A 127,340-nucleotide genomic window follows, 5' to 3' on the forward strand; every position below is an offset into this window, starting at 1 on the left:
CCAATAAAAATGATGAAACAAACAAAAAAAGTTATAGTAAGTTAAGGTTAATTATTGAAGAAAAATGTGTTGAAAATAAATTTAGTGCAGCCTAATGTACAGTGTTTATAAAGTCTACAGTAGTGTAGTCTTCATGAGACGAACTATAATGTCCTAGGCCTTCATATTCACTCACTACTCATTCACTGATACCTAGAGCAACTTCCAGTCCTATAAGTTCTATTCACAGGAAGTGCCCCATATATGTGTGCCATTTTAAAATGTTTTATACTGAATTTTTACTATACCTTTTCTATGTTTAGATATATTATGATACACAAATATTTACCATTGTATTACAATTGCCTCTAGTATTCAGTACAGTAACGTGATGTACAGGTTTGTAGCCTAGAAGAAATAGACTATGCCATATAGTCTAGGTGTGTAGTTGGCTATACCATATAGGTTTGTGAAAGTATACTCTATGATGTTACAAGGACAAAATTACCTAATGATGCACTTTTCAGAACATACTGCTTTCATTAAGTGACATGACTGTAATTTAATTCACCACATTATGGGAAGAGGAAATTAAAATATACAGATGTTGAATGACTTACACAGGGACCAGGATTTTACTCCAGTTCTGCCGACTCCAGTACTGGATCTCTTAAGCTGGATCCTAGCAGATCTGAGAAAGAAAGGGAACTGTGTAAGGAAAGTCAGAGAGGTGGGAAAATGTTCTCAGTTTAAGTAGGTGAACTGACTTGCTTATGGCAGAGGGTTCGTTGAAAAGAAATTGGTGATTTGGAATTTCATAGCTACATGATGGCAGCCTTTAGTATTAGGTTGCATTTGGATTTCATCTTTTAAGCAATAAAGGAATTATGGGAGGTTCTGTTTTTTAGACAGAGCCTTTCTCTGTCACCCAGGCTGGAGTGCAGTGGTGCGATCTCAGCTCACTGCAACCTCCCCTTCCCGGGTTCAAGTGATTCTCCCTCCTCAGCTTCCTGAGCAGCTGAGACCACAGGTGTGCACCACCACGCCCGGCTAATTTTTGTATTTTTAGTAGAGACAGGGTTTCAGCATGTTGCCCAGGCTGGTCTCAAACTCCTGACCTCAGGTGATCCACCTGCCTCGGCCTCCCAAATTGTCGGGATTACAGGCATGAGCCACTGCCCCCAGCTATGGGAGGTTTTTGATCATGGTAGTTAAGTCTGGCTTGAGGGTGAAGATTAATCTGGTAGAAGAGACTGTATGGTTCAGAAATGAGAGATGGTAGGCAGAAACTAGGTGGGAAGCTGGGGTTCTTAAAACAGCAGTATTGGGAAACAGAAGTGGACAGATGAGGAAACTGGTGTCTTTGTGCTACTACAACAAAAACTTGTGTGGAGTAATTTATAAAGAAATTTTTTTTCTCACAGTTCTGGGGGCTAGAAGTCCAATGTCAAGGCACCAGACCGGTTGGTATTTGGAGAGGGCTTCTGTATGCTTTCAAGATGGTGCCTTGTTGTACAACCTCCAGAGGGGACAAATGCTATATGGCCTCACACAGGGGAAGTGACGGAAGGGCAAAAGAGGCTTAAAACTCCAGGCCTTTTATGAGGCACTAACCATTCATGAGGAATGAGTTCTCATGATTTAATCACTTCCCAAAGACCCCACCTCCTACACCACCACAATGGGGATTAAGTTTCAATATACGAATTTTGGGGACTTTCCGAAAGCAAACAGAAAAAGAAAGATCCAGTGAAACTGGTGACTAGATACGGGCAAGGGACCAGTGGCTACATTCCTTAAAGTGGTATTGTTACTTAACTTACATGTAAGCTATTAGGGTGTGCAGAAGGGGATTTCTGACATATACTCAGCAGTGATGAACACAAAGCATAATGTAGGTTGAATGTCTGATGAAAATAGCCTACATCTTTAATACAAAGTCAATAAGTAGAACCAGAAACTTTGGGGTTTGCAGTGAGGAAGTCCAGATAGAAGGCCCGAGGGTAAGAGTGATCCAGAGAAGTCAGACCTATTTTGAGAAGAAATTAAGGGTCTTTTAATGTGGCCCGAATTACTGTGACTTGGCTCTCACATTTAAGTAGAACATCTTCAAAATAATCCTATTTTACAAGGAGCCTATATCTAGGTGCTTGGCATGGGCCCTTACTTTTCTGCCAGCCAGCAGGTGGAGGAAGAGAAAGGCCCCTGTGGAGGCCAGCCGCCCTCCCTCCTCACTTGCCCAGGGCCCCTAGCCCATCCCTTGGTGGGAATCCCAGTAGGTGAGGAGGGGCATGACAGCTAATACTGCGGGGTGGATGAGGAGCCTCTGGGCACTACTCTCTGGACGTGCTCCTGGCCCGTCACGCCCCCAGTAGGCTGGCTGGGACCACCGCAACATGGTGGCTGTGGGCACTCCTAGAAGATGAGGGCCGGCAACTGCCACAAACTCCATTTGACAGCTTTTGGGTGGAGCCGTGGGTGTTGGGTGGGGCGGTATTTGAAATAAGATCAGCCAAGAGCAAGAAGAGCTTGGTGTCCTGGAACTGGCCAGCATCTCCTAGGAAATATAGTCTGCAGGGTTGCACGCTCAGGGCCACACGGTTCCACAGTTGGTAGGAGTTGCCCCAGGCCACCATCAGCGAGGTGAAGCAAATGCTCAGAGCAGAGAGCTGGGCCGGTTGGGTCAGCACGCCTCCTACTGTCAGGAGCAGTGTAGGGTTAGAGACAACCAGGTCCATGCATGTGTGTCTTTCCACAATGTCAGGTTTTTACTAATGCTATTCCAGTCACAAAAGTCATGAGCTACATGCAGTTCCCAAGGTGGCAATTCTCCTTAGTACTTCCCCTTCACTCTGTAGTCAGAGCTATGGGCACACAGGCATAAGCCACTCCATAAGTCAGTCAATATTGTAAATATTGACGAAAAGAGTCAAACTCTAAAATATTTGAAGAGATTTATCCTAAACCAAATATGAGTGACCATGGCCTGTGACACAGCCCTAGGACATCCTAAGAACATGTGCCCATAGCTTGGCTTTATACGTTTTAGAAAGACATAAGACATCAATCAATACATGAAAGATGTACATTGGTTTGGTTGGGAAAGGCAGGGGCTTCCAGGTCATACGTGGTGAGAGAATCACTTGAGCCCAGAAGTTTGAGGCTTCAGTGAGCTATGATTATGCCACTGTACTCCAGTCTGAGTGACAGAGCAAGACCCTGTCTCTGAAAATAAATAAATAAAAATTATATGGCAAAGGATATGAAGGAGATAGAAAGTATAATCATAGGATAATAAGATTTAAGAGGCTAGGCGTGGTGGCTCATGCCTGTAATCCCAGCACTTTGGGAGGCCGAGGCGGGCAGATCACCTGAAGTTGGGAGTTCGAGACCATCCTGACCAACATGGAGAAGCCCTGTCTCTACTAAAAATACAAAATTAGCCAGGCGTGGTGGCACATGCCTGTAATCCCAGCTACTCAGGAGGCTGAGGCAGGAGAATCACTTGAACCTGGGAGGTGGAGGTTGTGGTGAGCCAGAGATCGTGCCATTGCACTCCAGCCTGGGCAACAAGAGTGAAACTCCATCTCAAAGAAAGAAAGAAAAAAAAAGAGATTTAAGAAGATGAGTTTGAGGGAACTCAAGACAGTTAAATCCATACCTTTTATGGTTTGGGGAAAAGCTTTAATTTTTATCTCAGATTATAAAACCAGTCAAATTCATTTTAATATTCTCTCAGAAATATTTAAATTGATAAAACATAATGTTCACTCATTTTTAATTATGACAAATTTAAAACATACACAAAATTAGAGAGACTAGTAAAATGGACTCCTCTATGCTCATTGTTCAGGTTTAACAGCTATCAAAATTTTGCCACATTTGTTTTATTTGTCCCTTTTTTCTTCATTTTATTCTTTTGATATTTTAAATAAAACTGAGACATCATGTAGTTTCATTCCTACGTATTTCATTATGCATGTCTAAAAACCATGGACAATTTCTTACCTAACCAAAATGCTACTATCATACTTAACAAAATTAACAGTAATTCCTGGTATACCCTTCATTTTGTAAATAAAACATAACTTGACTTACATCTTCTGTTTGGGAAATTTGGAAGAAACAAAGGTAGCCCTGGGTCTGGATGTGGATCCATGCTAAGTTTAGGGTTTGAAACTGGACCTTTCTTCCATTTGACTCTCACCTTTTCTATTCAGATCCTGGAATAGAACTACATTAGCTGAACTCAATGGATCCTTCAGAGCATTGGCTTCCTGCTGGGGAGCTGGAGATTTGAGATCTCAAGAACCACTTTCTAATATTCTTGTTCACTATGCATCTTCTCTGATAAGCCTGGTGCCATCATTGATAATTTCCTCACAACTTCATAGTCTAAAATTACTCATTGAACAATGAACATGTGGAAACCAAAATTAAAAATATCTAAACCATCAGCAAATCCTGTTGGCTTTACTTCAAAATTGTTCTAGAATCAAACCATTTGCCACCATTTTCACCCTGAACTAAGCTGCCACTATATCTCTGCTAGACTATTGCCTAACTTATCTCTTTGTTTTCATCCTTGTCCCTTTTAACCACCCCCATTGCTCATACAGCCTATTTTCAACACAGTAGCCAGAAGAATCCTTTTTAATTGTTTGTTAAATCATGCTGCTCCTACTCAGAATCTTCCAGTAGCTTTTCCTCTCACTCATAGTAAAAGCCAAAGTCCTTACAGTGACCTACAAGGCCCCACATAGTGTGGTCCTTCATGACCTCTTGAGTCTAATCTCCTATTGCTCTATTCTCTTTCACTTTACTCTAGCCACACTGGCCTCTTTGTTATTCTTAAACATACCAGGCCACTCTTGCCACAGAACTTTCACATACGCTATTCCTTCTGCTTGCAGGGCTTTTGCTCAGATATCCGGATGGCTCTTTCTTTCTCTCACCTTCTATGACACCTTTTTAATAAGCTGTTTCTTGTTACCCTATTTAAAATTATGATACATATCCCATTGGTGTTTTGTATCCTATCTTGCTTTATTTTTCTTCATAGTATATACTCTATACTTTTTAAAGATTTTATTATCTCCCCCTTCAGTGAGACACAAGTGAGAGTTCCCCATAAGCAGGAAGGGAGGTTGGCAAACAATAGTGTTATCTAAATGCAACTTTAAATGATCTCTCCTGGCCTTTACCCTTTGGAAGTGAGTAAGGTATAGGAAAATTACCTAAAACACCCATGGGCTCATGCCTCATGATAGTATGTGACCCTGGGCAAATCATTTAATCTCTTTGAGGCTGTTTCCTAAAATGCAAAATGTTGTTAAAAGTATCTTCCCTTCCTACCTCACAGGGATATTTTGAGAGGAATATGAAATGACAGGAAAAGTCTGCAATGAGCAGTAACCATCTGTAATGAGTATACAATGGGCTGGTTGTAATCTCAGGCTATTGATGAGCTGGCTATAACTCAGTGGGGGCTGTTGGTGGGCTGAGCTACTCTACAGTTGGTTCGGGAAGCCCAAAGAGAAAAGGACTCTTACATAAGTCCTGAGTCAGACATCAACTTTATGCTTCTAATGAGTAATTGTTGCTTAGAAAGGTTATATGATACTCTATTTTTCTCTATCTTGGTTTTCAGCTAGCCACATTTTAGTAAAAAAAAAAATTATCAAAGAAAAATTTTAATGTAGAAAACCTTCTGTAATTATATTTCTGTTACTGGAAAAGACTGACACTGTTGGAACTTTCAAGAAAAAAATGCTTTTCTCTAACTTTAGGAACTTCAGTGTTCTAAGGACATGAGTTTGAGAATTATTGGTATAAGAGTTTAGTATATGAGGAGAGGAGGTTTTTCTTGGATGCAATAAGGAATTAAAGAGACTGACAGTAACATGGAGTTAGTCTCAGGTTGCCAAGGTCTACCATGTACTTTATGTTTTGGAACATTTCTTACCTCAGAAATCCCATTACTTCCTTTGAAATACAGGGACTAAAAAGCTGTTCCAGGCTTCTCTTATCATGTAAAATGAGTCAAGACATTATAGTGGTTGAAAAAGTGGGCTCTGAAGTTGGAATCCTGGTTCTGTCATATATTGGCAGTGTGACCTCAGGCAAGTTATTTAATCTTTCTGTGTCTGTACTAGTTTGCTAGGGCTGCCATAATAAAGTACCACAAACTGGGTGGCTTAAACAACAGAAATGTATTGTCTCACAGTTCTGGAAACTAGAAGTCCCTAATGAAGGTGCCATTAGGGATGCTTCCTGCTGATGGCTCTGAGGGAGAATCTGTTCCAGACCTCTCTCCTAGTTTCTGGTAGTATCAGTCATTATTTTGCTTGTAGATGGCATTCTCCCCGTATCTTCACATTATCTTGCCTCTTTACTTGTCTCTCTCTCTGTGTCCAAATTTTCCCTTTTAAAGGATGAGTCATACTGGATTAGGGCCCATCCTAATGACCTCATCTTAACCTGATTATCTGCAAAGTCTATTTTCACCATCTTTTGGGGAGGACACAATAAAACATATAACAGTGTCTTAGTTTCCTTGTCTATAAAATGAGAATGGTGATGGCTGCCTGATAGGACTTTCGTGAGAGAATTTTGAGTTAAGAGATGGCATATGTTTAGAATAATTTCTAGTCTATAACAATTACCCAAAAGGACAGAGGGTAAGGTTTACTTATGTAGACTTGGGAAAATGAATAAACCTAAATTGAAAGGCAGATCATCTAGCATGGATATCTGTTACCAGGGCAGATTTGGCTCATCATGCTTCCTAGTCCTTTCTCCCTATCTTCTGTGGAACAAGCCTAATGCCCGCTTCTCTGGTATCATGACAATATCCTAACAACCATGAGAAGGACTTGCCTTTAGTTTCGGGTATGAGGATAAGTATACGTCTCTGTTTGAATCTCTCCTCCCCCTATTTTTCCCAATCATGGGACAATATTGAAAAGGCATCAGGTCCTTCAAATATCACTGGGTATTTTAGGAAAGCTGAGTGTCAGCCTTTGCCAGTCATTCCCAGGGTGACCCTAGACAACTCTTTCTCTTATTTGGATCTCACTGACCCCTGCTATAAGAGTTTCATTATTCACATTTACATAGCACTTTGGAATTTTTAAAGTAATTTTGTTATGAATTTGTCTTATTTAAGCCTCACAGCATCCTATTGCAGTAGGGTTATTATCATTCCATTTTATAATAATATTGAGGTTTAGAGAGATGATTTAGTTGAACAAGATGACACAGATAGAAAAATCCCAAATTATCAAAATCTAGTCCCTTGACTCTTGAGTACAGTGCTTTCTGCATTATCCTGCTGTGTCTGAGGGTTACTTTGTCTTCTCATTTGCCTAAGACTGAACTAGTGGAACATCCCCTTGTTAGAATGGGAAGACCAATCCCCCAGGCATTTAGTCCATGCCTATCCCAATTCTGGGGGTCATGAAAGAGTTAAGGCAGTATAGCAAAAATAAAAAAACACTTCCAAAATGCTTTGAAAAATAAGTATTTTCTAGTTTCAAAGTGACTCTAAGAGGAAATTACTGCACATTGCAAAGCAAAAATGTCAAAAAATATATTTTTTCACACCTCTTTCTGATTTTGATCCCCATTTTTCCTATCTCCTTCCTAAACTCTTTATCAAAACCCTATTTCAGCCTAATTTTTCATTTGCTTGCTCATTCCCTTTCTCTCTAGACAATTCTGGGTTTTTTTTTCCTCAATCCTTTCAGGGTTCCAGGGATGTTGGACTTTTATCCCCCATTTTCTGAATTCCCATGTCTCATGAGACTGCCTCCCAAACTGGTGTTGGACAGAGGAGGGAGACTGGCTTTCCACTTCTTTTTCTGACCTTGGCTCAGAACTTTGAGAAATCCTGGAGAAGAGTCCAGGACAGCCTCTGCTTGCCAAACTCTACATAATCATGCACACATCCTTTCTTTTCTGGTCCTCAATTTGCCCATGTGTAAATAAAGAGATTGGATGGACTTCATTGCTTGAGGCCGATTCTGATTCTGAGAGTCTTAGCAGGACAACTTCCTCCAGACAAGCAGGGCTTTAATGGTGAAGTGAGAAAATGCTCATAAGAATATTGTTAAATAGAAAACCTGAACACTAAACTACGTATGTAGTATAATTTCAGCTATGTAAAACAAAATAATTTACTAATTCAACTTATATGTACTGAGCACTCCACAATCTACAACCTTTTCATTTTGCTTCATGTTGACACTATAGGAGATGCCTCACTAGTGTCATGTGGACAGGGGCTGACCAACTAAACCAAGTTTCGTGGGCTGTGAACCTCAGCCCCATAGGTCCAGAAACTGGGTATTTTTCAGGGCACTGATGTTACAGAGTCTCTTGGGGACAACTCACAATAGCAAACCTCACAAAAGACAGTTCCTAAATATATTTTGCTGAATGCTAATGGAGGCTCTATCTTTGCAGTGAAATAATTCATGGGTTCCATGTTTTAAGGTGTCAGAGAGAAGACTGCTTGTTGATCCTTGAGTCAGAGGCCAGGGAAAAGGTAGTCATGAGGGAGAGCCTATTCAGGCCACAAGGGCATGTTTATATGTCCCCGTGCCATAACACAGTACACGTTGCTAGTGACTAATATGCTCCTGGGTGGACTCCACATCTCTCCAGCCCTGGATAGGACCTGGCAGATCCCAGTCCTTGAGTTCCAGGGTTTTTGGCTCCATGATGACCATCTCCATTTGTTTAATATATTTTGTCCTGAGATTGGCACATTCAACTTTTCATTTTTATTTCAATTCATTGATTAGGTAAATTTGTATTCGACTTACAGTATGTATTTGTGCCTGTTTTCCTCCATACTTGTTCACATTTGATATTGACAATAATGTTAATTTTTTCTGCCTAATAGGGAAAATGGTATTTCATTGTAATTTTAACTTGCATTTTTCTGACCCTAGGGAGTTGCACATCATGGTATAAATTTACTGCAGATTTTTTTCTTTTCTGATTTTTAATTTATATTTTGTATTCTTTTTGCTATTTGGTTATGTGCCTTTTTAAAATTGATTTATAAACATTACTTATATAGTCTGGGTATTATGCCTTTATTTGTTCCACATTCTCTTCACAGTCTGTAATATATGCTTTAATTTGGCTTCTGTCATTTTAAATACAAAGGTGCTAAATTTTAATGTAGTCATAAGTGTTTTCAACTTTTAATTCATGAGTATTTTTATTTTTTTTTGGTCTCATGGTGTCTTCCCTACCCCAAAAATGTAAATCTAGTGTCCTATATTTTAAAATATATTTTAAGTTTGTTTCTTCACACTTAGAACCTTTAATCCATCTGATATTTATCTTGTTAATTGAGTAAGGCGATGAGCTTTTTTTTCTATATTCATAGCTAATTTTTCCAACCACTTTTTAAATTTAAATTTTAGTATTTATTTATTTATTTTGAGACAGTCTCACTCTGCTCTGTTGCCCAGGCTGTAGTGCAGTGGCACAATCTCGGCTCACTGCAACCTCTGCCTCCCAGAGGTTCACGCTATTCTCCTGTCTCAGCCTCCCAATTAGCTGGGATTACAGGCCTGCACTACCACCTTGGCGAATTTCTTTCTATTTTTCAGTAGAGACAGGGTTTCGCCATATTGGCCAGGCTGGTTTCAAACTCCTGACCTCAAGTGATCCACCCACCTTGGACTCCCAAAGTGCTGGGATTACAGGCGTGAGCCACCACACCCAGTTGCCTACCACTTTTTTAGAGATATTCATTATCTTCCTAAGATTTGAAGATCCTAATTCAGACCTTGTTTTGTGATTCTGTATACTTTCCCTGCAGGGTACATATCTATTTTCAATATTCAAATAGATAGATAGATAGATAGATAGATAGATAGATAGATAGATTCATAGATACATAGATAGATGATGTCTAAAGCTTTCTTAAGCCCAGGATAGCATCTCCATACCTTCAACAGTGAAACCCAAAATCCTTGATTTATCAGTGACTCATCTCTTCTCATGCTCCACAACAATCTTACAGCAAATCCACTAAAATATATGTAAAATCTGACCACTTCTCACCACTTCCACTGTGACTACCTCTGTCTGGGCCACTGTTATCTCTCACCTGGATTCCTGCACTGCATTTCTCCCAGCTTTCTCACTTCCTCTCGTGCCCCTCCACAGTCTCATCTCAGCTAGCAGCCAGAAAAATCCTGCTAAAACTGAGTCCGATTGTGTCACTTCTTTGTCCCAAAGCCTGCACTGGCTCCACATCTCACTTGGCTATGCTCACTCCTTGGGTCCCGAAGCCACTATTCCCTTTGTCTGGAATCCTTTTCCCTTTCACATGTGCATGGCCAAATGCTTTATTGCCTGTCAATCTTTGCTCAAATAGCATTTTCTTGAGAAGCCTACACTGCAATTGCAACCCTGGTTACTCTCCACAACCAATCTTGATACTCTACATATTTTCCATAGCATTTATTGCCCTCTAAATTACTAAGTATCCGATAAATATTTCTATGGATTATAATATTCCCAGGTACCCAACAAACATTTGTTTAATGAATGAAGGAACCACCTACTAAATACTTCCTTTTGTCTCTCAGGCATTTCACATTCAGCCTGTTCAAAATTCATTAGTTTTTCCCCAAAACTGTCTATTCCTCTATGCTAGGTGGCTAAGAGTCAGTTTCTTTCAACTCCCCCTTACTCTCACCATGACAGTCTTCTCTGGCCACAACTGTGCAGTCTGTGAGCACCAAGCCCTGCTCCTTAATCCCTCCTCTCCCTACTGTCTCTCCATGCCCAATGTTAGCTACCCTGGTTGAAAAGCACATCATTAATAGTTGCTGGTGTCTGTGAAGAATGTCCCGCCACACCATATGTCCTCAGGGGAATATAAATTAAAATAATAATGAGATACCATCATACATCTATGAGAATGGCCCAAATCCTGAACACTGACATCACCAAATGCTGATGAAGGATGTGGACAAATAGGAGCTGTCATTCATTGCCGGTAGAGATGCAACATGGTACAGCCACTGTGGAAGACAGTTCGGTGGTTTCTTATAAAACTAAACATACTATACAATTCAGCAATCGCACTCATTGGCATCAATACAAAGGAGCAGCTTTATTCACAATTACAAAAACATGGAAGTAACCAGTATTTCCTTCAGTAGGTGAATGTATAAACAGCAGTACATCCAGACAATGGAAGATTATTCAGTGCTAAAAAGAAATGAGCTATCAAACAATGAAAAAACATGGAGACAACTTAAATGCATATAAATATATGAAAGAAGCTAATCTGAAAAGACTGCATACTGTATGGTTCTAACTATATGACATTCTAGAAAAGGCAAAAGCAGACAGTAAAAAGATCAGTGGTTACTAGGAGTTAATGAGGAGGGAGGGATTAACTGGTGAAGCACAGAGGATTTTTAAGTCAGTGAAACTACTCTGTCCATACTCCAATGGTGGATACATGCCACTATACATTTGTTCAAATCTGCAGAATGTACATCAAAAATAAATCCTAATCTCAACTATGGACTGTGAGTAGTAATATGTGTCAATATAAGTTCATGAATTGTAACAAATGTACCATTGAAGGAAGTTGATAATGGGAGAGGCTATGCCTTTCTGGGAGCAGCTGGTATATGGAACATATCTATACCTTCCACAGTTTTGTCATGAACCTAAAACTGCTATAAAAAATAAAGTCTATATTTATCCAATCTTAGGACCAAAAATAAAAAAGAGATGAATTAATTAATCAAGGCAATGATCATCAAGGGCTGACAGCATAACCATTACATACCTCCCAATATTAGTATATGACACCACCTATGAAGTATCTGTCCACGTACATATATATGACGCTAATCAAGCCCCTTGAATTTATTAATTTATAGGAAACATGAACAAAGATATATGTTAAATGACATTGGAGGAATATAACTAACAAAATACAGTACAACTATGGGAAACTATATGACAACCCAGCTAATTCAACAAAAAACTGAAAGATGGAGTTTGGTGATTGCGTGGTCCCCTTGAACCATCTGAGGCAACTATGCATTTTCTCTAGAAATTCAGAGAGCAGGCCTGGTGTGGTAGCTCACGCCTATAAATCCTGGCACTTTGGAAGGCTGAGCGGGAAGTGATCGCTTGAGCCCAGGAATTTGAGACCAGCATGGGCAACACAGGGAGACCCTGTCTCTACAAAATATTTACAAACTTAGCCAGGCTTGGTGGCACATGCCTGTGGTCCCAGCTACTCAGGAAGCTGAGGTGGGAGGATCGATTGAGCCCAGGAACTTGGTGGCACATGCCTGTGGTCCCAGCTACTGGGAAAGTTGAGGTGGGAGGATCGCTTGAGCCTAGGAGGTCGAGGCTGCAGTGAGCCATGGCTGTGGCACTACACCCCAGCCTGGGCAACAGGACGAGGCCGTACCTCAAAAAAAAAAAAAAAAAGGAAGAAAGAAAGAAAAGAAAAGAAATTCAGAGACCACTCTGGCACATACAGCAGAGTCTAACGACAAATGGTCTGGACGACCTGATGTTGGGGGTGACTGTATAGATTCCACACATTCCACTAATACCCCAGCCTGAAGCAACAGAGATGTTCCTTTTCGATGCTCTTTTTAAGGATTCTGAGATGTCTCTTTTTCGCTTTTTTGCCTTTTGAAGATTGATTTCTTCTTCCCTTTAACCTTATCTTTCTGTAATCCATATCCTTCTGTGAGGCTTGGAAACAAAACGACAAAAAAAAAAAAATCTACCACTCACCACCTCTTTGATAATTATGGAGGATTTTGCCGTTTTACCTTAATCCTAATCTTCCCTGGTAAAGCAATCAGAAATGGCTTCAATACCAGCAGTTTTTGGATATGTCCCTCATGTGATTCTCCTGTTTCCCAAAATCTCAAGCTGGAAAAGCTCTAGGTCAGGTCTGTTTTTCCTGGAAAAGATTCCTGTTTCCCAGAGGCAAATCAGCACTATGAACGCCATACAGTTACTATCTGTTCCCCGCAGTATCGCCCAAACCCGATACACTGAGCTGCACTTTTCCCCATTGTCAAACAAGGGCTCCAAACCTAGTCTCAGAGTCTGACACACAGGAACTTTCGTATACCAGGAATTTCTTTTCGTATACAGCACCCGGTTATACACAGCTTTCTCCCTCGTCCGCCGGATTCAGTGTCTGCCGTTATTGGGTTCATAATCGAGATCCTAGGTCCCGCATCCCCTTTAATAGCAGGCAAGGGCGCGCAGAGACTTAGGTCCCTTCTCCCAAAGTAGAAATGGCCTTGAAAAGAGGCTGAACTTCGGAAGTGGCCTCGGAGGGAGGCCTAGCAACCGCGTCCTCCTCTTTGCGCTGCCTCTTGGATGCTAGTCGGGTACGCGGCCTCAGTCTGCGAACTACAATTCCCAGAAATCTCCGAGCTGCTTATCGTCACAGTACCTTAGACTCCATTCCCCAGAAGTCTTAGGATTTCCACGCGCCTCAGAAACCCCGTGTGAGGTCATCGGCTTTCACCCTAAGAATCTAAAGGCTAGCTGGGTGGGTAAAGTGCTGTCTCTGTAGTGGGTCTCGTTTTGCGGGGATTGTCCAACAGGAATCACTTCTTTTCATTTCTTTTTCTAACAAAGTGATAATTCAGAATGCTACCTTTGTCCTTTTTTTGTTAGATTTTATTCACATGTATTTTCCAAGCCTATTACATTCGTCTACATCTCTGATTTGTGGGCTGTGAGATTGAAGAAAGATGAGCCACTAGATAAAGGTTTTCACTATCATTATAATAATTCAGCCCATCAAAGGCGGCTTGATCCTTCCCCCAACATTTTCCTTGCTAACCCCTCCCCTTCTCTGTTCTCAGCAATACGCACAAATACACACCCTGAAAAGCATAAAGGGATGAAAAGCCAAAAAAAAAAAAAAAAAAAAAAACACCGCTCAGATCATCCCTGGGCATGTTAGTATATACTTTCAGCCCTTTTATAATTTATTTATATATCTATATACAATATATACAGAGAAAGGTTATGTGTATTAGGTTTATGGTTTATGCTTAACAAAAATGTTATAATTTATACTTAACAAAATGTTCACATATTCATTTTAAACTTTTTCCGATGTTAATATTCTTTTACAATGTAATTTTCAACTCTTATACCACGTATCAGCATTTCTTTGCAGGCTTTCTGTTTATTTGGAATCTCTAACAAATGCTTGAGGCTGCTCTTGTTGAAACATTGTAAAATTATTTTATTGGTTGTTGTGTCCGGAAATGGTGGGTTCTTGGTCTCATTGGCTTCAAGAATGAAGCCACGAACCCTCACGGTGAGCGTTACAACTCTTAAGGCGGCACGCCTGGAGTTTGTTCCTTCTGATGTTTAGATGTGTTCAGGTTTTCCTTCTGGTGGGTTCGTGATCTCCCTGGCTCAGAAGTGAAGCTGCAGACCTTTGCGGTTAAGTGTTACAGCTCTTAAGACACTGCGTCCGGAGTTGTTCGTTCTTCTCGGTGAGGTCTCTTGTTTCAGGAATGATGCTGCAGACTTTTGTGATGAGTTTTACAGCTCATAAAAGTAGTGTGAACACAAAGAGTAAGCAGCAGCAAGATTTATTGCCGAGAATGAAAGAACAAAGCTTCCACAGAGTGCAAGGAAACCCAAGCGAGTTGCCACTGCTGGCCCCGCAGCCTGCTTTTATTCTCTTATCTGGCCCCACCCACATCCTGCTGATTGGTAGAGCCGAGTGGTCTGTTTTGACAGGGCGCTGATTGGTGCGTTTATAATCCCTGAGCTAGACACAAAGGTTCTCCACCTCCCCACCAGATTAGTTAGATACAGAGTATGGACACAAAGGTTCTCCAAGGCCCCACCTGAGTAGCTAGATACAGAGTGTCGATTGGTGCATTCACAAACCCCGAGCTAGACACAGGGTGCTGATTGGTGTGTTTACAAACCTTGAGCCAGATACAGAGTGCCGATTGGTGTATTTACAATCCCTGAGCTAGACATAAATGTTCTCCACGTCCCCACCAGATTCAGGAGCCTCGCTGGCTTCACCCAGTGGACCCCGCACTGGGGCTGCAGGTGGAGCTGCCTGCCAGTCCCGCGCCGTGCGCCTACACTCCTCAGCCCTTGGGTGGTCGATGGGACTGGGCGCCGTGGAACAGGGGGTGGCGCTCGTCGGGGAGGCTCGGGCGGCACAGGAGCCTATGGAGGGGGTGGGAGGCTCAGGCATGGCAGGCTGCAGGTCCCGAGCCCTGCCCCGCGGGAAGGCAGCTAAGGCCTGGTCAGAAATCGAGCGCAGCGCCGGTGGGCTAGCATTGCTGGGGGACCCAGTACACCCTCCGCAGCCGCTGGCCCGGGTGCCAAGCCCCTCATTGCCCGGGGCCGCCAGGGCCGGCCGTCTGCTCCGAGCGCGGGGCCCGCCAAGCCCACGCCCTCCCGGAACTCCAGCTGGCCCGCAAGCGCCGCGCGCAGCCCCGGTTCCCGCTCGCGCCTCTCCCTCCACACCTCCCTGCAAGCTGAGGGAGCCGGCTCTGGCCTTTGCCAGCCCAGAAAGGGGCTCCCACAGTGCAGCGGTGGGCTGAAGGGCTCCCCAAGTGCCGCCAAAGTGGGAGCCCAGGCAGAGGAGGCGCCGAGAGCGAACGAGGGCTGTGAGGACTGCCAGCACGCTGTCACCTCTCATTGTGACAATGACCTCATGGTTATGTTTAAAGGAAGAAAAAATCCTTACATGCTAACAAGTCAAATAGTAAAATGACTGGAACTTTAAAATACTTCAGGAATAAATGAAAGTGGGAAGTAGGGGCAGGGATTGCTGAACAAGATTGGCAAAGTATTGATCATTGTTGATGTTAGTGAAGGATACACAGGAGTTCACCATACTGTTCTATTTTGTGTCTATTTGAAATTTTCTGCAATAAACTTAAAAAAAAATGTATACCAGCATTCCTCTTAGAACAAGTGAAATCAGCTAATTCTTTCCTGCCTCACGTTCAGGTCGTTCTTGGTCACTGCTCAAATGAATTTTCACCTCCGCTGTCATCTTCTTACTTCTCAGTGATTCTTTTCCCTGGGACCCATCCTCTTCCTAGTGTTTCCACAGTACCTCTGAAACTAAATAAATCTTAACTCTTCCCAGAACACCGTTTCTATCTTCGGGCTGTCTCCCAGATCTCACTCTCTTCAGATACTGCTTCCTTATCAAGATCAGAGTTCTTATTCTCCTGAGTCCAAAGATTGTGGTGGTATCCCATAGATTGCCTCTACCAATTTCAAGCACACTGGTGTATTTCTACTACAGGTTTCTAAAACCACGTCTCCTTTGAGGTACAAGGCACAATAAGGAACAAACCATCTGGCTTTTGTACCCCTTATCTCCCCTTGTCACCATCACCTATACAACTCCTAATCCCTCATACATACATCTAGCATACCTCTGTCATCTGGCTTATAGCCTTCCACTCTATCTCATGTCTCAGTTAATCCTGAGTGACATCAATGTGCCTGACAGAGCAGATGCCCAGTAAATATTGAATCAATCAATATCCACGTGTATGAATCATCCAGCAAACATTCGCTTTTTATTTGCATCCCTGGGATCTGGCAGGCAGGAATCCCCACGCCTGTGAGTGATGCAGCATCTGCGGCCTGTGCTTTTCTCCTCCCACTGGTGAATCTAATCCTTCTCTTTTTAATTCTTGTTCCAAAAGTCCTCCTCCTCCTCTGCCTTTAGAAGGTGCCTGCCATCTGCTCCCCACCCACAACCTTCTGTCCTTCACTGTGTTCACACCCACCACTTAGCTCCTATCCATCCCAACTGCCAGAGATACCATTTCTTTCTGCCTCCTGTGTGACTTTGCCCTCAAACTCTACAATTTTCAATCTCTCCTTTTCTGGTGACTTATTTCATTATCATTTTAAGCAGGTCTAGATAAGTCTCTACTATTTAAAAACATCTTCATTAAACCCACATGCTATTAGTCAGCAAGCTAATTCCTTTTAATATAGTCAGATTTCAGTTCCTTTGGACTATTACTATTTCCTTCATTCTCTTCCTTGCCTTCCACTTATTCCATAGCCTCTTAAATTCGACCTATCTCTCTGAAACTCAATTATGTCCTATGTTAGGGAAAGGAAAATTAAAACTACACTGATAACATTTCACCAATCAGATAGGCAAAGATTCCTGAATATGACAACATAGTCTTTGTCAAGACTGTGGAGAAAGAATCAATTTCATGTGTTGATGGTAGGGGTAATAACCCCATGAATATCTGGCAAACTTACAAATTTCTCTACAGAAACCTAAATGGCAAACAGCTAATGAAAAAGAATGAAGCAACTCTCTATATGAAAAGATTTCTAGAACGTATTATTGAGTGAAAAAGAGCCAGGTATATAACACTCTATGTAAAAAAAAAAGAAACAAACAAACAAAAAAACAATTAAAACAAGAAAGTGTATTTATATTTGCTTATGTCTTTACCAAAGCTCTGGAAGGATGAACAAAATAATTAAAGTGGTTACTTGGGGTTCTTAGACAGATGGAGAACGGGGTAGGAGTGACAAGTTTTTCGTTTTTGTACTTTATGATTTTTGAACCACATGACTGTTCATATTTATTCAAAAACTTAACTTTTCTGAGAACTCCACTAATGCCTAGTTGGTAAAGCTATTCTTCCTGGTACAAATTCTAACTCAGTAGCATGCTATACCACCAATCCTTCCTTGGAATTTCCTCATCTAGCTTTTGAGGGCTTTACCCTCCTACTTCTCTGACTGACCTTACTTCTCATTCTTTGACTCTTCTGTTTCTTGAGTGCAGACATTTTCCAAAGTTCTGTCTTTAGCATCTTTCATCTGTCTCTCTCTAGTCTCTTTCTGCTGCAACTTAAACCATTACCTCTGTGTACTAGGTCTACATCTCTGCACAGGGCCTTCCTCCTGAGCTCAAGACCCACATTTCCAGTGACTTCCTAGTTGTCTCCAGATCCATATCAGCATTCTGTTGGCACCACAAACTAATCTGTCCAAAAAGGAGCTAATCATCTTCAATCCAGCTTTTTCTATTGGCTACCACGTTTGGTGGTGTCACCTAGCCAAAAGAGGGCATTCTGGTGGTCACAATAGCTGGGAGTGCCACTCAAATTTAGTGGGCAGAAGTCAATGATGATAAACATCCTAAAAGGTTTGGTAAATGCCAATAGGGTAATTACCTCACCATCTATACCAACCTCTTGGTTCAAAATCTGATGTCATTTACAACTCTTCTCTTTTTCTTACCCACATATTTAGTTGGTCATCAAGTCCGATAGATTCTATCTCTGAAATATCTCCTCCCCTTTGCTCCTGTCACTGACTTAATTCAAATATGAGCTCTCAGCTACAACTTTGTCAAAGCTTTCTAAACTGGCCTCTGTCTTGAATCTTCCTTTTCCTACTTTCACATTGCTGTCAGAGTTCTCCTCCCCCAAAACATCTGATCATGACCCTCTTCAATAAACAATATAACCCAAGCTCTAGCATGAAAGCCCAGTTTTTCATCTTTCTCTCCACTTCTAATCTGTGTGGGCAAAGCAGTTATTTCCACTGCCTCTTTACTCTCTTCTGGAAAGGGATGAAGTCATGAGAAATAACTGGTCCTACTCAGGATTTACTAGGATTCCCATGTAAAAAATCACCATGCACACGTTTATTGGAATCTCCCTTTCTTCCCTGCAAAGATCAAGGTTCACCTCCTTCTGGGACTTAAAGATGGACCAAGGACATAGCATCCAGTGTCAATGAATAAAGGTCAAGTCTGGGACACAAGACGTGTCTGCTGAATCTCTGTATCTATTCCCATCCGACCTAAACTCCACTGGTAAATGGAAGACACTCTTTCCTAAAACCTCCCTGACTCAAGAGACATTTGAGGAAACCAAATGCTAAGTAACTTACTAATTAGGTATGTGAAAGTAAAATATTAGTTTCACCAACTGGCATGGTCTGGGAAAAGGCCGCAGGCTCAGGAAACCCATGTTTCTAGTTTCTGTGGTACTACTAACCAGTTATAACTAGTGATATGATATTACATAATGAGACCTGACCAGTTATAACTAGTGATATGATATTACATAATGAGACCTGAGCCTCAGTTTTTCTCATCGGCAGAATTGGAGATAATACTCCAAGTCTTCCTGTGGGAATATGAGAAAATGAATAAAGTTATGATATACTGATAAGGCAAACACTCCCCCAACTTTCATTTAAGTCATAAAATCTGGCTAAGTGTTGGTGAGTGAGCAGGCTGTGTACTCCTTCCCGCCTCAGCAGCAGACACAAAGGGTCTCTTCTTCTCAAATTTCAGGAACTTCCTCACATAAGGGAGAACTTGCCGGGAAAGGCTGGACTGGATACTGGAAGAATAATATTAGCTAAATTAGCTTATACAGGTAGTGTTTACTATGAACCTGGCACTGTTCTAAGTTTTGTCTTATCTAATCCTCACAACAGGTAGGTACAGTAGTGGTTTGGAAGATGTTTACAAATTCTCTGATACTTTCTTCAAATGGTGGAGCTTAACTTCCCTTCCCTGGAGTGTGAGCTGGACTTAGTGATCCCTTTCTAATGCATAGAGAAAAGTGGATGTGGCAGGGTGTGACCTCAGAAGCTAAGTCATAAAAGGTGTTGTGGTTTCCTCCTTGCTTTCTTTCTTGGGTCACTTACACAGAATACCTCCATCCATTGATTATTGTGGTTATGAATGCACACACTTATGTACATGAACCTACAGAAGTAATAGGGTTAGGACCTCTGTCTCCACAATTACACATTAGAGGTCACATTCTTTGCCTCTCTTCCTTTTGCGACAAACTTGCTTCTACTTTGTTGTATTCATCATATTGGCAAGAGCCTGGCAGTCATTAGAGAAGCAGCCTGGTCTAAAGCATTCTTTCTCAGCTTCACTGCAAGTTCTTCCCCTCTTTTCTGCACTCAGCAACGTTAACCTATGTCCCTCTCTGGATGCTTATTATCCTCTATCTTTTGGTGCCCTGTGTTTGTGCTTATCGTTTTCAGATTATGTTGTTAGCTTCTTGTGGGCTGAGCTCTCATCAGTCAGTGGTGCTCTGGTGCCTGGTGCCCCCAACCTGAAGGTTTAATAAATATTGTTAAGTAAATGAGTGAATGGTTGATGGATGATTGCGTCCTGACACTCCCACTGTGCCTCATTTCCTTACATACCCAGTTACAGCTTTGCACTATTCTCTTCTGTTTGCCCCTCCATGTGCATTCTTTACTCTCCTCTGAGCCCCAGCAAAAGGCTGATCTCTATGGACTCTGTGGGCAGGGGGGCAAACTTTTACCTCTATCCTCTTAGTGTACTTGTTTGTTTGTTTGGCTCGGCCTAAGAATTAAATTGACATAAGTCAGATCAATGGAGAAAAACATACCAGCTTATTTAATACAAGTTTTTTTGTGGCACAGAGCCTTCATAAGGAAATAAAGACCCAAAGAAACAGTTAAAGTTGAAAACTTATATACTGAATTGGGCAAAGAGTAGTAACTTGTGAAAATGTGACAAGGCAAAGGGGGTTGGGCTAGAGAAGTTAATTGGGTGGAGAAGTGACTAGGAAGATAAGAGTTAATTTAACAGGGTTTGTTTGTACAGATTTCCCTCAGCCTCAACTTCTCATTCTTGATGACAAGAATTAAATTTTCCTTCCTGTATAGGGAGGACATCTTTCACATGGGGATTTTATCTTCTGCATTTAAGGTCAGAGTGATCTTATGCACCTGCTGTATTTCAAGTGCCTTTAACTCAAAATAGTCAATATCCCAGAGTAGCATATTTTAGGATGGTATGTTCTGAACTGTTTTAACTGCATAGGTGGGACAAGAGACAAGTCACGGTATTATTCCCCACCCACCCCCCTGGGTCTGCTTACACTAACCCCTGGAACCCGTGAATATTATTTGTCAAAAAAAGGACTTTACAGGCATGATTAAGTCAAGGATCTTGAGATAAGGAGGTTATCCTGGTTAGCAGCGTGGACTCTAAAAGCAAGCACATGTATTCTTGTAAGAGGGAAGGCAGAGAGAGATTTGCTGACAGACACAGAAGAGGAGGGTACAATGGAGGCAGAGATTGGAGTGATGCAGCCACAAGCCATGGAATCCTGGCAACTACTACAAGCTGGAAGAGGCAAGGAGTAGTCTTCCCTGGAACTTTCCAACACCTTAATTCTGGCCCAGTGAAACTTAATTCAGACTTCTGGATTCCAGAACTAATGAGAATAAATCTCTGTTGTTTTAACCAAGCATATTTGTGGCAATTTATTGCAGTGTTCATAGGAAACAAATATACTCTTCTTTTGCCCTTGCTCTTTCAGGGTCAGGAGTGTTCATGTTTTACTACAATTGCTAAAAGTTCGCGTCCCACTGACCTTTGTTTATACTTTCTTCAATTAATGTAGTACCACTTTCTTGCTGGGACTCTGCCAAGAGATGCAGTGAAGAAAATAAAGGCACAAACAACAAGAGGTCCCTGAAAACACCTTATTTCACCAATAGACCCATCCGTTAATTTTCATTCTTGGGCAGTGCTGGGGCCATCAGCTCCTCAGAACTGTTGTTCCAGATTTCCCTTGGCCCTGTATATTCTCCTCAGAACTACATTTCTCAGAGGCCACAATCAAGATGAATCCCCTCACCTCTATTCAGGGATGGGTTCATCCATGGCCTGGAGGGGCCTATCTGAGGCAAAGGATGTGTTCAAGACAGGATCTAGATACAAGTCCCATCCCACTGTGAGGTCATTCATGTCGGTCCCCCATTCCCTCCCCTCACCACATTATCTTCACAGCAACAAATCCAGAGATAGATACATGTCTCTGACCTTTCTCTTGTATCAAACTATTTTTCCTGGGAACAACTCTCTACCATCAGTTGGACAGAAATAAAAATTTAATAATTATAGTTGACAGGAGGAAATGTTAATGGATTGATTTTTTTCTCAGCATTAACTTATTCTGTGATATTTATTAAACCTTTAGCAACTGCCAACACTCTCTAGTACTGATAGACCACAGAATAAAAGAACAGGAAGCATAAGTAACAGTATGTCTTGTTCCAATCCAGCAAGTAGGCATGGTTTTAATTTTACACTGTGCTTTCATAGTAGAGCCAGAATTTCTATAGGGAAACAACTTGATTCCTAACATCTGTGTGTGAAGATTTCCAGTTGAAATCATGAGCTGTGCTTAATCAAGGACTCACATTGGGGTGGTGGGATGGCACCCCACAAAGGCAGGATGGATGCCCCACAACCACCCCAAATTTGGTTTAGATGTCAAGACTGATGACTCCACACACACTAAAGGAGTAAGAAGGTTTATTATTCACACAATGAGACTCACAGGTAAAGTATGGCAGGCTCCCAAACTAGTCCGAAAATGTATTGAAAGAAAGCAGGGAGAGGTTTCTAGCTTGGAGTTTTATGGTGGTTAGGGGATGGGACTGGGATAAGGGTTTCCCATGCAAGGTAGGGCTTACATAGTTTGAACAACTCCCACCCCCACCTTGCTAGGACACCAAGGGAGAGAGCATCCAAACTTTCTTATCAGCTGTCCAGATGTGGTACAGAAAGGAAGAAGGGTTGGCTTGAAAGCTGTCAGCAGTCAACTATCATAAAAGGAAACAGACAATTACAGGTAGTTTCTGCATGATGGGCCAATAACTTGTAGAAAAGACTGACAGTGGATTTGTAGCAAGTGTGAAGGACAGAGGGCCAGTAGCTGAAGTAAAGCATGATTTTGAATATCCAGATCCTGTTTGATATTTATACAATCCTCTTTCTCAGCTGCCTGAACTGCAGAAAGAAGGAACAGTAATAAAGACTAAGGAAAATTTCTTAATTAAAGAGCTGCTTCTTAAAAAAAATTTCTATTAGCCCTTTAAGGCAAAGGGAACATACCTGCTTTGTAGCACAAGTAACAAAAGATCTCAAGAGATGATGACAGGCCTTTTCTGAGATAGGAGAGGCTGCAGGGAGAGGGGTCTTTTTTGTGCCTTCTTCTTGGAACGCTCTTTCTCCCAGATCTTTCTGTGGTTGCCTCTTCTCATCCTTCAGGACTGTGGGAGATTCTACTTTCCAAAAATGGCCACAGCAATATTTGCAGTCCCAAATGTTCTTCCAGAACCTTGCTAGTCTCTGGTAAGAAGTGAAGGCTATTCTCCCATTCTACCTCCCAACCTGGGTGGGATATTTTTACTGCATCCATGAATAGTATTTGACAGAAGTGCCAGTGAGTGACTTCCCTGGCTAGGTTATAACAAGTGAGATGTCATCTGATACCTGACTCTCTCTCAGGATGCTCACCTTTGGAACCCAGCCACCATAACGTGAGAAAGCCCAGGCCATCTGGAGAGACAACCTGTGGATGTTTTGGCCTATGGCAAAACTAGGGACTCAGCAGATAGCCAGTGTCAACTGCCAGATATGTAATTGAGTGAGCCTATAGATGACTTCAACCCCAGCCTTCAAGTCTTCCAACTGAGCACCAGACAGACATCATGGGACAGAGACAAACTATGCCCTCTGTGCCCTGTCCAAATTCCTGACCCACAAATCCATGACCATAATAACTGATTGTTTTAAGCCACTATGTTTTGGGATAATTTGTTATACAGCTGTAGTAAGTGAAACTCAGTTAAGATGTCACCTCAGAGGCTTTCTTGACATTGCTCACCAAAATCACATGCACCAGTCATTCTCCATCACATTACCCTATTTCCTTTATATCTTTTACTGTGGTAAAATATACATAACATAAACTTTCCTATTTTAACCATTCTCAAGTGTACAATTCAGTGGCATTAAGTACATTCACAATGCTGAGCAATCACCACTGTTCATCATTCCAAACAGAAATTTTCTGTCTATTAAATAATAACTCCCCATTCCCCTCTCCTCCTAACTGCTGGAAACTGTAATCTACTTTATGTCTCTGTAAGTTTGCTTATTCTAGATACCTCACCTAAGTGGAATCATACCATATTTGCCCTTTTGTGTCTGGCTTATTTCACTTAGCATAATGTTTTCAAGGTTCATTCATGTTGTAACATGTATCAGAATTTCCTTCCTTTTTCAGCTTGAATAATATTCTATTGTATGTGTATACCACATTTTGTTACCCATTCAATTCTTAATGGACAATTGGGTTGCTTCTACCTTTTAGCTATCATAAATAATGCTGTTATGAATACGGATGCACAAATATCTCTTCAAGATCTTGCTTTCAATTTTTTTCCTTCCTTCCTTCCTTCTTTCCTCTTTCTTCCTTCCTTCCCCTTCCTTCCTTCCTTTCTCTTTTTCTTTCTTTCTTCTTTCTTTCTTTCTTTTTCTTTCTCTTTCTTTCTTTCTTTCTTTCTTTCTTTCTTTCTTTCTTTTTTCTCCTTCCTTCCTTCTTTCCTTCCTTCTTCTCCCTCCCTTCCTTCCTTCCTCTCCCTCCCTTTCTTCCTTCCTTCCTTCCTCTCTTTTCTTTCTTCCTCTCTTTTCTTTCTTTCCTCTTTGTTTGAGACAGGGTCTTGCTTTGTCACCCAGGCTGCAGTGCAGTGGTGCAACCATAGCTCACTGCAGCCTCAGTCTCCTGGGCTCAAGTGATCCTCCCGCCTCAGCCTCCTGAGTAGCTAGGACTACATTTGCTTTCAATTCTTTTGGGTATATACCAAGACATAGAGTTGCTGGATCATGTGGTAATCCTGTTTAACTTTTTTGAGGAACTACTGAATGGTTTTCCACATAATCTGCACCATTTTACATTCCCACCAACAAAGCATGGGTTGCAATTTGTCTGCATACTAGCGAACACTTGCTATTTTCCTTTGCTTTAATAGTAACCATCCTAATGGGTGTAAAGTGGTACCTCGCTGTGGTTTTTATTTGCATTTTCCTAATGGCTACTTATATTGAGCATTTTATTATGTGTTTATACAGTATATCTTCTTTGGAAAATTTTCTATTCAAATATTTTGCCCATTTTCGAATTGGGTTTTTGTTATTGAGTTGTAGGTGTTCTTTATATATTCTGAATATTAATCCCTTATCAGATATATGATTTGCAAATATGTTCTCCCTTTCTGTGGGTTGCCTTTTCACCTTCTTAATAGTGTCCATTGATGCACAAAAATTAGAAACTTTGATGAAGTCCAATTTATCTATTTTTTGTTTCCTATGCTTTCAGTATCATATTCAAGAAATCACTGCCAAATCCAATGTCATGAAGATTTTCTTGTAGGGGTTATGTTTTCTTCTAATGGTTGTATATTTTTACATTTAGGTCTTTGATCCATTTTGAGTGAATTTTTTAGTGTGGTGTAGGTAAGGGTTCATCTTCATTCTTTTGCATATGAACATGCAGTTTTCCCAGAGCCATTTGTTGAATAGACTGTCCTCTGCCCAGTGAATGGTCTTGGTGCTTGCTCTTGTTGAATATCAATTGGCCATACCTGTGAGGGTTTATTTCTTTGCTGTCTAGTCTCTTCCATTGGTCTATATATCTGTTTTTATGTCAGTATCACATTCTTCTGATTACTGTAAATTTGTAGTAAGTTTTAAAATCAGAAAGTATTACAACTTTGTCTATTTATTTATTTGCTATTTGGGGTCCTTTGAGATACCATGTGAATTTTAGGATGAGTTTTTCTTATTATCTAGAAAAAAAACACTATTAGGATTCTTACAGGGATTACATTGAATCTGTTGGTTGCTTCGGATGACGTTATTCTGTTAGCAATATTAAGTCTTCCAATCCAATGCAATGTCTTACCATTCATTTATATCTTAATTTCTTTTGGTAGTGTTTTGTAGTTTTTAGTGTACAAATCTTCACCTCCTTGGTTAAATTTATTTTTAAGTATTTTATTTTTATGCAATTGTTAAGTACAATTGTTTTCTTAATTTCCCTTTTGGATTGTTCATTGTTAGTGTGTAGCAATGCAACTAATTTTTGTGTATTGATTTTGTATTCTGCAACTTTGCTGAATTCCTTTATTAGCTCTAGGTTTTTTTGTGGAATCTTTAGAGTTTTCTGCACATAAAATCAAGCCATCTTCAAACAGAGATAATTTTACTTCTTCCTTTTCAATTTGTGTAACTTATCTTTCTTTTTCTTAACTAATTACTCTGGCTAGAACTTCCAATAATGTGTTGTAAATTCTGATGATTTTATGTTGCATGACCTCGGAACTCTTACCTGCTTGTTTAAAACCCATCAGTTAAAACTCCCTGAGAGAAATCTGTTTCGATAATGCTGTAGACCCAGTAAAGGTATTGGCCCAAGGGTCCCTCTTTCTCTCCCGCTACCTGCATTCCCTGACCTTCATATGCCTTCAGTCATATGGTATGGCCTTCAGTCATGCCATGTACCTGTCAGGACCTGCAAGAGATAAAATCTTTATTTCCATCTTGTGTCTCTCTTAATCATTGAAGGGGGTGCTCTCCAGCTTAATGATCCTAAATTAAAGAATATGTTAAATAGATAGTGGGCCCAAGTAAGCATCCTTATCTTATTCCTGTTCTTAAGGGAAAGGGTTTTGGTCTTTCACCATTGAGTATGACGTTAGCTGTGTGTTTTTTATATATGGTTTTTATCATGTTAAGGGAGTTTTCATTGATTCCTAGTCTATGAGTGTGTGTGTGTTTTTTTTGTTGTTGTTTTTTTTCTGAGACTGAGTCTCACTCTGTCACCCAGGTGGCACGATCTCAGCTCACTGCAACCTCCCCCTCCCAGGTTCAAGCAATTCTTGTGCGTCAGCCTCCCGAGTAGCTGGGACTACAGGCACATGCCACCACCCCCACCTAATTTTTGTATTTTTAGTAGAGAAGGGGTTTCATCATATTGGCCAGGCCAGTCTCGAACTCCTGACCACAGGTGATCTGCCTGCCTTGGCCTCCCAAACTGCTGGGATTACAGGCATGAGCCACTGTGCCCGGCCTTATGAGTTTATTTTATTGTGAAAGTACATTGAATTTTTCAACTGCTTTTTCCTGTATTAAGGAAGGTGATCATGTAATTTTTTTCCTGCATTCTATTAATGTGGTGTATCGCATTAACTTTCAGTTGTTAAACCATTCATACATTCCAGGAATAAATTTCACTCATTCATGGTGTATAATTCTTTTAATATGTTGCTGAATTTGGTTTGCTAATTTAGTATTTTGTTGATCTTCATAATTTTTCTCAGTATTTGCATTATCTTACTTATATATGTATGTGTCACTTGAGAATGTAAGCTCCTTGGAGAAAAGGAACACTGCTTTGTTTATTACAACTAGGATCGTGACCAGCTCAGTACCTTTTTCTTGACTGCCAAGAAATGGCAATTTGGCAATGAAACATCTGAAAAAGGAGGACATGAAAAAGGCATTTGTGCGTACCTTTGGAGGCACAAATAAAATTCTCCCTAAGGAATCTCAGAGGTAGGAGGAATTTGAGAAGATCATAGTTTTCACAAAGTAGGTAGAGACAGGACTATATAAACATTCTGTGTTAACCTTCAGGTTTTTGTGGCCTAATAAAATATATTATACAAGTGTATGTCAATACTCATAGTCAACTATTGTGGTAGGAAGAATTGTCAGATGATTCCCATGGACCCTTCCGTTTCTAGTATTACTTACATAATTATGCTAGGTTACATGGCAAAATAAATTTTGTAGATGTAATTAAGATTACTCATCAGTTGACTTTAAAATAGATTATCCTGCTGGGCCTAACCTGGTCAAATGAGACTTTTAAAAGCAGAGAGCTTTCTCCAGCTGGTAGCATTAGAAGGATCTGACTGTGGTTCATAGTTTTGAAGATGAGGAGGACTCCGTGGAAAGGACCTGATAGGGGCCTTTAGAGCTGAGACCAACCTCTAGTCAATAGCCAGCAAGAAAATGGGGATCTCAGTCCTTCAATTACAAGGAAGTGTATCCTGTCAATGATCTGAATAAGCTTGGAAGCAGATTCTTCTACAGATCCTTTAGATGAGAATGCAGCTTGATCAACACCTTGATTTAAGCCTTGTAAGACCCTACAAAGAGAAACCAATTGAACCTACCCAGACTTCTGACCTACAGAACTGTGAACTGTAAATTTGTGTTGTTTTAAGCCACAAAGTTTGTAGGAATTTGTTATGCAGCAATAGAAAGCTATTACAGCTGTCATCTGAACTGTCTTGACTTACATTATTTCTAGCTTTGGTGTCTTTGCAACTAAATCAGCTTTTTTAACCTCTTAAAAAATATGAAGCAATCTTCAAGGCTGAGAGAAATGAGAATCAGAGGCTATGTCTTGCAGTGGCCTTGGGCTTCTACTTATCCTGGACATTTTGAACAAGGAGATCAAAAGAGTAATTTTTATTCTCTGTAGGAATAATTATCTGCTGGTATCAATGTCCATTTTATTCCTAGGTAGTTAGGTCAAATCCACTTACACAACATCATCTTCTATCACTCTATGCCATGTATCCCACACAACAGCAATTATAAGACTACAAACTCTTTGCGAATTCACCATAAACCTTCAAACCTTTTATCATGTTGATTTATATTCCCAGAATGCACTTCCTTCCTTTCTTTGCTTGAATAGTTTCATCAGGGCCCATATTAAAATGTTACCTTTACTGGGAAGTTTACCATGGAGTAAAATGGCTTGCCGTTTCTTAGCCAAGTACATCACTTTGTTTACATCTTTAGTACAGGTGACATTTCATTATATAATTTTAATTGTTCCATCTATATGCATGAATAGATTGTGAAGTCTTGAGAACTAATTATATTATATTTGTATCTGTAATTCATAAGAAATATGAGTGTTCAATAAACATTTGTTAAATAAATAAGAAAAACTACAGGAAAAGGAAATACTGGATTTGTTCTCTGAGGAGGAAGTGATAAATTCCACTGTAGGAGTACTTAATTGGACATGCCAGTGGAGCATTGGACATGCTTTTTTTTAATTGGACATGCCATCTGAGTAGAAATGTCCAGTAGGCAGCTAGGAGTACAGGATGGCAGCTCACAAATGAGGCAGTACAGATCATACTGTCCTTTAAAGTAATCTCTTCTAGGCATCATGACTTTGTTTATACTGCTTTCAGTAATTTTATTCTTCCATGTCAGATCTTTCTGCAAACCAAGTAACTTGAAATATCCCAATATTAGCAAATTAAAATGAAAATTATAGAGCTTTATAATTAAGAATTTGGGGGCCATTTCTTTTCTGTTTTAGATGCTTCTAAATATCACCTTTTAAATATAATGTTAGTCATTTTTAGTACTTATTCAATTCCTCAAATTTTGTATTTCTAGCAGCCAAAATTATAAATTTTAGCATTCTATGTGTGATGGGATTTCTTTGGCCACTTTTGAGTTTTTTTACAAAGTTATTTTTCATTTTGCCAATCTCTAAAAGCTTCACTATTATTTTATCAATGTCTTAAATGGCACATTCACTTTAATTTTTTATTTCTCAAAATTCATAGCCAAAACTTCATTATTTCATATTGAAGAAGTCACTGTAGTAACTAGTATTTTAGAGTGTAGTATGCAGATCAGCAGCATCACCAAGAGCCTATTAGAAATGCTGAATCCTAGACCTCTTTCCAGACCTCCTAAACAAGACCCTGAATGATTCATAAGTACTTTAAATTTTGAGAAGCAACACCCTAGAACGTTTCTTGGCAAATTTATGGTCCATGTCTACCAGATTTGTACAGTAGCCCCTGCACTATCTGTAGTTTCCCTTTCCAAGGTTTCAGTTACCTGATGTCAAATACTGTTCGAAAATATTAAAAGGAAAATTCCAGAAATAAACAATTTGTAAATTTAAAATTGTGCTTCATTATGAGTAGCATGACAAAATCTCATGCCATCTGGTTTCATCCCCCCAGGACATGAATGTCTTTGTCCAGCACATCCACGACATTGTCTGCTCCTGACATCCAACCATGGACATTGCCATGGCTTCATGATCCAGGATCACCTGAAGCAGATGAAACTCCTTCTGAGGTATTGTCAAAAGGTCAAGAGTAGCCTAGCACTGTGTCACAATACCTACATCATTCACCTCAGTTCATCTCATCACATAGGTATCTTATCATCTTGCATCATCACAAGAAGTATGAGCACAATACAGTAAGATATTTTGAGAGACCACACAAAACTTTTACTACAGTATACTATTATAGTTGTTTTATTATTGTTGTTAATCTCTTTCTGTGCCTAGTTTATAACAATTAGACTTTATCATAGGTATGTATGTGTAGGGAAAAGCAGTACAGTATGTATAGGGTTCAGTATAATCCACAGTTTTAGACATCCACTGAGGGTCTTGGAATGTATCCTCTGTGAATAAGAAGGGACAACTGTAATACTAATCTTGTATGAAAATTTTTTTGTTACTGAGTACAATTTTACTTTTTGCATTATTTATTAGGAGATGAAACTGACTTCTTATCCTTAACTTTCTCCAAGTTGAACATTTCTTTATATGCTAAAAAAAAATTGGGCAGCTGAAATTTTAAAGAAATGTTTAAAACTATCAAAACTCATGTATCCAATATTTTCACTCTTATCATTGCCTATTTTCTCCTTTTGCCCATACTTTCCAGTTAAAGAAACATGTTTTTGGTAAATCGATAAAGTGGATGAACTGATTTTTAGCTAATTGTTCATTCGTTGATTTTTGTCTAATTGATTTATGGATTTTACTGATTCCACAAAAGCGAAGCTCTATTGAGAGGTAGTGTAAAGTTGCTCAAGCACCCAAGAGAGTCAGTTTTGGAGAGTCTAACAATATTCATTTTATAATTCTGTAGCTCTCTGATGTACAGAGAAGTTAAAAACCTAAAGTTTCACTTATGGTAAGCGGTAGTCCTGAGATTTGATCCTGGATGTAAACAGCAATGGTACTCTGTTCATTTCATCATGATCACTACATTACAGACACTCATTAAATAAGCAGTGATCATTTGCTTTTTTAAATTAATTGAGGGTACACTGGCAATCCTCTGGTATACTGACACAATGAAGAAATTTTACCTTGATCATGATAATGTGATCTGTTTAGATTTGTAAAAGTGTTGACAAGGAACTTCACCAAAGTTATGATTTTCTTAAGAAAACGACACATTGGGTTTGGGGGGAGCTTTGTAACAAGGGAAGTTCAGTGAGGATAGAACACTGGGTGTATAAAAGAGAAGGTGCAGGCCGGGCGCAGTGGCTCACGCCTGTAATCCCAGCACTTTGCGAGGCCGAGGCGGGCGGATCACGAGGTCAGGAGATCCAGACCATCCTGGCTAACACGGTGAAACCCCGTCTCTAATAAAAAATACAGAAAAATTAGCCGGGCGTGGTGGCGGGCACCTGTAGTCCCAGCTACTCGGGAGGCTGAGGCAGAAGAACGGCATGAACCCGGGAGGCGGAGCTTGCAGTGAGCCGAGATCGCGCCACTGCACTCCAGCCTGGGCGACAGAGCAAGACTCTGTCTCAAAAAAATAAATAAATAAAATAAATAAAATGAAAAAGAGAAGGTGCAAACTATCATGGAGTTTAAAAGAGGCACTTGGCTATGTATCCTTGTTACTAAAAGAAACCCAGTTGGCTGACCACTCAGGATATAGCATTACCTTTGGTGATTTACTGATAGGCATTGTGATGAGGTGGAAAAGCATGAACTCTGAAGCAAGTCAGAACAGAATGTGGTTTTTCTGTTTGTTTGTTTTTCTTTTCAGACAGGATCTTGCTCTGGAGCTGGAGTGAATGACACAATCTCAGCTGACTGCAACCTCCACCTCCCAGGTTCAAGCAATCTGCCCGCCTCAGCCTCCCGAGTATCTGGGACTACAGCCCTATCACCACGCCTGGCTAATTATCTGTAATTTTTCTAGAAACAGGGTTTCATTATGTTGCCCAGGCTGGTCTCAAACTCCTGGGCCCAAGCAATCCATCTGCCTTGGCCTCCCAAAGTGCTGGGATTACAGACAAGAGCCACTGTACCTGGCCAGAACAGAATCTGAATGCTGACTCTACCACTTTCTATATGATTGACCTTAGGAAAGTTACTTACCATTTTAATTTCAACTTTGTCACTTATAAGAATAGGTATGGTGACACAAATCTCCTAGGATTCTTATTTTAAAAATGAGATAAAGCATGTTAAGCTTACTGACATGTTGTTATTTAATAAATGGTAATTGTTATTGCTATAGTCATAATCCAGGGCCTTGAAACTAGATGTTGTCAGAAAATAATTGATAGGCTGATTCACATTAACCAAACTCACTTGAAACTGATGTATAAAACAATGCTAATTTATTAACAATGAGAACTGCAACTATTATGAAGACTGAAATACTTAGTGAACACAAACATTGCATTCTATTTTCGTAGTCATACCTATAGGGTAAACCAACTTGTTATCAGAAAAGAAGGGTGTATAGGAGAAAATCAGCCTAAAAAATGTGAAATTAGTGCAAGGGACGTTAGATGTGTGATTCAAATTATTTTGATCATGCTAAAATAACCTGATAGAGATCACACCAACATTGTCATATGTGCCTCTAATTCTTTTTTTTTTTTTTGAGACGGAGTCTCGCTCTGTCGCCCAGGCTGGAGTGCAGTGGCGCCATCTCAGCTCACTGCAAGCTCAGCCTCCCGGCTTCACGCCATTCTCCTGCCTCAGCCTCCCGAGTAGCTGGCACTACAGGCGCCTGCCACCACGCCCGGCTAATTTTTTGTATTTTTTGTAGAGGCAGGGTTTCACTGTGTTAGCCAGGATGGTCTCGATCTCCTGACCTCATGATCTGCCCGCCTCTGCCTCCCAAAGTGCTGGGATTACAGGCGTGAGCCACCGCGCCCGGCCTGTGCCTCTAATTCTTTAAGCCTCCTAATTAATCTAGGCACTATTCCTTCATGGGCCCTGTGCCCTTCTATTTTCTCAGGCTCTTCTTGGTTTCATTTCCTATTCTCTACAGCCTGGATTCTGTATATTACCTAGGGACTTGGGCCGTGATTACTTTCTCCTAAAACAATAGGATCATTATGATGAAAACTGAAGTCGTTTCCCCCAATAATGTATTTGCCGTACTTACCTTTCAACCAGTTATGCAATTTTAAATAATAATGGGGGTCAGCCAAACATGGTGACTCATGCCTGTAATCCCAGTATTTTGGGAGGCCAAGGCGGGAGGATTACCTGAAGCCAGGAGTTCCAGACCAGCCTGGGAAACAAAGTGAGACCCTGTCTCTACAAAAAATAAAAAAAATTAGCCAGGCATGGTGGCACACACCTGTAGTCTCTGCTAGTCAGGAGGCTGAGGTGGAAGGATTGCTTGAGCCCAGGAGTTCGAGGCTGCACTCCAGCCTGGGCAACAGAGCCAGACCCTGTTGAAAGCAAGAAAGCAAGTAAGCTAGCAAGAAAGCAAGTACACTAGGAAGCAAGCAAGAAAGAAAGCAAGCAAGAAAGAGAGAGAAAGAAAGAGAGAGAGAAACAGAGAGAGAGAAAGAAGGACAGAGGGAAAGAAGGAGGGAGGGAGGGAGGGAAGGAAGGAAGGAAGAAGGAAGGAAGGGAAGAAAGAAAGGAAGAGGAAGAAAGGAAGAGGAAGAAAGAAAGAAAGAGAAAGAAAGAAAGAAAAAAAGAAAGAAAGAAAGAAAGAAAAAAGAAAGAAAGAAAGAAAGAAAAAAAAAGAAAAGAAAAGAGCCCATCATTATGAGGTAGTGGGTCCAGGGGCTTGGCCCTCTTCCACTGCCTTTCTTCTGCCTTTTTACTGTAACATTTCAGAGCCCAGACTCTGTGCTCACTATTTTTGATTCAAAATGTTCCCAAATTATCAAAGCCACTTTCTCATTTGCATTTGTCACAATGATGGAATTCACAAGAAAATATATTACAGACTCTGAAAACAATTCTCCAAATAATTTTGGCACCTCTTCTGGAACATTTCCTTCACCTTCGGGTTCTTCTTCTCTTGCATCTCTCTTATGTAAGCAGTGGCTGCTTTGTATTCCACACCTGACTTAACTGGGCCTGGAGGGTGAGGTAGGTGCCCTTTTTGCTCCTCGTTGCCATATTCAGGCCATTGTTTCTCTCCCTAGAGCCCCCTAGCTCCTCTAAGACACCTGCTATCAAACTAAACCACTTACTACCCCTTGCTGAAGTAATCTACTAATTCCTGGTCACTTCTTCATTTGTGGGAGATGATAGCACCTTCCTCACACTTCCCATGACTGCTCAGACCATTATACTTGGTGATTTCGATATGTATGTAATCAATCCATTCAATATCTCAGGCTCTCAGGCCTTTGCCTTCCTCTCTTCCAATGATCTTGTTTTCCCTTCCACCTCAGACATCCACACCAATAGTCAACAACCTAGACCTCGTGGCATTACCAATAAGCACACTCCTCAAAACCTCAGTTTCAAGCATTCCACTTCCAAACTACCAGGCCCTATCTTTTCAACTTACTCTCCTCCCTTTAATACTTCAACTATAATTTTTTCAGCCCCAACAAAACCTAAAATAATAAAATTATGGATTTATTTTTGCTTTTCTAACTCCCTTCCCACCTCCCTCCACCCCCACTTTAGCTCTTACTTTCACTTCTTCTCACTTTGAATTCCACAGGACATCACTATAATTTATTTCTCATAAGCACCCTTGCTCTCTTACCCTTCTCTCTTGGGTCACACTCTTCTGGAAAAATTCTAGCTAAATCCAATTTTCAGCTTACTCTACTCCTGCTCTCATGTACCTGAACATAGCTAAAGAAAACTCAGTGATGATGATTTGTCTCATTTTGAACTCACGACCCAATTATCTGAAAGGAGATACCCTTTGAGATAATTTGGTACTACCCTCCAATCCTACATTTCTTTAGTCAATTCACTTTCTCATTCTACAGGAGGTGACCTGATCTCCTCTTCTTAAACTTCTAACATCCGTTTATACCTACTTCTCATTCTCAGGTTATGATCTAATTTCTATGAAAAAAATAGAAGCAATCAGGACAGAACTTCCACATCCATCCTCCACCAACCCATTGCAACCATAGCCAAATACTCTTTGTTCCCTCCTATTTTAACCACCATATTATTTATGCTCCTATTTTCAGGCCAACCCTTCTGCTTGTGGCCTGAAGCTCATCTTATCTTGCTTCCTCAGAAACTCCAACCTATTTATCCCTTCTCCTTTCTGAATTATCAGTTTTTTTCTCTCTATTCATTCAATCCCAATAGGATTCAAACATACTATAACATTGAATATTTAAAAAATCCTCAACTCCATGTCCTCTTCTAGCAACTACCCCAATTTTCTTTTCCCATTATGGAAAACTCAAGTATTCAAATTTGTGTTCTCCAGTGTCTTATTTCCTATTCTCATATTAAGCCCTCCCATCAGGTTTTAGTTCCACCACTCTACCAAAACTGCTCCTAAGATCACCACTGACCTTCTCACTGCCAAATCCAATGTCAATTCTCTCTTCATCTTATTAAACCTCTCAGAAGTGTTTTACCTGAATCACTTTTTTCATTCAGCTTCTGGGGTACCACACTCTGCTGATTATCTTACTAGCTCACATGCTGCCTACCTCACACATGGATCTCATCTTTCTGATTTCTTTTGTTTTAGACCTCTTCCACATACCCCAGACTTGCATATCCAACAGTCTTGATATCTCAGCTTGAAGGTCTAATAGGCATCTAAAACACTTCGCTTAGATAGCTAAATCACAATGAAAACGTTGGCAAAGATCTGGAGCAATGGAAACTCTCAAACATGGGTGGTGGGAGTGTAAATTGGTGCAATTCTTTGACAAAACATTTGTCAATGTCAACTAAAGCTGAACATATGTACACCCCTGTGACAAAATAATTTTACTCCTAGGTTTATACCCAACAGAAATGAGTGCACATTACATCAAAAGACATGTATAAGAATGTTCTCAATGGCATTATTCATAATTGCCTCCAACTGGAAACAATCCGAATGCCTGTCTGCAGCAAAGTGGGTAAATAGTGAAACATTCATATAATGGAATATTACAACACCCACAAAAATAAATGAACCACAGCTATTTGCAATAACATGAATAAATCTCACAAACAGTAGGTAAAAAATGCTAGACACAAATGTATAGGGTATGATTGCTGTGATTTGAATGTCTCCTCCAAAACTCATGTTAAAATTTAATTGCCATTGTGACGGTAATAAGAGATGGGACCTTTACAGGGTGATTAGGTTATTAGGGATCTGCCCTCATGAATGGATTAATGCCATTATTGAGAAAGTGGGTTAGTTAGCATTGGAGTTCTACCCACTTTTTCTGTCTCAAGTGCTCTTGCCCTCCCTTGCCACATGATGCCTTCTGCCACGGGATGATGCAATATGAAGGCCCTCACCATTTGTTGGTGCCATGCACTTTGACTTCTCAGCCTCCAGGACCATGAGCCAAATAAACTTCTATTCTTTATAAATTATGTAGTCTGTGGTATTCTGTTATAGCAAAAAAAAAAAAAAAAAAAAAAAGACTAAAACAGAAAATTGGTAAAGTCTATTTTAATGAGGTCCTAGATGGAAATGAGGAGCAAGGTATTGGAAACTAGAGTAAAGGCCATCCTTGTATACAGTTGCAAAGAACTTGGGGGATTGTGTCTGCGTTCTAGGGCCTTATAAAGTGCAGAACTTAACAGTGACGAACTGGGATATCTGGTGGAAGAAATATCTAAGCAGCAAAGCATTCAGACTGCTGTGTGGCTGTTTTTAACTGCATACAATGAGATGTGAGAGGAAAGAAATAAAGATGGAATTTATAATTAAAAGAGAATCAGGGTAGAAATATTTGGAAAATGTATAGCCTGGCCATATAAATAATAGAAAAGTATGTTCAGGAGAGAAAACTAAGTGTGTGGCTAAGTGACTTTTTACTAAGGAGATAAACATGGATAAAAGGAAGGTGCTATTCATTAAGACAATGGGAGACAGACCATAAAGCATTTCAAAGATCTTCAAGTCTGCCGCTACAATCACAGGCCCAGAACTCTAAAAGGGTAAAATGATTTAGGGGAAAGGCCCAAGGCACCCTCCATGGACTCAGCTCAGAGCTGCCTCAGGTCTGCTCCTGGGGTTCCAGAGCAGCACTCTGTGGCCACCCTAGCCATGGCTCAGGTAGGCCCAGGTATGGCTTGATCCAGAAAGCGCAAGCTGTAGAGCTTGGCAGTGTCCATGTGGTGCTGATGCAGCAGGCATGCACAATGCAATAGATGTGAAGACCTGGCTTCCTCCACCTAGATTTCAAAGGATGTTGCTGACAGTCTGGGGGCCCAGACAGAGAATTGTGCAGGGACAGAGCCACTGCAGAGAGCCCCTACGACAATGACAAGTGGAAATGCGGGGTCAGAGCTGACACAGAGTCTCCACTAGGGCTGCCTAGTAGAGCATGGAAGTAGGGCCACTCTTAGGACTCCAGAATTGTGGAGGTAACAGCATGCAACACCAGCCTGGGAGAACTACAGATACGAGACTCCAACCCATGACAGCTACTGCATGGACTGATCCATTGGAGCAGGGCTGCCTGAGGCCTTGGCTGCCCAACCCCAACCCCTAGATGTAGGACAAAGAGTCAAAGGAGATTATTCTCCCACTTTAGGACTTAATGTTGGCCAGGCACAGTGGCTCATGCCTGTAATCCCAGCATTTTGGGAGGCTGAAGTGGGTGGATCATTTGAGGTCAGGAGTTCGAGACCAGCCTGGCCAACCTGGTGAAACCCTGTCTCTACTAAAAATACAAAAATTAGCTGGGCGTGGTGGCAAGTGCCTGTAATCCCAGCTACTCAGAAGGCTGAGGCAGGAGATTGTGCCACTGCAATAAAAAAAAAAAAAAAAAAGTCTTAATGTTTTCCCTGTTGGGTTTTGGAAAATAGGTAACTTGTTTGATTTCACAGGCTCATGAATGCAGAGAATTTGCCTCAGGATAAATCATACCTTGACTACAACCCACATCTGATTCAGATGAGACTCTGGACTTTGGAGTTGGTGCTGGAATGAGTTAAGAATTTTGGGGCTACTCGGATGGAATGAATGTATTTTCTATGTGAGAAGAACATGAGTTTTGAGGGTCAGGGGCAAAATTCTATGGTTTGAATGTCTCCTCCAAAATTCATGTTGAAATTTAATTGCCATTGTGATGGTTTCAAGAGGCGGGACCTTTAAAAGGTGATTAGGTCGGCCGGGCACAGTGACTCATGCCTGTAATCCTGGCACTTTGGGAGGCCGAGGCAGGCAGATCACCTGAGGTCAGGAGTTCAAGACCAGCCTGGCCAACATGGTGAAACCCTGTCTCTACTATAAATACAAAAATTAGCTGGGCATGGTGGCAGGCGCCCGTAATCCCAGCTACTCAGAAGGCTGAGGCAGGAGAATCGTTTGAACCCAGGAAGCAGAGGCTGCAGTGAGCCAAGATCACGCCATTGCACTCCAGCCTGGGTGACAAGAGTGAAACTCTGTCTCAAAAAAACAAACAAAAAAACAAATAAAAGCTGATTAAGTCATAAGGGCTTTGTCCTCATAAAGGGATTAATACCATTATCACAGGAGTGACTTAGTTATCATGGGTGTCTGGCCCTTTTTTCTGTCTCACACACTTTCACCCTTTCTCACCATGTGATGCCTTCTGCCATCAGATGATGTAGCACAAAGGCCCTCACCATATCTAATTTTTGGAATTAATACTCAGGATAATAGTCACCTTTGGGGAAGAAGAAAAAGGCTGTGATTTGAGGGGTGAAATAGCATTACTGGAATGCCAGTAGTGTTCCATTTCTTGACCTAGATGATAAGTTTACAGATACATTCACTTTGCACATTTATATTTTGTGTTCTTTTGTTTTTTATTAAGTTAAAAAGTTCCCAAACTGAATTCTGATTCCTCATCCCCTCTGTGAACCTACTGCGTACTTGGTATTCTCTATCTCAGTACATGGCAAATCCTTTCAAGTTGCTAAGGCTGAAGTCCTTAAAGCCACCCTAACTTCTCTCTCACTTTTATAGCTAACCCATAGGCAAACCTTACCTGCTGTACATTCAAAATACAGCCTCAGTCCAACTACTTCCCATCGTTTTGTCAACAATATCTTTGTTTAAGCCACCATTCGATCTTACCTGGACTACTAGCATTCCAACTAAATTCCTGCCTGTACTCTTAACCCTTTATAATTTATTCCCTACATTACAGCAAGTGACCCTTTTTAAACAATTCAAATCTGTGCCCGACACTCTCCAATGACTTGCCATCTCATTCTGAATAGAATGCTAAATCCTTACCATAGCCAAGAAAGTCCTGAGGAACTACACCCCCAGCTCTCTCTCTGACCTCATCTCCTACCCTCACTTATTACAATCCAGCCAGTGTTTCTGAAACTGCCAAATGCTCCTATCTCAGGATACTTGTGGCTCCTAGTACCTCTGCCTGGAATGTTATCCTCTCAGATATCTACCCAGTTCATTCCTTCACCACCTCCAAGTGTGTGCTCCAATGACAAGTCATTAGAAATGCATTTCCTTTTTTTTTCCCCCACATCAAGCATGTGAACCCAAGAAAGACATTTCCTAACCATTCTGTCTACAATAGCACCACCACAACCCATGATGGAAGTCTTGCCCAAGCCCTTCACCCTGCTTTATTATCTATGTTTACCACCCTTGGCATTTTACAACTTTCTTTATAATAGGATGTGAGCTCTGCAACAGAATATTTGGCTTTGTCTATTTCTGAACCCCTGCAAATATAATTAATTCAGCCACCTCATAAGCATTGGCTGTGGTTGAATGATTTTTAATGAAGACTTAAATGTTTAAGGATGAATGACTAAGTTATGTGACATTTTCTCTCTTTTCTGCTTCCCTCACAGTCATTTAGCAAAAACTACTCAAGTGGTTTAATATCTATAATCTGGCAGACATGGAAAGTGCCAATCTAGGACCTAGAGGAAAATGCTTAGTCTCTATATGCCCAATCTTGGACATTGAAACATCCAAATAAATTACACATGAAGGTATTAGAACTTTTTGTTAATAGTAGACAATTCCTTGCCTCATAAACAACTGGCTGGCTTTACTGATAACTTCCAAGGTCTTTTTATTTCTGGTCAGTTTGTTAGCAAATGTTAAACCTGTAAGGGAATCCCTCTGTTATTTTTCTGGATTCATTACAACTTCAAGGAAAAACTTATAACTTCTGCCAATTCTCCCCTTTCGATTTTAATTTGGGGCCAAGGGTGGTGACTACACCTGTAATCCCAACACTTTGGGAGGTCAAGGCAGGAGGACTGCCTGAGGCCAGGAGTTGGAGACCAGCCTGGGCAACATAGCCAGACCCCATCTCTACAGAAATTTAAAACAATTAGCCAGGCATGGTGGCATGCACCTATAGTTCCAGCTACTTGGGAGGCTGAGGCAGGAGCATCCTTTAAGCCCAGTTTGAGGCTGCAGTAAGTTATAATCATGCTACTGCACTCCACCCTGGGTGACAGAGCAAGACCCTGTCTCTTAAAGAAAAAAAAAAAAAGATTTTAACTTTGCTCTACTCTCTCAGTATGGTAAATATTAAGAAACTAATGTTGGTATTATGTTAGATGTTTATGGCATATATGACTTGTATATTACAATCAAGAAAAAAAGACCAAGAAATGGTTTAAAATAACTTCCTCCCTCTGCTCTTAAAATAGAGGTAAGGAGAAAAAATGGTAAATATGTGACTTAGTTCACCAAAGTGTAGTTAGATAGACATGTCTGAGCAAAAGGAGCAATTGTAAATCCACCTGCTTTGGGAAACAGGAATGTGGTCTGGAATAGCTAGTAGAGATGTTTTTGAGAAACACAAAAAGGAGATACAAAAACCAGGATCATGTGAACCTCTGTAATCTCACTGACTGTCAAAACAAATACAAGCCAATTTTTCTTTCCAGTGTACACATTAGGAATTTAAGAAAAAACACTTATGCCTGGGTCCTATCTCCTAAGGCAATTAGTCTCTGGAGTTGTAGGGCCTTGGCAAGATAATTTTATAGAGTTCTCCAGGTGTTATGGACTTAATATGTTCTCTCCAAATTTCTATGTTGAAAGCCTAATCTGCAATGTGATGGTATTAGGAGGGGGGCCTTTGGGAGGTGATTAGGTCATAAGGGTAGAGCCCTCACCAATGGGATTAGTAGTCTTATAAAGAGATATGAGAGGTTGCTCTGTCTCTGCTTAGCACCATGTAGGAACACAAGAAGAAGAGAGGTGTCTGCAAACGGAAATGGGCCTTCATCTGACACTGGATCTGCTAGTACCTTGATCTTGGACTTCCTAGCCTCTTCCAGCTTTAAACAAATTTCTATTGTTTAAGATACCTAGTCTATTGTAATTTAACATAACAGCACAAATTAAGACACCAGGTGACTCCAATATGCAACCAGGGTAAAATAACACCAGTTTAAGTTGTAGAATTGGAATTCTATAGTTGTGGTAAACTCCTAGAATATTAAAAACAGACTAGAAGAATAATAATAGTAAGTTTTAATATTCTTACTGAGTTAGGCTATTATATGCAATTGAATTGTTAATTTGAGGGTATTTTATAATTCTTTTTATTAGGAACCAGTTACCTAAACAATGTAAATGCATTAGACCAGGAGCATACTAGGTCCCCGATCTAGTTACTGAAGCACAAATTCTATTGGCAAAACATGCATAAACATACACATTCTAGATGCAACACAGCAAAATGCTGATGTATAGTAAACCCATTCAAGAAAATATTGTAAATATACAAAACTGATTATAAAACTCCAAACTACCTTTGAAATAATCTATTCCAAATCCTTCATTCCATAAAGGAAACTAAAGCTTAAAACAGTAGAGTTTTCTAATGTCACAGAGTGGCTTAATAACAATTGGATTAGTTCAGCCCAATGTACTTTCCATTCCATAACATGATAGTGAAAATTTAAAAGATTTCAAGGCAGTTTCTAAATCCACTCTGATTCTTCAGTACTTAACAAAAGGACAAACTAAAGTAAATATCTCCCCTAAATTTATGATGTTCCTAGAATTGTCATATGCCAGGATGCAGTCTCTGATGTTTGTTGAGAGCAGAGCGATATCTGAAGGATTTTCCACAATCATTACATCCAAAAGGCTTCTCTCCTGAATGAATTCTCTGGTGCTGAATGAGATATGTGCTCTGGCTAAAAGTCTTTCTGCATTCATTACAGTTATAAGGTTTCTCTCCAGTATGAGTATTCTGATGTTCAGTCAGATGAGTGCTCCGGCTAAAGGCTTTGTCACATTCATTGCACTTATAGGGCTTCTCCCCAGTGTGAATTCGTTGATGCTGAGTTAGATGGGAGCTCTGGCTAAAGGTCTTTTCACATTTATTACACTGGTAGGGTTTTTCTTCTGTGTGAGTTTTTTGATGTTGAGCAAGAGATGAACAATGTCGAAAGGCTTTGCCACACTCAGCACACTCATAAGGCTTGGCTCCTGTATGAATTCTCTTATGCTGTGTAAGGTGTATGTTCTGGTTGAATGCTCTCCCACACTCATTACACTTGTAAGGTCGTTCTCCAGTATGGATCTTCCTATGCTGAATAAGGGATGAACCATAACTGAAGGTTTTCCCACATTCATGACACTGATAGGGTTTCTCTCCAGTATGAATTCTTTCATGCTTAGCAAGAGATGAACTCCGAATAAAAGCTTTCCCACATTCTTTACATTCATAAGCTTTCTCTTGAGTATGAGTTTTCTGATGCTGATTAAGGTTTGAGAGATAACTGAAAGCCTTTCCACATTCACTGCATTCAAAGGGCTTTTCTCTCGTGTGAATTCTCCGATGTTGAGTAAGGGATGAGCAGTAACTGAAGGCCTTTCCACATTCATTGCATTTGTAAGGTTTTTCTCCAGTATGAATTTTCAGGTGTTGAGCAAGGGATGACCAGTAACTAAAAGATTTTCCACATTCTGCACAATCATAGGGTTTCTCCCCAGTATGAGTTTTTTGATGCTGAGTGAGGTTTGAGTGCTGGCTGAAGGCTTTCCCACATTCATTGCATTCGTACGGTTTTTCACCAGTATGAATCATATGATGACGGATAAAAGTTGAGGGCCCGTTGAAGGCCTTTCCACATTCATTACATTTATAGGTTTTTTCTCCAGTATGAATTTTTTGATGTTGAGTAAGGTGTGTGCTCCTGGTGAAGGTTTTATCACATTCATCACATTTAAAAGGTTTTTCTCCTGTATGAATTTTCTGATGTTCCATAAAGTGGCCTCTCTGGCTAAAGGCTTTTCCACACTCATTACAAGTGTATGGCTTCTCGCCAGTATGAATTCTCTGATGCTGAACAAGATGGGTCCTCTGACTAAAGGCTTTCCCACATTCATCACATTTATATGGTTTTTCTCCAGTATGAATTCTTTGATGTTGAGTAAGAGATGGACCCTCAATGAAGCCTTTTCCACACTGATCACATTTATATGGTTTATCTCCAGTATGAATTCTTTGATGGTTTATAAGGTTTTCACTCCGGCTGAAGGCTTTTTCACATTCATTACATTTGTAGGGTTTTTCTCCAGTATGTGTTCTCTGATGGCGAATAAGAGCTGAACAATAACTAAAGGCTTTCCCACATTCATTGCACTTACAAGATTTCTCTTTTTTAACTGGGTTTGAATTCTGTTTGATGCTTCTTTTAGTAGAGGTCTCTTCTGGAGATGGTTCTTGTGTTACAAGGTTTGAACTCACATTGACGCTTTTCCCAAATTCATTATTTACAGGGCCTTTTTCCCAACTGGGTGTTGTCTTTTCGGTTACCTTTATTTCCTTTGGCAGTGTCTGTTGGTTTGCCTGCTGTCTCTCTAAACTGCCTTCATATTCCCAACTTTCTAGCAAGTTGGAACTCCAAGAATCATCTCTTTTGTGTTTTTCCACTATTACCTCTGGAGATAGCTCTTCTTCAGAAATGTCAGGCTCTGGGGCTGACACACTATTTTCAAGTCTTGTCTCCCAGTCTAAAAGAAAAAGAAAATTCCAGTGTTCTCTGAATAGAGAAAAAATAAACTGCTATTGTGGGAATAATATAATGATACTAAAAAATAAATCCCTCAGAAAATTCTAATGGTTTTCAAATATATAGCCATATTATTTGGGGAGAAAGTTGGAAGGAGCTAAGGAGAATTATAAATAAAATACGAAAGTGGCAAAAGAATGTCTAATTCAATTTCATAGATAATCTTCAAGAACCAGTAAGGAAATACATTTAAGGTAATAGTTGATTAAAAAGGTGACAACAGAGATGGCTAAGAGTAGACAGAGATGAACTGAATCTGAAGGGGGCAGTTTGAATTGGGATTCCTTGCTAATAAACAACAAAACAAAAAATCCAAGAACCATGATTTAAAGACAGAACAAACAGGAAAGATGTATTAGCTAAGACCCCATGTGTTTCAGCCTGGAACACTGAAGAAATAATCACATCATTGCTAGATATGGGAAGAGTTGTAAATAGTAGAGAAATAATTTAGCAGGGAGAAACTAACAAGTTCAAGTCTAGGCATTTTGAGAATTAAGAAAAGAAATGGAGAGCTGGACTATAGTAGCGTTTGTGGAAGTGAAAGATGCCAACATCAGAATAACAAGGATGTTCAAATGTAGGATGGAAAGTATCAGCTCAAAAAAGGAAGGACAAGAATAGCTAAAGCCTTAGAAATATATGTGAAAAAGAGCAGAGGCAGAGGGAAGATCCTTGAGAATAGTCAGGGTAACAGAATTAATAAAATATACCAATGAAAGAAAGCAGTTTATCAGCAAACACATAAAACAACAGAAGAAACATAACCAGGAAAGTACATAATCAGGAAGTAAACTGTTGCCCAAAACAAAAGAGATGACAACTAAAAGAAGCAGGGTAGTCAATGCTGGCAATATTCTTAAAGAACAGATTCAATGGTATCAGGAGTTTACAGCAGACCCCAGAGGATCCTGAATCTTTCCCATATTGCAAGCCCAGTCACTATCACTACCACTACCACTATCACTGCAAGCATGAGCAGTGCGGCAGACCTCAGAGCTGCCTAGCATCCCCTCCACACCTGGCACTACAGGTAACAGCACAGCACGTATTAGTGTAGGCAGCCTCGCAGCAGTAGAATTTCTACAGGAGGGACGAGATCAATACAATACAGGGTTTGGAAACAGCCGATTGTTCAAGAAATAAATATGTTTTCATCAACAGAAATGACACCAAGGAAGGTATGTTTGCAAAGCAGGTAGCCATAAAGAATACCTCTGGAAGTACTTCACAATGAAAGATATGGAGACCATGGAGTCTGATGCTGTTAAAGAACAGTGCATGGAAGTGGCAGATCTCCAACTCTGGTTGGAGTTCCACTCAAAGGCAACATGAAACAGGCCATGGCCAATGTTATCTATATCGTCATGTCCTCTACTCAATAACCAACAGAATTACTAGAATATAAGGGGCAGGGCAAAAAATGAAGGGATGGAGAAAGTTCCCAAAGACCAGATTGAAAAATACCATCCCTATTGCAGAAGCAATTCTCTCTTTACTACAAACAAAGTCTACAGACATTGACTATACTATTCTGATGTCCCATGTGTGGAGAAGTAATCGAGGGTATTGACAACCAGGGGACAAGAAAACAAGATAGACCAGTGAGACACATACATATCAGGGTTATAGATCATGATCCTGAGGGTCAAGATCATCAAGACAGCTCCGAGAAGATGGCAATAAAGAGGATGAGGGAAATTATGTAGACTAGGCCCAGGGCTAGTGGCCAAACTCAACATACGTACTGTCACAATATCACTAGCTGTAAAGATATCTACAAAACTATACGACATTTTTATAAAGACAAAAGCAGCCAACTCACCAGCTAAGAATAAATCTATTCTAGATGCTGATAAAGATAGACTTGAGGGCTGATTTACCAAGACTATCATCATCAGGTCAAATTCCAGCAATAAAAAGTAACCAAAAGAATGGAGCTAAATATCTCAAGTGCTTGCCTTCTGTTCACTGACCAGGTAAGTGGAACTATAAAAATTATCTATGCAACATGGGGGTGGGGGTTATTATTTTTGCCTAAATAAATCTTTCTGGTAAAAAGTAGTTTTTGAAAAGCCTAAGTTTTTCAATATACATTTTAATGGTTTAAAATGGTTTTCTATCTGGTCAAGTAAAACTTCATTTTTAATTTGTAATAAAACTTGACAACTTGCTTTTTCCATAAGCCCCAGTTATTAAAGTTCTTCTTCTTTTTTTTTAATTAAGCTTTCTAAAGTATGTTCCATGAAACCATTCTAAGAGAAAGATTTTACAGATGTGATATGAAAAAAAAGTATTCATTGTTGGAGGCAGGGCGGGGGTTGGGGGATGTTACATTCTATGCATCCTGTTGAGCATTCATAACACCTAACTGCCTATTTAAAAAAAAAATCTCTGAGTGGTACTCCAGTTAGAAACTTGCTAAAGTTTGAACATGGCATACATTTTTCCCCCATAAAGAAGAACCTCACCTACATCCCATTAACTCTAGAGACGTATCCCTTAACTAGAATGACTAGGTTTGTTTGTTTTTCCAGGGTCAGATCCTTAGGTTACTTCATGCAGTTTGGAAACTGATGATTTAGATGAAAGTTATTCATAATTTCAAAAACTGTATGATGAAGTGATAAAATCAGAAGCTAGCTAGGTGCAGTGGCTCACACCTGTAATTGCAGCACTTTGAGATGCTGAGGCGGGTAGATCACTTGAGCCCAGGAGTTCAAGACCAGCCTGGGCAACATGGCGAAACCGTGTCTCCACTAAAAATACAAAAATTAGCCAGGCATGGTGGCGTGCACCTGTAGTTCCAGCTACTCGGGAGACTGACGTGGGAGGATTACTCGAGCCTGGGAGGCAGAAGCTGCAGTGAACCAAGATTACGCCACTGCACTACAGCCTGGGCAACAGAATGAGACTTTGTTTCAAAAAAAGAAAAAAAAAAAAAATCAGAAGCTATACATGTTACTAGGTAAGAATTGGGTGATAAAGAAACGAAGCCTGCAGTTATGGAATTCATTTTTGTTGAGTTTGCTTGGGAAAGAAAAGAGAAACTGAATGGTGGCCATAAAGATTCATATTGTGGAGTAAATCTATTTGGAAATATAGGTTATGTATTTCTATTTAAAAGTACTGGGAATGGAGCCCGTAGATCCAAAATAAAAAATTGTAAGGACTGAAAAGTACGGTGATAATTATGAGATCACGGTCCTAAAGGAAGTAGAAAGAGATGTAATTCAGAGTCCAGTTCGAGAGGTGGATTTCATAAAAAGGTAGGAAGGACATCTCCTCAAAAAGGGGCATAACATAGAATATATATTGCAACAATTAGTGACATAACAAAGCATAAGAAAGTCCAGAAAACAGATGTTTTCCCATTTCTCCACAGGAAATACTTTAAAGGGAAGAAAGTACATCTACACTTCAGACATAAAATCCTCTCTTATCAGGCTGACAGTCGGAGTTAATGATATTCATCTGCTGGCATCCATGACTTACCTGCACAGGTACCTACTGGAATGCTTGGCTCCATGATCCATGGCTCTGTCCCTTGCTCTAACTGGGAAATCACATCAGGTTTAGAAACTTGGAGTCCTGTTCATTAGGGAAAAAAAGAAAGAAACCTGCAGTAAGGGGAAAGTACCATATCAGAATTCAATCACCACTTTGTCTTTAGAAGAAATGATATGTAGTAAAAACCTGATGGGAGTGGATAGCATATCAAGCTTTAGTGTTACCAGTTCCCAGACATGGTGGGAGTATAATTTGGGAACTGATCGGGGTTCAGGAAAATTATTATTTTGTCCCTCTGCTTGCTAGGATGGTAGAAACCTTTTCAAAAACTAGAAATTTAGAAATTGTTGGTTACTAAACTTAAAGGCAAACTCCCCTGAGCACAAGAGAGAACCCTCCTCCTGCACACCCCTTGATATTAACTCAGAGAAATTATCCTTACCTATAGAGACCAGGTGTGTATAATTTTCCAATGTTACATCCCTGAACAAATCTCTCTGGCCAGGGTCCAGCTGTTTCCATTCTTCCTGGGTAAAGTCCACTATCACATCCTTGAAAGTCACCGATTCCTGAAATACCAAACATATTTCTGCTTAGCCGTAAGCATTTACTTAGGAAAGGGGTAAAGTTAGCAATACTGACAGAAGTAAGGCAGTCTATAGGATGTCTGCAAAATAATCTTGACATTTTCTCCTTTATGAAATAAATGTAAAAACAGTGCCTCATCCATTGGGTTATTGTAAGAATTAAATAAAACATTCCATGTGAAATGCTTAATTTAACGTCTGGCATATAATAAGTGCTCAGTCAATATGGCCATTGTTGTTGTCCTTCATCATCATCATTACCATCATCATCTCTGTGTTCCAAGGTCTGCTAAGTATTAATGGTTTAACTATTATCATCAATATTTTTTACTACCTACAATGTGCAAAAGCACCCAAAGGTTTTTTGAAAAAGAGAGGTGGAAAGACTTGCCCTAATACATTTCAAAAGATAAAGTAATTTAAAAATGGCCTAGTCTGGAATAAAACAAAATGAAATAAAATAGAAAATCCAGAAACAGATTCATATTTATAAGAGTTAAAAGGCATTAAGCAGCTTTCAAATTGGTTAAAAGTTAGTTAAATTAAAAGTAAGTTAAAAGTGAAATTAGTTAAGATGGATTAGTCACTAAATCATGCCATAACAAACGACTGTCTGTGAAAAAAAAATTAAGGTGAGATCCTTACTTCACAACACACACAAAAATTCCTGCCAACCTAAAGATGAAATTGTAAAGAAAAAGTCAAAATAAAATAGAATAAAAAACAGGAAAATATTTGTATAAGCTTGAAATCTGGAAGGCAAAATTTACATGATGGAGAGAGAGATCGATAGATATAACCACATAACAATGTAAAACATCTATAAGACATCATAAACAAAAGGCAATTTAACTAAAAAGCTTCTGCACAGTAAAAAAAAAACAAAAAACAATCTACAGAGTTCAAGACAACCTGCAGAAGGGGCAAAAATATTTGCAAACTATTCATCTCACAGGGGACTAATATCCAGAATATACTCAAATCAACAGCAAAAAAATAAATAATACCATTAAAAAGTGAGTGAAGTATCTGAATAGGCATTTCTCAAAAGAAGACATATAAACACCCAAATATATGAAAAAATGCTCAATATCACTAAATGCAAATCAAAACCATAATAAGATATCATCTCACCCCAGTTAGTCAAAAAGACAAAAAAAAAATAACAAATGCTGGCAAGGATACACCACTGGTGGGAATGTAAATTAGTACAACCATTATGGAAAACAGTTTGGCACTGTCTCAAAAAAACTAAATATGGAACTACCATATGATCCAGCAATCCCACTAATGGGTATTTATCCAAAGTGAAGGAAATCAGTATACCAAAGAGACACATGCATCCCCATGTTTGCTATGGCTTTACTGACAACAGCTAAGATATAGAATCAACCTAAATGTCCATCAACAGACGAATGGATAAAGAAAATGTGGTATATATACACAATGGAATACCATTCAGCCATTTTAAAAAAGAATAAAATCTTGTCATTAGTGGTAACATGGATGTACCTGCAGGACATTATGTTAAGTGAAATATGCCAGGCACAGAAAGATAAATATCGCATGTTCTCATTCACATGTAGAAGCAAACAAAAACAAAACGAGCTCATAGAGAGTAGAATTGTGCTTACTAGAGGCTGGGAAGGGTAGAGGAGGGAAGGCTAGGGAAAGACTGGCTAACAGTTACAAAGTTACAGGTAGATGGAAGGAATAAGTTCCAGTGTCTATAGCACTATAGCGTGAATATGGTTAACAATAATTTAGTGTATAATTACAAGAAAGTAGAAGAGAGGATTCGGAATATTCACAACACAAAGAAGTGATAAATGTTCAAGGTGATGGATATGCTAATTATCCTGATTTTATCATTACACATTGTATTCACGTACCAAAATATCACTCTGTATCCCATGGATATGTACAATTATTACATGTCAACTAAAAATTAAGGGGGAAAAAAAAAAGATCAACTACCCACAACAATAGCAACAATAAAGGCCAACAACCCAAATAGGCAAGTCACCGAGGAAAACGTGAAACCATGAAAAGATGCTCCCCTCCCCTGAAAATATAGTTAAACAGTAAAATATCAGACTGGGTAACACTGCTAAAGTGCTCATGTGTACTATGGTGGAAACAGAACCCAAATGCAATCTATCTGGGGGGCAATCTGACAAGATCTATCAAAACTTTAATGGATACACCATTTGATCTGGTCTTCCTACTTCTAGGAATTTATTATTCAGAAACACTTCTAGGTACAAAGACATATGTACAATTGCCATTTCAACATCATTTGTGTGGAAGGAAAAAAAATCAAACTTACATGTCCATTAATAGGATAGTGGTTAAAAAATATATAGTACACCCATACTAAAACACTTTATATAGATAGTTATCAAATGATGTATATCTATACGTACTTATTAGAAAATATGTACACAAGAGGACAGGCATGGTGGCTCACACCTGCAATCTCAACACTGTGGGAGGCCGAGGTGGGAGGACTGCTTGAGCCCAAGAGTTCAAGACCAGCCTGCGCAACACAGTGAGACCTCATCGGCACTAAAGATAAAAATAGAAATAAGCTGGGCGTGGTGGCACGCACCTGTAGTCCCAGCTCCTCAGGAAGCTGAGGTGGGAGGATTGCTTCCACCCAGAAGTTCGAGGTTGCAGTGACCTATGATCATACCACTGAACTCTAGGGTATAATCCTACTTTTCTTTTTATGAATAGGAAGAACGTTTATATGTAAATGAACAGAAAAAAATCTAAAAGAATACTCAACCAAATACTATTGGTGGGACTGGGTAGTGGGACCTACAGGCAATGCAGGCAACTTCCTCCTTTTTTTATTGCTATGTATTTAAAACTAAGTGAGAGAGCAATAACTTTGTTTAAAAACTATAAATATATTAAATCATTAGGACTTTTCCCTCTAAACATGACAAAGCAACTGGACTAGCTCTTCCAATATAAATAAAACTGAACAATATATCTGAAACAAGTGTTTTCATATTTTGAACAGCAGGCAGGACAGAAGTGATACAGAGAGAAGGGAAACACTAACATGAGCCCCAGAATCCTCTTAACTTTTTGCCGGAGGCACTGTCCAGACTGCAGAGCAGGGAGGCAGAGCTCTACCAAAGCAGTGGTCTTACTGAGCTGAGGAGACAAAGTTGAAAGTTCAGAACTACTGAGGCAGGGAATTTGCAGGATAGATACTGGAGAGGAGGGAGCTGCAGAGAAAAGGAATACCACAAATCTGGTGTAAATACAATCTCCATGGGCAATGCAAAGTTACCAACATGACATAACTGAATAGAGTTGAGAAGTTATGTGCACAGTCGGCTCCCACAAACAGTTCCAGGACACTTTAGGAGCAGGGCAAGTCTAGACTGTGAGGAAAGAATATAAGCAGCAGGTCTGGTTGGCTCATTCCTTGCTAAATTCCAGGGATGCCTAGATCCTTGGTTCTGATCCTTGAACAAGCTCTGAAAACTAAACCTTTGAACATTTCCATGGTCACTAATTATCGACATAATTCTGTGTGCCTAGTCACTGATTAATGACGTTATTCTGTGTGCCCAGTGCACTGGGACAAGATGTACCAAACTGTCAACATCGTTTAAAGAAACACGGAAATTTATGAGTGTACCAGGTGCCGAGTGTGGGGTCTATACTATAGCTGGTCATATGGCAGGTAAAGGCCAATGTGATCAGCAACCTTTATGAATTCGGACTCCAAGACTCAAGCAGGATTCCCTGGGTAGACATTTTTCATGTTTCTGTGGCTCACAGTAACAGAGAAAGTGTATCTGTACAATCATCACAGAGGGAGGACTCAGAAGCCTGTACCTGATTTCTCTGGACTCTGATTATGAATACCCTTTTCCTTCTGATCCTCTTTTGTATGCTTTGCTGTAATATTTGTTAGCCATGATTTATGCTACTGAGTCATATGAATCATTCCAACAAATCACTGAACTAAAGCGTGGTCATGGGTCCCTGAAACACAGCCCTAGAGTAAGGCTACACTAGATCAGCCCTAACAATGCTTACAGTTTAAAATACAAATGTCAATAGAATCAAGCTGTGGCCAAGATGGAATTAACAATAATTGGATTTACTCTCCTACATGAAATAAACAATACATTCCAGACAAAATGAAACAAAAGTCTCCATCACACTGAACCTCAGGTAGCAAAGAAAAGTGATCCCTGAGAATCAGGAAACAAATGAGGTGAGCCCTACAATTGCTCTAGCTTACTGCCTTGAGAGTTTCCAAACACTGGTGTAGGGAGGTGGAACCTAGGAGGAGCCCAGCAGATTTCTGGAACTCAAGAGATAGAGCTGAGAGTTTGGGAAAATCAAGGTGACTAGAGTTCACAAGACACAATACTGGAGCAGAGAGAGCTACACAAAGAGAGAAGCAAGGAAAACTGCAGAGGTTCCCTCTTGAGTATTCAGAAAAGTACCAATCTGTGCATGGGTGTGATAAGACTATCTGAGGCCAGTGAAAGAATCACCTAAAGGAGTCAAGGGACCAGAACCAGCACTCAAAAAGGGTTAGAAATACATTAGCCAAAATGGAAAACTTCATAATTCATGAGGCATTGGGTAGAATACTCAATGGTCCTGCCTCTATGGTCAGGAATAAATAGGCTGAGACTAAATGCTGTTCTGGGCCCACTTAAGAAATCTTAAAAGGCCTGAAAGGAACACACTGTTTCCAGTAACTTAACTGCATCCCAGAATAAGGTTCAAGAATTTTTTTTTTTTTTTTTTGAGATGGAGTTTCTCTCTGTTGCCCAGGCTGGAGTGCAGTGGCATGATCTCGGCTCACTGCAAGCTCTACCTCCCAGGTTCACGCCATTGTGCTGCCTCAGCCTCCCAAGTATCTGGGACCGCAGGTGCCCGCCGCCACACCCGGCTAATTTTTTTGTATTTTTAGTAGAGACGGGGTTTCACTGTGTTAGCCAGAATGATCTCGATCTGCTGACCTCGTGATCCACCCGCCTTGGCCTCCCAAAGTGCTGGGATTACGGGTGTGAGCCACCGCGCCTGGCCAAGAATATTTTATATGAATATAAAAATATTCAGAACCCAATAAGGTAAAATTCAGTGTGTGGCATCCAATCAAAGACTATCAGGCAGCTGGGCACGGTGGCTCACACCTGTAATCCCAGCACTTTGGGAGGCCGAGGCAGGCAGATCATGAGGTCAGGAGTTTGAGACCAGCCTGACCAACATGGCAAAACGCTGTCTCTACTAAAAGTACAAAAAAATTAGCCAGGCATGGTGGTGCGTGCCTGTAATCCCAGCTACTCAGGAGGCTGAGGCAGGAGAACCGCTTGAACCCAGGAGGCAGAGGTTGCAGTGAGCTGAGATTGTGCCACTGCACTCCAGCCTGGGCGACAGAGTGAGACTCTGTCTCAAAAAAAAAAAAAAAAAAAATTATCAGGCAATGCAGAGAAGCAGGAAAATATAACCCATAATAAAGAGAAAAGTCAATCAACTGAAACCAACCCAGAAGAGATGTTAGAGTTAACAGACAAGAACATCAAAAGATTTTATGACTGTATTCCATATGTTCAAAATGTTCAAAACGTTAGGCAGAGATATGAAAGACATTTAAAAAAAAAAAAAGAGAACACATGGACACAGGAAGGGGAACATCACACTCCGGGGACTGTTGTGGGGTGGGGGGAGGGGGGAGGGGGGAGGGGGGAGGGATAGCATTAGGGGATATACCTAATGCTAAATGACGAGTTAATGGGTGCAGCACACCAACATGGCACATGTATACATATGTAACAAACCTGCACATTGTGCACATGTACCCTAAAACTTAAAGTATAATAATAATAAAGAAAAAAAAAAACTAAATGGAACTTCTTAGAGCTGAAAATGAGAATGTTTTGAGATTTAAAAAAATTCACCAGTTAGTATTAACAGAAGAGTAAGCTTTGAAGAAGAGAGATTAGTAACTTCAAAGACACAGAAATCAAAGCTATTCAAAATAAAAGAAAAAAATAATTTTAAAAAAAGAGCCTTGGGGAGCTCTAGGAGAACTTTAAGTTGCCTGCTTTATGTGTGATTGGAGTACCGGGGCGGGAGGCGAAAGATGAGAGGGGACCAGAAATCATTTGTGAGGAAATAACAGCTGATTATTTTCCAAACTTGATTTTAACCACAAAAAAATTGCACCAAAATACATCATAATCAAATAGTTTAAACTCAGTGATAGAAAAAAATCTTACAAGTAATCTGAGGAAAAAAGACACACAAATATAAAAAAACAAAGATAAAAACAACAGTAACTTTTTCGTTAGAAACAATGGACACTGGAGCAATATCAAATACTGAAAAGAAGAAATCTGTCACACTAGAATTAATAAACAAAGGCAAAATAAAGACTTCTTTAGACATAGAAACCTGAAAGTATTATTCACAGCAGACCTACACTACAAGAAATGTTAAAGGAAGTCCTTCGACCAGATTAAAAAAAAAAAAAAAACAGATGAAAATATGGTTCGACACCAGGGTTTCTCAACCTTGGCACTATTGATATTTTGGACCAGATGATTCTCTTAGAAAAGTGTGGGGGCCTGTCCTGTGTATGGAGACATCACTGGTCTCAACCCACTGGATGCTAATAGCACTCCCTACCAAGTCATGACAATCAAAAAAGTTCCCTAACACTCTCAAATGTTGCTCCTTGGGGAGCAAAATCACTCACGATTGTGAACTACTGATTTATAAAAATGAATAAAGAATACCGAAAATGATCATTACACAATGAGCATTGTAATAATTATACACAATTATTTTCTTATTACTTAAATCTCTTTCAAAGATAATTGGCTGCTTAAAGAAAATAACAACAAAGTATTATGGGATTTATAACATATGTAACAAGTAAAATATATGGCAACAATAGCATAAAAACTGTGGTGGGGGGGGAATGGAAATACACTATTCTAAGTAAAATGGAATATCACTTGAAAGTAAATGGTGATTAAAACAAATATGAATCCCTAAAGCAACAAGTAAAATAGCAAAGAGTTATGGCTAATAAGCTAATGAAGGAGATAAAATAGAATCATAAGCATATTCAATCCAAAAGAAGGTAAGAATAGAAGGAAAAAAAGAAAAAAGACAACACAAATAGAAAACAAACAGCAAGGTAAAAGACTTATCCATATCAAAAGTCACATTATATTTAAATGTAACACATTACATGTAAGATCATACTGAATACAAATGGTCTAAACACCCCAAGAAGCAGAGATTTCCAGATTGGATAAAAAAAGCAAAACCCGGCCGGGCACAGTGGTTCATGCCTGTAATCCCAGCACTTTGGGAGGCCAAGGTGGGCGGATCACGAGGTCAGGAGATCGAGACCATCCTGGCTAACATGGTGAAACCCCGTCTCTACTAAAAATACAAAAAAATTAGCTGGGCTTGGTGGCGAGCGCCAGTAGTCCTAGCTACTGGGGAGGCTGAGGCAGGATAATGGCGTGAACCCAGGAGGCGGAGCTTGCAGTGAGCCGAGATCGCCCCACTGCACTCCAGGCTGGGCGACAGAGCAAGACTCTGTCTCAAAAAAAAAAAAAAAAAAAAAAAAAAAAAAAAAAAAAAAAGAGCTTCTATCATGTGAGGACATGAGGAGAAGGCACCATCTACGAACCAGACACAGAATCTACAGGCACTTTGATCTTGAACTTCTCAGCTTACAAAACTGTGAGAAATAAAGTTCTGTTATTTAAAAAAAAAAAGAAAAGAAAAGAAAAGAAAAGAAAAATCCGGCAGTGCGCGGTGGCTCATGCCTGTAATCCCAGCACTTCGGGAGGGCGAGGCGGGTGGATCACGAAGTCAGGAGATCGAGACCATCCTGGCTAACACAGTGAAACCCTGTCTTGACTAAAAATACAAAAAAATTAGCCAGGCATGGTGGCAGGTGCCTGTAGTCCTAGCTACTCGGGAGGCTGAGGCAGGAGAATGGCATGAACCTGGGAGGCCGAGCTTGCAGTGAGCTGAGATCGCGCCACTGCACTCCAGGCTGGGCAACAGAAAGAGACTCCATCTCAAAAAAAAAAAAAAAAAAGCAAAACCCAACTACATGTTGCTTGTAAGTAACTCACTTTAAATATAAAGATACAAATAAGTTAAAAGCAAAAATATATAAAAATATATACCATATGTCAAAGTAAATTTCAAGGCAAAAGATATTACCAGGCATTAAAAACACTGTTTCTCAACGATAAAGGAGTCAACTGATTAAGAGAACATAACAATCCTAAATATTTATGCACCTAATAACAGTGCTTCAAAATATATTTGCGAAAACTGGTAAAACAGCAAGGAGAAACAGACCAACCCACAACAGTCTGAGATTTCAATACCCCTTTCACAATAACTGATAAAACAAGCAGACAGGAAATCAGTAAGGATATAAAAGACTTGAACAACACTATCAACCAAGTTGACCAAACTGATATCTGTGGTATACAGAACAAAGCCCTCCCAAAGATGTCCATGTCCCAACCCCTGAAACCTGTGAATTTGTTACCTAACATGGCAAAAGAGACTTTACAAATGTGATCAGATTAAGGGCCTTGAGTGGGGAAATTATTCTGTATTACATAGGTGAGCCTAGAGTAATCACAAGGGTCTTTATAAGAGGGAGGTAAGCATATCAGAGTAGGAGACAGAAAGACAGAAGACAAGTCAGAGTCAGAGGGAGAGAGAGAGAGAGAGATAAATTTGAAGATGCCACAGTACTAGCTTTGAAGATAGAATAAGTAGACAAAGAACACAGCAGCCTCTAGAAGCTGGAAAAGGCAAGGAATAGATTCTTCCCCTAGAACCTTCAGAAGAATGCTGTCCTGACAACCTATTTTGGACTTTTGACTTCTAACACTGTGAGTAAATTGTGTTATTTTACGCCATCTAAGCTTATGGCAATTAATTATAGCAGCAATAGAAAACTAATACATCTATAGAACATTCTATAAAACAATAGCAAAATATACATTCTTTTCAAGTGCTCACTGATAGTTTACCAAGATGTACCACACTCTGGGCAAAAAAACAAGTCTCCATAAATTTGAAAGGATTCAAGTCACACAAGGTATGTTCTCTGATTATGGATATTTTCACTCTCTTGCTTGTGGTAATGGTTTCATGAATGTATATATGACAACACTTATCAAATTATATATTTTAAAATATGTGCAGTTTACTGTCACAATATACCCCCCAATTAAAAAAAAATACCAAAAGTACTTGGGCTGAAAGTGGGAAGAACTGGTACCATTTCTTTGTTAAGAAAATTCAGTTATGGGACACGAATTAAGCAGGGGGGAAATTTTAAGAAGGAGGAGGGCTTGAGGTTGATTATGGCTGGTGAGCAATTGTTACCTTTTTTGTCTAAGTTCTCCATCAGTCCAGGTCACTTTTCTTCCATTAAAAATCATTAATGGTTCATAAATGGCCTACACAATAAAGCCTTCAACTTCTCATCCAGGTATTCAAGGCTTTCATATTCTGACTTCATTCAATCATTTGTGTACCACTTGCCATAAACCATCTCTTCCAAATTTTTCTGAATCCTGTGTAACATCTGTTAATCCTTACTTATGAACTTCTGCTTATAATCTTCTCTATACCTAGAATCCACACCTCCAGCCCCACCACCTTACTTGTTCAAATATCCAAATGTCACCTATTGTTTTAGAGGCATCCCAAGTCCCCCATCCTCCATGAAACTCTCCTAATCCCTCCAGACCACATACATTTTTCCATTCTCTAATATCCACATTACTCATTTCACCTTTCTTACATTTACCTGTTTTATTTTCTAGCAGTCATTTTGGCCTATTAAAGGATCAAGTTTTGGGGCCTGGCGTGGTGGCTCACACCTGCAATCCCAGCACTTTGGGAGGCCAAAGTGGATGGATCATGAGGTCAGGAGTTTGAGACCAGCATCACCATCATGATGAAACCCCGTCTCTACTAAAAATACAAAAAATTAGCCAGGCGTGGTAGTGTGGGCCTGTAGTCCCAGCTACTCGGGACGCTGAGGCAGGAGAATTGCTTGAACCCGGCAGGCGGAGGTTGCAGTGAGCGGAGATCACCACCATTGCACTCCAGCCTGGGCGACAGAGGGAGACTCAATCTCAAAAAAAAGGATCCAGTTTTGTACTTCTTTTGCTCTCCCATCCCTGGAGCATAGCAAGATACTAAGCAAGTGGTAAGTGGTGAATGTATTAGTTAAAGCTGGAGAGGCACAGCTAGGAATGCGGTTACTAGACAGATGAGAGCCCAGAATGAACTGCCAACATTGATTTTTGGATAAATAGAAAAAACGAAACAAAACAAAAAAACCACAATCACCCTCTAAAGAATAAAATGGCATTTCAAGAAACCACATCTTACCTGAAAACTGGCTGATGAGAGTAGATTATGTCCCCCTTGGAGAAGGGTGGAGTCTGGAGAGGACAGATCTAGGGGAAGAAGCAGGAGCCATATGACTTCTGTTCAATTTAGCTATTCCCAGCAATCCATAAATTCCATTTACTCTTCTATTTGAAAATAACAGAAACTATGCCATTTCCTTTATATTTTAGAATGCAAAAAAAGTTACAAGATAACTGGGGCCCTGGTACCCTCCTCAGTAGGCTCAGGAGGTAAAGCATTGCTTTATGATTCAGTTTTGTACCTAGACACTTAGAAGTCATATGTATTATATGACTCAATCTATGTTCCTCATTAAATGAGGCAAACTATTTCTGCTGGCCTTTCTCTGCTACATAAAAAATATGAAGAAGTAATCCGATTACTTTCCAAAAGCCTTCATAGGCCCTTTGAAAACTTTGCTAGTAATGCAAATTAAATATCATAATGACATATGCTACTTACTCTACCCACCCAACAGAATGTCTTAAATTAAACAGACATGGTCAATACTAATTGCTGGCAAGAATATAAAGCAATTAGAACTTTTTAGATTGGTATATGGTATAAATTTATCAACCACTTATGAAAACTGGTAGTTTATACTAAGCTAAACATATGACTATCCTATGACTCAGCAATTCCACTCCTGTCCTTACATCCATAGAAATGCTTATATCCACCAAAGACTTCTACAAGGATCTTCACTGCAGATTTATTCATAATATCTCAGAACTAGAAACAACCCAAATGCCTTTCAACAGAACACAGCATAAACAACCATGGTATTTTCACACAATGGATTATTCCAAAATATAAGAAAGAGCTACTAACATAATTAACAACATGGATGCATCTCTTAAACATAATGTTGAGCAAAACAAGCAAAACAAAATAATGCATACTGTATGACTATATTTATATTAACTTTAAAAACCAACCAAACTGATCTACAGTAATGAAAGTTAGAATAGTACTTCTGGAGGGATAACTGACTGGGCAGAGGCACAAGATACTTCTGGGGCATTAGAAACATTCCATATCTTGGTTATACTAGTTTATACATACATGAAAATTTGAAAAGCTATATACTGTACAGTATTTGTGCACTTTACTGTATACAACTTATACCTTAATAAACAAAACAAAAAAAAGCTTTGCTCTTGGGGGAATCCACTTAGAGTACTGGTTGACAGGAAAGCCTGATTCTCAAAATGACTCGTCTGGTAATTAATTATGTATAATTATGCAAGTCCCTTGTCTTCTTTAGGCTTCAATTTCCTCATCTTTAAAAGACTAGAGGCGAATGTCTGACAAACATACCTTTCAAAATCCTCTTGAAGAGGAGATAGCGGTGAGGAAAACCAAACTAGGTACACCTGTTTCCACAAGTAAGACAAGAAGAATTTTCTCCTCTTAGAAATTTAATGTATGCAGAAAGACTAGTGAGGGAAGATGTCTCTGGATACAAAATTTGAATGAGACTGGCTGGGCAGAGTGGCTCATGCCTGTAATCCCAGCACTTTGGGAGGCTGAGGCGGGCGGATCACAAGGTCAGGAGTTCGAGACCAGCCTGACCAACATGGTGAAACCCCCATCTCTACTAAAAATACAAAAATTAACCAGGCGTGGTGGCGCGTGCTTGTAATCCCAGCTACTCAGAAGGCTGAGGCAGGAGAACTGCTTGAACCCGGGAGAGGGAGGTTGCAGTGAGCCGAAATTACGCCACTGCACTCCAGCCTGGGCGACAGAGCAAGACAGCGTTTCAAAAACAAAAAAAAAAATTTGAATGAGACATGAGGTATGAAATAGACTAGCAATGCTGTAAGAGATGCTTGGTAAAAACTAAGAAAAAACAATCAAACAGGTAAGGGTCAAGATGGATATTTATGACCACACATAGATGCGTGAGATAGTGGCAATAAGCCAAGTGAATGTACACCTGAAAAAAAGAAAGGAAACTCAATATTTTAGGCATTAACCAAGGCTTGTTGGGTTGGAAGACATAAGACCTTAAAACTATAAAAGAAATCAACTAAGGGACTAAATATAAAGACAGTGGGGAACATGAAGAATAAAAAGAAAAGCTAAACAATCAAATGGACAGAACCCAAGTAATTTCAGGGAATCTAAATTGCACCACTAAGGTGCAAGGGCAATCTCTTTGGGATACCACCATTAGGGTAGGTCAGTGCCATCTAATTTTAGTTCCAAGATTCAAATTCCAGAGACAGCTAACTGGCCTAGTGTGGGTTTTATGACCAAGCCTTGTTTAAAAGAGAGCTGGGTAAAATTTACGCAAAATGATCTGATATAAACAGACAGACTAAGAGATGGATTATTGTATGTGATGCAATAATCCTGAGTGTGAAACCTGATGGAAATTGTAGATAAATCGAAAGAAAGAAAGAAAAAAAAACAAAAGTAGCACCATGCTGGCAACAGTGTGCCATAGACAGCTTAGGCAGGTGGGGGTGATGAATAATATGGAGAAAAGCAGTTTCAACTGTTTGGCTAAGTATGTAAGTTTCATTTTGTAAAAAATGTATTAATCAAGAAATTCTTAATTTATATTAATGGTGTCATGCCTCAGAAAGTAGAGGAAGCAATAAAGGGAACTATTATGCTCAACTTGATCTTGACCAGTAAAGAAAAACTGTTTTGTAACAGAAGTCTTAAGAAAAAAATGAAGATATTATCTTGGAAGCTCTTAACAGTGAAAGAAAATGTTCTAAATGCACAGACAGGTACCTAAGACTTTAGGAAAACAGAATCAAGAGAAATGTCTCAGGTAAGATGCTTTTTATTCCAAATAACAGCAACCAACAGAACCAAAAACAGCAACAGTTACAGAAACCAACTGTGTGCTTGGCACATAGTAAATGCTCAGTATGTGCTACAAAAGTTATGATTACAAGGAACAGAGGCTCAGTAAAGTTAATCCTAATGATAAAATTGTGAGAAATCCACAAAATAAAGAAAAAACAAAGGCTTTTAATGAAACTACTTTGGCTGATTTAATTCTGAGAAACTTAGTATATATATATAAAAAAACCACTGTAAAAAAGACTTGAAGTACAAAAAATTGAAGAGAAGTATGGACCAAACCTACATTATTCACATGACTAATATGAATAATGTTAAGACTTCTAATGATATTATCTTTAACAAAGGCAAAAAAAGGACTCCATGATAATAGTTAGGTTAAACCAAACTTGATTGCACAGCCATACCTAAAGAATGTAAAGACAACACCAATGCAGAGAGAACTCTATAGGGACACGTCATAAGCCTCTGTCCTTACCCTGACCTGTTCAATGACAGGTAGGAAGAAATAGAAGGAATATTCATCAAATCCGCTAGTGGCATTAAGTTAGAAAGGACAGTTAAGGCACTGAATAACTAAATTAGGATTCATAATCATTCTGAAAGCCTAAAACATGTGACCAAAAAATTGAACAGTCATAAATATAAGTCATGACATTAAGGATAATAATAATTCCATTACACAAAAATGGTGTAAATCTAGATCACTGCAGTTTATGTAAAAAAGATCTAAAGTTTACAGTACATCACTGATAGTTTTTAAAGCAAATGTGATCTAATGCCAAACAGCGGAAGTATAATCCGAGTCAAAGGAAGTAGTACATTATTCTCTCAGGTACTTTTCAAAGCACATCCAAAGAACTATGTTTACCATTAGGCACTGCATTTTAACAAAAATGCTGACAAGCAGGAGAGTTTTCAGAGAAAGGTCTAGATACATCACACAGACCAATCAAAAGAAGTGAGGCTATATTGCTTAGAAAAGAATTTATGAGGAGGAGTTGTAACAGCTGAATTCACATATCTTAAGGGCAGCAGTGTGAAAGAAAGAACAGACAGTTTCCTTTTCTTTGGAGGACTAAGAACTAAGATCAACACAAAAGTTACAGGGACAAGTACATCTGTTTAATATAAGAAACTAAAAAAGAAAGCCAACAAGGGAATAGTCTGCACCCAAAATGGCGAGTTTAATGCCACACTAGTTCGGGCATAGGGTTGACAGACAGCCGTCTGCCAAGGAGATTTCAAAACTGACTCTTTCATTGAAGGGATAATTGCCAAGATGTCTTCTGACTTCAAGATTATAATTTTAATATTTAATATTCAGAAGTCATGTGGGGATCACAGATATTCTGAATGATTATGTCTTTTCATTCCCCAATGGAATGAAAGAAAAAAATAAACTCCTCTCCCAAGTATCTCTCTATAAAACAGAATCTCTCCCTACAATGTAATTCGGTTTCTTTGCTAATCCCTAAGCATACCGTTCCTTCCTTCCAAATCTCCTGCTCTGATCTCAAGTATTTGATCCTCCAGTCATGACTGTTCTCAAGCCTCCATCACCCCGCTCTCCCCCAAGTCGACCCCACTACCTTCCATCTCAGGAGCTCATCCCGTTCCTCTGGAACTTGAACACCAGGGTTCGCCAGGCAGCGTTCCTTCAGCTGGTACCTCGGTCTAGGACTCAGATGTCTAACTCCCCTTGCAGGGAATCTGCAACACGCTGAGGTTGTCTACCCTAAAAGACACAGGATGGCGTCAGCAGCATACGTCACACAATCACACATCAGAGTCTTGCAAAGTGACCAAGAGGTGCTACACAAGAGAAGTGCCCCAAGAGAGCACTAGAGAGGTGTGTGGCACTCCGATGAACAAAACAGAGTGGAGATCGGGTACGCGGGTTCTGCTTCAGATCCAAAAAACCCTTGGTGCCCACCCTAGAATCTGGCCGGGGCATCCACAGACCTGGTGTGTTCCCTCTGTGCACACTTGTGACTCACACCCCTGCGAGCTCGGATAACACGAAGACACACCTGTTGCAGAGCGTTAAAGCTGGAAGGTGGACAAGCAGGGCGGGGCCCGGCACCCGACTTCCCCTTAGGCCAGAACAAAAGAACAAAGCCCTCCAAGGGATCAGGGCGGGACCGCCCCGCACAGAAGGAGGCGAGGTGCGCCCCCTTCGAGGACTCCCCAGCTTTCTCCTGCAGAGGCCTCTAAGCGCGAAAACAGAAGGGTTACGTCACGAGTCCGGAGGGCTGGCTGTTGCCATGGTGATACCTGAGCTCCCCTCCCCCTATAGCGATCCACACACTCCGATCCCGGGTCCGGAAGCGCATTGACCGCCACCAGACCTAACGCAGGGAGCCGAAGCAACTGGACTTCCAGAGCGCCAACCTCTTTCCACGCCTACAACCGGCTTCAACGGTCACTTCCGGTCGTTACGAGCGAGCCCCGCCCCGCACGCCGGCGCCGGGCGGGCACACCGGACCAGCGTTCCCAGAACACTCCGCGAAGGTGTTCCTGAACTTCATTTCCCAGAGGCTTTAGCTAACGTGTACTTTGGCCCTGCGATGGGCCGCACATTTTCGCCGCCAGTCTTTTGCTCCTGTTTCAGGTATGCGTGTGCATTGTAAACTTGTCTGACTGAACTGATTATAAGAAATGCACGTCTACTGACCGAGCGCAGTGGCTCACGTCTGTAATCTGAGCACTTTGGGAGGCCGAGGTGGGTGGATCACTAGGTCAGGAGTTCGAGACTCAGCCTGGCCAATATGGTGACACCCCGTCTCTACTAAAAATACAAAAATTAGCCGGGCGTGGTGGCGCGCGCCTGTAGCTACTCAGGAGGCTGAGGCAGAAGAATCGCTTGAACCCGGGAGGAAGAGATTGCAGTCAGCCGAGATCGCGCCACTGCACTCCAGCCTGGGCGGCAGAGCGAGACTCCGTCTCAAAAAAACAAAACAATAAAAAAAAAAAAAAAAAAAGAAAAGAAAAAAAAGAAAGAAAGAAAAGAAAAAAAAAGAAATACACGTCTACACACAGTTTTAAAACGCAAACAATCGTTACCTTTATTACATGTTCTACCTTCTATTTTCTGTTCTACTCTTTTGTCGTTTTGAAAATACTGGTAGTTACCCATTAAAATTGTTTTCACGACTCTCAAATGAGTGGCGACCAACTTTTTTTTTTTTTTTTTTGAGACGAAATCTAGCTCTGTTGCTCAGGCTGGAGTGCAATGGCGCGATCTCGGCTCGCTGCAACCTCCACCTCCCGGGTTCAAGCGATTCTCCTGCCTCAGCCTCCCGAGTAGCTGGGATTACAGGCATGCACCACCATCCCCGGCTAATTTTTGTATTTTTAGTAGAGACGAGGGGGGGTCACCATGTTGGCCAGGCTGGTCTCGAACTCCTGACCTCAAGTGATCCGCCCGCCTCGGCCTCCCAAAGTGCTGGGATTGCAGGCGTGAGCCACTGCGCCCGGCCCCAACATGTTTTTCTAATGCTTAAGGAAACCCGGAGATAATATTCCCATGTTTTGCCACTTAGTAAAGCATTTTATATGCCTGTGTCAGCGAGCACATAGCTGCAAGTGTAGCCCATGGCCAGTCTGTCACTGTGTCCTTGGCAGAAAAAAAGAATCCAACAAATCGGTAGGTTTTTATATTTAAGACATGGCACTTGCATTTTATTATGCTGAAGTGCATCCCCAGCATTTGGATAAGGGGCCAAGGTCAAGTCTCTCAGACTGTTGGCTGACAAACATTAAACCTGGAAATCCTAACACTGAGTGTATGAAAAACATTTACAGTCAAGGGAACATGATAGAGAAAGCTTCGGTCATCTTAGAGAATGCATATATTGCCATGAAGAGAACATTGGTTTAAAAAAAAAAGTTCAAGAGAATGAAAAGACAAGTCACAGACTGGGAGAAAATACTTGCAAAGTACATATCTGATAAAGAACTGATATCCAAAATATATAAGAACTCTTAAAACTCAACAATAAGGAGACAAACCGATTAAAAAATAGGCCAAAGACCCTAACAGATGTCACCAAAGAAGATATGCAGATGGAAAATAAGCATATGAAAAGATGCTCCACGTATGTCCTCAGTGAAATGCAAATTAAAACAATGGGATGCCACTATACACCTGTCAAAATGGCCAAAATCCAGAACCCTGACAATACCAAATGCTGACAAGGATGTGGAGCACAGGAACTTTCATTCCTTGCTGGTGGGAATGCAAAATATTAGAGTTATGTTGGAGGACAGTTTGACAATTTCTTACAAAACTAAACATACTCTTACCATGTGATCTAGTAATTGTGTTCCTTGGTATTTATGCAAAGGAGTTGAAAATGTATGTCCACACAAAACGTGCCCAAGAATGTTTATAGCAGCTTTGTTCATGATAGGCAAAACTTGGAAGCAGCCAAGATGTCCTTCAGTACATGAATGAATACATAAACTATGATACATTCAGACAATGAAACATTCAGTAAGGAAAAGAAATGAGCTATCAAGCTACCAAAAAGGAAGAACAGAAGAATATTAAGTGCGTATTGGTGAGTGAAAGAAGTCAATCTGGAAAAGGCTACATACTGTATAATTCCATCTACATAACATTCCTGAAAAGGCTAATCTATGGAAACAGCAAAGATTGGTGGTTGCCAGGGGTTTAGGGGGAGGGAAAAAGGGAAGAATAAGTGACATTCAGTGGATTTTAAGAGGGAAGAATAAGTGACGTTCAGTGGATTTTAAGAGGGAAGAATAAGTGACGTTCAGTGGATTTTTAAGGCAGTGAAACTATTCTGTATGATATTGTAATGGCGAATACATGTTGTTATACATTTGTTAAAACCCATAGAATATACAGCACAAAGAGTGAACTGTAATATAAACTATGGTCTTTAGTTAATAATAATTTATCAACATTGGCTCATCAATTTTAACAGATGTACCACACTAGTGCAAGATGTTAATAATAGAGAAACTGGGGGAGGAGGGGAGAAGGAAGGAGTATACTGAAACTCTACTTTCTGCTCAATTTTTCTATAAACCTAAAACTGTTCCCCAAATTTTCTATTAAATTTAAAATATAAGAATGTTAAATATGCTTATGGTAAGGTCTCAGAAGGAAATTAATGACATGCAATTAGAAACTGAAGGAATGGTTATCTTGTTATAAAGTGGGAGAGCCTTGGCTGAATTGTATTCTATATTTGGGTGGAAAACAGAATTTGTACATGATGAACTTGAATATTTAGTTAAGAAGACTTCCAAGTAAAATGTGGAATGTGCAACCTGGTTAGTTATTGCTGCTTATGGTGAAATGCATGAGGAAAGAAATAAACTGAGGAAGGAACTATTCAGCACAAAGGAACCAGCACTCATGATTTGGAAAACTTTTAGCCATACCTTATACAAATGAGGCTTTCAATACATGTTGAGGACACAGAAAGATATAATTTTTGTCTTCAGTGACTTCTCTATATGTTGCCCAAAGTGGCCTCCAACTCCTGACCTCAAGCAATCCTCCCACCTCAGCCTTCCTAAATGCTGGGGTTACAGTCCATAAGCCACTGAACCCAGCCCTCAGAAACCTTTTGTGCTTAAAAAAACACCTCAGCAAAATACAAAGCAACTAGTGATATATTTGAACTGAAATTACTAATCAACTTTGGCTTGTTTTACTGTAACAATGACTAGGGACTGGCCACAGCTGCAATCTTACTTGTTTTACTGGGCTGAAAACAAAAACATAGTAGAATGGATCTCAGTAAAGGTAGAGAGTCAGGACTTAGTTGCAGGAAACAAAAACCAGTCCAGTTTCTACTTTAGCCCTAAATTGGAAACAAATCAAATGTCCTTCTATACTTAAAAAGGCAAATTGTCAGTTTTTCTTCAAATACAAGGAATACAAAGAAAATACATTTTTTTTCTACAAAGAAAAAAAAATTAGCTAGGAGTGGTTGGTGCATGCTTCTATTCCTAGCTACTCTGGAGGCTGAGGCAGAAGGATGGCTTGTGCCCAAGAGTTCAGGTTACAGTAAGCTATGATGGTGCCACTGCACTCCAGTCTGTGTGATAGAGTAAGACCCTGATTCTAAAAATTTTTTTAAATTTCTTAAAAGAGATTTGATATTTCTTTGGTATCTAACTTTATTCAAAGCTGGAGTTGCAAATGATTTCAGCAAAAAAAATAAAGATATGCTTGATAAAAATATGTCCACCAAATAAAAAGGATGTGATATGCATGAACTATGAACAACAATCTATAGCACAACTTATATTTGTATGGACACCTGGCTACCCCATCAAACTGCTTCATGTCTATTCCCTCAAATTATGGTCTTCCATAAAACTAGTGAATTTCTTTTAGTCTTCTTTTGAGCCTGTAGGGGTGAGAGAATCTTTTTTCTCCCTTCTGGAGGTTGGATATTTGAGTCTGAGAAATAAAGCTGCTAGTAGACAGATTAACAGAAGAAAAGGCATACACATTTATTATGCACATATGCACAGGGGTCCCAGAAAGTGTAAGTGAGACTCAAAGAAGGGGCAGATGGTTGAAGCTTAAATAGGACTTGGAGCTACATAAAGAAATAGGAGCTTGAAGGCTCCTGGAAGGTGGTGGCGAGAAGCAATGTGAGGGTCAGGGCAGGAACAGCTCTGGGAACAAAGCTTGTCTTATTAAACAGATAAAGTCTCTCAAGTAGCAGCCCTCAGAATAGGTGGTGAAGAAAAGAATTGAAGTCTGGCTGGGCGAGATGTCCCGGGCATGGAGACCTTTAGTTTTCTCTCCTGGGATCTGAGTTAATCTTCTCTGGTTAATACAGATTCCAGGAGAGGGTTCATGACAATCTCTTTCCTTCTGGAGGAACCTCCGTAAGTCAAATAAGGGAAACTTCAGTGAAAGCCCCTCCCTGCCATTCAAGAAAGAAAGAGGATCAGGAGGCAGTGGGGCTGCGGAAGGTCAGAGAGACTTTGATTCTGAGGTTGCTTCTTTAGTTCAAAGTACTCAGCACTTCCAAGAGCCATACTTTGGGGTATCGTTTTCTGAGCTCTAACAAGGGTCCTCAGAAAATCTCTGTCTCTTCCCTTCCCGCTCTTCGTTCGTTTCTCCTCTTCCTCTTCCTCCTCTTCTTTCTCCTTCATCCTCTTCTTTCTACCTCCTGTCCCTCCTTCCTTTCTCTCTTCTCCTTTCTGGTCACTTTCTTCTTTTCCTCTTCCTTCTTGTCCCTCTTCCTCATTTATCTACTTAGTCGACATGATTTCTTAGCTTGCGATTGTTTCCCTCTTTTCTTAGATTAGTATATGGTTCCAAGAAGTAGATGAAAGCCAATTACAATAATCTGTGCATCCGAAGGGCTCAGGGAAACTCCAGGACCGGCAGCTTTAGACTTCAAGACGGAAGCACAAGAGGAAAAGAAAACATACTGCGTGGGTTAGATTTTGAGAGAAGGAGCGTCTGCCTTGGCCAAAAATCAAAGTAGGATCTTCCTTTTGATAGGTAACCTGGTTCCATGGGAACTCATGAACAATCTATAAATTTCTTTCTTAACCCAACTGAAGCGTGGAAGCGCATTGTGAAATGCAAAATGCCGTGCAAACGCGACCGGGTAGATATACTCCCTTGGGTTGGTGTGAGCCTAGAGACTTAGGGACCTCATCAGAGCAAGAAAGTGCAAGTAGGCTTTTCTGCATCATTTTCTGGCGCTCCAGTTCAGACACAAATCAAAAGTTAGTCCCTTCTTGAAAGCCATTAGCATTCATCAAGGAGCCTCAATGAGAGGAAGTTTCAAACAAAAACTAAATGTGTCAGGCCCAGATTTAGGGTGAGGGTCTGATTCCACTTCCTTGCGGGGTCAGTTTGGGTCCAGGTGAGAGAGGTACAGTGGTCTCTAGTTTTCTGGAAATGGTACTGCTGATAGGGCAAGGACTCCTTGCGGCTGCCCCAGAGAGGTTGGCTTGTCTTATCCAACTTGCACTTCACGTCAGAGTTTCTAATGAATTCGCAGACTCCAGTTTCTTGCCCAGGAAACCATTTTTACCGTATTTTGTTCTTTTGATTCTTCCTTGTCAGTTAGCTGGTGTAAATTCTGTTTAAAGACGTGAAGGGAGCTTTCTCCATTCGTGTAGTCGTGGCCGAGTGGTTAAGGCGATGGACTAGAAATCCATTGGGGTCTCCCCGCGCAGGTTCGAATCCTGCCGACTACGGGATGTTTTACTGAGAACAGTTCAGCGAGGAAATAGGATCTCACATTTGCTTCCAGTTTGGGAGTAAAGAAAGTCGTGATAGAGTCTCTGCGTGCCACCTAACATAGCCTGAACTTTTGCCGACTTCGGGATGTTTTACTGAGAACAGAGAGGAATCTATTTACTTCAGAGAGGAAATACGATGTCATATTTGCTTTCAGTTTGGGGGCGAGGGAACTCGTGATAAAGCTTCTGCGTGCCACTTGACGCATCCTGAACTTTAAAAATACATCTGCAGACTCTTTATCTATTTTACCTCAACGGAGCGCAGGTATTGGTCCCACCTCTGCTTTTCCTGTCTTTGAAACCAACCGATGCACCTTTCGGGATTTTTAACTCCTATGTTAGCTAGGGCTCCAACCATGGTTGAAGATAGACGGAAACCAGTGCGTCACAAAGGTGGCTAGCGAGAGTTCTTTTTTAAAAGGGTCTGACAAAGCGTCCGAGGAATGAAGGAGGAACTGGAGAGGATTCGCGGTTGGGCGGAGACACGTTCGCTGAATTGCCTTGCGTATATTTGGTAGGGGAAACGTGTGACTGCAGAGCAAAGAAAGATGGACAATAGCGAGTAACTTCACAGGGATTTCCTAAGAGCCGCATTTTTACGTCAATTCCTCGTTAGTATAGTGGTGAGTATCCCCGCCTGTCACGCGGGAGACCGGGGTTCGATTCCCCGACGGGGAGGAGGCTTAAGTTTTTTTAGAAAAGCACACTTCCGGTAAACACAGTCTCTGGTCTTCTGGGCAAATGTTGGGTTCTCTCTTTCTTTAGCAGAGTTCTTTCAAACCAACGAAATACTGGTCGCAAAAACCATAAGCTGTAGAAATCATGAGGTTCTGTAATAGCAAGAAAATCTCCACTCTCCACTGTAATCTCCATCACAGTGGAGAAACCGGGTAGATACCATCTTAACCAAGTGATTGAATCAGTATTGGGATGAATCTACATTATATACCTTTTTTATAGGATGTGCTCATGAGAGCACAACGTCACTTTTGTGGTATTCTTGGCAAAAATATGTAATCTAAATCAGAAAACATCAGACAAACCCATATTGAGGGAGATTTTAACAAAATAACTGACTTGTACGCCTCAAAAACTGCAATTACTTTTGCATCAACCTAGTAACAGGCAAGCAGGGAGGAAAAATAAATAAATAAATAAATAAACAAACAAATAAAATAACAAAGTTACAGAACACAAAGAAAGGCTGACTAAATAGTCCACATTATAGAAGATCTTAAAGATATGACAGCAACATATGGTCTGGAATTTTTATCTTAAAGGACATTATTGAAATAGTTGGTGAAATCTCAATAAAGTCTATAGATTTTATAATATTATGAATGTGAATTCCTGATTGTATTAATTGTTCTATTGTTATAGAACAAAATGTCTTTAAGAAAATTCACACCTATTTACAAAATACGTATTTAAGGGTAAGGGGAGGTATGTGTCTTCAAACTCACTGTCAAATAGTTCAGAAATATACATGTATGTATATATATGAGAGAGAGAAGGAAAAGAAAATATAGGAATATCCTTAATGTGCTAATATTGAGGGAATTGGGGTGAAGGGTGCTCAGGAATTATCTGTATTATTCATGTACTGTGTCTGTCAGTCTAAAATAATTTCAGAATGGAAAGTTAAAAGGAGAAAGCCTAATAAAACTATAAATGAAAATATACGAATTAAAATGTAAAAGGGCAAATATACAATTTTGAACAATACATATGACAAGAGTGATGACTACATTAATGAATAGGAATTTAGAACTGATGAAGGAGTGGGATTCAAAATGTTATGAGTGAGCAAGAAAATTCATAACATGTGACAAAAGCTACATAAAGAGTGAATGCCTGAAACAACATTGTTTCGTAATGATTACATGTTGGAATATGAAAACAAATGGTACTAAATTTCAAAACAGCAACGACAATATAAAATGGAAAGGTATGGCGAAATCCAAATCATTCTAAGCTCCTTTATAATAAGGTAGGAATTAGAAGTGTACCTAGTATGTACCCTCGACCAACGCTGAATGGATGAATATTAAAAGCAATATTTTTGTGAGCCATAATCAAAGCCAACAGCATTGCTTCTTTAATGAAAGAATACTCTTCCAGCATATAACAATATGTCTGATTTTGTTTTAAAAACACTTATTGGCCAGGCGAGGTGGCTCATGCCTCTAATCCAAGCACTTTGGGAGGCTGAGGCGGGTGGATCACCTGAGGCCTGGAGTTTGATACCAGCCTGGCCAACCTGCTGAAACCCCATCTCTACTAAAAATACAAAAATTAGCTGGGTGTGGTGGCGGGCACCTGTAATCCCAGCTACTCGGAGGCTGAGGCAGGAGAATCACTTGAACCCGGGAGGCGGAGGTTGCAGTGAACCAAGATTGCAGCATTGCACTCCAGCCTGGGCGACAGAGCAAGACTCTGTCTCGAAAAAAAAAAAAGAAAAATAATAATTATTAACATTTTGTCATGAAATTTTGGCCATCAAATTTAAAAGTTAATATTATTGTGCAACACTTTCAGCCAATGGATTCTTTTTTCCGTTAAGACTGTTGCACAGTAGAGTGATTGATGCCCCATCCTTTTCACCTAACATTGAATCTCGTTTGTCTCTATTACTTCCTTTTAATCTATTATTTCTTTTTTAATCTAGAAGAAAAATGATTCATCGTGGATAAGAACTATAAAGCAATTGTTTTGTTTGTTTGTTTGTTTCTGGCTTTTTTTTTTTTTTTTTTTTTTGAGACAGAGTCTCGCTCTATCGCCCAAGCTGCTGTGCAATGGCGCAATCTTGGCTCACCACAACCTCTGCCTCCTGAGTTCAAGCCATTCTCCTGGCTCAGCCTCCCGAGTAGCTGGGATTGAAGGCGTGTATTTTGAGTAGAGACAGGGTTTCACCATGTTGGCCAGGCTGGTCTTGAACTCCTGACCTCGTGATCCACCTGCCTCAGCCTCCCAAAATGCTGGGATTACAGGTGTGAGCCACCAAGCCCGACTTAAAGCAACTGTTTGAAGGCACTGATAAGCTGTCAACCCAGGCAAGGCTTGACAAACTACAATCCTTGAGAGAAGGGAAGCACATTATATGAGTTTGCACATTTGAAAGTGCTTTCCTCCTGAAGGTGTGTCCCGTATTGCACCATTATGGAATAGACCTCATGTGGAAAGAGGCAGTTGTGCTGGACTAAGGAGATACTGGTCAGAGTTTGGGGCTACCAACGTGCATAGAACTTGATGGTCAAAATTCAAGTGATGAGGGAACCACAGAGAAAGATCTCAAATTTGTATTATAAATTCTCCTTATATTACTGGCTAATTCCTAAGTTGTACCTACACAGGAAGATGTTCCAGTACAGGAAAGAGCAACTGGAAGGCTAATGATCTGTAGAGATCCAGTAGTGCATGGTTCTAGGGAGACAGAGGTTGATGTTCATGCCTCTCCCAGTTGGAGCCCCATTGGTAAAATGGCTGTTGTTTTGAGACTTCAGAAATACTAACCCTTAGCACTAAGTGATAAACCTTTAAAGTAAGGACCACATAAAAGGAGTAAGGCTATGCCTTCACAGCAAGGAAAAACTAAACTAGACAAATTGTAACAAAGCTTCAGTCTTTGTTGTATCCCGGAAAAACTACCAGAAGACTCTGAATGTTTTGAAATAAAGCAGTTTGTGTCCTACACTCTACAGGTCAAGGAAGAAAACACAATATAAATTTTTAAATGTTTTAAGCTGAAAGATAATGAAAATAAGACGTATCATAATTTGTCTAATGCATCTAAAGCTGTTTATAGAGAACAATTTTTACTTTTAACTACATGTATTACAACAATAGAAAGATTGAAAATCCATGATCTAACTCAAGAGACTATAAAAAGCCAGCAATTTAAATGCAAAAAGTACAAGGAGCTATTAAAAATAAGTGCAGAAATCAATAAAATGGAAAGCAAACATACATCACAGAAAATCAACAAAGTAAAAGTTTGGTTCTTTGAAAAGATTGATAAAACGAATGTACCCTGAATAAGACTGATTTTAAAAAGAGGGTAAGATAACACATGAATACTAGCATTGGGAATGAAACAGATTATATGTATGTGTGTGTGTGTGTGTGTATATATATATATATATATATATATATATATATATATACATGCACACATATATACACCCTAAAGATATTTTAAAAACAAGAAAGAGGTATTATAAATGTGTTTATGTCAATATATGTGAAACATTTGATGAAATAGATACATTCCTTGAAAAACACAATATGGTCAGGTGCAGTGGATCACGCCTGTAATCCTAGCACTTCGGGAGACCGAGGCAGGTGGATCACCTGAGGTCAGGAGTTTGAGACCAGCCTGGCCAACATGGTGAAACCCTGTCTCTACTAAAAATACAAAAATTAGCCAGGCGTGGTGGCACATGCCTGTAATCCCAGCTACTCTGGAGGCTGAGGCACAAGAATTGCTTGAACCCGGGAGGCAGAGGTTGCAGTGAGCCAAGATCACGCCACTGCACTCCAGCCTGGGCCACAGAGTAAGACTCCATCTCAAAAAAAAAAAAAAGAAAGAAAGAAAAAAAGACAAACAATATGCCACAACTGACACCAAAAGCAATAGGAAATCTTTATTGCCCTATACTTATTGGAAAAATTAAATCCATAATTTAAAGAGCCACTCATATACACTTCCAGGCGTAGGTAGATTCACTTGTGAATTCCCACATACAAGTAAGAGATAAATAATATCAGTCTTTCAGAAAGCTATTCAGAGAACTGAAAAAGAGAAAACATTGTTCAGCTAATTTAACTACACAGACATAATTCTGATACCAAAACCCAGAAAGAGAGTACAAGAACAGAATATTACAAGCCAATATTTCTTTTAAACATAGACTCAAAACTTTTTACCAAAATATTAGCAAAGTAAATAAAGCATATTATTTTAAAAGTCAAAACATTATATTCAAATCAGATTTACTCTAGAAATGGAAATTTGGTTTAACTTTTTAAAATGTAATTTGCCACATTAATAGAATAAATATAAAAACCAAATTTTCATCTTAGTAGACATAGACTAAGCATTTGATAAAATTCAATAATTCATGATTAAAAACTCTCAAAATGAGAATAAAGGGGAATTTCTTTAGTCTAATAAATCTTAACTACAAAACACCTACGATGAACCTGAGTTTGGGAACATGACAAGAATGCCCACGATTATCACTTCTATTCAATACTATGGTGGCAATAGTAGCTACTGCAGTAAAATAAGAAAAATAAATGATTGATATTAATATTGGGAAATACAGCCTTCATTATTAGAACTTGATTATGAGTGTACAAAACTGAGAAGAATCTAAAAAATGATTGGAATTAGTAAGTAAATTTAGCATGGTACTGACTTCATGGTCAACATACAAAATATCAAATATGCTCACGTATACTAGCAACAAACAAATGAAAAATGAAATTTTAAAAAGTCAATTTTTGAGGATGAGTGCAGTGGCTCCCACCAGTAATCCCAGCACTTTGGGAGGCAGAGGCAGGAAAGTCTCTTGAGCCCAGGAGTTTGAGACTAGACAATATAGTGAGAGCCTATCTCTACAAAAACATTGTTTAAAAAAATTAGCCAGGCGTGGTGGTGCACATTTGTGGTCTCAGCTACTTGGGAGGCTGAGGTAAGAGGATCGCTTGAACCTGGAAGGTCAAGGGTGCAGTAAGCCATGACCATGCCACTACACTCCAGCGTGGGTGACAAAGTGAGATACTGTTTCACAAAACAACAACAAAAAGTTCCATTTACAACAGCATTAATAAATGTAAAAAAAGTGTGCAAAAAAACTATAATAAAAACTAAAAAACATTACTGGGATAAATTAAAGAAGACTTAAATAAATGAAGTGATGTATCAGGTTTATAATTAGGAAGATTTAATATTGTTAGGATATTAATTTTTCCTAAATTGATCAATAGATTCAATGAAATCCCAATCAAAATACCAGCATGTATTTTTGTGGAAATTAAGTATATTTTTGTAAATGCAAAGGAATTTGAAAAATCATGTCAATATTGTAGAAGATTAACTAAGCTTGAAAACTTATGCTGCCAATTTACAAAATACGTAGGTCAATTCAGTCAAGTAAGAATGATCTTTTTAATCACATAGAGTAAAAATAAACCTTGACCCCTATGTCACATTATAAACAAAATTATTTTATTATATAATAGACATCAATGTGATAGAAAAAAAGATAAAATTTCTAGAAGAAAACACAGTAGAACATCTTCATGATCTTGGGCTAGGCAAAGATTTCTCAAACAGTATATTAGGAACATAAATCATAAAATAAGATGCATTGGGCTTATTTTAAATAAGGGATGTATTGGCTGCAAAAGACAGCATTAAAAGAGTGAAAACACAGCCAAGGAATGGAAACGGCATTTACAATATCTATATTTATATCTATATCTATATCTATATCTGAAGCCATCAAATAATTAATATCTAGATTAATATCCTATATAGCCTAGGCTGGTCTCTAACTTCTGGGCTCACAAGATCCACCCACCTCAGCCTCCCGAAGTGCTGGGATTACAGGCAGGAACCACTGCACCAGGCCCAATCTGTTTTGTTTGTTTGTTTGTTTGTTTTTGAGATAGAGTCCCACCCTGTCGCTAAAGCTGGAGTGCAATGGTGTGATCTTGGCTCACTGAAACCTCCGCCTCTTGGATTCAAACAATTCTCCTCCCTCAGCCTCCCCAGTAGCTGGGATTACAGGCGCCCACCACCACGCCCAGCTAATTTTTGTATTTTTAGTATACAGACAGGGTTTCACCATGTTGGCCAGGCTGGTCTCGAACTCCTGACCTCGTGATCTGCCCACCTCGGCCTCCCAAAGTGTTGGGATTATAGGCGTGAGCCACCGTGCCCGGCCCAATCTATTTTTTAATTGAAATATTTAGTCTGTGTATATTCAAAACATATTTAGTTGAGTTTAAGTGTACCATCTTGCTATCCTTTTAATTTCAGCAATATGTTCTTCTCTGATTCTTACTCTCTTGCCTCTTTTTAGGTTGAGAAATATTTATATTATTCTTGTTCTCCTGAATTAATTTTTATTTATACATAAAATGTTTAACGTAGCTATAAGCACATCATTTTAAGATTTGCCCCTAGGCAGTTGACAATTTTTATGATATTGAAACTGGAACTTTTAATTTTAATTTACTTATTTTTGTTTTATTTTATTTTATTTTGTGTTTTTAGTTTTTTTCAGACAGGTTCTCACTTTGTCGCCCAGGCTGGAGCACAGTGGCACAATTTCGGCTCACTGCACCCTCCCACTCCCAGGTTCAAGAGATCCTCCTGCCTCAGCCTCCTGAGTAGGTGGGACTACAGGTGTGTGCCACCATACCCAGCTAATTTTCTTTTCTTTCTTTTTTTTTTTTTTTTCTTTTTTTTTGAGATGGAATCTCACTCTGTTGCCCAGGCTGGAGTGCAGTGCCACGATCTTGGCTCACTGCAACCTCCGCCTCCCAGGTTCAAGCAATTCTCCTGCCTCAGCCTCCCGAGTAGCTGGGATTACAGGCATATACCACCACGCCCAGCTAAGTTTTGTATTTTTAGTAGAGACAGGGTTTCACAATGTTAGCCAGGCTGGTCTCGAACTCCTGACCTCAAATGATCTCCCCGCCTCAGCCTCCCAAAGTGCTGGGATTAAAGGCATGTGCCACTGTGCCCGGCCTAAACATTTATTCCAATCACTGTATGCAACTCTTTCACTTTTTTTTTTTTTTTTTTTTTTGAGTCTCCCTCTGTTGACAGGCTAGAGTGCAGTGGTGTGATCTTGGCTCACCGCAACCTCTGCCTCCCGGGTTCAAGCTGTTCTCCTGCCTCAGCCTCCCGAGTAGCTGGGACTACAGGCGCACACCACCAGGCCCAGCTAATATTTTGTATTTTTAGTAGAGATGGGGTTTCACCATGTTGACCAGGCTGGTCTCGAACACCTGACCTCAGGTGATCCGCCCGCCTTGGCCTCCAAAATGCTGAGATTACAGGCATGTGCCACCGCGCCCAGCCAAACTTTTAATTTTTAATTTTCACTTGTTTGTTTTTAATATACAAATACATTTGAATTTTTGTATCTTGATCATGAAACCAGCTACCATGCTAATTCTTTTATTAATTCCAACTTTCAGATTTTTCGTTTTACTTTAGCCTCGAGAAAACCCTTTGTTGGCTGGGCGTGGTAGATCACACCTGTAATCCCAGCACCTTGGGAGGCTGAGGCGGGCGGATCATCTGAGGTCAGGAGTTCGAGACCAGCCTGGACAACATAGTGAAACCCTGTCTCTACTAAACATACAAAAGTTAGCTGGGCATGGTGGCGGGCCCCTGTAATCCCAGCTATTCAGGGGGGTGAGGCAGGAGAATCACTTGAACCTGGGAGACGGAGGCTGCAGTGAGCCGAGATCATGCCACTGCACTCCAGCCTGGGTGACAGAGCAAGACCCTGTCTCAAAAACAAACAAACAAACAAACAAACAAAACCTTTATTATGTCTTGTAATACACATCTGTTAATGAGATATTGCCTCAACTTTTGTTTGACTTAAATTATCTTTATTTTTCACCAGTCAGATCAGATTAGGGCCCACCTTAATGGTCTCATTTAAACTCAATCACTTCTTTAAAGGTTCCATCTCCACATACAGTCATATTCTGAGGTACTGGGGGTTAGGACTTCAACAGGTAAATTTTGAGGGGACACAATTCAGCCTATAACACCTTCAGACAAAGCAGGCAAACACTATGCAAAAATGGCTTCATTGCTGAAATCTTAAAACGTTAAGGAAGATCTAATATACACATACTCTTTCGGAAAATAGAAAAAATGAAAACTCTTCACAATTCTTTTTATAGGGCCAGCATAATCTTCATACTAAAACTTGACAAGGAATTACTAAAGAAGAAATTACAAGTCAATCTTTGTGTTAAACATTCTAGATATAAAACCACTAAAGACGGTAAGAGCAATCAGACCCAGTAATATGCAGAAAGAACAGTCAAATGTTAAGCTGTAATGTGTGTTTCAGTAACACGAATTTTTTAATATAAAAAATCAATCACTTTAAATTTACCACAAAGTATAAGAGAAAAAACCAAATAATCATATCAGTAGATGCAGTAAAAGTATTTGACAAAATTCAACACCACGTTGGTTAAAAAAAAAAAGCAATCTATGTATAGAAAGGAAATTTCTTAATCCCAGAATGCATATATACAAAATCCTACATTTAATATCCTAATTATAGTAAATATTTAACACTTTCTCCCAGATACTGGGACCAAGACAAGCATGACCACTATCACCACTGCTATTCAACATTGTATTGGGCATCTTAGGTCATTACATAAGACAAAGTATTAAAAGATATTAAAATTGAAATGAAGAAATAGGACTGCCATCATTGGCAGATAATGTATTTATGTATTTGAAAAATCTCTAAAATCTACAAATCATTAGAATCATTAAGTGAAAATAAGTTTGCTGGGTACAAAAACCAATATTCAAATATATGTTGTATTCATATATACTTTGAAAAAATAGACAATACATTTTAAAACTGTGATTTACAATATCAAGAACACTATCAATAACCTAATAATAAATACAATAATAAATGTAATAAAAATATGTGAGTGGTACATTAATAGCTACAAATCACTGTGCACAGAAGTTTTTAAATATCAAAATAAGTGAAGGGATATAACGTATTCATTGATTGAAAGGCTCAGATTCAATGTAATTGAAATAAAATATTGAAACAGGACTTTTGGTAGAATTGACAAGTTGTTTCTACAACACATGTGCAACTGGAAAGGACCTAGAATCACCAAGGAAGTCTTTCAGAGGAAGAGCAAATCTGAAGGACTTTCACTACCACATAATGAGATTTATTTTATTCTGAAGATACACTGATTAAGAAAGAGTGTTACTGACATAAAGATAGAGACCGATGAAACAAAATGGATCTACCTATGTAAAACCACATACAATGCAATTCAATCAGGGAAAGAGAGATTTTTCCAAAGGTGGTGCTGAATCAACTGGATATACAAAGGAAGACCATGTGGGCACTGACGTCTTCCTTAAATTATTCCCTAAAAAAATTCAAGATAGATTAAAAATCCAAATGTTCAAGTTAAAATAATAAAAGTTATAAAGGAAAACAATGAACTATCTTCATGAACTTTGGGTTGGCAAATACTTCCTGTTTAATAAGCACAAAAAGCAATAACTATAAAAGAAACAGATTGATAAACTGACTTTCTTTTAGACTTCAGAACTTCAGTCATCCAAAGACACCATCAACAATGTAAAAAGGCAAAGCACAGAATAGAAGAAGATATTTGTAATACATATTTATGACAAAGGATTCATGTCTAGTGTGATGGTTAATACTGATTGTCGATTTGATTGGATTGAAGGATGCAATATTGATCCTGGGTGTGTCTGTAAGGGTGTTGCCAAAGGAGATTAACATTTGAGTCACTGGGCTGGGGAAGGCAGACCCACCGTTAATTGGGTGGGAACCATCTAATTAGCCACCAGCGAATATAAAGCAGGCAGAAAAACTTGAAGAGACGAGATGGGCCTAGCCCATCAGCCCACATCTTTCTCCCATGCTGGATGCTTCCTGCCCTGGAACATGTGAAAATGGACTAATACACCAGTCTGTTACACTGGGTCCTCTTTCAAGGACAGTGAAAGTTCCTCCTCAGTGCAATACTGACATTACTTTTAATCCTCTGGGAAGGCCCTCTATTTTGGCAAAACATTTCAGCTTCAACATCTGTACAGGGTATAGTAGATTGGTAGTAACCATCTCCATCTCCTTCAAGTGAGCCTTCCTAGACCAGAGGCTAGAGAGAACAACATTTCTCCAACTCTTGCAGTTAGGGTTCTGGGTGTGATTTAAGCTTTGCCTCAGGATTTTCAAATATGGAAATAAGGAGCCTTCTGTTTCTGTTTTTTTATGTTCACAAGCATTGTCATGGGCTCGAGGTTTTCTGCAGAGGAACACAACATAAGGAGCATCAGTTTGCTCATTCACATCTGGGAGGCATGCTGTGCTCTGCAAAATGTGATTCTCAAAGTACGGTTCCCAGACCAGCAGCAACAGAATTTGGCAACTTGTTTAGAAATGTAAATTGCTTTCTGACTGCTCTGTGTTTTCTTTGAGCCTGTATTTGTCTATTTGGCATCCATTGATCCATTTGGCATCGTTGATCAGAGGGGCCAAACTATAGCCAAAGTTATTTACTTCTCCTGCTATCCAGAGCCCATACTTTGAATGACCTCCTTTATCTAACTCACACACTAAGCCAATATTTCCCCTGGGGTAAGTCAACTAAGGGCCAAATATCAGACAACCAGGGACAGCCTCTATATCCAAAGCCTGCCAGAATTATTCAAACTAGCCAATTCTAAACTGTTTACCCTGATCTGCCCTGCCTTTCCCATGGAAACCCCAACAAAGACTTTAATTTATGCCTTCCTTTTCACTCCTTTCTGCCTCCTGGGTGACACTGGTACTTCCCAGTGTGGCCCTGCATGGTGTGCTGCACTTCTCGTTTCTAGGGAAACTGTGAATAACATTATAATTTTCTTTCAATGGCATTGACCTCTCTGTCTTCACTCCATCATCTTTATAAATTAAGACCTGGGCACAAATCACTGACAGACTTACCTGAAATGAACAATTCTAGTGAAAGCATCTTGAGTTCCTACTTTCTTGATTGTGGGAACAACAACAGCCTCGATGGAGACTATTTCTTCGAGGTTATTTTGGGAACAATTCCTGCAGAATCAAATTAGAACTGATACCTTCCTCCATCCCTGTCTTCTAAAAATTTTGTAAGCCTCTATATTCTTTATTAATCCCGTTTTATTTAAAATAGTTTGAGAGGTTTTGATTCTTAGGTACAGTTTTTTTATTATTTAGTTTGGCCGGGCACAGTGGCTCATGCCTATAATCTCAGCACTTTGGGAGGCTGAGGCAGGTGGATCACCTGAGGTCAGGAATTCAAGGCCAGCCTGGCCAATATGGCGAAACCTCGTCTCTACTAAAAATACAAAAATTAGCTGGGCATGGTGGCGTGTGCCTGTAATCCCAGTTACTCATAGGGCTGAGGCAGAAGAATCCTTTGAACCTAGGAGGCGGAGATTGTGCCACTGCACTCCAGCCTGGGCAACAGAGTGAGACTCCATCTCAAAAATAAAATAAATCAATCAATTAATTAAATTAATTAATTTTTTTTTTTGTAGAGATAAGGGTCTTGCTTCGTTGCCCAGGCTGTTGCCCAGGTTGGTCTTGGATGCCTGGCCTCAAGTGATCCTCCCACCTCGGCCTCCCAAAGGGCTGCAATTACATATGTGAGCCACCACACCTTGCCTAAGTACATTTTTAATTGACATATAACACAATATTGATACAGAAAGGTATCTGTATCATAATTATACAGCTCAAGAAATTTCACAAAGTGAACACACCTATGAACCCAGAACTCAGACTGAGAAATAGAACCATCCCCACGATCTCCAACAAGTCTCTTCATGGCCTTTCTCAGTGTAATTACCTTCAACAATCACCTTCCTGATTTCTAACACCACAGATTTGTTTAGTTTGTTTTGAGCTACAGTACATATGAACAAAAGCATGTATGCCTTTGTGTATGGCATCACTTCAATATTATGTTTGTGAGATTCTTCCAATTTGTGTGTAATTGAAAATTCTTTGTTCTTATTGCTGTACTGTTCCTTTGTATGAAAAACAACTATCTTTTCTATTGTTGATGGACTTTGGACTGTTTTCAGTTTGGGACTAAAATGTCTAGAATAGTTTTGTTTCCTACAAGTGAACCCTGATTCATTTGTTTTACCTGAATCTATTCTGCCATGCTTTGGTCCACACATATGAATGAGGAGAAAAAAAACAAAAAACGATTGAAGCTATCACAAGTCTCTGTTCATTTTATTCTAAGCAAAACAAGAATTGATTCAATAAATTCAGTTCATATTAATATTAATCACAGCAAGTTTCCTTTTTTAATGATTTTTTTAAGCATGAAAAGTCTGTTATTTCTTCAGTATTTAACTCCCTTCAAACTAGAGTTCTGAAGGAATCTAATTAAAATGTTATATGCTTGTTAAAATGTGTAGACCAAATAAAAGGCATATGATATGACTATGGAAACACCTTCTATCACAACTTATATTTTCCTTTAAATTTGTATTTAGTCATTTCATAACTTGACACGATTTTTAAAGGAGGTTTATGTGACTGATACTCATTTTAACAAGAAAGTTTAAATAACAGACTCCTCAGTTAAATAGGGAATCTGGTTCTCTTACTCCAAACTCAGCTTAATACTCCCTTCAGAGCAGACTCCCTTTCGTTAAACCATGGGATTTCTTATAGTTGGTTTTATTAATATTTCCATAGCAAAGCAATATTTCTTCACTCCCCCTTACCCTGCCTTCACTCTTCTCTTCACCCCTCTCCTCTCCTCCGTTCAGATGTCACAATAGACCCCTCTGTCATCGTTCTCTTCTCCTCCTCTGCCCACTCTCCCTTTTCTCCTCTTCCTCTACCTCTCTTTCTTCTTTAGAAAATTAGATTAAGATTCTCTAAGAGGGGTAGACAAAATCACTCTCAGGTCTTAGGAAAACACTGTTATTGAGATATTAAGGTCAAAATGTAAGAGGGAGAAAAAGAAAACTTGCTGAGTTGACTAAATTTAGAGCAACGCGGGAAGCCCTTGTGTCGGCCAAAACTCAAACCAGATTCTGAGCCTAAAAGACTTAATGTCACAACGAAGGGACACAGAGGAGACTTTTCCACATAATTTTTCGCTCCCTCCACCTAAGACACAAATCAGCGGAAGCGATTCCGTGCCTGGAATCCCCTACGAACACCGTCATTCACCGAGGAGCTTTGGGCTCCTGGAAGTCCGAACATCCCGGATCAGAGGAGAGTTGGCCATGACTCCCCGTCGGTACCGGCTGGGTTTGGTGCCAGCTATGGCGAGTACAGAAGCCTGGCCGGTCCCGGGGTAGGCAGGCGCTCGCTGGATGTTATTCGACTGACTGGGTATTTGCTGGAAACGTTAATGCTTGTGCGATGAGGACTCTCTCTAATTGCAGGGCGCTCAATTACCAAGGATATCCTGACTTCCTTTCCTAGAATTCTCATTTCACCTTAGCATTTCCAAAAAACTCACCAAAGACAGAAGTTTGCACACGTCACCTGACACGTGATTTTACCAATCTATCAACGGCTGAAGTTTCACAGCTGTAGTCGTGGCCGAGTGGTTAAGGCGATGGACTAGAAATCCATTTGGGTCTCCCCGCGCAGGTTCGAATCCTGCCGACTACGGGGTGGTTTTTGCTCCCAGTGAGCTAACTTAACCCATCTGTTTGGCAGTGTGAAATTACCTAACAAGGAAATCCTTACCACCCATTTCCTACCACAAGGGTGCAAACTTCTTGACTTGACTTGTCCAGCTGCCTCGCTCATTCAAACATCTACTGCCACTGGGTTCCCATCGTGCCAGTTATCCCAACATTACTTCTTATTTGCCTAAAAATAAGCAATATTTTCTATGAGCAAAACGCAGGTTTTGGCGATGCTGCCTGATTTCCTGTCTTCGAACCCCCTGCCTCGAATTTCCCTCACGGAATTGCGCCCGGGAAGAAAACGAATGTTTATATTCATAAGGTGTCTCTCATCTTTGTGTTCACAAATACGTCTCACTTGGAAAAGTAGGGCTGGGCGCGGTGGCTTACGCCTCTAATCCCAGCACTTTGGGAGGTCGAGGTGGGCGGATCGCTTGAGGCCAGTTCAAGACCAGCCTGGCCAATATGGCGAAACCCCGTCTCCACTAAAAATACAAAACTTAGCCAGGCGTGGTGGCGCGCGCCTGTAATCCCAGCTACTCGGGAGGCTGAGGCAGGAGAATCGCTTGAACCTGGGAGGTGGAGGTTACAGTGAGCCAAGATTGCACCACTGCACTCCAGCCTGGGCAACATAGCGAGACTCTGTCTCAAAAAAAAAAAAAAAAAAAAAAGGTGGGTCAGCCCCCTCAATCCCTCAATTTGAATTTGTCTGCTATTTCCTCCGAGTTATATTCAGATTATTTTGGCAGCAATACCACAGAAGTGAAGCAAGGTCCTTTACCATTCTTCAAATCCAGTGGCACATGATGTTAATTCGTACTGATACTCGTATGTTAACAGTGATGAATTAAGATGATGTCTATTAAGTTTCTCCACTGTCAACTTACCTTTTGTATTACTCATTACGTGATTTATGCAGCTTACTTATTTTGCATTATATTTGGTTATTTTGAAAAGTATAAGTTAAAGGAAGAAGAAGTTGAAGAAGTGCATTGAATTCTGAATGGTAAATCAGCTTTTCTGTGAAGCCACCGTTGAAGTCTGTAATCAAGGAATACCCTTCTTGCATATAAAATAAATCTGAAATGTTAATCAACATTTTAATTTAATTTTTAATTATTACCATTATGTTATTTAAATGTTAGTGTTTAAAATGTAAAATATTGATATTGATATTATTGTGCAGCAGAGTTATGCACAATTATTTCTTCAGTCACTCTACCTCACATTTGAAATAATACATAGATGCTCACTTTCAGCTATAATTGAACATCATTTGTCTGTTTCTTCTTTTCTTTACTGACCATATCCAAAATGTGTATATGCATAAGTGGAAATTAAAATTAAAATATTCCATTCCCAATAGCAGCAAAAAATTTAAAGTTTGACAATAAATCTAACGGCCAGGCATAGTGGCTCACACCTGTAATCCCAGCACTTTGGGAGGCCGAGGCGTCGGATCACGAGGTCAGGAGTTCAAGACCAGCCTGACCAACATGGTGAAATCCCATCTCTACTAAAAATACAAAAATTAACCGGGTGTGATGGCATGCACCTGTAGTCCCAGCTACTCAGGAGGCTGAGGCAGGAGAATCACTTCAACCCAGGAGGTGGAGGTTGCAGTGAGCGGAGATCATGCCATTGCACTCCAGCCTGGGCGACAGGGTGAGACTCTGTCTCAAAAAATAATAATAATAAAATAAAATAAAAATAAATCTAGCAAGATACGCAAGAAATCTACACAAAACTATAAAACGTTGCTGGTGGAAATTAAATGGAGGAAGTGGAGGAAAAATAACATGTATGTCTTGTTAGACTCAGTTTCATCAAGATGAAAACTATTTCCAAATTAATCAATAGGTTCAATGAATCCTAGTCAAGTTCTGAGCCTGTATTTTTTAAAGTTTAACTAGCAGTTTCAAAAATATATTTTAAAGGTAAAGCAAGTTTAGAAAACAAGAAAATCTCTAGTTTACAGATTCAAAGAAAAGAAAAAATAGAAAAAAAAACAAGAAAAGATTAAAGAAGGTAGCAAAGTTGGAGGACTTATACAACATGTATATCATGACTTATTGCAAACCTACAATTAAGCGTTATTAATTATGTATGTAAATATTAACACATTTTTTAAATTTAAATTTTATTTTTAATTGATACCAAACATTATCTTCACTGCTATGGTATCAACTTGGCCAGGCTGAACTACATTCCCCAGAATTTCTTTTTCTGTGTGTCTCTGGTTAGGATGGTCCCCAAGAGATATTCTTGCAGAAGATTTGAGAAAGAAAGCTAAGTAGCAGTCATTTTGTAGCTCATGCTAACTCACCTGCTGACTTATCTTGTCACATGGCAGTATTTGTGCCTGCAACTACCCCACCTTCCTGTGGGTTCTCCTTCAACCTCTGTAATTTTTGAACAAAATGTCTGTGTTTAGCTTCAAGCAAAGGACCCTGTCTTCTGTAGAATACTACAACACCAAGGAGAGGCAACAAGAGCTGACACAGATTTCAGTTCATCCTGTGGGGATCCAGTTCATGCTTGTGGGTTCCAGCTTGTTCTAATATTCCCCACTTTACCTCTTTCTTCCTTTCTTGATAACCTGCCCCACAGTCTTTATAACGCTGAAGCTTGAAGTGCATCCCAGTGGTTCTGCTTCTTTTATTGAATATTGACTGCTACATATCAATGACTCAACTAAATGATCAAAAACTTGAATAAACATTTTATAAAAGAAGATTCCATGTATCTAATAACCAATTATTTTTCATGGACCTGTTGCAATTGTTGACTCTCGCAATGTTAATTATGAATAAAATTAGGTGCAGTAAAGTGTATAGCCAAGAAAAGGATCATGGAGGAAGAGGATCAGTAAACACAACTCAAAGGAAAGGATGATATCCCACCAGGATTAAAGTGAAATTGGTCATTTTAAGACCAGTGCCAAAAGGACTCCTGTTTCTTCCCCATGGTAAAGTAATAGAAACCAGACTTACCCTACCACCTTAAACAACTGGAAAATTGTACAAAGTATACATAACAATTTTCTTCAGATAGACAATAGGCAGTGACTAATTTTGATACCTGGGAAAACGGAAAAAATGAGAAAGAAATTGCCCTATTTACTGCCTATAATCAGATTAAGAGGAACATTTAATAATGATAAAGAGGTCAATGCACCAAGAAGCTGCCACAACAACCCTACATGTATGCACCTACAAATAGTGCTTCAAAATATGTGTAGCAAAACCTACTTAACTGCAAGGAGAAATAGAAAAATTACTCAAATACAGTTGGAAATTATATTTTTTATTATTTATTTATTTATTTATTTTTTGAGACAGTCTTGCTCTGTTGCCCAGGCTGGAGCACAGTGGTGCCATCTCGGCTCACTGCAACCTCCGCCTCCCGGGTTCAAGTGATTCTCCTGCCTCAGCCTCCTGAGTAGCTGGGATTACAGGTGCCCACCACCACACCCAGCTAATTTTTGTATTTTTAGTAGAGACGGGATTTCACTACGTTGGTCAGGCTGGTCTCAAATTCCTGACCTCAGGTGATCCACCCCCCTTGGCCTCCCAAAGTGCTGGGATTACAGGCGTGAGCCACTGAGCCAGGCTGATAGTTGGAAATTTTAACACTTCTTTCTCAGTGATTGATAGAACAAGTAGTCTGAAAATTCAGTACGAATACAGAAGATTTGAACCACATTACCACAAATTTGACCTCATTAACATTTATATAACGCTTTTCTCAGCAATAACAGAAAACTTTCTTTTCAAGCGCTCATAGAATACTTACCAAGACAGACCTTATTTTGGACTAAAAAATAAGTCACAGTAAGCTTAAAAGGACTGAAATTACAGAAAGTATATTTTGTGACCACAACAGAATTAAACCAGAAATCAATTAACAGAAATTAGACAAAATAATCTAAAACCAAATAATATATCACAAGGGAAATTTAAATTATTTTGAACTAAATAAAAATGGTAACAAAATATAACAAAATGCAGCTAAAGCTTTTCATAGAAAAAAAGCTTATTATGAAAAAAGTGGCCAGGTGCTGTGGCTCATGCTTGTAATCCCAGCACTTTGAGGGGCTGAGGCAGGAGGAGTGCTTGAGCCCAGGGATTTGAGACCAGCCTGGGCAGCATGGCGAGATCCCGTCTCTACCAGAAGAACAGGAAAACAGGAAAGAAAGAAAGAAAGAGAGAGAGAAAGAAAGAAAGAAAGAGAAAGAAAGAAAGAGAAAGAAGGAAAGGAAGGAAGGAAGGGAAGGAAGGAGAGAGAAGGAAGGAAGGAAAGAAAGGAAGAAAAGAAAAGAGAAGGAGGGAAGGAGGGATGGAAAGAAGGGAGGGAGAGAGAGAGAAAGAAAGGTCGGAGGGAGGGAAGGAAGGAAGGGAGGGAGGGAGAGAGAAAGAAAGAAAGGTCAGAGGGAGGGAAGGAAGGGAGGGAGGGAGAGAGAGAGAGAAAGAAAGAGAGAAAGGGAGAGAGGAAGGAAGGAAGAGAGGGAGGGAGGGACAAGCCAGGCTGGTGGCTGGCGGGTGACTGCAGTCCCAGCTACTCAGGAGGCTGAGGTGGGAAGAATGCTTGAGCTGGAGAAGTGGAGGCTGCAGCAAGCAGAAATCATGCCACTACACCCCAGCGGCTCCCCAGCCTGGGTGACAGAGCCAGACCCTTAAAAAAAAAAAAAAAGTGTCAATCAATCATCTATAGTTTCACCTTAACAAACGAGAAAAATAAGAGTAAATTAAATTCAAAGTAAGTGGAAGAGAACAAATATTAAAGAGCAAAAGAGAATGAAATAGAAAAACAATAGAGAAGATCGATGAAATCTAAAAACCAGTGCTTTGAAAAGATGAATAATATCGATAAATCTCCAGTCGGACTGCTCAGAAAATAAATGTAGCAGGAAAGAAACAGGGGACATTTACCTGGATTATACAAAAAATAAAAGAATATTTTGGATAATATGCCAATTAATTTGACAAATTAGATGAAATATATCAATTTCTCAAAAGGTAGAAACTACTAAAACCCACTCAAGAAATAATCTGAATTGTAATATAACTGTTAAAAATATAATTTATAATTAAAAACCTCTCTAAAAGAAAAATCCAGGCCTAGATGGCTTCATTGGTGGAGTCTACCAAACATTTAAAGAGGAAATAATATCATGTGTACATAAACTTTTCCAGAAACTGGAAAAGTAGAGAACACTTTCCTACTCATTTTATGAATTGAATATTAGTTGATATCAAAACTTGGGAGGGATGAAGGGAAACAAAGAATATAAATGTATTTATTTCTACTGAACTGTACACTTAAAAATGGTAAAGATGGTAAATTAAACATATATATTTTACCTCAATAAAATAAGCTACCATAAAAAATAAAAAATGAAATAGCCCTACCTCAGCAAAAACAAAGTGAACAAACACCAGATCACAGTTTGAGAAAAAAAAAAATTACAAACCAATGTTCCTCATGGAAATAGGTGTAAATATTCTTAACAAATGTTAGCAAATTGAATCAGCAATTTTTAAAAAGGGTGATATGCTGCGACCAAGTGGGATTTATCCTTTGAATGCTGAGAGGACTGTGCCTTTCTTTTCTTAAAGGTGTCATTTTCCATCTCTATAAGGAAAGAGTAATTGATACAGAGTAAGATGCTTTGATTTCAATACTCGGTAGCCCTGTGAATGTACAAACTTCTCTTATCCGGACATTTTTCTTATTGTAAAAGTGGGTGGCAGCACCTCATGGAACTGTTCTGAGAGTTACATGAGATCCTGAATGTGAAGGCATTTTCTAAAATGTGAAATTTAGAATAGTTAGATAGTAGCATTATTTTTACTGGTTCAATATCAACGCCACACCACTCCTTATTTCTTCAAACAGATAACAAGGTATTACAATCATCTTAAGACTACAAGTCTTAAGGAAGAGTGGGAACACTTCAAGTAAAAATACAAATAAATACATATACTTTGCTTGAAAATTTGAAAGAGAGAAGAGCTACCCCTCTCCCCTCCCCCCCTCCCCTCTCCCCTCTCCCCTCTCCCCTCTCCCCTCTTTCCACGGTCTCCCTCTGATGCCGAGCCGAAGCTGGACGGTACTGCTGCCATCTCAGCTCACTGCAACCTCCCTGCCCGATTCTCCTGCCTCAGCCTGCCGAGTGCCTGCGATTGCAGGCGCGCGCTGCCACGCCTGACTGGTTTTCGTATTTTTTTTGGTGGAGACGGGGTTTCGATGTGTCGGCTGGGCTGGTCTCCAGCTCCTAACCGCGAGTGATCCGCCAGCCTCGGCCTCCCGAGGTGCCGGGATTGCAGACGGAGTCTCGTTAACTCAGTGCTCAATGGCGCCCAGGCTGGAGTGCAGTGGCGTGATCTCGGCTCGCTACAACCACCTCCCAGCCGCCTGCCTTGGCCTCCCTAAGTGCCGAGATTGCAGCCTCTGCCTGGCAGCCACCCCGTCTGGGAAGTGAGGAGCGTCTCCGCCTGACCGCCCATCGTCTGGGATGTGAGGAGCCCCTCTGCCTGGCTGCCCAGTCTGGAAAGTGAGGAGCGTCTCTGCCCGGCCGCCATCCCATCTAGGAAGTGAGGAGCGCCTCTTCCCGGCCGCCATCACATCTGGGAAGTGAGGAGCGTCTCTGCCCGGCCGCCCATCGTCTGAGATGTGGGGAGCACCTCTGCCCTGCCGCCCCGTCTGGGATGTGAGGAGCGTCTCTGCCCGGCCGCCCTGTCTGAGAAGTGAGGAGACCCTCTGCCTGGCAGCCACCCCGTCTGAGAAGTGAGGAGCCCCTCCGCCCGGCAGCCACCCCGTCTGAGAAGTGAGGAGCGTCCTCCGTCCTCGTCCGGGAAGGAGGTGGGGGGGTCAGCCCCCCGCCCGGCCAGCCGCCCCGTCCGGGAGGTGAGGGGCGCCTCTGCCCGGCCGCCCCTACCGGGAAGTGAGGAGCCCCTCTGCCCGGCCAGCCGCCTCATCCGGGAGGGAGGTGGGGGGGTCAGCCCCCCGCCTGGCCAGCCGCCCCGTCCGGGAGGCGAGGGGTGCCTCTGCCCGGCCGCCCCTACTGGGAAGTGAGGAGCCCCTCTGCCCGGCCAGCCGCCCCGTCCAGGAGGGAGGTGGGGGGGTCAGCCCCCCGCCCGGCCAGCCGCCCCATCCGGGAGGGAGGTGGGGGGGTCAGCCCCCCGCCCGGCCAGCCGCCCCGTCCAGGAGGGAGGTGGGGGGGTCAGCCCCCCGCCCGGCCAGCCGCCCCGTCCGGGAGGGAGGTGGGGGGATCAGCCCCCCGCCTGGCCAGCCGCCCCGTCCAGGAGGGAGGTGGGGGGATCAGCCCCCCGCCCGGCCAGCCGCCCTGTCCAGGAGGTGGGGGGCGCCTCTGCCCGGCTGCCCCTACTGGGAAGTGAGGAGCCCCTCTGCCCGGCCAGCCGCTCTGTCTGGGAGGGAGGTGGGGGGGTCAGCTCCCCGCCCGGCCAGCCGCCCCGTCCGGGAGGGAGGTGGGGGGTTAGCCCCCCGCCTGGCCAGCTGCCCCGTCCGGGAGGTGAGGGGCGCCTCTGCCCGGCCGCCCCTACTGGGAAGTGAGGAGCCCCTCTGCCCGGCCAGCCGCCCCGTCCGGGAGGGAGGTGGGGGGGTCAGCCCCCCGCCCGGCCAGCCGCCCCGTCCGGGAGGGAGGTGGGGGGATCAGCCCCCCGCCTGGCCAGCCGCCCCGTCCGGGAGGGAGGTGGGGGGATCAGCCCCCCTCCCGGCCAGCCGCCCTGTCCAGGAGGTGGGGGGCGCCTCTGCCCGGCCGCCCCTACTGGGAAGTGAGGAGCCCCTCTGCCCGGCCAGCCGCCCTGTCCGGGAGGGAGGTGGGGGGGTCAGCCCCCCGCACGGCCAGCCGCCCCGTCCGGGAGGGAGGTGGGGGGGTCAGCCCCCCGCCCGGCCAGCCGCCCTGTCCGGGAGGTGAGGGGCGCCTCTGCCCGGCCGCCCCTACCGGGAAGTGAGGAGCCCCTCTGCCCGGCCAGCCGCCCCGTCCGGGAGGGAGGTGGGGGGGTCAGCCCCCCGCCGGGCCAGCCGCCCCGTCGGGGAAATGAGGGGCGCCTCTGCCCGGCCGCCCCTACTGGGAAGTGAGGAGCCCCTCTGCCCGGCCAGCCGCCCTGTCCGAGAGGGAGGTGGGGGGTCAGCCCCCCGCCCGGCCAGCCGCCCCGTCCGGGAGGGAGGTGGGGGGGTCAGCCCCCCGCCCGGCCAGCCGCCCCGTCCGGGAGGGAGGTGGGGGGATCAGCCCCCCGCCTGGCCAGCCGCCCCGTCCAGGAGGGAGGTGGGGGGATCAGCCCCCCGCCCGGCCAGCCGCCCTGTCCAGGAGGTGGGGGGCGCCTCTGCCCGGCTGCCCCTACTGGGAAGTGAGGAGCCCCTCTGCCCGGCCAGCCGCTCTGTCTGGGAGGGAGGTGGGGGGGTCAGCTCCCCGCCCGGCCAGCCGCCCCGTCCGGGAGGGAGGTGGGGGGGTCAGCCCCCCGCTCAGCCAGCCGCCCCGTCGGGGAAGTGAGGGGCGCCTCTGCCCGGCCGCCCCTACTGGGAAGTGAGGAGCCCCTCTGCCCGGCCAGCCGCCCTGTCCGGGAGGGAGGTGGGGGGTCAGCCCCCCGCCCGGCCAGCCACCCCGTCCGGGAGGTGAGGGGCGCTTCTGCCCGGCCGCCCCTACTGGGAAGTGAGGAGCTCCTCTGCCCGGCCACCACCCCATCTGGGAGGTGTACTCAACAGCTCATTGAGAACGGGCCATGAAGACAATGGCGGTTTTGTGGAATAGAAAGGGGGGAAAGGTGGGGAAAAGATTGAGAAATCGGATGGTTGCCGTGTCTGTGTAGAAAGAGGTAGACATGGGAGACTTTTCATTTTGTTCTGTACTAAGAAAAATTCTTCTGCCTTGGGATCCTGTTGATCTGTGACCTTACCCCCAACCCTGTGCTCTCTGAAACATGTGCTGTATCCACTCAGGGTTGAATGGATTAAGGGCGGTACAAGATGTGCTTTGTTAAACAGATGCTTGAAGGCAGCATGTTCGTTAAGAGTCATCACCACTCCCTAATCTCAAGTACCCAGGGACACAAACACTGCGGAAGGCCGCAGGGTCCTCTGCCTAGGAAAACCAGAGAACTTTGTTCACTTGATTATCTGCTGACCTTCCCTCCACTATTGTCCTGTGACCCTGCCAAATCCCCCTCTGCGAGAAACACCCAAGAATGATCAATAAAAAAGAAAAAAAAAAAAAGAGAGAGAAGAGCTAAAAGAAGAAAACGATGAGGAGCTATGATTCAACACCTCAGATAAATTAGTATTAACTTTTTTGTTTTTACACAACCACTTTTTAAATGCGTAAGTATGCAATGGCATATTTTAGCCTGTTTTTCCATTTTTAATTTTCCAATTATATAATTAATGCAGTCTGTTTTTCCATTTTTAATTTTCCAATTATATAAATAATGCAGATTGTTTTTATGACAAATGTAAAGAATACAAAAGTAATCGAAATTGATATTTTAATCTCTCACTTACATTCCATTTTGCTCTTTTGTTAGATTGGTGAGCGTCCCTTCGGATGTTTTTAATGGACTTTAATTTGGGGGTTCATTCGATATAAATAGAACTATTTATGTTCGCTATTTTGTGGATTAAAGTTTACACACATTTCCAAGTAAAACGATAAGAATCTAATTCTTTAACAGCTGCATAGTACCCTGTGATAGGAATGCATCACACCATTCCCTTACTAGTTAGCATATTTACATGCTATATACAAACAATGCCACAGTGGACATCCTTGCATCGTAACCATGTAAATCATGTAAATCACCAGCTGTTTCTGCCCATTTTCCACTTTGATCAAAGTGCTGATTTCCCACAAGTTATGCAATCTTCCATTCTGTCTTCAATTACCTACAAGTGTCCAGGGCTATCGGAAGACAGGCTGTTCAAAGGCAATAGATAAGTGGAGGCCGTAAGTTAGGGTCTCAGTCCACTTCTTAATTAGCAAAGTTTAGTTCCAGTTGCAGAGACTCCACTGCCAGAGCTCAGACCACAGCCTACTTCCGGGCGCCGACGGGAGCTCGCTCACTGTTTACTAACGTGAAGTTTGTATTCTGTTTGGAACGCTGATGATGCTCATCCTCACGCGGGAGTACTCTCATTTCAGTGCTCTTGTCCAGGTGGCACAGGAGGTTGGCTTTTTTTGTTTTTTTTTTTTAACCAAACTCTCGTTGTACCTGAAAGTTTGCGTTCAACTCACAAAGCCCATTTTCTTGTACCTAGATAGTAATTATCCTGATTTGCATTTTGTCATGTCTATACCGTGAAAAAAAACATTGTGATTCCGTGTAGTCGTGGCCGAGTGGTTAAGGCGATGGACTAGAAATCCATTGGGGTCTCCCCGCGCAGGTTCGAATCCTGCCGACTACGAGTTCCAGGTTTTAGATAATTAACAACAGAAAATTTAGAAGAAAGAAATTTAAGCCAACTCACGTGTTGCGAACTGAATTTGTTTGGTACTTCCCCGATCCTGAAACCCCACAACAATGGAGGGTGGAAGTTACTGAATACCTACTATTTTCATAAGATTATGGGTGCCTTAATTAGCAGATACCTGGTCATTTTCCCTTTAGCGGTACCTTTGTACGGTTCTTGGGGACGCCTCTCGTTTCCCTGCCTTCCAAACCCTCCTGAAGCCTATACCTGTTACAAGTCTTGATAGTGCTTTCCTCTTCATGGAAATTTAGTCCTAGTCAGAGGTCCAAGTCTTTGGTCAATTATCAGTTTCTGTGGAATCAATGGTTCAACTGCTTTGGTCACCCGGTCTCGCTGGTTGCAAATGACTAGAAACACTGTCTGAGATCTCGACACCACCACAATCGAAAGAGCAGGCTGTCCTGACAGACCCCGTCGTTTTGGCTTAGGCGGCAGATTAAAGTGTAAATTCGCCAAGTATAATCAATTTAGTAGAATACAAACTTACAGACTTAAAAAAGTGGGCAAGAGTACTTAAGTTTATTAGAGGTAGTGAAAACTTAGTGACGCCGAGTTCTTCCTCGTTAGTATAGTGGTGAGTATCCCCGCCTGTCACGCGGGAGCCCGGGGTTCGATTCCCCGACGGGGAGAAAAGTTGCTTTTTGCATCTTCTGCCCACTGATGGCCCCTACCTGGCTCTGAGAGCAGAGCTGCGGTGGGACCCCTCTGCCATTCCTCCTTAACTGCCACTGGACCCTCTCGACTTTCCTCACTCCTAAGACCGCTGCTCTGATCAGAGAAACATTCCAGTCAATTCTGAAACCTCAAAGTCACAGTTACTTTAAGGCCCATAGGAGAATCTAGGTTTAAATGACACAAAATGTACTCATTAAAAGTTAACGAGAATACAGTTGTCTAGCATCTGCCTCTTATTTGCATGGTCAAAAAGCTCATGTAAATGTTCAAGTCCTCCATCCTTCTAGACATCAAATCTTGGAATGAAGATATCGACATGGCCCAGCTGGGGGCTCGTGTATGCCCCAGCTGCAATGGCTGACCTGGGCAACTCCAAACTATAGAATCCACAAGATGTCGATCAAATGTATGAGGGAAGATGACAAAGTGGCCACAGACTTTTGAGGAGATTCCCAAGTTTCAGGAGCACATGAGGAATGTCAACACTGCTGCTTTCAACAATATCTGAAGCTTCAGGCAATGTGTTAGTGAATGTATGTCAGATTTAAAATAAAAATTGAGCTACCTGAAATGGGGGGGGGTACTTAAAAAGCCATAGCAATCAGGACAATGTGATACTTGCTCAGGGGGTGTAAATTGGCTCAATCACTTGCGAGAATGACTTAGCATTATATATTAAATCTTGAATGTATACATGTACTGTGACTCTGTAATTCCACCCATAAGTATATCTCTCCAACAAAAATATTTATTTATATTCACTGAAATACATGTACAAGAATATTCATGGCAGCACTAGTTATAATAGCCAAACTGGAAACAATACAAATGCCTCTGTGGAGGAATTGGACTTTAAGAAGTGCCTTGACATCAGGGGCTGATTTCAAAGAGTGGAGATAGTGGAAAGTTGCCTGTCAGAGCAAGAGCAAGGGCATTTAGGGGTTGCTAAGACAGAGGAAACTCAGAATAAAAGTGGGCAAGAGGGGTGAGAACATTCCTATATTTGGCACCCTGCTAGCTTCTCTTTTGTTCCATTCCTTCCATCTCCTGGCCTTTCTCCTCTCTTCCGTTTTCTTGTTTTTCCACATCTTTTCGTCTTCTCCCTCGACCTTTTCTTCCCAACTTTATTCTGTATGAGAACCAAAGTACTGAGTGTCTGAAGTTACACTGTTTCCTGAATCTACTGTAAAGCCCAGATAAGTGTTCTTGGTCTTTGAATGTGCTGGAGAAGATAGGAAGAATAGACTGGGGCCAGAGAACTTCACCTTGAATTTTTCTAAGCTGTAAGATAAAGACATTTAACAAAATCAATAGAATAAAAATAATAAGGGCTTGGCAGCCAGAGGCTAGCTTTAACATCCACTTCCTGTGGTTTAATAAACCTTTCCCATTCTTGGGCTCTCGAATTTTTAGGCCGAGAAGATACAGTGTGTGTGGTACTGTCTACAAACCAACGATTTATATTGAAGCTACAATCACAATCATTGTTATTGCTGCAAAACAGGTAATGCCTTGTTGCTGTTGAATGACAGTCCCTAAACTTGGGCTAACAAAACACTTAATACACTATAGGCAAAATCTTCACACACCAGACAAGCAACTTAGACTTATCTACAGAGAAAACTCGATGGAGTCTGACTTCGATTCTCAGAGCTTGTAGGTGAGGAAAAGAGAATTGCCTTCCTCAAATCAGGATTAACGTTAGGCGGTGTTTACACCACAGCAATAGATTCTTTCTTACTCGAGACACGGTTGTCTCGGATGTTGGAGGAGGAGGAAAGTAATGGACTCAGAGAAAGAGGTAAACTACAACGCAGGGTTAATAATGATGATGACAGCTAGAATGCAGAGTTCAACACAGTGTTACCAAAGGAGAAGACACAATTGTAATCCAGGAGACTCAGTTGCCTTTGGGGAGCAATTGGAAGTAAACTATTTGGGAGAAGTCAGGCTAAAACCAAACCGTAGCCGACAGGATTCGAACCTGCGCGGGGAAACCCCAATGGATTTCAAGTCCATCGCCTTAACCACTCGGCCACGACTACGTACGTGTGTAGCGTTCTTGGTTTAAGCTTTTGAAGATGTGAGCAGTGTGCCATTCTTGGGTAGTATGGTAAGTAGATACTACAGTAAAAGATATTTTGATGCCTGGTTACTAAGTCTAGTAACAAAGAATTTTCTAGGTGCATTAAGAGCTTCCAGCTTTTAGATGAAATAAGTCATCCATAGTGAATTGGAATTCAGTTGAGAAAAGTGGAGTTCAAAGGAGCATTCTGAGACAAGAGACTTGGATTTTCTCTCCCCCTAGAACTCCACTTGCTAGTCACGGTTGATGCACCTGTTCACAGGTATTTGTGAGAAACCAGCAGAAAGGGAGTTTGGAGCTGAGGGTCTGATCCTAGTAGCTTCACAGCCCCAAATGACAATGGCACAGGAAACCTGCTAGAGGAAATTTGAAGGAATTATGACCTTGGAGTCATTTGCTTTTGCTTTCAGTATTGAATACTAAACCAGAAATATCTTCAACAGCTTTGAACTGCTTTGTCCTTTCTCTGGCTTAAAGAATTCGTTGAAACCCAATTTGAGCAGGGGTGCAGGATGAGAAGGGGCAGGGAAGACCTAGCCCTCGTGGACCCTCTGAAGAAAAAGTTGATGGGAAGGTCTCCATCCTCTCAGGAAAACTCACTCCTTTTCACCTTCCCCAGGGAGGGAAGCAGGCAGTCCCAGGAGCCAGGGGAATATGGAGAAGCTTAGATAACATGTTTTCCAAAATTTTGCAGCTTGAGAACATTGTCTGTCCCTCCTAACGTAAAAGAGCTTGTGAATGCCACATTAAATCTAGCTATATTAATACCTTTTTACCCCCTAGGATTAAAGACTGTTGGTTCAGGAAAACACTACAGAACCAGGCTTTTATTGTTTATTCTTTAATGGGGAATCTCAGGGATTACAGCTTTGAGTTCTGGGAATTGAAATGCTTGGCCAAAGTACCACCAAGTAGATTCAGACAGACTTTCAGATACAAACGGGAGAATCTCTTTTACACCTGAGACCCTCGAACTCTCTTGCAGATACAGTTTTCCCACATGCATTTTCGTTTAGGGCAGACAAAAAGGCAGTTGCTCCTGAAGTGAATTGCATTGTGTTGCCCAGAAAGATATGCTGAAATCCTAACCTGTGGTACCTGTGAGTGTGACCTATTTGAAAACAGTCTTCGCTGATTTAATCAAGTTAAGAGAAGATCATGCTGGATTCAGGTAGGCTCTAAATCCAGTAATCCAGTGACTGCTGTCCTTATAGGAAGTGAGAAATTTAGAGACACAGACACATAGTCACTAGTTCAAAAGCTATGTTGAGAGGGAGGCAGAGACTGGAGTGATGCAATTACAAACCAAGAATGCCAAGGATTTTCTTCAACCATTAGGAGCAAGGAAAGAGGTCTCAGATTTTCCCTCAGAGCACCTAGAAAACAACCAACCCGGCCAAAATCTTAAGAATAAATCTGTCTTTTTAAGTTACCCAGTTTATGGTAATTTGTTAGGGCAGTCTTAGGAAACTAATCAGCTCCCTTACCCATGTTCTTGGAACAAGATCCTTGCTGTTGCTGCCTTAGCACTTCTCCATTCCACCAGGAAGCTCGTGCAAATGGTGACTCACTTCTTTTTTTCTTTTTCCTTGAGATGGAGTCTTGCTCTGTCGCCAGGCTTGGAGTGCAGTGGCAGGACCTTGGCTCACTGCAACCTCCAACTCCCTGGTTCAAGAGATTCTCCTGCCTCAGCCTCTCGAGTAGCTGGGATTACAGGTATGCACCACCATGTCCAGCTATTTTCTTTTTCTGTATTTTTAGTTTCATCATGTTGGCCAGATGGTCTTGAACTCCTGACCTTGTGATCTGCCTGCCTCGGCCTCCCAAAGTGCTGGGATAACAGGTGTGAGCCACCGCGCCCAGCTGACTCACTTCATTTTGAAGAAAACTCACTTAGCGAAACAATCCAAACTAAAAGAAATCATTTATGTTCAAAGACACTTAGGATATTTTGTTATAATAATGAAATAATTAAAATAACAAACATTTCCAACAATGGGAATCTACCTGGAAAAATGCTACAAAGCCAATAAAAACGATATTTTGCAACTCTTACTAGTGGATAACAAAAATAAATAAATAAATAACAGTATTTTCGAAAAGATTGTGATAGTTCAGGCAAGAAGCATGTGATATAATGTTAAATGAAAAGAGGAGAATTTTTTAAATGCATATATTGTATAACCTCAAGTAAAATTTTTGCATTATACGTATTTGGGAGGTGTGGGAGAATACACCAATGCATTACCATTTGTGTCTGGGTTGTAGGATCATAATGGGTTTTTTTCTTTGTTTTTCTACTATGTGAAGCAAACATCATTATTCAGGTTTAAAAACGAAGGGGCAGAAATAGTATTTTATTGCTGGAACAGGGAAAAGGTAGTCCCTAGACACAAGCACTTTGATGTTACTCAGTAGTCAAACATTTGGCTCAAGTGGTCACATTGTTCAAGGGGACTTCTGGTTAAAATGGTAGTGAAACCCAGGACTTTATTTTTGCTTTCTTAAGATGCCCATAAGTTGACAGTAAAAGCAATTCAAAAATGTGTAAACCTACAATGATTCTGAGAGCATGAAAGCAAATAACAGACAGTAAAAAACATTGTTGGCTTCCCAAATTAAAGTAGCTTGATGCAATGGAAATTTCTGTCTTTTTTTTTTTTGAGACGGAGTTTCGCTCTTGTTACCCAGGCTGGAGTGCAATGGCGCCATCTCGGCTCACCGCAACCTCCGCCTCCCGAGTTCTAGCGATTCTCCTGCCTCAGCCTCCCAAGTAGCTGGGATTACAGGCATGCGCCACCGCGCCCGGCTAATTTTTTGTAATTTTAGTAGAGACGGGGGTTTCTCCATGTTGGTCAGGCTGGTCTCAAACTCCCGACCTCAGGTGATCCGCCCGCCTCGGCCTGAGATTTATGTCTTACTCATGTAACAGTCGATTGCAGATTCTTGTGTCAGCAAAGAAAGAGGAACCTGTTTTGTGTCCTTGTGGTGATTCAAGGTTCCAGGCCTCTTCCATCTTATGAATCTATTATCCCCTAAAGCTTGAGAAAGTGCACACTTCTTAAAGGCCTGGAGAAAAACAAGCTACTTGCATTCATGATTTATTGATTATAACTAATCATATGGCCTCACTGAGGTGTAAGGAGACCTGGTAAGTACAGACTTTGGCTGGGTAGCTTATTCCCACAGACAACACTGTACTATGGAGGAGGAAACATGAATTTAGGTGGATACCACAGTTATCAACAAAATTTGGGAGACAGAAGGGAGTTGGATAAATAGTAATTGAATTAGAGTGGATAAAGCTGAAACCTAACTGTTTGCAAGGTGGGAAGCCGACAATAATGAAGCTGACATCACAGATTCCTGGAAAGGCTTAAGAGTTGGAAGAACTGGCCGGGCGCGGTGGCTCATGCCTGTAATCCCTGCCCTTTGGGAGGCCGAGGTGGGTGGATCACGAGGTCGGGAGTTCAAGACCAGCCTGACCAACATGGTGAAACCCCCGTCTCTACTAAAAATACAAAAATTAGCCAGGCGTGGTGACGTGCGCTTGTGATCCCAGCTACTTGGGAGGCTGAGGCATGAGAATCGCTTCAACCTGGGAGGTGGAGGTTGCAGTGAGCTGAGATCGTGCCATTGCACTCCAGCCTGGGGAACAGAGCAAGAGTCCATCTCAAAAACAAACAAACAAACAAACAAACAAACAAAAAGAGTTGTTAGAATCAAGTAACCTTAGGCTCATTAGTCTGTACTGCCCCTCCTTCATAGAGGGTTTATTTTGGGAAAAAAAGCTCCGGAGATGCTCTTGACTTAAGGATACCAGGTATAATTGAAATTGGGAGTGAAGCGCATGTTGAAAATTGGGAGATGGAATGAAAGTCTCTTTAGGACACCTGAAGCTCCCTTTCTGTTTCAGAAAGTATGGACAGCTAAGCTTTCTCTACCTCTAGCCCTAAACATGCAGAAGATTGAAAGACTCTGCTCCCCAAGAAAATGGACCATCATAAGAAAACTGACCCGTAGATATGGACATATCAAGGGTCTGGATTGAAATGGCCTATCATACACAATCATTCTAGAATGAGGCCTATGTATTGGCATACCATGCCCATAGTACCAATTAGGTTTAGGGGTCTACCTCCTAAATATGACTGAACTGCTATGTGCCACCAGAAATTGGAGAAAAGATAGGTACCAAGGCAAACAAATAAAAGAAAGAGAGCCTGGTGGAAATAGAGATAAATAGGTAACAGAAGCAAAAAACGAAAACATCCTCAGGGAAATAAGAAAGCATTCTGTATATATGAGAATAAGAAGATACTATTCTGTTATTATTATTATCATTTCAAGACGGGGTCTCATTCTGTGGCCCAGGCTGGAGTGCAGTGGTGCTGTCATAGCTCACTAAGATGCTATTACTTTTTAAAGAGCATTAAAGGGAACAAGAACCCTTGAAAATAACAAATATGGGCATGGGGCAGGAGTATGTCAGCCAAGAAAATTATGTAGTGTTAGGGAAGCTCTGAGAGTATGGCTGCGGAAGCACGCCACTGTGGTTTGAATCTACAGGGTATATTGATCACCCTGCCCATGCTGAAGGTATTAAACTGCAAATTGAAGGTGAAGGTGTAAAATCTCAATTCATTAAAAACAAAAATTTCCAGAAGGTGTCTGACCAGAAAGGAACCCCCAAGTTGCTGCAGCAGAAGCTGAGACCACTAAGTTATTTCCAAGACTGTCAGCAGCCTTTTTCTCATGTTTCCATCATTCCCCTCCTTGGCAATCTCCATGAAGATGACAACTGGATCTTTATCTCCAAGCCTGACTTCTCTCCTGAATCCTCCTAGTGGACAGGTCCACTTGAATGTACTATAGTTACATCAAAGGGCAACATCTAAAGGAGCAAAAGAAATGTGCTTTTCCCTTTGGCCACCATTCTAGTTTAAAAAAAAAAAATCCTTCCTTTTAATCCTAAATAAATATCTCTAAAGAATAATATTAAAAAAAAAAAAAGGAAAAGAAGCCTGGGCAACATGGCAAAACCCCATATCCACGAAAAATACAAAAAAATTAACCAGGCGTGCTGGCACACACCTGTAGTCCCAGCTACCTGACAGGCTGAAGCAGGAGGATCGTTTGAGCCTGGGAGGCTGAGGCTGCAGTGAGCCGAGATCACTCTGGCCTGGGTGACAAAGTAAGACCCTATCTCAGAAGAGAAAAGAAAATAACAAATATGATGATAGAAAAAAGTTTAACAGAAGGGTTAGAAGACAAAGTTGAGAACATTTCCCACAAAAAGGGACAAAAAAGAAAGATGGAAAAATAGAATAAAAGATAAGAAAATTAGAAGACAAGTCTAGAAGTTTCAACAACGTGATTGAAAGTTTCATGGAAAGACAACAAAGAAAATAGGGAAAACTATTAATGAATGCAATAAAATTTTCTTTTCTCTTTGTTTTTTTAAATTTTTTTCATTTTTTTAAAATTTATTTTTTTGAGATGGAGTTTTGAGTTTTGCTCTTGTTGCCCAGGCTGCAGTGCAATGGTGCGATCTTGGCTCACTGCAACCTCCACCTCCCGGGTTCAAGTGATTCTTGTGCCTCATCCTCCCAACTAGCTGGGATTACAGGCATGCACCACCACGCCCAGCTAATTTTGTAATTGTAGTAGAGACGGGGTTTCTGCATGTTAGTCAGGCTGGTCTCGAACTCCTGACCTCTGGTGATCCGCCCACCTCGGCCTCCCAAAATGCTGGGATTACAGGCATGAGCTACCGTGCCTGGCCTTTTAAATTTTCTAAACCTAAAAAGGATCCAAAGGATCCACCTACTGCCCAGCACAAGGGACCAAAACAAACAAAAACAAAAACAAAAACAAAACAAAACAAAACAAATACAAAAGCAAAACAAAACAAAAAACCAAGAATTATCCAGAGTGTCTATTTTAGAATGGCATTTAAATTCATTACCACACTGACAACAAGAACACAACGGAGTAATGCTCACAGAATTCTAAGATAAAATTATTTTCACACTAGAAATCCCTACCTGACCAAACTAAAATCATTTATGAAGTTTGAATAAATATATTTTCAGAAATGCATCATATTTTTTAGATCATAAGCAGGAAACAGAGACCTCATGAGGACTTAAACTCCAGTGTCTTTCATGCAGGGAATTGGTTACAGAGGTGGTGGAAGATCAAAGAAGCCAGTTGGGGTGGGAGGTAGAAATCTGAACCCAAGGGGTGGGATCTCCCTCAGGAGCAGGCAGGTCTGGGAGGATCTGGAGCCATGGAGGAGACACAACTGCTGCCAGAAATGCTGCAAGAAACAGGGAGGGAAAGCAAGAAATATCCTGACTTCTTCTTCCCTCTACCTCTCAATATTCCTTCATTGTCTTCTATTGGCTGAACTCAGGCAGAAGTCAGCAGCCATCAGTGGAAATGCAGCGGCAGGGACCAGACACTGGCACTACAGAGATGACCAAGGGAGTGGGCTAGGAATGCATCTGAGCACAAACAGGCTTGAGATTGCCAAATGCAAAATCTCAAAAAATTTCTCTTTTCTCAGAAAGCTGTTGGAGGATCTTCTCCACCAAAAATAGGGAGTAAACCAAGAGATTTGTGACTTAACAAAAAAACAATTCAGTACAGGTGAGCGGTAAAGGGGTTGCCTCTTCGGCCGATGGAGAAGCATCAGCATGATCTCTATAAAGCAGACCTAGAGATTAACCAGTTCAGGTTGGACAAGTTTTAAAAAAAGGAACTGAAAAATGACCAAATTCAGAAGTATTTTGCAGCACTGGAAGAGAGTTGCAGGACAAATTAGTATTAGAAACACAGAAAGGAGGTAAACAAACAAAAGAGGCAGTATTTTCAAATCAGGAAAAACAAGAGAATGTAGTTACAGTATACAAGTGATCCTGCAGTGAACAATATTTCCATGGACATAATAAGGAAAACACTTAACATTATTTAGCCACAATACTATGATACAAATACATTGAAAGATGAGGGTAGATAAGTGTATTTGTTTTAGGCTATATAGAAGAACTATGTATCTTTTCTTTCAGAGTGGGAAGTCTTTAGACATCTGTATCAATCAGGACATGAGCAGGAAGTGGAATGTTTACTTGAACTAGAAAAGTTGAGGATAATTTATTTAAATTATTATTTACAAATAAATGGGCAGCATGTAGGGCAATAACAAGGGTTTTGCGGATTACTGGAGCTAGTAATCCGCACTACCCTTGAGCTTGACGGGCATAAGATGGAGCCTGGGACCTACAGCTCTTTGGAGAGGGCTGTGTAGAGAGGCTTCCTGGCAGATGTTGGGACATTTCCTGGGGGATTCAGACTGCAGCCAACAGATCCAGAGGATAAATATACCAGCCTCACTCTTCACCCTCCCTCTGGATCTCTCATAGGTATTCTCTTGGCCAAACTCAAGCAGGAGTCAGAGGATAAAGAAGCCCATTGAAAATGTCCATACTGATCAGCGCCAGGGCAGGCAACAAGATGCAGAATGGGGCCAGGGTACCTGGATGATACACAGCACGAGGTCTAAAATTGAGGAATCAAGAAATAGCAAGACGGCCAGGTGCGGTGGCTCATGCCTGTAATCCCAGCACTTTAGGAGGCTGAGGTGGGTGAATCAGCTAAGGTCAGGAGTTTGAGACCAGCCTGGCCAACATGGTGAATCCCCATCTCTACCAAAAATACAAAATTAGCCGGGAGTGGTGGTGCGTGCCTGTAATCCCAGCTATTCCGTAGGCTGAGGCAGGAGAAAGGCTTAGAATCCAGGAGGCAGAGGTTGCAGTGAGCTGAGATCACACTAGCCTGAGTGACAGAGCGACACTCTGTCTCAAAAAAAAAAGAGAAAGAGAGAAAGAGAGAGCAGGGCAACAATAACAACCACAATCAGTTGTGCTTATGAAGTGTCAGGCACTGTTCAAAGTTCTCGTTGAATTCTCTCAATAACCCGTAAGTGTTCTTCTTATTCCAGTTTTACAGTTGAGGAAACTAAAACACAGAGAGATTAAGTTCCTTGCCCAAGGTCATAGAACTAGGAGTGAAAAGCAACTGGACAGTTGCCACTAGGAAACCTAAATTCAGTTTAGAGAGAGTTTGGAACAGGAAAATGCGGTGCCTCTTTGTTTTTCTTATGATTTTATTTATATGAAAGATCCAGAATAGGTCAATCCATTGAGACAGCACGCAGACTGGGGTGGTTGCCAGGGTTTGTGAGGGAGGGAGGAATGGTGAGAAACTGCTTAATGAGTAAGGGGTTTTACCCTGGAGGGATAGAAATGTTTTGGAACTAGATAAAGGTGGTGTTTACACAACGCTGTGAATGTAGTGAAGGGTATTGAATTGTTCACTTTAAAATGATAAATTGTGAAAAAACAAACAAAAAAAGGCTGTCTTCCTTAGCACTCCTGAAAAATGGCAGTGTTAATCCACTGAGTATAAGTACTGAGGTGTCAGCCTAAATCAGTGGTTCCCAATCAGAGGTGATTTTGCTTCCCAGTGGACATCTGACAGTGTCTAGAGATATTTTTGATTGTCATAACAAGAGGTGGGGAGGATACTACTGAGATATAGTATGTAGGGGCCAGGGATGCTACTGAACTTCCTACAATGCACAGAACAACCCCCACCACAAAGAATGACCCGGTCTAACCTGCCAGTAGTGCCAAGGTTAAAAATCTCTGGAGTAGACGATCAGGGGCTGAGGGTGAGAGGGGAATAAGGGCACTGAGGTATAAACCGACTAAAAGAGCTCCCTTCTATCACCCAGGAAAGAGGTTGAGAGTGGAAAGGCAGGAGACTGTCTCTCCCTTTCTCTTTCAGAATAGCCCTGAAAATCAGTGCAACCTCGGACATCCATGGTTAAAAGTCAGACCCTGTTTTGGAAATGGCTGGGAAGGGCGGCTTTCTGTTCCTTCTCAAGCCAACGAAGTTGCTCTTCTTTCTTTACTCAGACGCTTTCCTTCTGCAGACTGCCTTTCCTGACAAGAACAGACTCAGACAGTCTGTAGAGTGGTTCCGCCCCGAAGCTGAAAAATAGTGTACAAAGCTGTCACGAAGTTTCCACTGCACAGCTCCAATGTTCCATTTGCTCTGGCGACAGATCTTTCGGTGACCTTCGAAAGCGACATCGAGATTGACGATGTATAAGAATCTGCCGCCAGAAAGCACTGCATGTTGCCCAAGACAGTCACAGACATCGCAGTTGCCTGGGAGTCACGAAACTCTACCACTACGTTCTCGCTGCTCCATCGCGCCGCCATCTCCCACTCTCGGCCGCCAAGGCCCCAGGACCGCGCCCTCCCATCCACCAGACCCGGGTCCCCTGGCCCTCTGAGCCCTACACAGCCCGCGAGTCAGCCCTGACACGTCCAGTCCCCTGCTTCTTTGTGTTTTGATAGAAAACAAAACAAAACAAAACAAAACAAAAACATCTTGCCAATCCATTTGGCTTATAAAATAATGTATTGTGCACATTTATTATAATGATAATAATTACATAAGAAGTAATTTGGGAGAATGGGGTCCAAAATCAGCTATAGTATAGTCATGAGGGTTGCACCTGAAAGAGACTGCCTCTCTGATGTTCAAAGTTTGAGAATTAGTCCTTAATGAATAAATGTATATAATGCGATTTTGAAGTGTATACTTTCCTTGTTTGAACAGGATAGAATCAGCACTAAACAGAAACCAGTAAAATTCTCAATAACAAATTATCTCAGTAGAGGTCCAATAACCCTGTGATAAATATGCGCCTGTTCTTCTCCACTATCTGACCTACTTATGTCTGCATCAAGTATCCCCAAACTGCTCTGTCAGGAATATACACCCGAAGAGCCCTCTGAGAACTGGTTTAACTAGTATTTTGGCTTGTTTTGGGTGCACCTGTGACCTAATTTACAAGACCAAGATTAATTAAATGTTCATGCACAATTAAAAGACAATTTTACTTCAGTAGTATGATGCTTAATTTCTGCCTATAGAATTCATTTTTTATTAGTTAAAAATTACGCTAGATGACATAGAGAGGAATATCAAATGCAGAGGATTCTTAGCCTGAGATCCATGGACCTCAAGTGTTTCATGAACACCTTGAGATAGTTTTCAAAATGGTATATGTGTGTATCTAGGGGCATCTTTCTGAGAAAGGGATTTCCTAGATTTTATTCAATATGATCTGGAGTCCAGAGCAAAAAAATATTGTACAAATCTTTGCTCTACTAACTTCTTGACATTGGGAATTTGAGGGAGAGGAATTTTCCATCAGCATTTTGTTTTTTGGGAAATAAATAAAATGACTATGAGCAAACATGAAGACAATTCCCAAACCAATTCCCAAAGACTGGTACCAGTAGCTCCTGGTGCAGAACCAACTTCAGCATGGCAGGGAACAAAGAAATGTTCAGTTATACTGAGGGCAAAAGGACAATGAGAATCTCCTAAGTTCCTCAAAGTCACTTTTGTTGCTCCCTGATGTTTACAGTTCAAAGCAGATACTTGTGCTCCTAAAACAAACAACCTTGAAGCCCTGGCCTGATCCATGGTCTCAGCCTATCCTTCAACTTTTTCTCAGCTCTTCTTTTACTTCCACTATGGTATGGCCACCCAGACAACCAGTCCACAGACTACGCCCTTATCTTGTATCTCACAGTATGTGAAAAGGTTTGGGCCAACACCGTCTTCTAAATACCATCTTCAATCCCTGCCTAAACTCAAATATCCAGCTTATTTCAGCTTCTCAGTTTATCTAGGCTGTTAGCTTCCAGTCACCTGCAGTTTTCCCTAACTTTCTCTGTGTGGGTGTTACTTTATTCACTGTTTTTAGCCAATATCTCATCACTACAAACTGAAATCTCCACAGGCAGGGCCAGTGCTTAGTGTCCTGCTCAATTCTGTGTCCACAGCACTAAGGGCAGCAGTGGGCGTGGCACAAAAATTTGTCCTTCCTATTTTCAAGTCCGTATACTCTCAGGTCAGTTGTAGGCTGTGCAAGCTGTACCACTAGGTCTGATATGTGGCTCATTAAGCAAAAACAGGAGAGAATTGTACCGATGCACATTGCAAGCCAGAGTTCTGAATTCATTTTGAAGAAATAACTTCATTTGGTCACATTTTTATTCTTATTCCTGTGAGCAATAGTTTCCATTTAATTGGGAAGATATAAAGGAGAGTTCCCATATATCCCTACACTCAGTTTTCCTTATTATTAAAATCTTACATTGGTATGGTACGTTTGTTACAAACAATTAACAAATATGTATACATTATTATTAACTAAAATGAATATGTTAGATTTCCTTCATTTTTACCTAATTTCCTTTCTCTGTTCCAGGATCCTATTCAGAATTCCATGTTATTTTTAGTCATCATGACTCCCTAAGCTCTCTTGGCTGTGGTAGTTCTTAGACTTTCCTTGATTTTGATGATCTTGACAGTTTTGAAGAGTGTTGAGCAGGCATTTTGTAGAATGTCCTTCAACTAGGATTTGTCTGATATTTTTCTCATCATTAGATCGGAGTTAGGGGTTCGAGGGAGCAAGACCGCAGAGGTAAAGTGGAGGGTTTTTGTTTGTTTGTTTGTTTGTTTGTTTTGAGACAGGGTCTCCCTCTGTCACGCAGGCTGGAATGCAGTGGCACCATCTCGGCTCTCTGCAACCTCCGCCTCCCGGATTCAAGTGATTCTCCTGCCTCAGCCTCATGAGCAGCTGGGACTACAGGCATCTGCCACCACGCCTGGCTAATTTTTGTATTTTTAGTGGAGACAGGGTTTCACCATGTTGGCCAGGCTGGTCTCGAACTCCTTGCCTCAAGTGATCCACCTGCCTCGGCCTCCCAAAGTGCTGGGATTACAGGAATAAACCACCATGCTTGACCTAAAGCGCCATTTTTATCACGTTATATCAAGACAATATACTATCAACATGGCTTACCACTGCTGGTGTAATGCTTTTGGGATTTATTCACTGCTTACTTTCCCACCCTTTTTCATACTGTATTCTGTAGAGCAATCACTATGCAGAGCCCACAATGAAGGGGTGGAGTTATCTGGAATTCTGCTCAGGAGATTCCTTGAAAAACTGAGATTTGTTGCACATCAGGGAAGCTGTAGGGATTGGTTTGAAGTCTTCTATTTATTGTTTCTCAAATTGTTTCAGCTTTGACCATTACAGGCGTATATTTTTAATTTTTTTTTCAGAGAGCACAGAACTTGGTACAAGCCCTAGCCCTTAGAAATGCTCATCTTAAATTTGTTACATGGACCTTCAGTTTTTCAAAAGCCTCCAGTGGGCTAGATTTTTATTGAAAATGCTTAGGATCCTCATGCTTCTTGTTCCCGAAGCTCCTGGAAACCACCTTTAGTTATCCCGTTTGGTAAGAGGGTTTCATTCTGTCTTGCTTTCTGGTAGTGAGTGGATCAGAAAGTCATAGGGCTGGGAGAAGATGGACTGGATGAGATATGTACGGATATTCTCTTTGCCACTGTACAGCGGCCTTTGCAGCTTCTGCCGCAGAGCACACGGCCCTACGGGCGGGACCCATTTTAACCTGGTAGTGACAGTGCCGCCTCATTGAAGCAGGAAGGATTTTTGTCCATGACACTAGACGTCTCTAGGCAATAAAGTAATTTTGGCAGATGCCGATACCTCTCATGTGATCTTGTTGGGAAGGTTCAGATCCTATCACCTGAGATTATTTACTCTTAAAGACCCTCTGCCTCCTTCCTCAGCCTTTCTGTTTGACAACATAAGATCGCTTTTATCTCCTGCAATGAACACTCCTAGACAAGTCATGTCCGGGTCTTGGTATCAGTAAATTTTTACTGCTGAATATTTTGGGAGAGGTTCACAGTTAATCCCATTGAGAAAGACCAAGTTAAAGCTTTATCAGTGAGAAACTAATTACAAAATCCTGCCTTGCAAATATTCGAGCTTTTAACAGTGCTTTACTCTTTGGTATCCACGAGGTGGAGCCTTCCCGGGAAGCAGAAAGCATCTTTTGGTGTCCTGTTTTTTGTTTTTTACCCTCGGCAACGCCACGGCCAGGACTAGTTGACACGCCGCCTCAATTGAAGTCATCCATAATTTATACGTTACGAAATTGAACTTTCAAAAGTGTTCCTAGCGTTAGGAGCAAAGAACGCCGGACAAACGCTCGGGAGGCGGCGAGCCTCGCGGTTCTTCCAACAACGGAATCTGTCAGCGCGGCTAGGTTGGTGCCCTCTCCCCCTGTATCGGGGCAGCCCGGCTTAGGGCCGCAGAACCGAGGCTGGGGAGCCCCGCAGGCTGTTGCTAAGAGTCCAGGGGAGGCATGGACTTACCTTATCTGCCCCTGGAAACCGATTTGCTCTTGGATCTTGCACGAAGAGCCCTGTGCGAAACGAAAAGGGAACTTGTGTGATGGCGGCAGATAACGAACATTAGGGTAGAAACTTAGGTTCTTAAAGGGAAGACAGCTTGAGTTCGGAAATGAAGATATATTCCTTCAGGAAGGCCTGTTAGAAACGCGAGGTTCCATGGTGTAATGGTTAGCACTCTGGACTCTGAATCCAGCGATCCGAGTTCAAATCTCGGTGGAACCTGTCCTCCTGCTTCCTCACTATGTTTTTCTTTCTAAAATAAATTTCCCTTTTAGATATGAATGGCAGGAATCTCCAGTTCATATGAACCCAAAGTATGACGCAGGCTCTGTACGGGGCCCACTGACTCTCTGCTCTATGTTCAGAGCAGGAGACCCTCATACCTCCTTCATTTTACTACCCTCCTCACCACCACCTAACAGATATTCTAATACCCAAAATCATTCGAGTTGAGTTAAACTTTTTATTTGATTTATTGCTTTATGAAATGCAGTTAATTCACTTCAGAGGACAAAAAGGACTCAACAGATTTGAGGGAAAAGAAAGATTCTTGTATGTATCTTTTTCCCAAGAGAATGAGGCTTTATAATGCCTTTTAGGTGCAATCACTAGAATTTATAGGTGTTTCATTTGCCACTGAGAAACAAGGATTAGTGAAAATAAATCTGTACTTTAAATAAAAATTGCTTAAACTCTCTTAGGTATTTGAACACTATTGGATCCTCACATGGTAACTTCAATCACTGTCAACACGGTAAGTAAATATCCAGATACACCTTCTAAGTGCTCTGTTGGTCATTTCTGTGACATTAACCCGCCACACAGAATTGCTATCAATGCTGAATACGTCCCATAGAATGATAGAGCTTTAAAATTGTATCCTAGGATGCCTCTGTGATTATTTTGTCTTCATAAAACTAAATGTCTCTTGTTGCAAGTTAGTTTATTTTCTGGTAAATGTTTGGATTTGTCACAACTAAAGGAAAGACAAAGAAGTTACTGGGTCTCTGAAGAATTAAGGCCAAAGTGCTTTCCTTAGTTTGATCTTATCTATTAGTATTTATAAAATTGTGTCTTTTAATTGTGGATACAGGGTATCAGGCTATATGTTATAATCTTTTTTCATTTAATCTTATATTGCTAAAATTAATCATCTCTTTTGTTGTATGTAGCTACCATTCATTCATTGATTTCATGTTAGCTGCTGTGTAATATGAACATGCCACAGCTCATTCATTCATCTTTCCATTAATGGGAAACCTAGAGATGTTTATAATATAAATTTGATTTTGAATTATGGCAATTCTTGGGTCACAAAAATTAAAAATTATTTTACTGCAGAGGAAATTCCTGATTCTGCAACCATACATTTAATGGAGAATTTATAACTTTGAATTGTCATTTTCATTTTCCAAATGCTTCCACACATAATGATTATTCGCCCTTTTATATTGTACTACCCATTCCTTCTGATTCCTCATGCATTTTCTAGTGTTAACTGCTAGCAGCATTATGTTCCCCAGCATGGAATGCCTTTGCTAGGCCTTATGCCACCACTGCCTCTAAAAGCTTAAATATCTACCTGCATTTAGCAGATATCTATTCATTACCCTTACCAAGGCAAATGTTGCAAGAAAATAGATGCTTACCTTTAATTTAGATGGACCTAATTTGCTTCTAAACATTTCTTCATAGACCTTATTATACTTGCATAAAGATGTATCATGATAAAATACATAATTTTGGAGTTTTTCTCCCTTGTTTATATACATGTTTCTTCTGAAAGAAGAAATACATCTGATTGGCAAAACTTAGGGCACATGCGTGCCATCCTAGCTACATAGAAGCCTAAGAAATTGTTTTAGACAGTTTGGACTACTATAACTATATAATGTTTGTTGACTTAAACAACAAACATTTATTTCTCACAATTCTGAAGGCTGGGAAACCCAAAATCAAGGTTCCAGCTGATTCAATGTCTGGTGAGCCCTCCCTTCTTGATTTGCAGCCTACTGTCCTCTTGCTCTATCCTCACATACTGGGGGGACAGAGAGAGAGAGAGAGAAAGAGAGAGAGAAGGAAAGAGAGAGAGAAACAGAGAGAGAGAAAGAGAGAGAGAAGGAAAGAGAGAGAGAGGCTTCCACATATGCATTTGAGTCCATTCAGTCCATAGCAGGAATTTAGTTATCACAGAACCATTGAGGATGCACAGTTCATTGGTAGAGAATTCTCCCTAGTCATATGAAGTCTTAGGCATATTAGACCACTATGTTCATCAATATGATTATCTATAATTTCTTTTCTTCCTAAACTTTTCTTTTTCCATCAATTTTCTCTTTCATTATGATTCAGCCACAGAATCTGTTAAAATAGGCCGGGCACAGTGGTTCATGCCTGTAGTTTCCACAGTTTCAGAGGGTGAGGTGGGTGGATCACTTAAGGCCAGGAGTTGGTGACCAGCCTGAGCAAGATGGTGAGTCCCTGTCTCTACAAAACTAATATTTGTTAAATAATCTGTTAAAATATTAGTTAATAATTACTAAATTTTGAGATGTAGAAACAAAATGGAACTAAAATGATGAATAACAATAATACACAAAATGGGATGTTGTAATAAGGATCAAATTATACTGGAGTCATTTATCATAATAAAAGATAATTTTTAGAACTGTTTACTGAAGTTATAATTCATGCAAATGCTGAACGAATGACTATGAAATTAGTACTTGTCTGAGGGCATGGCCAAAGCTACGCAGTAGTGCCTCTTTGCTGTGAATAAAATGCCAGGATGTAAAAATTTAAGAATTTTATTGAAAAACTAATTATTATTAGCATTATATTTAATGTATTATATTTTATATTAATATATTACTATAAGAACTGTATTATAATCAAAACTTTACTAGTCAAAATTTCAAAGGTTGATATTATTGTGTATTGATATCATTTACTAGATTTTTCTTCAGTCACCCTACAGCACAGCTGGGCCAAAAAATAGATGCCCACTTTTAACTTAGATGGACTTCATTGCTTCTAAACATCTCCTCTTTTCTTCAAAGACTTTGTTATACTTGCATAAACAAAGATTTGTCATGATATAATACAAAATTTTGGAACGTTTCCCCCTTGTGAAAGTTTAATGTGACAAAATAGACATTTTGCTTTTAAGTTATTTTGACAAAATGAAAAAAATTGTCAAATAGAACTTTTGTTTAAAGACTCAAGGCTAATATAGAAAATAGTTTTTGAAGGTATTTTTAAATATTCTAGAAATGAAGAATTAAGATATAATTACAACTTTATTATTCTTCATTTTATTCTAATGTAAATATTTATAATATTTGTTGAGAATAAAAGTATGTGATGTTCTTCCTATACAGCAATCTAAAGAACTCTTATATTTATATTAACTTCCTTATATTAATTTCTATTTTATTAATTCTTAATATTACATAAAATATAAAGTTTTTCACAAATTATTAATTATTGAAGCATTTTATCCCTAAAATAGTAAAAATCCATTCATATTTCAATGATTGACAGTATCTTAACAAAGTTCACAAGATTTTCACTCTATGCTTAATAGCTAAAATTCTTATTCTTGTACTAAACAATAACAGTACTAAAAAATAAATAAATAAAATAAGACAACTATACTATTCAGATACTAAAAGTAAACCTGGCCTTTTCTGCCTGTGGACACTGCTGAGGAAGCACTGTTAAACGTTTTTCTTCCCACTGCCATCATATCTAAGTCAGAGTCTCCTAAAGAGCCCGAACAGCTGCTGAAGCTTTTCATTGTCATTGGAGGGTTGAGTTTTGTTTTTTTTGTTTTTGTTTTTGTTTTTTTTGAGACGAGTCTCCTTCTGTCGCCAAGCTGGAGGAGTGCAGTGGCGCAATCTGGGATCGCTGCAACCTCCGCCTCCTGAGTTCAAGTGATCCTCCTGCCTCAGCCTCCCAAGTAGCTGGGACTACAGGCGGGCACCACCACGCCTGGCTAATTGTGTGTGTGTGTGTGTGTGTGTGTGTGTGTGTAGTACAGACGTGGTTTCACTATGTTGGCCAGGTTGGCCTCCCAGAGTGCTAGGATTACAGGCATGAGCCACTGCACCTGGCCAGGAGGGTTGAGCTTTGAAACAACTGATGAGAGCCTGAGGAGCCATTTTGAGCAATAGGGAACGCTCACGGACTGTGTAGTAAAGAAAGATCCAAACACAAAGCACTCCAGGGGCTTTGGGTTTGTCACATATGCCGCTATGGAAAAGGTGGATGCAGCCATGAATGCAAGGCCGCACAAGGTGGATGGAAGATTTGTGGAACCAAAGACAGCTGTTTCAAGAGAAGATTGTCAAAGACCAGGTGCCCACTTAACTGTGATAAAGATGTTAAAGAAGAACTGAAGAACATAAACTAAGAGATTATATTGAACAGTATGGAAAAATTGAAGTGATTGAAATCATGACTGACCGAGGCAGTGGCAAGAACAGGGGCTTTGCCTTGTAACTTTTGATGACCATGACTCCATGGAAAGGATTGTCATTCAGAAATACCACACTGTGAATGGCCACAACTGTGACTTTAGGAGTGCCCTGTCAAAGCAAAAGATGGTTAGTGCTTCATCCAGCCAAAGAGGTCGAAGTGGTTCTGGAAACTTTGGTGGTGGCGTTGGAGGTGGTTTTGGTGAGAATGACAACTTCGGTCATGGAGGAAACTTCAGTGGTTGTGCTGGCTTTGGTGGCAGAAGTGGTGGTGGTAGATAGGGTGGCAGTGGGAATGGCTATAACGGATTTGATAATGATGGAAGCAATTTTGGAGGTGGTGGAAGCTACAGTGATTTTGGCAATTACAACGATCGGTCTTCAAATTTTGGACCCATAAAGGGAGGAAACTTTGGAGGCAGAAGCTCTGGTCCCTATGGTGGTGGAAGCCAATACTTTGCCAAACCATGAAACCAAGGTGGCTATGGCAGTTCCGTAGCAGCAGTAGTTACGGCAGTGGTAGAAGATTTTAATTACTGCCAGGAAACAAAGCTTACCAGGAAAGGAGAGTCAAAGAAGTGACAGGGAAGCTGCAGATTACAACCGATTTGTGAACTCAGCCAAGCCCAGTGGTGGAAGGGCCTAACTGCTACAAAGAAGACATGTATTAGACAAATACTCATGTATATGGGCAAAAAACTTGAGGACTGTATTTATGACTAATTGTATAATAGGTTATTTTAGTTTCTGTTCTGAGGAAAGTATAAATCATTTCAACAAAGGGTTTTAATATAGTGTGTTTTTTTTTTTGCACCTAGGCTGTTGGATGCCAAATGTAATAGTCTAATCATGACTCTGAATAAATGTGTCTCTTTGAAAAATGTGCTATGTAAAGTTAGTCTACTCTGAAGCCATCTTGGTAAATTTCCCCAACATTGTGAAGGGAATTCCTTCAGGGTGATGCCACATTCTATTTGGAATTTGTATATGACCTGCTTGGGTGGAGAAGCCATTATCTTCAGTAACCTTGGTGTAGTTGAACTGATAGTTACTGTTGTGACTTGAAGTTCACCATTAAAAGAGTTCACCCGGCCAGGCGCGGCGGCTCACATTTGTAATTCCAGCACTTTAGAAGGCTGAGGCAGGAGAATTGCTTGAACCCAGAAGGCAGAGGTTACAGTGAGGAGAGATCTTGTCATTGCGCTCCAGCCTGGGCGACAGAGTGAGACTCCAACTCAAAAAAAAAAAAAAAAAAATTAGGCTCATGGATTCCAGAAATAACATGGAAGTAGATATCTGGCTATTTGACTTTCATTCTGGGCTGGGGGTAGGGGGTTCTTTACAGCCTGGGGCAATGAAAGTCTCAGCTCCCTATTCTGCTTTCTTCGAGAAGTGTGTGTGTGTGTGTGTGTGTGTGTGTGTGTGTGTGTTGGAGGTAGAGGGAATGCACCTTGTTACAGCTTGATGGAAGTCTAGATTCGAGAAGTGTGTGTGTGTGTGTGTGTGTGTGTGTGTGTGTGTGTTGGAGGTAGAGGGAATGCACCTTGTTACAGCTTGATGGAAGTCTAGATTCCCCACTTTGCCTTTGCTGTTGTGTGTGAAGGTTTGGACGACAGTTTTGTTTTTTTTTTTCCTCTTCCAGCTTCCCAAGAGCAGAAGTCCGTAGAAATGGAGTTTGTAACTCCACTGAACACACAAAATTAGCTAAAAAAAAAACAAGTCACAAAACAAAAATTTTAAAAATGTAAAACTTTTAGAAGTAGAGTCAGGCTTCGGCCGGGCGCGGTGGCTCACGCCTGTAATCCCAGCACTTTGGGAGGCCGAGGTGGGCGGATCACGAGGTCAGGAAATAGAGACCATCCTGGCTAACTCGGCTAACTCGGTGAAACCCCGTCTCTACTAAAAATACAAAAAATTAGCCGGGCGTGTTGGCGGGCGCCTGTAGCCCCGGCTACTCTGGAGGCTGAGGGAGGAGAATGGCGTGAGCCCGGGAGGCGGAGCTTGCAGTGAGCCAAGATCGCGCCACTGCACTCCAACCTGGGCAACAGAGCGAGACAGTGTCTTAAAAAAAAAAAAAAAAAAAAAAAAGTGGAGTCAGGCTTTGGTCCAAGAACTCATTAAAAGATGATTATTATTATTATTATTATTATTATTATTATTTTGAGACGGAGTTTCGCTCTTGTTGCTCAGGCTGGAGTGCAATGGCATGATCTCAGCTCACCGCAACCTCCGCCTCCTGGGTTGAAGCGATTCTCCTGTCTCAGCCTCCCGAGTAGCTGGGATTACAGGCATATGCCACCACGCCGGCCTGATTTTGTATTTTTAGTAGAGACAGGGTTTCTTCATGTTGATCAGGTTAGCCTCAAACTCCTGACCTCAGGTGATCCGCCTGCCTCGGCCTCCCAAAGTGCTGGGATTACAGGCGTGAGCTACTGCGCCCGGAAAGACTTATTCTTATTCTTATTCTTATTATTTTGAGATGGAGTCTCGCTCTGTAGCCCAGGCTGGAGTGCAGTGGCGCGATCTCGGCTCACTGCAAGCTCCGCCTCCCGGCTTCACGCCATTCTCCTGCCTCAGCCTCCCAAGTAACTGGACTACAGGCGCCCACCAACACGCTCGGCTAATTTTTTTGTGTTTTTAGTAGAGACGGGATTTCACCGTGCTAGCCAGGATGATCTCGATCTCCTGACCTCGTGATCCGCCCGTCTCGGCCTCTCAAAGTGCTGGGATTACAGGCGTGAGCCACCGCGCCCGGCCTAAAAGATTATTTTATATTAGGGAAGTGTTCTCAGCCTCTTGTTCATTTGCCCTTGCTTATTTTGATTCTGTGTATTATGCAGCACAAACATTCACTGCCTTTTCTTTTCTTTTTTTTTTAGACAGAGACTCGCTCTGTCACCCAGGCTGGAGTGCAGTGGTACGATCTCGGCTCACTGCAACCTCCCCCTCCCAGGTTCAAGTGATTCTCCTGCCTCAGGCTCCTGAGTAGCTGGGATTACAGGCGCAGGACACCACGCCCAGCTAATTTTAGTATTTTTAGTAGAGACAGGGTTTCACCATGTTGGTCAGGCTGGTCTTGAACTCCTGAGCTCGTGATCCACCCGCCTCGGCCTCTCATAGTGCTAGGATTACAGGTGTGAGCCACCCTGCCTGGCCTGCCTTTTCTACCCTTAGGGACACTATGCTGTATTAACTATCTTCACAGCTCTGTAGGTTAAGCCCCCTCTGCTTACATAGCCAGATAATCATTATTGTATGGCTTGTCACCCATGTTTTCAACTTAAAAACACATGAATCATCACACAAACATTTTACAACGTCATCCGCACCATAGAGATTTTTAAAACATCTATCTCAAGAACTCATATAAAAACCAGAAATTTTTAGCAATTATATGTCACTTTGTTTCAGAGACTCCTTGAGCACTCATACCACTCAAGCTGGGGTCCTCCTTGCCAGCTTGGCAGTGAGTAATATAGTTGTCAAATCATATTTTACCATCTGCTTTCACAGACCTCTTCTGATACCAGCTGTGAAAGTTTGGGATCTCCGGAAAGCAAACACTAAGATGCATTACAAGTGCAAGAGGTTATTGACAATAATGCCCATAACAATAAACAAAGAGGAGAAGGAAAGATGAATGCAGGAAGAGATTTCAGACCATGATGTGGGTCTGGCATGGGCAAAATTAGAGAAGGAAGAAAGTAGGATTGGGTAGAAAAACCCTGAGGTTTTTGCACAGCTCTGAGAAAGTCTCGTCCAGCTTTGGTATAAAAATTGCTCATAGATGAGACCCCAGTCAAGCGGAAATGGCCAGGCTTTAGCGTACACCCACTCTGCTCACCAAGAAGAAAACAACCTCAGTTTGAACACTGTAGAAGACAGTAAAAGTGCTGTAGCTGAAGATGGTAAAAGTGCCTTGGAGGCTGTCAGCTGACAGCATTTCTTGCAACTGAAAACAAGTTCTTCCTTGAAGGAAGATCTGAGCAGCGCACCTCCATGGCCACAGAAATTTTACAATACACATTTAATGATATTTCAGTATAGATAAAGATTATTTAAACAAATCTATTTACCTAAATGACAAATATAGAACACTACACTCAACTAAAAAATATATATTATTTATTTATTAAAAGATATTGTATTGTGTATATTTGATGCTTACAACATGATGCTATGAAATATATGTAGATAGTAAAATGATTGTTCCAATGAGGCAAATTAACATGTATCATCTCACATAGTTACATTTTTTTTGGACAAAAGCATCTAAACTCTACTCATTTAACAAAAATCCCTAATACAGTACAATTCAATTCACTAGAGTCTTCATGTTGTACATTAGCTCTCTAGACTTGTTCATGCTACATATCTGCTACTTTGTATCCTTTAACCTACATTACCCTATTTCTTTTCTCCTCAGCTACCCCTGGCAACCAATTTTTTATTCTCTCTGTATGTTTGACCTTTTTTTTAAAAAATATATATCCACATATAAGTAAGATCTCATAGTATTTTTCTTTCTATGTCTGGCTTATTTCATTGAACATAATATCTTCCAGGGTCATCCATGTTGTGGCAAATGGTAGAATCTCCTTTTTTAAGGCTGAGTAATATTATACACACACACACACACACACACACACACAGATTCTTTATCCATTAATCTATTGACAGACATAGGTTGTTTCCATATCTTGGCTATTATGAATAGTGCTTCAGTGAATGTGGGAGTGCAGATGTCTTTTACGAGGTAGTAATTGTATCTCCTTTGGGTTTATATCCAGGAGAGGAATTGCTGGGTCATATGGTAGTTCTATGTTTAATTTCTTTAGAAACATCCATGCTGTTTTCCATAATGACTGCACAAATCTACATTCTCACCAACAGTGTACTAGGGTTCTCTTTTCTCCACACCCTTGCCAACATTTGTTGTCTCTTGTCTTTTTGATAATAGCCATCCTAACAGGTGTAAAGTAATATCTTATAGTGTTTTAATATTGCATTTTCCTGATGATTAATGTTGTTGAGCACGTTTTCATATGCATATTGGCCCTTTTATGTCTTCTTTGAAGAAATTGTTCAGATCCTTTGCACATTTTTCATGACACTGTAGTGCTGCCAGCTGTGCTCAGAAGGTAAGTCTCTTTGACCATTTTTTAATCAGGTTATTTGTTTTTCTGCTATGGAGTTATAAGTGTTCTTTATAAATTTTGAATATTAACTCCTTTTCCCCAGTCTGTAAGTTGCCTTTTTATTTTGTTGATTGTTTTCTTTGCTGTGCAGAAACTTTGTAGTTTGGTGTGGTCCCATTTATTTATTTTTGTTGTGTATCCTGGACATTTGGCGTGATATCCAAAAAAATTATTGCCAAGGCCAATGACGAAGAGCTTTCCCCCTGTTTTCTTATGGAAGTTTTGTGTTCAGGTCTTACATTTAGGTGTTTTATCCGTTTTGAGTTGATTTTTGTGTATGGTATAAGAGTCTAATTTCATTATTTTGCATGTGGAAATCCAGTTTTCCAATCATCATTTATTGGAGATTCTTCTTCTTTTTTTTTTTTAAATTCTCTATGTCTTTTTTTTTTTAATAGTATTTATTGATCATTCTTGGGTGTTTCTCGGAGAGGGGGATTTGGCGGGGTCATAGGACAATAGCGGAGGGAAGGTCAGCAGATAAACATGTGAACAAGGGTCTCTGGTTTTCCTAGGCAGAGGACCCTGCGGCCTTCCGCCGTGTTTGTGTCCCTGGGTACTTCAGATTGGGGAGTGGTGATGACTCTTAACGAGCATGCTGCCTTCAAGCATCTGTTTAACAAAGCACATCTTGCACCGCCCTTAATCCATTTAACCCTGAGTGGACACAGCACATGTTTCAGAGAGCACGGGGTTGGGGGTAAGGTTATAGATTAACAGCATCCCAAGGCAGAAGAATTTTTCTTAGTACAGAACAAAATGGAGTCTCCCCTGTTTACTTTTTTCCACACAGACACAGTAACAATCCGATCTCTCTTTCTTTTCCCCACATTTCCCCCTTTTCTATTCGACAAAACCGCCATCGTCATCATGGCCCGTTCTCAATGAGCTGTTGGGTACACCTCCCAGACAGGGTGGTGGCCGGGCAGAGGGGCTCCTCACTTCCCAGACGGGGCGGCCGGGCAGAGGCGCCCCCCATCTGCCAGACGGGGCTGTGGCCGGGCGGAGGCCCCCCCCCACCTCCCGGACGGGGCGGTTAGCCGGGCGGGGGCTGCCCCCCACCTCCCTCCCGGACGGGGCGGCTGGCCGGGCGGGGGCTGCACCCCACCTCCCTCCCGGACGGGGCGGCTTCAGATTATTCTTTCCCCCATTGTGTCCTCTTGATGCCCTTGTCAAAAATTAGTTGGCAGTATATGTTTGAGTTTTTTTCTGGGCTGTCTATTCTGTTGCATTGGTCTGTTTCTGTTTCTATTCAGGAATGATTATGCTGCTATCAGAACAATATGTCTTGATTATTTTAGCTTTATAATATAATTTTAAAGCAACAAGTGTGATGCCTCCAACTTTGTTTTTCTTTCTCAGTATTGCTATGGCTATTTGGTGCATGTGTGTGTGTGTGTGTGTGTGTGATTCCATATGAATTTTAGGATTATTTTTTCTACCTCTGTGAAGAATGTCCCTTTGGAATTTTGATAAGGACTGTACTGAATTTGTATATTGCTTTGGATGGCATGGACATTTTAACATTATTAATTATTCTAATTCATGAACATTGGATATCTTTCCATTTATTTATGTTGTCATTAATTTCTTTCAACATTTTATAGTTTTCAGTGTAAAAATCTTTCATCTCCTTGGTCAAATTTATTCCTAAGTATTTTATTTTTTGATGCTATCATAAGTGAGATTGTTTTCTTGATTTGTTTTTCAGTTAGGTCATTATGTTTATATAGAAATGCTACCGATTTTTTAATGTTGATTTACATATTATTTTTAAATACCCTTGGTGGGCCCTAATGCAAGTCTTTAAAAATGTACAAGGATTGAAATGACACAGAATATATTCTGTGAGCCCAGCAAAATAAAAATAAAATCAATATCAGAAATAAAATGGAAAACCACAAAATGTTAGTAAATGAAAAAACACTCATCCAAAGCCATAGCTTAAAGAAATCACATTTAGTTAAAATGAATGATAAAATAAGATATATAAAAATTTGTGTAATGCAGCTAAACTGTGCCCAAAGTCTAATTTATAGTTCTACTTGCATATATTAGAATAAAGATGTTTCAATATTTGATGTTAAAGCTTTTTTCTCAATAATTTAGAGGAAAAGAGCAAATTAAAATGTTAGAAGCAAGATTACAAAAAGATAGAACACACACACAAACAAACAGAGAATATCAACAAAGCCATAAACAGGCATTTAGGGATGATTGACAAAATTATTGTTCTAAATCAAGGATTGTTCAACAAAACGAAGAGAAAACAGAAAATACTAATACCAGGAATAAATATAGGATAACATTACATTTTAGTATATGGACATCAAGAATATACTAAGAATACAGTATGAACAATGTTTTGTAAATAGATTTGACAATTTAGGACAGATTTCCTTCAAGAGATGATTTACCAAAACTGACAGAATAAGGAATTAAGACCTTGAGTTTACTCCTCATCTCTCTTTCTTCTACCTGGAAACCACACTGAGTGAGTAAATCTACTTTTTGTTTCCCAGAATCGTTAGTGAAGCTCAGATAAGCATTCAAGGGGCATTTAAATAAGTGAGAACTTAAAAAAGAAAAAAAAAGGTAGTAAAAACCTACCTTTGATTTGAGATGCAGGGGTAGTCCTTTACTGGAGGTCAAAGGGGGAGTTGTCAAGGGGAAAAGATGAAGTTTCTTAGAGGCAATACCAGGCTCTCAAACTGACAATAAGTGGATTTCTAGTGTATCCTCTTACTAAGTGTAGCCTCTTACTGGGCTACCACTGAAATACTAGTGCATTTCCTTTCAGTAAATAGAAGTGCATCTCATTCCTTTTATCAATTGCAGAATCTTCCATTATATGGATCTTCCAAAATTTATTTTAAAAGTCAAACAGCGATGGCCATTTGAGGTTGTTCAAATCATTGCTATAACTCAAAATTCTGCAGCAAATGTTAGAGCTTGTCGCAATTGTTGTGGGTGTTTCCTGGAACACCATCAGAAGCGGATGGAGCAGGAAGCTTGGTCTCTGGGAATGCCTCCCGCGTAGTCTCCTTCCATCAAAACATCAGAATAAGGGGTCCTCCTAGGTCCGAGGATAAAGTGTTACTTGTCAGTTTACCACAACAGCATGATAGTCATCTAACTGATGTCAAAAAATAAGAAACATTGACAGTGAATACTGACAGCAAATACACTTTTTGGCAGAAAATTTGACCTTTCCAAGGGAGCTGAAGTTCAGTACAGTGACTTATGCTAATGGGGAAAGCGTCCTTCACGTAGTCGTGGCCGAGTGGTTAAGGCGATGGACTAGAAATCCATTGGGGTTTCCCCGCGCAGGTTCGAATCCTGCCGACTACGGTCCCTTTCTTGTTGGAAAGGGAGTCTACTGACACCTTGCCAGATTGGAAGTCTGGTGTCTTGCCAGGTTGAAAGTCTGTTATTGTCTCTCAGGAAGAAGCTTGCTTGTTCCAACCTGTAGGCTTTTCCTCTTTATGGACCCACTAATAATACTCCATGTCTCTGAAACAATGAGGAAAAGTCATACAAAAAAAAAGTACTTCTATCACAGTCGTATTATTGATGTTTTCCTTTGCCCTAAGAAGAGCTCAGGGTGATGTTTTTCTGTTTCCTGAAACAGATGCCCCATTTTGAAGACAGCTTTCCTTAGAGAAAAAAATTGCTAGGAGTGTTTGTGTCTCACAGAATTGTCCCCTTATTAGGGATCTTCTCCAGTCAAGCAAATGCCCTGGTTTAACGTAGAAAAGGAAATTCCAGGAAATCCATGATCAAATACAAGAGAAAGTGGCACACAGGCTTGGTCACCAAGATGAGAATCTATATTGGGCACTTATAAGCAAACCACTACTTAATAAAAGATAATTGAGTAAAGCAATTTTTTACATAACCCAATTAAAAAAAAAAATCAACCATGTCAAGTGGAGTGGCCTGTCCTGGGGTCCAGGACAGTGGTGAAGCAAGAGTGACTAAAACCGAGGTGAGGTTGCGATTATATCCTGAGCACAGAAAGAGCCCCAGCTCAGATGCAGAATCTCATTGTGATGAACAATTATGGGTTAACGCATTGACCAAAAGAATGTTGACCACAGCTGAGTACCTTCCTAGGAATTCCTAGGGGAATTCATGCATCACTGCCTTGGCAGCTTAAGTGGAGCTTGTCCTCACCACTCTTCTGCAAATCTTCAAAGAGTTGTGATTTATTTTACCTCATCCAAGAATGATTCTAATATTTTTTCATAAACAGAGTGCCGGCCCTGTTCATTGATAAAATACCAGATCCTTTCTTCTTTTATGTGTCTCTTTAGAGCACTGCATTTCAAAATTAGTGGGGCAGTGACAGTAAACTGCCACAAATCCTCTACTGAGCAGTGCAGGCAGGAGGAACAAGACTTGTCTCAGTGTACGGAGATTCAGGTTTCCAGAGGAGGAGCCTGATCAGTTCTCCTACCCTCTCCCACATCCAGCATGCAGGTTCCTTTGATTCGGAAAAACAATCTAATAGAATTCTAGAATGTGAAAGCTAATGAAATGCTAAAGCCCTTTTGAGGAAATAATTCCTAATAGTGGAGTTAAGTATTCCATCTGACATATATGATCAGAAATTGAAAATATAAATTTGTTCAAAAAGATATCTTAAATGGGTGGGCGCAGTGGCTGACGCCTGTAATCTCAGCACTTTGGGACACCGAGGCAGGCGGATCACCTGCAGTCAGGAGTTCAAGACCAGCCTGATCAACACGGAGAAACCTCGTCTCTACTAAAAACACAAAAATTAGCCGGGCATAGTGGCGTGTGCCTGTGATCTCAGCTACGTGGGAGGGTGAGGCAGGAGAATCGCTTGAACCCCAGAGATGGAGGTTGCAGTGAGCCGAGATCGCGCTGCTGCACTCCAGCCTGGGGGACAAAGCAAGACTCCATCTTAACAATGATAACAACAGAAACATATCTTAGAGAGGAGTGTTGGTAGCATAAATAGGAGCTTCTCTCCTTCTGGATGCTTTTTTCTGGACAAGCCCATGCAGACTCAAGTTCAGGTTCTGGGGCTGGAGCAGAGATCTTGAGCAAGGATTGATCTCACAGAATTTTGCCTTGTAGAAGAACAGCATTTGATCTAGTTTCTGAATAATGCCATCGAGTTCTAGAAGGGTTTTGTTTTGTTTTGTTTCTCTTCCTACTACTAAGGAAGAGAAAAGATGTCTTATAGACAAGAACGTAACATGGAAAACGAGACACACTGATGGACAGTGTCATGAAAACCAGTGTTACAGTCAGTGCAGAAAAATAAGGAAACACAGTATGGTGCCCATAGTAAATAATACTGTAGTGTATATCTCTTTTAAAAAATTTCTTAATTGAAATAGAGATGAGGTCTCCCTGTGTTGCCCAGGCTGGTCTCAAACTTCTGGCCTCAAGTGATCCTCTCACCTTGGCCTCCCAAAATGCTGTGATTACAAGCATGAGGCACCTTGCCCAGCCACATAGTGTATATTACAAAATAAACAGACAAGAATGTTCTCACCACAAAGAAATGATAAGTGTTTGAGATGTATATGCTAAATACCATGATTTGATCATTATACAATGTATAAATGTAATAAATCATCACACTGTACTCTGTAAATATGTATAATCATTATGTGTCAATTAAAAACAAGATTAAAAAATAAAAAATAAAGTGAAACCACTGTTCCCTTCTGTGAATTCTTGGCTACTAAAAAATTGTCAATAAATCATGAACATGTAAAATTAATACAAAAATAAATAAAACAGGTGCATGTTTACCTAAAGCAAATAACTTTCAAGGTCTTGCCTGCCCCATGCTGCTAAGGGTATTGTCAAACTTATTTTTATTTTTTTCTTTCATATTTTTTATATTTTGAGAACAAACAGTACCACTTTAGGGATCTAGTTCTATAAGCTGACTTTTCATTGCTCCATCTTCAAAGCTCACAGAATAATGGAAGACACTCTCCGGTTTTATTTGTCTTCCACCTCAACTGTGGACTCCCTCACTGCTTGCTTGATTTTCACTAGAGGGGCTCATGAATCAGACCATGGCTTCATATGTCATTTCCTCAACTGCCTGGTTGTTCCTGCCTTTTTTTCTTTTCTGTTCTTTTCTTTTTTTTTTTTTTTTTTTTTTGAGATGGAGTGTTGCTCTGTTGCCAGGCTGGAGTGCAGTGGCGCAATCTCAGCTCACTGCAACCTCAGCCTCCCAGGTAAGCGATTCTCCTGCATCAGGCTCCCTAGTAGCTGGGACTACAGGCGCGCACCACCACGCCCAGCTAATTTTTGTATTTTTAGTAGAGACAGGGATTCACCATGTTGGCCACGATGGTCTCAATCTCTTGACCTCATGATCCTCCCGCCTTGGCCTCCCAAAGTGCTGGGATTACAGTGTTCCTGCTTTTGAGTGTGATGATGTCAAGATAAAAGGACATCACCCTTAAAGGGAAAGCATTAGAGAAAGAGCCATGGAAAACACAAGAGTTTAAAATACTATTCTCATATTTCAGGTTTTATGGAGAGTTCTTTTCTAAAATAGTTTGAAACTTACTTGGGAACAGTGTTCTGTGATCCGAACTGCTAGGCAGCTCCTACAGGGTCCTTCCAAGCTCTGCTGCAAAAAAAAAAAAAAATTTCCTTGGTACCAAGAAGAATAGAAGATATACCAAGAACTGACCATTATTGTACCATCAATGGCAAAGGAAAGGTAGGAGAGAGTAGCCATCCCAGA

The 127,340-nt window shown here is 40.8% G+C and overlaps 1 protein-coding gene, 7 non-coding genes and 1 pseudogene across 13 annotated transcripts; 7 read left to right on the forward strand and 2 right to left on the reverse strand.

Moving 5' to 3' along the window:
* Positions 1-41,586: 41,586 nt before the first annotated feature.
* Positions 41,587-64,005, reverse strand: ZNF184 (zinc finger protein 184). 6 transcript variants are annotated; one of them, XM_001136729.7, is made up of 6 exons: positions 63,821-64,005; positions 63,136-63,281; positions 58,700-58,767; positions 48,109-48,235; positions 47,652-47,747; positions 41,587-44,097 (listed from the first exon to the last, which is right to left on the reverse strand). In XM_001136729.7, exons 2-6 carry the CDS (start codon positions 63,140-63,142, stop codon positions 42,140-42,142), a joined length of 2,256 nt encoding a protein of 751 aa, XP_001136729.2. In that variant the 5' UTR covers positions 63,143-63,281; positions 63,821-64,005; the 3' UTR covers positions 41,587-42,139. The 6 variants fall into 6 exon arrangements, with proteins under 6 accessions (XP_001136729.2, XP_063668320.1, XP_518298.2 ...); XM_063812250.1 differs by having other exon boundaries at positions 41,587-44,126; positions 63,821-63,976; XM_518298.8 differs by having other exon boundaries at positions 63,577-63,976.
* Positions 64,006-69,678: 5,673 nt separating this feature from the next.
* On the forward strand, positions 69,679-69,760 carry TRNAS-AGA (transfer RNA serine (anticodon AGA)). The gene has a single exon. It is a non-coding gene; the product is annotated as a tRNA-Ser (tRNA).
* Positions 69,761-70,411: 651 nt separating this feature from the next.
* Positions 70,412-70,483, forward strand: TRNAD-GUC (transfer RNA aspartic acid (anticodon GUC)). The gene has a single exon. It is a non-coding gene; the product is annotated as a tRNA-Asp (tRNA).
* Positions 70,484-84,182: 13,699 nt separating this feature from the next.
* Positions 84,183-84,264, forward strand: TRNAS-AGA (transfer RNA serine (anticodon AGA)). The gene has a single exon. It is a non-coding gene; the product is annotated as a tRNA-Ser (tRNA).
* A 10,357-nt stretch (positions 84,265-94,621) lies between these two features.
* On the forward strand, positions 94,622-94,703 carry TRNAS-AGA (transfer RNA serine (anticodon AGA)). Its single transcript has one exon. It is a non-coding gene; the product is annotated as a tRNA-Ser (tRNA).
* A 2,704-nt stretch (positions 94,704-97,407) lies between these two features.
* TRNAS-UGA (transfer RNA serine (anticodon UGA)) lies at positions 97,408-97,489 on the reverse strand. Its single transcript has one exon. It is a non-coding gene; the product is annotated as a tRNA-Ser (tRNA).
* A 13,577-nt stretch (positions 97,490-111,066) lies between these two features.
* On the forward strand, positions 111,067-111,138 carry TRNAQ-CUG (transfer RNA glutamine (anticodon CUG)). Its single transcript has one exon. It is a non-coding gene; the product is annotated as a tRNA-Gln (tRNA).
* A 3,861-nt stretch (positions 111,139-114,999) lies between these two features.
* Positions 115,000-115,927, forward strand: LOC100611711 (heterogeneous nuclear ribonucleoprotein A1-like; annotated as a pseudogene).
* A 7,934-nt stretch (positions 115,928-123,861) lies between these two features.
* On the forward strand, positions 123,862-123,943 carry TRNAS-AGA (transfer RNA serine (anticodon AGA)). The gene has a single exon. It is a non-coding gene; the product is annotated as a tRNA-Ser (tRNA).
* Positions 123,944-127,340: the final 3,397 nt, after the last annotated feature.

The sequence above is a fragment of the Pan troglodytes genome, chromosome 5 (genome assembly GCF_028858775.2).
Source record: "Pan troglodytes isolate AG18354 chromosome 5, NHGRI_mPanTro3-v2.0_pri, whole genome shotgun sequence".
Classification (NCBI taxonomy): domain Eukaryota; kingdom Metazoa; phylum Chordata; class Mammalia; order Primates; family Hominidae; genus Pan; species Pan troglodytes.

Bases quoted from the DNA above. Each gene is read 5' to 3' on its own strand.
- ZNF184 (XM_001136729.7), bottom strand. The intron at 48,236-58,699 runs GTAAGATGTGGT...TTGGTATTTCAG, and splicing joins TCTCATCAGCCAGTTTTCAG to GAATCGGTGACTTTCAAGGA. The intron at 47,748-48,108 runs GTAAGGATAATT...CCTAATGAACAG, and splicing joins TACACACCTGGTCTCTATAG to GACTCCAAGTTTCTAAACCT.